General features: G+C 40.9%; 5 protein-coding genes across 7 annotated transcripts in view; 3 read left to right on the top strand and 2 right to left on the bottom strand.

Moving 5' to 3' along the window:
- C10H20orf85 (chromosome 10 C20orf85 homolog) overlaps positions 1 to 1,690 on the top strand; it is a 4,362-nt gene extending 2,672 nt beyond the window's left edge. The window contains exon 4 of the mRNA XM_037402683.1: positions 1,535 to 1,690. Coding sequence (XP_037258580.1) covers positions 1,535 to 1,690 — 156 coding nt within the window. The remainder of the gene's footprint in view (positions 1 to 1,534) is intronic.
- A 25,262-nt stretch (positions 1,691 to 26,952) lies between these two features.
- On the bottom strand, positions 26,953 to 53,588 carry LOC119155111 (serine/threonine-protein phosphatase 4 regulatory subunit 1-like). Of its 2 annotated transcripts, XM_037403345.1 has the most exons (20): positions 53,479 to 53,582; positions 53,309 to 53,353; positions 46,364 to 46,496; positions 45,903 to 46,009; positions 45,188 to 45,330; positions 44,548 to 44,694; positions 42,474 to 42,581; positions 41,262 to 41,327; positions 40,537 to 40,695; positions 39,873 to 40,066; positions 39,101 to 39,534; positions 37,011 to 37,243; positions 35,838 to 35,930; positions 35,154 to 35,339; positions 34,708 to 34,869; positions 34,032 to 34,132; positions 32,762 to 32,882; positions 31,897 to 32,031; positions 31,011 to 31,152; positions 26,953 to 30,058 (listed from the first exon to the last, which is right to left on the bottom strand). In XM_037403345.1, the coding sequence occupies exons 1-20, from the start codon at positions 53,483 to 53,485 to the stop codon at positions 29,904 to 29,906; spliced, it is 2,871 nt and encodes a 956-aa protein (XP_037259242.1). In that variant the 5' UTR covers positions 53,486 to 53,582; the 3' UTR covers positions 26,953 to 29,903. The 2 variants fall into 2 exon arrangements, with proteins under 2 accessions (XP_037259242.1, XP_037259243.1); XM_037403346.1 differs by lacking the exon at positions 53,309 to 53,353 and having other exon boundaries at positions 53,479 to 53,588.
- Positions 53,589 to 53,809: 221 nt separating this feature from the next.
- Positions 53,810 to 74,948, top strand: RAB22A (RAB22A, member RAS oncogene family). The gene is made up of 7 exons (XM_037403347.1): positions 53,810 to 53,922; positions 55,803 to 55,882; positions 59,797 to 59,878; positions 64,024 to 64,095; positions 64,224 to 64,330; positions 66,145 to 66,254; positions 67,825 to 74,948. The coding sequence occupies exons 1-7, from the start codon at positions 53,887 to 53,889 to the stop codon at positions 67,920 to 67,922; spliced, it is 585 nt and encodes a 194-aa protein (XP_037259244.1). The 5' UTR covers positions 53,810 to 53,886; the 3' UTR covers positions 67,923 to 74,948.
- Positions 74,949 to 78,724: 3,776 nt separating this feature from the next.
- Positions 78,725 to 110,700, top strand: VAPB (VAMP associated protein B and C). Its single transcript, XM_037403353.1, has 6 exons — positions 78,725 to 79,006; positions 95,232 to 95,384; positions 103,215 to 103,318; positions 105,539 to 105,619; positions 107,194 to 107,370; positions 109,502 to 110,700. Exons 1-6 carry the CDS (start codon positions 78,949 to 78,951, stop codon positions 109,658 to 109,660), a joined length of 732 nt encoding a protein of 243 aa, XP_037259250.1. The 5' UTR covers positions 78,725 to 78,948; the 3' UTR covers positions 109,661 to 110,700.
- A 3,879-nt stretch (positions 110,701 to 114,579) lies between these two features.
- Positions 114,580 to 138,226, bottom strand: APCDD1L (APC down-regulated 1 like). Of its 2 annotated transcripts, XM_037403352.1 has the most exons (4): positions 137,474 to 138,226; positions 124,817 to 124,946; positions 123,906 to 124,464; positions 114,580 to 121,639 (listed from the first exon to the last, which is right to left on the bottom strand). In XM_037403352.1, exons 1-4 carry the CDS (start codon positions 137,508 to 137,510, stop codon positions 120,881 to 120,883), a joined length of 1,485 nt encoding a protein of 494 aa, XP_037259249.1. In that variant the 5' UTR covers positions 137,511 to 138,226; the 3' UTR covers positions 114,580 to 120,880. The 2 variants fall into 2 exon arrangements, with proteins under 2 accessions (XP_037259249.1, XP_037259248.1); XM_037403351.1 differs by lacking the exon at positions 137,474 to 138,226 and having other exon boundaries at positions 124,817 to 134,818.
- Positions 138,227 to 144,179: the final 5,953 nt, after the last annotated feature.

The following is a 144,179-nucleotide window of genomic DNA, read 5'->3' as shown; positions in this document are numbered from 1 at the left end:
AAAGCTTTTACGGAGATTAAATTGAAACAAAAATTAAGAGCTAGTGCTGAGTGTGGCAAAGAAATGAAATGGCAGCATTTCTGCCATTAGCGCTACTTGTTCTTCAGTTTTTGTCTCAAGCCTCCAATTTCAGTCAATTTTACCTCTGCCTCAGCACAGCGAGGATGTATGTATGCTAACAAATCACGCATACAGTTATCAGCTGCTAAAGTAGCCTGCATAGCCTGGTGCATACTGAAACAGGGATCATAGTTTCAATTTCACATCAAATCTTTATTTGCTAAGGAAGGTAAAGGTTAGCTGTGATTTAGGTCACTCTTTACAGATTCAGAGTAAAGTTTCTTACGCTCTTATTCAGAACTGTGTGTCTTTCTGCACGTTTACCTTTATGATCACAGTCATCATATCTGTTCTTCTCTCTAGGTTAGATTAATAATTGCTTTTTCATAGTCCCTTCCCCCAGATTGTAAATGGGGCATGATTTCCTTCATTATCCTTCTCAGTGGGTGGCACTTTTGGCCATGAAAATTATCTTTTCAGAGGAACTGTTCCACCTAAATATCATAAACATTTTCTAATCTTGGCCACAGAACAAAGTGAAGCAACTCTGGCAAAAGAACTGAAACATTGTTCTCTTGCTGACTGTTTCTCTACTAAGTCCCCAGATGCTAAAATGATATAACATGCCCAACTGAGATGATTCAGCCAAAGTAAGCACAGCAGTCGGTGAACAGAGACTGTTGGCTTTTGTTTTGTTTCCTTTTTAGCTAGATTAGTTGCAGATTAACTTGATGTTTATGCATCTTTTAAAGTAGAAAAAAGGTGGATTGAATAAGTAGCTCTTGATGCAAAAGCCAGCTTGGGCAGTAACATCTTTAGCATTTGGGCACAAAACTGTTATTCCATAGTTGCACTGCTACCAAATACAGTACAGCAAGTATAAAATACTATTTCTCCTGTTTAGAGAAGTTGTTATTAGTATTATTATTCTATAATGAAAAAAGCTAAAGGTGAAGATAAAATTTTCCTTATAATGTGAAGCCAGTAAAGCCCTTAGAAAAAGTATTGAGCAAAACTTTTTTTAAAAAAGGTATGCTAACACCGACTACTAAACAATAATTTTCTTTTTTATTTCCTGTTATACATACCAATGTAGGCACTAAAAGACTTTTTTTTTTTTTTTTTAAAAAGGATGGTAAATGCAAGTTAGTTAACTGGAATTTGGCCATTTTACTTCTCTCTTTCCCTGTGCCTTGCTATAGAATGGAACCTAGATTATTCTAATTACTTCTTATTTTTAAAACTGTATTATAAATCAAATTTGCATGTAACTGGGCTATCTTTTGAAGTTCTTTCCTTCCATTACGGTCAGTGTGTGTTCGGGATATTCATTCAGCAGATTGCTTTTAAAACCACTATTTTTTGTAAGTTCTCATTTCCATTCACACTACAACACAAAATATGATGTTGCATGACAGAAATTACAACGAAAAACCTTTTAATCATTGAATTGTACATGTTACTTTTATTATAGGTGATTCCATCTCCTCCAGTACCTAAGACTACCCAGGGATTTATTGGCTGGAGGTCAGCTGTCCCGGGGTTGGAACTTGAACGTGGTTTGCAAATCCAAAGCTGTAAAGGTACCTTTTTTAAGGATTTGAAGTGGCCATGTGAGCCTTCTGACTGACATTAAGACATTAACAGTTAGACACATAGATCTATTTGCATCCCTAAGTTAACATTCCATAGGGGACTGTTGGACTGGTAAACATTGATGCTTATAAAACAATTTATGCTTTAAAAAAATTATGTAAACATCCACAATCATTTTGGTAAACTGCAAACATCTTAATGTAGCATTTTACTTGTTACTGATTTTTTGAAATCTGTGGCATCCAAGCTGTTAACACCGCTTCAGGTTTACTTAGAAGTAATGATGAATAAACTCATAGAAAGATCACAGAGCAAGTACTACTTTTATTAGCATTATAAGACTATGATTTTAAAATATTTATTGGGAGTATTTAAAAAACTTTTTTTTGTGATGACAGAGCACATTTTTATAATTGTTTCTCCGTGAAAGCCTCCATTCAGACTCAGTTTTACAGCAGCTTTTTCAAACATAAATACAGACTGCCATGTTCCTGGCAATCCTACCCTGCTGTACATTCACAATTCGTTGCTTACCTGCCTGTGTTTAGAACTAGCTTTCAAGCAGCAGTCTGAACTGGCCCACTGTTGAGTTGCTCAAGTGCCTGTGCTAGTACAAAACCATCTCTTTTGTACAGAAAGAGACTAAGAAGAGGTAGAGGAGTGGAGCAGGCATGACTTAAATTGGTTCAAGCTGCCATGGAATTGCATCCTTGCATTTGAAAAGAAGTTTTCCTCATTAAGAAACAAAACACAACAAACTAACAAACACCTGCAGAAAAGGTAATTATCAGGCTTCATCATAGTGTGTCCACTGCAGCTTGAAAAAATCAGGCAAATCATAACTATAGTTATTAATATTATATACATATATAATATATGTATTTGTAAAATAGTTAATATAATTTTGTGTTATGTGTGCTTTACAGGTGTTTTGTGTAATTACACACATAAGTAATTCAGGAGTTCCTGGGGCAGCTGCTTGATTGCTATAAATAAAGTATACAAAGTCCACAGTGACAAAAAGTCACTTTCAAAAATCAGTTTTGGTATCAAAACAGAGGTTTTTTTCAGTTAGTTGATCAAAATGCAAATGTGTTACAAAGTATTTATGTTGCTTCAATTTTGTTTATACCAACCAGAACTGGTGAAAGACTCAGAAACAATAGGGGATTGCACTGGGAGTTACTGGTGTAGCTACTTGGGTGCTATGGAGTTCAGTCTTGCATTTCATTACCTACCTGAAGATTTGCCAGGATTTTTTGGAAGCTCAGAAGGAGACTCATTTAGTTGTAGCAACTGTTTTCAGGATATAGTTCTAATTGGCAAACGTATTTAAACTATAAGATTGCTTAAACAAATAACAACCTCCAAGAAATCAACACAGGCAGCTCCTTATAAATCCTTATTACTTAAAGAGGAAAGACTTTCCTTGTTAATCCTGCTGCAAGATCTCCTTTGTATTCTGCAGCTGTCTCTACCTACTTCTTGAGTCAGCAATAAGTCCTTGGCTTTCATAGCAGCAGGTCAGCAGCTAGTGTTTGTTCTTTTCTTCTTCCCAAGAAATGACTCACAATGATCAACATCCCACCTATTTTTTTTTCCATCCAGCTCCAAATGCCCACAAAATAATATTTTACTTTTTCCATATTCTTTACAAATAATGGAGAAGTGACTCACATCCCTTGGAAAGATTACCCAAGAGTGAGAATACAGAGCAGAAGTAACTTCAGACACATTGCTTAAAAATCAGGGTAAAGAATAAGTTGGAATCGGACTCTAATTTAAGGAAATTTAAGATAAACTTGAGTTTAGCTAGTCACTATAACTTGTGTAAACTGTTCTTTGAACAAGCAAGATAATTGTAAGAACAATATTTTAAATCAGTGTGCTTTCTTGTCATTGCTAGGTTTGTAGCTCTATTTATTTTTTATCATGTGGTCCTTCAGTTTATTTTGAGGTCATGTATAGATCCTCTTATTCTTGTCTGATTTTATATAAACAGGTATAGTAAAGATTATATGTAATTTAGTAGCAACAAAATTACATTAATTCAGGCCAAATGAAAGGGAAGCTTCAAGACCACTGTTTTTTAATAAAATGTTATATTAAAGAACCAAGGCTGGCACCTAATATCCAGTGTATGTTTGTATGAAGTAAAATCCAAATCCATATGAGTCATGATTTTGTTTTTAAAACTAAAATAAATTCTTTATCCAGCATCTACAGTTGGACATTTCTTACTCGTATTCCCAGTGTCTGAATATTAACTCTATACTAACAGTAAGGGGTTTTTATTATACTTTCTATCATTTCAGGTACCTTTACTTCAGGGGATACTTTGATGTAGCCTAATTTGGCATATTTAAGGAGTATTGTCTAAAATTTGCATTATTCCTCTAGTATAATTCTGTTAGTTGTTAATTGGTCCATGTATTTGGGGCTTTGGTGTTCAAGAATATGTGAAGCTATAAACATGAGTATTTCTTTTCCCAACACTTTTAGCTTGACCCTTTATACATGAAAAACTTGTGTAGAAGATGTGGATTTGCAGCTGACAAAGGACTGCCCAGTCAACTGCCCCAATTGTGAATCTAAAAGGCCGATACAGAATTATTTAATTGTCTTGTAATGTAATTTGCAGAAATTAACCTACTTATTGGAGCCAAGTTGGGCACATAAATGTCACTGCACACCGTAAAATATCACACTATCTCCAAGGTCAAGACAGTGTTAGTAAACTCAGTGTGCACACTGGCGAAATGCTTCAAAACAAAATTAAACCATTTCCAAAATGCAGTAGAAGTCCAGACAATTTTAATTCTATATAAAAAGTCTTAGACCTGTGCTTCTGTGCAAGTCAGAGCAGAATGGGATGCTTCTAAACATATATAAAAAGTTATGCAGTTTCTTTTTAACCAAAATTTGAAAACATGATGCAACTGTATTTAGATATCTTCTGTGCTTCAATCTAAATTTCAGTTGCTGTAGTCTTTTGTAAAGCCCTTGGTGGTCTAAGGTTCACATTAGCATTGGTATGCATATCAATTCCTCTTTAGCTGACTAAAATTTTTCAGAAAACTGAAGTCATCTTTGTCTTTTGACTGTTATTTTCAGATAAACTAGTTCTTTGGTAACAGGCTCATTTTAAAGAGGAACAATGGATGATGCTTTCAGAATTGCATATGCAAAAATTTTACTGTACTTTATACACAGTCACCACAGCAATACATGAAAATAAGTCAGGCATACCTCTTTTGCCACCGTTGATGCGTGCCTGCATATACTTTCCTGGGTGTGTAATGAAATAACAGAGGCTTAAATGACAGCTGCATTTAAGTTAAAGAACAATGAAATCAGAAATTCCTTCTCACAAGCACTTGCTTTATAAACAACAAAACTGGGTGACAAAAAACTGGTGCATTTTCCTTCACAATGTGTTCTTTTCTGTGCTGTTAGAACTGGCACAGAATTGGCACTTGCTGTTTATAATTTCATTAAGATATTTTACTGGGAGCTCAGAGATTATTGGAAGATTATAATTTATTTTAAATTCATTTTGCATCGGAGAATAAAGATTTTTTATTAGATGGTAGTGAAATGGTGATTCTGAGTAAGTAGCACTACTCAAATTGTAGTCACCATGCAAGTGGTGGTGTACATTTTGAAAGAAGCAAAATGAAAAGCAGCCAAGCAGTTGATCTACCTACTGTAAAAGGTGGCCACTTAGAGAATAAATGTAATCACTATTCTGTATGAGACATTTCTACAAGTTTACATGCTGTGACTATCCTAGTGGATACCCACTGCAGTCCTCTAAGTTTGTGCAGAAATTACCATCTCCAGTTCCTGCTATTGGCTACTCTGTCAGACTGAAGTAACTTTAATTCTGAGATAATTTGCTTTACAAAACAGAGGCAGATCCTTTTTCTTTCTTTTTGGAAACTGCAGGCTCCCTATTCACACACACCATTTCCCTCATTAGTGAAAGATTCCTTGTGGTTTCTTCCACATTCCACAAACTACCACAGTGACAAACACTAGTCTAAAATAGTCATTGGCAACCAGACCAGAAATCTCTACTCTCATATGAAGCCCAACCAAGGTCACTTCTTGCATTAGGTTGCTGAATGTGTTGTATTTAGTTCCCCTTGAAACCATAAGTGTCAGTGTAGCCAGACAGGTAAGGTCCACTCACAGACTAATACCTTCTTCCTGACTCCTGTGGTTTTCACATCCCATCAGATTGTTATTTAACTAGTTCAAAGTGTGTTAAACCATTTCATAGGACCACAGTGTAATAAATTTAACTGTACTAGAAAATGATACTATTCCCCTGTGAAACTAATCAGGTTGCCAGTGAACAAAACATTGCCCCTTCAGTCTGCTGTGCCATACATGGAAAAGACCAGCAGTATTGAGAAATAATTAAAAATAACCCAGAAACGTTGTGAAAGCAACACAAATCTGCTGCAGATTCATGCTGCACCGTTGAAACAAAACACTGGAAAGGGTCATTATTTTTGTCAGATGAATTGGAGATAATTTTGACCTTAGGATTTCAGGCTGCTCACACACATCTGAAGACTTGCTCTGTTACACAGAGAACAGTTCAAAGGGATTAAAAAAACGCTCTTTTTTTTTTGCCTCAGTAAATCTTTTTTTTGTAGCCTCTGGTGGATTTATTTCCATAAGGCTTTCCAACTGGAAATTCTCTTAATACACCACAGGGCAGCTTTTCATCTCAGTGCAGAAATATGTAGTGTTGCCACCTTTGAAGTAAGACACACTTATCAGTCTGAGCACTGTGTTTTACAGGCTTTGATAGAGTATGAAATGTCCAGAACCATCCCTGGATGGTGGTAAGCCACTGGACATCTAGCACAAGGCTTGCAGAGAAACTGAAGATTGTGTTGATGAACAGTGTTCTGAGGCATCTGCATTTTCCTCTACACCATCCACAAACTGCCATGGCTTCAGATGGCCACTGTGCAATGGTGTAGCTTATGGACAGCATCTCACCATTTAGGGAGGCAACTCACCAGATGTTCAGAGAAGGATGAGCTGGGGTCAGAACATTTAAGCAAATGCAACTGTACTTACTATAACATGCAAAGTTCTAGCTGGAACACGAGGCAACATATTCTTCAGAACATCGCGATATCTGATCCCCAGTGTAAGATTTTTCCAGCTTTTAATGCTTTAGTTATTCTTAAATCAGTAATTGATCTCAAAAGTAACATTACACAGCCTTAGTGAACCTTCTAAAAGTACAAAAAATCCACTGCATGTTTAGCAACAGCACCAGAAATTATAGATCACAGGCTGATAATTACTTCTTGGTGCTTCTTTTTTTTTTTTTTTTTTTTTTTAAGGCATGAGAGCATATGAAGAATCAGAGCTTAGAATAAGCATACTTCCTACTCTTTGGAAATGCATAATAGAGGTTAAATTTTATGGAAGAGATGTGCTAAGTATATTATAGTACAATACATTAAAGTATCTTTTTAGAGAGTATCTCTGAGGATAATTACCTGTCATATCTCTTATATCATTTAAGTTTATTACTCCTGACTTGTGTCAGTAACAAAAAGCTCAGGATTTTAACAATAGCTAAGAAAAAGGTAATCATATTTCTCACAGGAGTGGTGCTTTTCTGTTTTTTATTTCAGTAAATATTAAGTTTGCAATTTCCTGGTAACAAACTAAGAAAACTGACCAAGTTTTTACTTTATTTTTCCACAACTTAAAATGATCCACAGTAAATCAATACATTTAAAATACTAGGTTTAGTTTTAAAACTAAACAGCATAAAGTTATTACAGGCTACGGGCGTTAAACTGATGCTGCCACAGACAGAAGGCTAAAATAGAAGATAGTCCAAAAATTCCTTCCAATCCAACTTTCATAGGTGTCTGTAAGACACAGAAGACAGCAGCATCCCAGGGTTCCTTACATATTCCTCAGGCATTTTCAGTGTTGCACTGCAAACCATATTGAAGCATACCTGAAGCCCTGTGGAACCCAGACCTTTGAATACTTGGATACCTATGCAAACTTCAGAACAGGCAGAAAACCTAAGTTTAACCTACTGAAGTTGCTAAGGCTTGCTCTGAATTCACTATAAGTCAAAGGACCTTAAATCTATCGCCATTCAATGCCCATTGCACACTTATTGCAATAAGGAGGAAGCTACTGTTTTAGGGATTTTCAAGTTTGTATTTATTCATGTATTATTTTGGAATGGAGAGAAGGGATTGCATCAGTAAACCTGGAGTCCGGGAAATAAGTAATAGTAACAGAGGTGTAGTCTTACCATTTTTATTGTGAGGCAACACACTAGGTCTCTATTACAAGCTCTGTTGTTTCTTTATCATGTGATAACCTTATGCATCCTGTTTTAGGTGAGGTACACACTGCAGTTACATAGCTATCTTGAATTGAGGCTGAAATTGTGATTAGTCAGTACAATGTGTTTTTATTAATTAAATAATAATATCTGTGGCCTTGTGGTCACAGATTGCATACATTGCCCAAATTTGACTCAATTTTGGATTTGGCCCTTTCTTTCATATTTTCCCCCTCCATGATTTATCTGTTTCATTAAACAGGTGAGGTAAACAAAAGATTCACTAAAGAGTGGAATAAACCTGAGCACTGCAAAGCACAAAAATAGATGCAACCATGAAGAAATAAACAGGACAAAAAGAATCTTCATTTCTCACCCCCCCACCCCCCCACCCCCCACCCATCCTTCCCATCCTTTTCATTTAGGTGGCTCTGCTGACACGAGCTTCACTGGGTGCAATTGACTACAGGATCAGGCCTTGCAGGTACCAGGATTAAACACAGCTGGGCACGACTCTTGCTAAGCAATATTTTTGACAGCTCCAATAACAGCATTATTTAGAGTTCTAATATAGAGAGTGTAGAAGCAGCCATTTTCTCTTTTATCTTCGCAGATAAAGGCTCTTTATTCGATCCGTTTTTGTCTGCTTTCCAGAAAGATCATTGTTGTAGAGAACAGCCTTGCACCAAAACAAGACATGGCAGCCTTCACCCCCCCCACACCCTGTGCGCGTGCACACACACACACACACACACCACACACTTCTGTCTCATGCTTTTTCCAACTGATGCCTCCAGGCTGCCGTGTGACACCCAGCTAATGTGTCCTGCTGAGAGCCCACACAGCCCTGTGCTCCAGCCTGACCTAAACCTGACAATGCCTTCTCACTTCTCGCAGGCTGAAAACAGCCCCCCCCTTCTCCTCCTGAAGTGAGAGACGGTTAATGCTTTTATTCCTCACCGGGGAGCAAGATGAACCCAGCTACACTAGTGAATCTCCTTTGCTTGCTGACATGCGTCAGACACAACATTCTCATCCTTAAAAGCTGGAGCGAAAACAAAACAAAGCAAGAGCCCCCAAAAAAACCCAGTGAGATACAGTCCCTGTCTGGAAAAATTAAGCAGCCATTATGCTCTTATTGCCAGAGCAGTCATGTCCTTTGTTTAAACAGAAGCTGTAGTAATTTCTTGTGCTCCCCATCATGTGCATTACAGCTTCCATCTTAGAATTATATTTGCTTAATGAACAAACCCCATATTTACAGCCTTTTAGTAGAAGCCAAGATGCAGCGGACAGGCTGGAGAGAAAGTATGGAGGGACACTTTGTTGGTTCATTTGGACAGAGATGTTGCCCCCCACCTCATTTCCTTCCTGGCTGTAGTCACAGGCAAAGTTGGGAGTTCTCAATGGCAACATAGCTGTAGGGGCAACAGAATAGCCCTTCTTGCTCAAGCACAAGCCCTAAGAAGTCAGGCTAGCTGTGCTGCTTCTGTCACAGGAAAAATGAGAGTGTATATGAGCAGTGGGGCTGCTGGGTCAGGGACTAGGAGGAGGGAGAACTCTGACAGCCTCTGCTCTTCCCCTGGAGCGCAGAGCACCAGGAGATGGGCCCTGAATCTTTACGGTAGGAAAATTCACTGTAGCCTACACTTTTGGGGAGTGTTGAGCCAGCTCTTACCAGGGAACAGTGCCAGGTTAAAGGCAGCCCGTTGCTGTGCAAACTGGACAGTAACTTGGCTCTCAAGGAGCACTGCAGAGGTTTTTGTTCTCCAAGAAGCTGTGTCCTTAATAGTTTCAGTTACTTATATGCAAATGAAAAGTTTCACCAGCTCTCACCATTGTTCTGACCAAAACAAGTTTTTCACATTTGTTTGTCCTATTTGTTTAATGTGGGAATGCTGAGCAAATAAGCGTTTTAACGGGATAGCTGCTAGCAATGGACAACTCAAGATGAACTCCTTCACCTTGGGTCAGTGCTTTTTAACTTGAGAGGGAACAACCTTCTTCATGCTCAGCAAATCGCAATTAAAATGTCCCTCATGCATTTGTGCAGTATTTTACACTTAAAGGACTCAAGAAGGAGAAAGGATTGCCTAAATCTGCTTTTAATTCTCCTTCCATTTGCACTGTTGGAGTCACTGCTACTCAGTCATTAACTGTCAATAGTGACAGGCATTAGCAGGCTGGTTCTGCTCATACTGTTTTCTGCTGGGGAACCAGACTCTGTACTGCTGTGTGCACCTATCGGCTTACTGGTTCTGCTGGAGTTAACAGTCTGTTGAGGTTTTTGGAACACATAAGCCACCAAATTACATAAATACTGCAATTATTTGGAATGTATTTCATATCCATTTCATGTGTGTATTTGGCAGTGTTGCTGTAGTTGTTTTGGAGCTGAATAATGCACATGCAGATAGCAGTTATGGATATGATAAAAGCATCCAAATATGAGAAGGGGCTTCAAACCTAGTGAGCCAAATATTTTTCTGTTTTGAAGAAGGGCTCTATGCTGGTGATTTTCACAATTTTTAATGTGAAAAAGTAGCTAAATACACACTGTTGCCTTGTAAGCCTATGCATAGTGAATGGTCCCCATAAAGCCAGGTGACAGCCAGTTTGCAGAGTTTATCCTATACCTAAGGTTCCAAAAGGCTGTTTTGGTTCATCTGGTCTTACCACCAAAACCTGGTGTGTTTTGGATACCTGACATAAAATAACATCATACCTACTATTTGGCAGCACTGGTCTGGATTGTGAACGTCCGCAGCTCTGTCCTAAGAAACAGTTCTGAATTTAGACTTCAGCTGGCTCCCACATCTTCTGTTCAAGTTGCCACGTGAGGCAGGATCATATCTGTCCAAAATGCAGAGAACAGATTTACAGCTGTACTTAAACACCTTAAACTAAGCCCAGAGAACAGTTGACCCAGGGCCTGCAGAGCTGGAATAGCATAAAAGTATAGGAAGCCAGTAAGATTAGAGTGCAGGGCAGGATATTCTGCTTTAGGAAAGGCCACAAATGGGTGAAATAAAGAGTGAGAAAATAAGTTCTGTGTAATACAATGAGATATCATAAAATATTAAAGCTTATAAGACTGTAGTTCCAGCTCAGGTCTCTCACAACACTAATAAAACGAGCAAGCTTCACTTTCTCTCCTGATGGCTACAGACTTCTCTATAAAGTTACAGCTTTATAACACATAATTCAATTTCATCAACTGCTTTTCTTTATTGTCCCTTCTAATTATGCATACATCCACTTGTTAATTTTTGGAATATAGAAATCATGCCCAAAGAACTGCACAAAAGTACATACACACTTCCTAGGTAAGGAGAATAGAAAAATCAGTCAGGCCAATCAGGGATTTATTTACTGCCCTATCTCATTCTGGATTTGAAGGTGTTTGTAAATATTCAGAAACCACCTCTGAATTCTGTCTGAATTTATCTTTGATTGTTACAAAGGCATTAATTAGCTGTATTCCGTAATGTATCACAACACCTTTAAATGTTTTTTATTTCTGAAAAATAAGGCCAGATGCACAAAGTTTTTTGTGCTTCTAACAGCCTATTGAGGAGAACGCAGTAACTCAAATTTGCTGCTTGATTCTGCATCAGAGATGCTGAAGTCAGTGATGGTTGATATTTCACATGGATTAATTTGAAAATTCTCTGATTATGAGTCAGGACTGGAGTCCACATTCAGACCTTTAAATGATACACTACAGGATCCTTGCTTTCTCTACAAAGCTACAGAGAGCTTGGGCAATAAGATTTTATCTTTAGACTTCAAAGGTAGTTGTCTGAGTTAGCCAGTGTAGGTAACCCCTTCAAGACAAGATGCCAGGGCTGTACAGCAAGACAATATATTGGACTTGTTCCTCCTGAGCCCACATTTACTGTGCTGACTACTCACCCTTCCCTTCAAGAACATCTGCGCAGAACAAAACTAAGAAAAAAATTTGAGATTTTTTTTTCAGCACATATCAAATTACCTATTGAATATAATTGATTTCATCTGTACGTCATACCTGCAAGGTGTCAAGATACCACATAGTGCAGGGACATTTACATATGTGTAAATACGTGAGGAATGTAATGCCTGCAAGTCTCTGTCTCCTCTCCCAGAGGAGAGACTTGACAGGCCACTGTAATGGATGGTTTATTTGTGGTATTGATTTATTAATTTGCTACATGCTAATCATCAATCAGCATCTGGTGCGCAGGCAATACAAGAGGTCAGACAATCAGCCATGCAGTTTATTACCCACTGGCCTGCCATCTCTTCCCCAGAACTCACAGAGAACCTTGAGTTTGTTAAAACACCAAACGGGGAGATTAATTGAACTTCAAGCCCAGGAGGGGCTTTAGTTTCATAAACTAAATGCCAACACTGTTTTGCAGTCCTTGGGCTGAGCTCAGACATGAAAGCACTCCTAACTAGATCAGGGAGAGCTTGCCTCATGGTCCCTAAGGTCAGAATTTGGCTAAACATATGCAGAACATGTTTGGCTCATTACACATGTGCATATTAAATCTACATTCAGCAGCAAGGGAACAGAAAGACAATATATGGTAAAGATACTAGAATTGGACTTCAAAGATCAGGATGCAATTCCACAGACTCCCAGGGTGACTTTGGCCACAACAGTCACTCTCCCCTGCCTCAGTTCCCGTCTGTAAAAAGCAAAATAACCATCCCTCATTTTTACTTCATCCATCTTTGCAGTTTAGACTCAGAGTTCTTTGTAGTAGTGTCTCTTTCTCAAAATACATCCATCTCCCAGCACACAATGTCCTTCTCAGAACAGCCTTATGGAAATGTATCAGAAAAAAAAAAAACCAACTTATAAAATATCCACTGATGAGATAAGACCACCAGCACAACAACACAGTGAACAGCTGTAATCTGTGGGAGGATTATTTCTCTTTGCTGTAAATGCCATCGATTTCTCAAGACACAAGTTATTCCCTTTCATAGACCAGTGAATTCAGTATCTGCTGACAACTTGCCTTCCAACCAGTACATTTTTCAAAGGCTCCCAGTAGTTTGTGACATTAAATGGGTGTCACATCTTAATGACAAATATTAGTACTAGCCTGCTTGATTAACGTAATTTATTTCTTCATTGGATATTTTATTCCAGATGAGCTGCAAGGGGGAAAAATATGCATTCTGACGTGCAATGCTAATGTGCCCTCTGCAATGACCTCTTATCTCTAACTTTTCATTCTCGCCTCCCATTCTCTCCAGTGCATGAAATGAGGTCTAGCAGCAGCTATTGGTCAAGAGTCTTATACACTGGAAACCCGCCAGAGCTTTTGGGGTTTTTAGTACAGGCAAAAGGTCTGTTCCTATGACACACACATTTAAAATTAGCACTAAACTGGTGGGAAAAAGGAGAAAAATATGTAAAATGTCACTTTCTGACAAGCAGAAAATTAGAATTCATTCCCCTGAGAATTAAATGAACTTTTCTGCTTCCAATCACTAAGTATGACAAGGTTAACATTTTTCAGTCTAATGACTAAGGACATTAAGTGTGCACGTGCAGAAGAAATAAAATTACTAGAGGGTATTAGCTAAGTGTGTGACAACAGCCCGAACTGACAACAGAACTCCAAGCATGCGGATTCGAACTAACACTGACCATTTGCTGTGGCAAACCAATGGATAACAGCAAGATGGGGTACAAGTACATGGAAGTCATCTTTCTTTCGTCATTATTATTACAACAACATAAGCAATCTCAGGAAGATAGATGTCTCTGGGTGGGAGTAGAGCACATCCAGCATGCTTCCAGTATCCCAGGCGGAGACACCAAACCGGAATGCATGTTAATCAGAGGCCACAAAAAAACCTAAAGAGACTCAAAAAAGGAAAATTCCAAGTGCATATCTTATTTTCCCAAGGCTTTTTCACCACTCCCCATTCATGATTCAATTCTGATATGACATAGGATTTAGGGTATGAGATCAAATTATCATTTGTGACTTGCCTTAGCTTCTGTCCTTCCCAGTTCAGCTTTTCCTGTAGCTCCTCACAGCCTTACTCAACTGTGGCAAACATAACACATCCAAGTTTCTAGACAATAATGGATTTCCACCTAATGTGGCACCAAGCAGGGAGGGCTCAAAAAGAGAAGTCTATGTGTTATTGATATACCCTAGGTATTAAGATACTGGAAATTATCAACTATTGGGAATCTTTCTAGACATAAATTAAACTGGGACAGCGAAAGGTAAGACAGGAAGATTATATTTTCAAATAATCTAATTTTGTCAGGGAAACATAAATGTAAAACTTACGTTTAGAGATATGGGTCAAGTCTGAGAAAGCACTTTGAAACAGGGGTGGTTAATATTTTACCTAACAGAATAAAGCAAGCTGTGAGAGCATCAACAGGCTTCAATGCAGACTTATCTCTGCCTTTGATTGGGTTTCCAAAGCTACTTGGCCACAACTGAGAAAAATCTAAAGCTTACAATTTAGGGGACAAATGAAACATTTAAAATATGAAGTTAGACATTAGGACTAAAAAAAAAAAGGAAAGAAAGACAGAAGGAAACAAGTACTTTCAAAACCATGGAATCTACCTCCAGATCAGCCAACTGGAAAGATTCACCAATTTCTCTTTGCTGTACTGCAGCACAGCAGGGTGCTTATTAGTCTGAAACAACGCATTTTTTTGTTTTGCTAGTCTGAAGTCAGTGCGATGGACTATTAGGCAGGTCAGTTACAGATCATGTTTCCTGTAACATCAAAAACTGGATTCTCCTCTCTTCATCTGCGGCTAGCACACATGCATCTTATAGCCTCTGAAGGATTTTTGCTTGGTCAAACCAGCATGAAAGAATTCCTGCATGTTTTCACACCAGTAGAGAAGGCCTGACTCTGTCCCTCTAATTCATGCTGGCATGGCTGTATTCCCTCCATCTTCCTCTTTGCTTTACTTGGATTACTCCCAGAAAGAGGTACAACTGTATTTGGAGATCTTCAAAGAGAAAGATCATTTTAAACCCAGCTCTCACTTACAAGCCAGTTCATGAATTGACAATGCTGAACAGGAAATTCTTCAGCAGGACCAGCTATTTCTCAGCCTTGCAGTGAGTGCAGCTGTAGAGCTGATCTCTGTACGAAGAGAAGCATGAAGACGGCTATTCACCTTACACAAGACTTCCCCCAGTGCTGCATGTGCCCTTTTTGCCGTGCTCTGATCTGTATTCCACACTGCCCTCATGCTGACTAGGGTCTGATTACTTTTGGTCCGTGGTCTCATTACTTCACATTTCCGTACAATAAATTGTACAAGCCACTTATCTGCCTGCAATCCTGATAAATCTAAATAATTCTGAATGTTTGTTTTGTTCCTCTGCCCCCTACCCTCCTGCCCCTCCAAATTCCTCAGCCTTATTGGACGTCATCAGCATATTTAAGGCACTTTTGAAATTATGTTCTACTCAAGGTCACTGCACTGAATTTAACCCCCCCTTCACCCCCCATGCAGCACATCAATGCTTTAACTCCCATCTGATTTATTTATAATGTTTATTATCAGTGACCAATTCAATCAATATAAGCTGGAATTCAAACACACACACAATTGAATTATGCACACAAAGACTCATCAAGATAGAAGACAGCTACTATAGTCCAGACCATTTCTCTAACATATGGCCAGCTTAAGGTAAGGAGGCTCATAGCAGTGAATTTTTATACCTTGACTTTTGCTTGACCCCAATGGTTGTTTGGTTACTGGAAACCAAAGGAATTGAAATAGCATCACAAATTCCATGGAAGAGGCTTGGGCAAGGGATCTCTGCATTTCTTATCCCAAGCCAGTAGGACCATATTTTAAGATAGGCTTTCTGAGTTGACAGTTGCTTTATTAGCTTCTGTACACACAGGAATTCTAGCAAAACACCATCAAACCATACCAGACAGTCATGTCAAGCAAGTGTGGCAAACAGAACAGTGTATGGAGAACTGGAACTTGAAGGAAAACCAAAGCACTAACCTCAATTGCAGCCTAGGTTAGGCATGAAACCAACCTAAACGGGATGCTGGAAGCGCAGTAGAAAATGAATAGCTTTTGGCTTCCCTCCGCAAACCGCTATCCTTTCAAAATGTTAATGGTCAGCATGATCCTCAGACATGGTTCACAACTGGCTTCTGGTTGTTTTTGAACACAGTTGGTGGTTACAACTCAGGGAACACTGCAAATTCAACAAGCTGAGGCAGAGAAAGCATACATACACGGGTTCTGCTAGAGACAGAGATTATGCTGTAGACAGAGGTAAACTACACACACTGGACTGGAGCCTTCAGGGATTTGAGGCAGAAAGAGTTCCAGGAGTCTCTTTGAAAATTTGTTTCAGTATTTCACCATTTATGCACAGATAATATTTTGGTTTCTCTATCAATACATTCCTGCTTGGTAACTCCCAGTTTGAATGCTGATTGTTTTGCATAAATTAACTAAATTGCTGCCCTTCTGTTTCATTGGTACTTTTTGTCTGCTTCCTTCATGAACAATGTCAGGGAGATTGCAAGCTGACTACAATTCTCTTTCCTAAGCTAGAGGAAAACAACATCTAAGAGCCCAATCAGTGCAAGTTTCCTGATGTCTGTTGGGTTTTATAAGCTATATTGTACTCTGGCATTTAACAATTTCTGTTCATTTGATTCACTTTAAGAAATGAATGTAATGATTGCCACAGCGTTCTGCACTACTGTTGTCTATTGATAAATATGGAACAGTTATAACAACAAGCTTGCTCTTTTTTTCTATTTAAAAATTCACTGAGCTAACAAGTTATTTGTGCAATGCCAAAGTAATGACAGGTCTTTGCTCTCAAGTTTTAATATTCCATTTCCACAGGGAGGTCTGCTGTAGGCTACATTTCACAAGATTAACAGTGGTGTTAGGCCCCAGGGGTGTTGATAACATACATCAGCACAAAACTCTACTCAGGTGTTGCCTGAGTCTGGAGGGGCACATGTCCCCACAGCTATGAAAGTTCCATCAATAAATAGCACATTTTGAAAGAAATGACCTCTCTGTCCTCATTGAAAGAAACTTTAATGCCAAAGGAGTTTCAGGGCTGTGAGCTGGGAGCGGAGGGAGAGGCCGGTCTGCTGCCCAGCTCTTGTGGGTGGGATCCACGCATTACCGAGGGAGACACATCCTTCACCTGGGGGCCTTGGCACATGAAGCAGCAAGGTGCCTGAAGATTCATGCTGCAACATAGACTCTGCTGTACTTCTACTCCCTTATGATATATCCATTCACCACTACGCACATCCACGTAGCATCTCACTTTTGACAACAGCAGCAAGCCTTCCTCTTCTGCAGCATCCATACAGGAGGAGCCTGGAGGGACAAACTTGTTTATGTTTACTTTGGGGTGTAACTCAGGTGAAGTTAGAAACATTTCTAGAGAAAGAGGAAATGTCTGGGAAACATTTCATTAATGTTTGCAAGTATGAAAGGTGACAATTCAGAGACATCCAAGGCCCTCCCTGTCTAAACAGCAGCAGTCACTGTTTCAGGCTGGCCAGGCCTCAGCTTTCTCAAGGCTCTGGGGGGACAGCAGCCAGCGTGACGGCTGTGAGCAATACTGGGAGTCTGCCCAGGCAAGGGAAGTGGGTGAGCTGATAATGATAAGAAAGTGTGATGAATTATTCCTGTGCTTGTCATCTTTATTTAAGTTACTGTCTTTTGCATCCAGGGGAACCACAGTCCTTCCAAAAGAGTTGCTCTGGATTTCTTAATATTAGGAGACAGTTGTGACGTTTGTCCTGCCCTGGGCATAATTAGACTCAAGGCATTTTTAGTGCATTTTCTTCTCCATAATGATCTCCCTGTTTCTTTATCTGAGGAACCCAACATACATTAACAAGTCCTTGCTAAAGTCTTCTGGAGGTTGGTCCTTCCCTGTGCTGTAGCATAGAGAAAAAGCAATGGCTGCAATCATGCACTGATCTTTTGCTTGCATGTTTGTTTCCTTTACTGCAAAGGCTATTATTACAGCATCCCTTCTAGAAAGAGACTATTCCACACCAGTGAAACAGAGAAACTACATTTGCAGGGACTCCTGATACTATGTAAGACAGAAGTCAAGTTCTTCAGATCATGTATGAAGCAGTGGCAGAGCTGAGCACATGGATTTCAGGAATCCAGAGCCTCAGTCTCTTCAACAGCCACATTTCTGTCTTGGCTCTGCATCACAGTCTGCTGTCTCCCCAGCATCTACTTCTCATGGGTACTACAGCACAGCCGGTTACTTTAAGACAGGCAATTTGCTTTGTCTACATCCAATTATTATTCTTTGGAATAGAAACCTTACACAACAAACATGATGTTGCAACAAATAAAATCAGCATCCAACAATGCTTCCACGCAGTCCAAACAGTTTTCCAGACCATTATATCACACAACAGCATTCTTAAAGGCGCACACATTTGGGTAGGTCTCTTTGCCCTGCTCCTCCCTAAGAAGACCTGCAAAGTGTATTCTGATTTCTGGTCTTATTATCTCAGCAGCTTCCTTTAGTGTAAATAGCTCATTTATCTCCCTGCCATTTATCATCTTAGATAGAGAGCAATATTGTCCTTGCATGGTCCTTTCTGTCAGCCGTGCTTTACCCTCCTGGCTGTCTCAGGAAGAGGAACTCTTTTCTCTCCCCTGGTTAATTTAGGGATCTCTTCTAGCTTCAGTTCACCTTCCTCACCTAACCAGAACCACACACACTGTTCCAGGGCTTGTCTCACCCAGGCATTAATTCTTTTCTGGTTTGTTCCACCAATCAAATTCCGATTTGTGCACACCAATCCATTTCCCAGCTGCAACACAGTGGTGACTTCTGTTCTGTTCTTCCCAAAGGATGAGCCTCCAGCTTCCAGGAAAAAATACTTAATATTTGTCCCTAACTACATCATCACATAGCACATAACTTCCTGCCATTCCTGGCATCTTTGTCCTGAGGTCACATAGTTCTCTCCATATGACATTCATTGTTCTTCCCCAGAGCTATGCAGCATGCTGCATAATGGCTGAAAGCAACGACAAATCCTCTCCCCCTTTCTGGAAGCCTGGGTACAGATTAGACAGTCTAGACAGACAATAGGAAGAAAGAATAAAGGATTTCTAAAGACTTTTCTGTATAATCCTGCTTGCAATATTCAATTGCTTAGCAAAATGCCAGAAGCACCATCTCCTTTATACCTTGTCTACCAATCACTTTAATAAAATTTGTGATCCTCTCACTCTCCTAAGCACTTATTAAACAACTATATATTTAAGTCACATAAAATTAATAATCAGCATAAACCCCACTTGAGTGGACTTTGCTTAAGTGACACCATGAAAGTGTCCCCTCAAACCGAGGGAATTCTGTGCTTATTTGTTCAGGCTGATGTCAACATGTGTGAGCATTGCTACGTGTCCTCCAGAATCACAGTAACTGGCTTCAGAAGCAGTACTTCCTGTAGCCTGAAGTTCTGGACCTTGCTTTATTACTTGATTAAAATGAGGAATTGAAAGATAAGAAGAATTTATCATCCTAGTTTTGCAAGACTAAGCACAATTACCAATTCAGAAGGAATACAGGGCTGCTGCCTTTGAAACTCTGGGTATTATTATTTTCACAGCTGGATGCAACTGAGATGTGGCTCAAGAAAAGCATACGGTGATTTTTTCATACAGGAATGGTGAACATGACACAGACACGAGGACAAGAGGGCAGACGCATCCTGCAGACCCACGCAGACTGCTCCAGAGGCCCCACTCCTGCCCACTGCGGCCATTTCCCACTCCTGCCACCTCTGTTGCGTAACTTCAGGCTATTCAAAACAGCCACTAGGGATTTTCCCTTTAGGCTGTGTGCCCTTTTAAACTGAAGGAAAGCAATAGCAGCAAAGATGTAAAACCATCACCCCAAAGCCCTTTCAGTTTACAAAAAAAGCTGAAGTAAAGGGATATTTTTCCAAGGTCACTCTAGAGGCTGGATCTGTGTTTTTCATTTCTCAGTCTCCATTCCTGGTTCACGCAGGCTGTTCGCAGAACAGTGCATAGTCCAGTGGCAAGGAACATCCAAGGAAGGCGCAAAGTCCTGCTTTCAGACTGGGCATCCATCCAACCCTCCACCCTGAATCAGGCAGACAAGTGCTTAGGGGATGCAGCTGCATTTTTAAAGCATTCCAGGTGAGTATTTTAACTTTACTAACATGGAAACTAGGCTTAGGGACTTACTTCCAGGAAGCTGCGGATTGTGAGCCCCAGGAAACAATTCCCTGGACAGACTCAACGATCTGTCTCTGAGCTGGGCAGCCACATGCCTGGGTACCTGCCACGTCACACTTACTGTGCTTACCCTGAGCAACGCTCCGTATTTCTGTCTGGAACTATCTGACAAGAAACGTACGTGGGAACATTAATCAGATCTCCTGGGTTTTCTTTAGTACCTTCGCTTGGGCACTACGACGTCCTGCTTTGCAGCCCTTCCTACAGTGCTAGGTCTATGTAACTTGCCTCCGTTCACTCAGTGCACACAAAGCAAAGCTGGGAGCAGAGCATCCCAGTCAATTCTTAGTCCACATCATTAGCCACAATCTCTCCCTGAAGGGATATAAACTGAAGGTATCCAAGTTCACAGCCAGTATCTTCCTGATCTTCCTTTCACCTATTCATAAAAGATAACGCTGCACAACAAGACCTGACTTTCATCACATTCTGGATATGGCTGCTCCCACCACTGACCTGGAACACAAAGTTAAGTATTTAGGCCAAAATTCACTAATCACCTGGATGTTTTTGTAGCAGTCCTGGTATCAGTTGAAGAAAACGCTCTGATGCAAGGAAACAGGAACAACCGTAGCCAGTTATTTGTGGAGTCTCCCAGCCATGCATGGGGCTTTGCAAGCAAAAAGGTGGTGGGCCAAGTTCTCAGGAGTGCTCAGTTCCCACTGAGAACCACCTCTTCTGTGGTTAATTGGAAATGCCAAGCTCTTTGGAAAAACGTCTCTTTAAGCAAAACAATGGAAACTACTCAAGACTGAGTCCTTAATAAGCCCTTCGGAAACAAACCAGAAGCTCAGCTTCCTTCTACTGATCATAAAGGCATAAGGAGACTGTATTGTTATTTTTAAAGCATCTAAGGAATCTGGGATACTAAGAAACTTTGAAAGTGGCTGGGCAAGGAAGTCCCTTCACCCCATCACTGGCTTTAGGAAACCCCAGCCTTCAAAGCCCTGGGACTTAAAATGTTGGAGACACTAAGCAAGCACTGGGCAATCGTCATTAGCCATTTACATGCACATCAACGTTGCCTGCACTCTCCCATGGCAGACAAGCTGCCCTACTTATAAAATAACCCTTAACTGATCTCCCAGAGGCAATAAAGCCAGTCAGGGCCAGAACTGGATTAAAGATCTAGGGATTTCCAGTCCCCCGAAAATACCCATTAAAACTCTATTGCCCTGGTCTGTTGCCAACTATTAGGAAATTACCCTAGCAAGGAGCATTCCAAAGAGAAAGTGCAGTCAGGCTCAAGCTCTCCTACAAACTGTAGTAACTAAACGGCCAGTTTAGCTAGAGAACAACGCCATGAATACTTAAGCTACAAATTAAAAGCCTGTTTGAGAGCTGTCATCTTAGCTGCAACATCACAAGTACACGAGCTTATGTCATAACTAAAACCTACAGATCCCACCCAGTGACCTATATTTGAAGTGTGGACCTCTGGGAAACTCACCGACCGTACCTTGAAACGTGCCAGAATCAAGTTAGTCCGCAGGTATTTTAGGGTGCGGGACCAGACGCCTGCTGCAAGGCCCAGGGCACAGCCTGGAGGGTGGCACGATGCCAGGGAATCTCCTCCGCCACTGGAAACAAACCAGTGCATTCACCCTGCTGCTGGCCACGCAGGCGGGCCAGGCTGGCCCCTCTGTCCCTCGCCACCAGGGCCAAGAGCTCTCGCCCATCGCTCAGGAGCGGTTCTGTGCAGTCCTTCCCAGTGGGTTTTAGAAGGCACATCTGCACCTGCAAATGATCATACCTGGCCGAGCAGGACAAGGCATACGAGAGGAGGTAATGCCACCTGCGGGCCATCACACACAGCTTTTTCCGAAGGCAGATGCAGTTGGGTTTAGTCACACCCAGTCGGTGGGATGAGCCAACCTGCCTAGTGAACAAGCGCTCCTGGCGCTGCTTGCCCGCAGCTGACATTCAGGGGACCGTGGCCAGCGTGGCCACAGCGCAGCAGTGCCATCGCTTTCACACCAGGAGCTCTCATGTACTGGGAGAGGGCAACGTCCTTTCACAGGGACAAACTGAGGAGGCCAGGCTCCAGAACCCGGGCTGAAGGGAGCACTGTCAGACAAGGCGGGATTTCCTGCTCAGCACTCCCTTTCGATGATTTAAAAAAAAAAAAAAAAAAAAAAAAAAAAAGTGATTAACAGATGTCCTTTCATTAACAAATGTCTTTTTATTCAGGACAATAAAGTGACCTCAGCCAACCCAAAGGACCGTCTGTTGTGCAAATGCAGATTTCTGGAGAAAGGCAGCTTTTCTAGTGCAAAGCAACAAATTCCCCAAATGTCAGAGCCACAGAACTAGTGCTTACCACTCTTCTTGTATTTCAGTGGCCAACAAAAATGAAGTGTTTCTAGGTAAGAAGAAAAAAGCAATAAATAAATGAGACTCAAAGAGGGAAGTAAATAATCAGAATCCTGTTTGCCAGTATGAATTGCTCCAACACCGTAAGTCATTACACTCAGCATGAACAGCAGTTTTTATTGTCTTCAAGCCTCCATCAGAACTGATGTGCTGAGTACGTTCTCCACCTCAGACACAAAATAGGCGAGGCCATTTGGGTAAAAATCCATGGCCTGGGTGAGCAGGAAGGTGGCGTGCTCTACAGCCATGGCTGGAGAAGCGTTCTAAGAACATTACCGTGTCTCAGGAGAAACTTGGCAGTTTCACCACGACCTCTGTGGCTGGCCACAAGCAGTGCCACGAGTGCTCGGTGCGCTGCCCGCTCCTTTTTCTGCTCTGGTTCCAGTAACTCCACGTATGGCACGGTGCTGGCAAAGCTGCTTAACTGCCAGGTGGGGTGTTTGCTGCAGAATAAGCACAAACCTTCCAGTCTCTTTCACAACAGTAGTCTGATTCTTTTTAGGTATCAATAAAATGTCATACCTGTATTTAGGGATGCTTGCACACTGCATACATCACTCCAAGACAGCTAAATAATACCTGTTTCTTACTCTTCTGCCCCATCTTGATTCTGTACTAGCTAATGGTATTTATCCATAGCCAGCCCTCGGAGGGAATGTTAACTTGGGTTTTCCTTTTATATGCAGTTAAGCAGCACTACAAAATCTTCTAGAAATTGTTTCTTTTTGCAATCCTTGTCCTTCTCTCAAATTTGTTGGGAACTGACCTGAGCTTTTAGTGAAAGAGGACTCAGCATTGGCCATGTAAGCTCAGGTTCCTTAGGAGGCAGTTGGGACTTTGGACCTTAATTCCAGCAGGCAACTCAAACCCCAGCCACCTCAGGGAACAGTCCTCTATCACATTCTTTCCCAGGAGGAACATTTTTTTTTTTGTAATAAGCCCAAACACACCAGCCCAAGTGTTGCTGTGAGGCATTTTGGAAACAATTTTCAGCTGCCTCATGCTGCTCTTCTTCCTGAGAAACCATTTCCATGTCAGGGTGCATCCTCCGCAGTGTGCCATCGTGTTCTCATTTGGTAAGTGGAAGCCCATTACTAAAACAGCTGTAGGGTTATTTCTTAAAAAGAAGCTTTGGGTTTGTGGTGTCTTTTTTTTTTTTTTTTAAATTTGAAAATCAACAGTGTCAACAAGCTTTCTGTGGGGCTCTTATGCCAAGACACCTTTCATTTCAAAAGAAACCATTCATCTTTGTGGCACATCCTTCTGTTTCCTGCTCTACACTGAGTAGGAAGAATCTTTAATACACAGGGAACTAGGGAACTCAAAACATGGGCAAACCCCAAACAGAACAAAAGGAACAATTTGCCCAGTAGGAAAACACAAGCCCTTTGCGGCACGAGGCGGAACAGCTGCTTGCCAATGAACTGCAACACTACGCAACAGTTAAAAGGAAGAGAAGGACCCAGCGGTACCCATCTGCAGCGTTGGGGAAACGCAGAGGAACAGAACGGGATGAGCCAGGTCGGAATTTGGCCAGGACAACAGATAACGGTCCTGCATGAAAGGCTGCCAAAGGATATTTCATGAACACATCTGCTCAGGCCTGAAGGGGTACAGCACAGAGCACTAGAGTACGTTGGCTTTCTGCTGAGACAACACTTCAGTCCTAAATCAAGCAAGCAGCATGCCCTCTATCAAAGCACCACAGAAACGATTTGTTCTATAAAAATCAAAGCTTTCTTAGTGGTCAGACTTGACAGGATCGCAAACTGAAGATGGTCCGTAAACTGGCACCAGGTAAAGTGGATGAGATGAAGAACAACTTCCGAGTCTTGATTTTGGTACTGTCACATATGGAGTCCCATTCTTATTCCAGAGTCAGCATGGCTGAAGGGGGATGGGCTCTGAAACAGTTTCTGCCTCCAGTTCTCGTAACAGACAAGGCACTCTGCCTCACCAGAACACCCAAGAACAGATAATCTCGATCTCCTAATGATGTTCTAAGACAGCCAAGAAAAAGGTCTTGTTTACATACTTTGTATTGTTTCTCCTGTCCATATAAAAAACACAGGGATTAAGTATATTTTGTTGAGAACACATCAGAAGAGTAAATGGCAGGCAGCTGAATGAAAAATGCAAACATTTTTCAGACATCAGGATAAGCAGGGACAAGAACAGTACTCTGAAAGTATACTCACATCAAGCTATAAAACAGTGAAAAGAACTTTCATTCCAAGCATATGTGCTGTTTACTAGTAACAGCCAAAAAGTCTTATTTCTAAACTGAACAGACTGTATTAGGGATTGACCCCTTGGTTTTGGATTACCAGCCCCCTTGAAATTATAATTTCCATTGTGAACTGTGGGTGCAACCCACAGAAAGCCACAGTTAACATGAAGTACCAAGGCTGTAGGAGAAACATAACTGAAATGTATCCATACATACATGGGGTCTTTATTCTAAGAACAAAGCAGCAAATTCGATCTGAGAAATCAAAGAAAAAAGTGTTAAAAAAAAATAAATAAGAAGAAAAAAAATAAACAAGTTTGAAGGGCTCTCTGCTTGTTACCTCCAAAGCCAAGTATTCCAGCACCACACATTCAGCTCACAATGGGAAAAGCCACTGCTGCTCCGCACGTGTCCGACTGCGGAGGGGCCGGCCAGGGCTGCTCTAGGCTGAGGTGAACCCAGCCAGGCACCGCCATGGGCCGGTGGCAAGGCTGTGCTGACCTCGAAATCCCCGCGTAATCTCTAATCTAAAGAGATGCTGCTGTGCAGGCCATGGCCTTTAAGGAGTAGGAAGCAAAGTTAACGGTCCGGTCAAGAGCTGAACCCCAAGTGCAGTACAGTAGAGAGAGGGAGGCAGCACCCTGACCTTCATCCAGGACCTAAAAGCAGCTGTAACCAGCAGGTAAAGATACTATGAATAACTTCCATGACTCCCAGCAGTTCCAGGTTCTCATCTCCATCCAGGTGCTGAAGCCACTGGAAATGAAGGGGGAACCCCAGTCAGCAATCCTAAATGGGACTCATACTTCTTCAGTCAAGTTATTTTGGCATCGAGGCAGTGAAAGATCTCTGTAGTTTCAGCCAGGTGCAGCTTGGCAACAAAGTGGTTCCTTTGTGTTTGTGAGACCTGGAATCCTTACAAGGACTGGGGTCTACACCTGGTAGTAAGTCCTCCCTCCCCTAGACCTCCCCTCGTACCAAAGCCCTCCAAGTATAGATCCCCGTGTACCATAAGCACAGCACAGTATCCGAGCAGTATAAACCGACATCAGGGACATAGAGCCTGCGTGTGTGATGTAATAGCTTATACAGGCTAGAGACCACCACAGAAAGTAACGCGCCAGAGTGATTACAAAAGGATTTTTGTTCCTGCCCATCATTTGATTTTCACTAGGATGGCATAAACCGACTCGGAAGGCAAGCAGTAGCAAAACAAAGTAGTAACTTGGGTAAATACCCAGAGCTGCCTGTATTTCATGTTCCTGTTTTCTTCATTAAAGTCTAGATTTCAATCTACCCGTTTAGTCTAATGCATAATAAAAACACCATATGGCTGCTTAATTTGCGTTCCCAGTTTACAACATGGGGGTCTTGTGCCCTAACTCGGAGCATATGGGTAGGCTTCACCAGGGGGTGCAGGCACTGTTTATTCTCCTCACTTTTGCATCAGCTAAAATCCCACCAAGAAAGAGGGGAGCTCAGATACTCCCTTGCAGCAGTTCTAGAGCACAGGATGGGGCAGCCAGGGAGGGCCTGAAACAGCCAAAAGGGCGACTGCAGCAGCAGAGGATATAGAAAACTCCTGAAACCAGAAGCAAAAGCAACCAGACAGGTGTCTATTCATTTCCCATGTACACACTCCCCGAGGCGTAATCACGGAGTTCATTAAAGTAGGATGTCAGAGTGCAACGCCACACTGGGGAAAAAAAAAATGTCCACAATGTCTTTCCAGGCTAGTGTTTGGAGAGGGAAGGACTTAAGATCAAGAGCTGAACGCCAGTCTCGCTCACCCCATGCAAGTTCTCTTTGTTTAAAATACCTTGTCAGAATTTCAAAGCACTTTTGGCATGCTCACTTCAAGGAAAAAGTGCAGGAAGAGCTACTTCAAACTTCTGGACATCTAATGAATTTTTTACTACACAGTACGAAGAATTCCACACTCAGCCCTGGTGGGGCAGATGACAGTGTTTACACTAGGGAGAGGTTTCATTCACCGAAGGAATACACTCACCCCCACCTATGACAAAAGTCAGTTACCACAAGTTGGTTTATAAAACAGTCACAGGATTTATTGAGATAAATACAAAGTTACATAGATTCTCTGTTCTGACAAAGGAATGACACTTCCAGAGTGTCCCCACTGAACTGGGTTCTAACCACCACCGTGTACAGACACCGCTGCCTCTAGGGCAGCAGCCTGGCCGATGCCACGTGTGCATCACGCAGGAGACACCAGGGAGTCTCAGCTCTAAGCAACATGACTAACATGCTTTGGATTACAAGTGCTCGATTATTTGCTATAGCATCCAAGCAATATTGCACGCACTAACGTTACCTTCATGTTCCTTAGCTAGACATGTTTACAAGTGATATTCTTACTGCTGCTGTGAAAGTGGATCAACTACCTAACTTTGCTCCATCTGGACTTTAAAATACAAATTTTTGCATAATTTAAACAACGCAGAGAATTGTACGTGAACACACCGCTTTACTCATTGCATACGTTTGTCTAGTACAAGACGTAGTGTGGTCTTAAGTCATGCTGAAATAATTTCTAGTTTAAAACTAAAGCAAAAAGACAACCTTGTAGAGGGTAAATCTGTTTCCTAGACCTGCACATTGTCTACAAAAAAAAAAACCCCACCCCAAAACTGTGATGACCCTCATTAGTGCATGCAACTGCAGAGTTTTAACAACAGTTTTCAAACACTCTACTGAAATCATATCATTTAAAACAGACATGACTTCTGGAGCCAGAGAGGTACCAAAATGTTGTTACCAAAGAACTTTGTTTAGCCTTTTAATGAACTTTTATAGCTGGTGGCTTACTGTTTCACACATACTAATTAAAACCTCTTAGTGAACACTAACCAAACATGCTAAAACATATGGAAGCTTGTGTTTTCCAGTGGATTATTGCAAGTAAAGGTAACTAAGATTATCTGACAAACAGAAACCTGGGTTGGGTTAACACTCAAAGTATTTAATTTATATACAGGACGTTTCAAACATACTTACATATACACACACTTGAAAAATTTGTTCAGTGCTGAGAACTAATAATAAAAAACAGAAGTAAAACCTTGTCAGAAAGGCCTTAGAAAATTTGAACTGTTAGAAAATACGTATAATGCCAGCATTAGAAAAAGATATTAGAACTAGAAAAAAGTAACTTGAGGGGTCTTTTTGTTAAGAAATTGCAATCATAAAAAGTCTGTACTGAAGAAGCATTTGTTTTAAATTATAAAAAAACTGTAAAAAATTAAATGTAGAATGTTGCAGAATTTACAGAGTTTATACTGTTTGCTGTAATAGCAGGGGTATATTTCTGCCTGCAACTTTGAAAAAGCATTTTGTGATCTCACAAGAAAACAATCTGTTACAAATACTGTACATATTATATTACAAGAGTAGTTAAACTTACACAAAACTGAGCCCTCCAAAAATACAGAACCCAGCCGAGGAACCTACTTGCTGTATTGCAGCCAAGCCTGATTTAAAACACAAAGGAAAAAGTAACGTCTGAAAAAACATTCACCAATGTGAACTACTTACTAGTACAACAGTGAAATAAGAGGCAGTATTTACACAGGTTATTTATCATGAAGTATTTTGTTCACAGAGAGAAAGTAACTGTTATTACATAAAACCATTTCTTCAAGCGATTGAACTGAACAAAGTCCCAATCCACAATCTTAGAAAGTCAGACTTTTTTTTTCCAGGCCCCGCATTATCTACAGATTTGGGACACAACAGAAGATGGGATCCAATTTAGTTTTTTAAACCGGTCAGAAAATATCCCATTTTTTTAACAGAACTTGGTTCTATCTGTATATCCTTTCTTTCTTCTGAAAGACCTGTTTAAATACATAGATGATGTCCTACTTAAGCTTAAGGATCTCAATAACCTGTATTCGTTGCTTGCCCCAAAACAAACGATACAATCAACGGAAGTTACAAATCAAACTGCATCACTGCCTTTCCCCTCAACATTTGTTACTTGGGGTTTTTCAGAACTTAGAGGTGCGTTGTTGGGGCTGCTTGGGATTTGAACATTGGGATTGGACCCAGCTAAAAGGTGTTTTTTAAATAACGTGTGTATGTAAAACAAACAAACACTGAAGTCTGGAAAATTCTGTAATACCCTTCTACAGATACCGCACATATTGCAGGAACTGAATTCCTTAAATGAAGTTATTCTTGCTAGAGCAGAATGAGTAATTTTCTGTTTGGGAAATTTACAGTCTACCTACCACTACAAGAGCCAGCAGTAACAAAACCAGACATGTTAGCACACCTGTAAGCGTATAGCTCAGAAATAACAAATTAATAGAAAAGTCACCATATACAAAGAATCTTGAGCTCTCTGTGCTTTGAAAAATATCACATTAAGTAAAAATTAACCATGCCTTAATTCCAGTAACTACTTTATAAAATGAAATTATTTTTGAGCTTTTTTCCACTGATATAGAAGTTTGTAATTTTTTGTTAAAATCTGAAACTATTCACATATATACACACCTTTCTTTCTGTTAAAACGCAATACTTGAAACAACTCAAAAACTACAACAAAAGTGAGGAAAGAAATCTTCATGTAAGTTTGCTATAATCAGGTTTTAAGATTTAGAAACCATTTTAAGCTTATAGCAGACTGCTCTCTTACAGGAAATGTGTTGTTAAAAAATGAAATATGGATTTCAGTTACACTGGAACACTGAGTATGATGCAGGACTTTGCATATAATACTTAACTGCAGGTGAGATCAGTTACCACTCACAAAGAAAAAAACCAAAAAGAATTACTCACACATCTCAGATAAACACACAGCTGTAGATGAAATGTGGTCATGAAAGGAAGACAGTGACATTTCTCAATATACCCTTTCCAGCTCAAGTACATAACAAAAGCTGCATTATTTGTCCATGTTATTCATACTAACGGCGAACAAAGTGAATAACCGTTTTGATGTTTGGTGTTTACTGCAGAAGGAGACATTAGCTTTGTTTTTCAATGCTAGTACTGTCCACGTTACCCTGTTTCAGTTTTATGGTGGCAAAGAAAGACACATCTTGATCTCTGTCAGACTGCAAGGCTAGAATGGTCTCTTCTGCTGCTTCTAGATGAGGGTTGCCAACACTTTTAAAATAAGCTAGAATAAGAGGAGAAAAGGACAATTTTAATCAAAGCCAAAAGAATAAACCCCTAAGTAGTGCTGAAATACAGACGATGCAAAAACATCTGGGTTAACTCATCCAATTTATAGGTTCTTTAGAGAAACTACAGGAAGCTAAGGAAGCTGACAGAGAAAGACAAATATGCTGCTTCTTACTCATCTTATTATGTACTTAAACATTACTAAGAGAAATTATTTTTGCTGTGCCCTAAATAGAAAAGTATCAATAAGTAAAAGCAAGCTCAAGAAACTGCCACTGTACAATGCATTACAAAACATTCTCCATACTTTATTCTGAAAAAAAGACAGGCAGGAGTAGAGATTTCTGTGCATCTTCCTTTGCATAATCAGAGACCAGCTGATTTATTTGTTTTTAAGGAACTGGACGTAACACCAGAAATTGCGGCAGGACACAAAATACAGTGCAACTGTTCACTTGCGACTACAATGACAAAGCAAACCATTTCAGAAAAAGGTGTAACGCTTCACCGGGAGGACCCCAAAGACACACTTAACAGAAATGTGTATATATATGTATACACACATACATACATACATATATATACACATACACACCCAGCCTACCGGAAGGCAACGCTCCCCAGCCCCCGCCGCGCCCCGCACGGCGGGACGTCACCGCCCTCTAGCGGAGGAGAGGCGACACGCCTCCGGCTGCGGGCGCGGGCCCTCGGGAACGAGCATCCCGTATTCCAAGAAAAAGCAAAGCCACTGTAGTATACATTTCTAAATCTATATTCCTAAACCCCAATTTAAATGCAACGTCCCAGATTACAGGCTATAATTCTGGCTTCCGTATAACCAGACCCAAACGGCCTCTGCCAGCAGCGCCAACGTATAGAGCTGCGCCGGCAGCAGCGGGACAGCATTCGAGAGACCGAGTTCTGGCAGAGGAAGCGAGCGAGCACACCTTTCTCCAGCAGCGTCTGCCTCAGAGCCTTGGCGAGCAGAACCCTGACGTTTGGCACAGGATCTGAAGCGAGACTTAAAAGGCTGGGGAGTAAGTGTTCAACAAACTGGTCGACAGGCATGCATTCTTCTTCTACTACAGCCTACAGGATAAACACAGAACACGAGAAACAAGATTTACGTTACAAATACACTAGCTGCCATTCCTCTCCACCTTGTCCTTCATTTGGGCCGTCTATTAAAAAAGCCAGTGTTTCACCCTGCACAACTGCACCCTATGCTGGTGAAACAAGCACCACCTTTGAAATACTGTTACGAAAACACATCTCACCATTCTGAAGATGACCCACTGAGAGCGGGTACCTTTCAGGTACCTTTCTTTCAAGTGTATTTTAGGCAATAGTGCTCCTCTGCCCATCATCAGCCTTTTGCCTTCCAACATTCCACCCCTGCTCCTCACTGCTACCGAAGTAAGAAGCATTTTCGGTTTGGAGAGGGGTGGGTAAGTGGCAATGAAGAGGGGAATGGTTCCTGGTGCCTGGCACCCGTTGGCAGTTTGCAGCGCTCTTGCGAATCTCTCTCCTAGCACATCAAAGTATTACAAAATGCGTCTGCGTTTAGGATTTAATTCTCAATTTTGCTACTGGGATACTATAAAGTGCAAGGATCGGCTATTTCAGCTGGAGGCACAGACCAAAACAAGGACCACAGCTTTGAAACTGGGTAGCCATACGCTAGTCCTCAGAGCGGAGCGACCCTGACACTGCCAGAACCCATGGATTGACAAAAAAAATGGTGAGTCCAAATGTCAGTTTTGCCCATGTTGCTGGAAAGCCCCAAACCAGGTCCGAATTAAATGCACACCCAGGGAGAGAGAACATTCCAACCTGACAGATGAAGGCAAAAGCTTGTCTTCCAACCCACTTGGAGCAGTGACGAAACCGTACAACAAGCTCATTAATGAAATTTAATCCCAGTGCATTTGCGTTGTTTGCGTAGAACTTCTGTAGTATTGCTACAACCTGTGAAGCCAAGGAAGGGGGAAGACGAAAAAGGAGTGGAAAAAAAAAAGGTAAGACTTAAGCTGTAGCCCCCCTTAAAGTTAAAAAAGCATAATTTCATTTAAATTCTAACAAAGGGACACCAAAAACTGTATTCAGCATAATCAGGTGTGCTTGCAGGATTTAATAAATTACTGTGTTTATTCTGGAGAAAAGAAAGCATAAGCTTTAAAAAAAGCTATGTGTTCAGGTTAAACAAAAAACACTAAAAGAAATTAAAACCACCATTAAAATAATGCCCCTTTCCTCAATGGTATGAAGGAAAATAAGAGATTGAAAGAATCTTTCTACTGTCTTTCAGGACATTTATGGGATGATGGCATTATTATGAAGTTCCTAACAAATTAAATTAACTCTGAGAAAAGATCAGTTTGGGTGTTTTGCTTTTTTTTTTTATTTACACACACACACCCCCCAGAACTGAGGGAAGGTCTCTCAAATCTTCTACACCCCAGCTTTGATAGAGTTGAAAATACATTTATCAGTCACATACATCCAACAGACTAAGATTTTAGCATCTGTGGAAGTCTGACAACTCAAAGTATTTTTTATGAATTTTTAATTTCACTTTTTTCCATATCACTTAGAATATTTATCAAAACCATGTCTCTCTTCACCCTGCTTGTCTGAAAGGAAACAGAGTGATTTCAGGAATCCCTCTCCTGCCAGGAAGTGAACTAAATCCCCCTACCAGTTTGAAGGAGATCCACCGAACTTCTGAAACTTTATCGGAGCAGAGAGTTAGTGCAATATGTCTTAAGTAGTCATAGACATCATTGGGATTGTAGAGTTCCAGTATCAGGATCAGCTGCCTGGAACACAGAGAAAGTGATTAACTCTAGCAAGTGCGACACTTAACCTGCTGCAGCTATGCCGTTTGTTATAGGAAAGGATCATTTGTAGCCTCAAAAATGCCATGGTTATTATAAAACACTGGAACAGTTTGTTCTTCTCTTTACTTTATAAAGGTACACGTGCATATTAAAGAGGCATGTGCTTTAATCCATCAGAGTCCAAGAGAAAATTTATCCAAGCTACAGGAACCAATGAATCAAAGTTATCCCAAATAATAACAAAAGTTACAAACAGAAGTATAATGAGAAGTTTCTTTGTAACTTCAGACCAATATCCTGTACATTGTTGCAAAGCAAAAATGGAAGATTTTTTTGTAGAAATCTATATTTCTGAAATATTTATTTCTGAAATATTTCTGTTTCTCTCTCACAACTGCACAGAGCTCATACCAGCCACACCACAGCCAGCAGCCACACACAAACCAAGTGCTGAGTGACAGCTCTCCACTAGATGTCAGGGAACTACCACGACATTCTTGCACCACAGAGAGATCCAGTCTGTTGTGCCAAACTACAAGGGGAGAGTAAATCCTCAATAGCCCAAAAACATCACGTTCAGATTTTAGCTGCAAACTATGCCTATGGACATCCTTTGGGTGAATAATAAATAAATAAATCTTCAAATAAACAGGACTTGTAGAAAAAGATTTCTCAGATGTTAATTCTATCTCCGTTACAACCAGTCATATGGAAATATGTAATGAATAAACTAATTTAAGAACTGTTTTTTCTTTCATACACATTAGAAAAGTTACTTTGTACATACATTTCACTGATTCTTACAAGGCAGTCTAGAACTGAATAAAATCTGAAACCTCACTGAATAGTATCTATCAGACTGTCATATTTCATAAACTGCAAGCAAACCCAATCTCCATTTTGGTATAATCACAGACATTTAAGTTTGTAACACTTGATTACAACACAGCTTACAAAAAAAAACCAACCACCAACCACCAGTAGCTTTTTAAATTCAGTTCCCTGATAAAGAATGGTTGTAATCTTTTAGCTCCCCAATTAGGGTGTGCTAACTTCCTCCAATGTAATTAATTACCTATTCCCAATTTAGTAACAGATTAAAAATCAGAAGTTAAAAAAAATACATACTCCGCCAGCTCGTAACGAAACCTCCAGTTCCTGCTGTTATCAGTCACCACAAATTCTTGAAGTTGGTAAAGATACTCTCGCCTTTTGTCTGCATGAAGTAACTAAAAGGAAAAATATTGCTAGTATAAAACTGACAAAATTAAATACTTGCAGTTCTCTCTATATGCATTTTCCTACTTGAGAGCAAGCGATCATTCACAAGATGCTTACTAAAAATTGCACACAACCAGTCAAGTGCCCGAATATGCACATTAAGTCATCACTTCTGCAAGGATGCCCATCGAAGCACCATCTCTGGCCATAAGACCAAGCAACCAAAAATTAAAAATTTGTGTTTATTACACAGCAGCTCACCAGAAGCTGCTCTCTTCTCTCCCAGCCCCGAAACACAAACTGCTAGTGGTCCAACCTCCCAGCTGGACAGCACAAAATACTAATTCCTTTACAACAGGTCGTAGCATTAACAAAGGGTTTCCAGTTTTGAGATTTTATTGGGATATGAGAAAGAAGTGAGGGACCTTAAGAAAGCAATGGGGGACACACAGAAAATGGCAGTATTGCACAAAACTGAACATGTTAATAAGTATTGGTACCTGCACATCTCATTAAAAAGCTCTCTTAATATAATGGAATCAGAAAAAAATTTATCTTGAGAAATTAAGTTACACTTTCCTACCTTCAGAAAGTCATACAGATGTTTAAGGACACCAATACGCACTTCATCCAGATCTTTCAAGAATCCATTGAAGATTGGCACCAGATCAGCAGCTGTTAGCTGATCCCCCAAAATAACCGCTAGTTCATGTATGGAGAAAGCTAGTGTCCGACGTACCTTCCACTGCAAACAGTTTAAGAAGTGAACTAGATTAGGCACTGTTACTAAAATAAAGAAGCTTTTTGAACTACACCTGTGTGAGGACTGAGAGAGCAGAAGCGACAGGGCTAGTTACACAGCAATAGAAAACGTTAATCACATTTATGAAGTCTCATTAAATCCTGAATTTCATATTTTTAGTGCACATTTCATCTCTTGTAAGTATACAGTGTTACAACTTCAGTGAAAATTGAACAAAGCAGTTAATCAAAATTCTGATTTATCATTAAAAACTTTTTTTTTTTTACCTGTACATCTGAGGCCAGCGTCTCGTATGTATCTTTCAGGCAGTGCCAGTTCTGCCTGCCCAGTGTTAAGGCCACCCCAGGAAGACTATACGCACAGTGTTTGGCTATTTCAGTATCAACAGTCTGGGCTCTAGCTGGGTCGGTCATTGACAAGTACTGGTCTAATAAAGGTTGAGGTATGATATCCTATAGACAGAGACAGTGCATCAGCAATACACACTTTAAAATCAGAAAGCAAATACATCTGTTGTGCTACAGTATTCTCTTGCTACCAACTAGCTAACAACAAAACACACACAGTGGCAAGACAACCCTTTTATGTGTTAGCTTTACAAAGTGTAAATGACCTCTATAGTTATTTGTCCACTCATTAGGACACAGCAGTCAGCAATGAACTGTAAGGATTACTTTATCAATGTGCTGCACCAAACCAAACTGAAAATTACTTCCTGCTGAAGACAAACAGAAAATCTAGTGATAAAATAGTCCAGTTTGTGCCCACCTTGGTTGCACAGATTGCCTCTAAGGCACCGAAAATTATTCTAGCTTTCTGGTTTAAAATAGTTATCCTCAAATGGCTGGAACATTTCTTCATATTTGGCAACTGATCAATTGCAAAAGTTATTGCTGTATGTTAACTATATCAACTACTTCACTAATGCAGTTAGATGCTGTTTTAATCACCTGTAATTTTGACTTGTCATCTTCAAATGGTGAATTGTTTTCTTGTTCTTTCTTTAAAAACACTTTGGTTCCTCTGTGTTGCTCCTCCGAGTCCTGTAAAAGGATGTACTAGCTAGTGAAAATGAATTAAGACTTACTGCTGTTTCAGTTATTTCAAAGCATCACGCTACAGAACAATGCGACTCATATACAGAAGAGCCTTTCACAGACAATGCCTTGCACAGGCAAAGCCTTATTCAGTGTGCTGTATTATACAAGTACAAAAAGAGTTGTACACCAAGGCAAACACTGTTAAGACCCCAGCAGCAACAAGGCTAGATTTACTTCTAAAAAAAAAGCAATCTAATTTAAGACAATAAACCCAACATTCATACAGATTCTGGATGGTTTCTTTTACCATACTCTTAAATAGTTTTTATTCTTGGGATGAATTGAAATTGTATTAAACAAGACAGCTTAACAGTCGATCCAAGTCAGTCAATACCACGATAAAAGTTTTAATTATTTTAGAACATACATCCTGAGCCTATCAAATTATGAAGCATGCACTTCCCCCCAAATAGCAACAAAAAATTCAGAAGAATTTAAAGGTTTAAGAGACCAAAACCATCCAAAGTTCAAAAGCTCACACAGTATTTTACATTTTCATTTGTACAGGTTTTATGTGCAATTTGTCGTTCATAGACAAGGAGAGCTTTTCTTTATATTTCACAGTTAGCTCCAGCAACTGTGCAAACCATTATTTTTTTCCAACCCTATCTGTACATTATAACCAAGAAACAGTAACCAGGAACTGAGTATGTGTCACTAACTGATTCAGCCTCCTGTCTGGAGATCAAAAACTAATTTTAGATTCATTACAGGAAGAGGCAAGAAGGTAGTGGCTCCATTTAATTTGAAAAAAAAAAAACCCAACAAAAAAACAAAACCAAAAACCAAAAACCTACAAGACTACAGCAAAACTTTAACTCTTTGGTAACTTGTGTGGAAACAGAAGTAATAGCCCCCAATAGCTTTTCTTTTTAATTAAAGTAAGTAGCATATGATAGCTATGGTGTGGTAACATTCAAAGGCTTTAGATCAGAAGTGGGTCAATTATGTTCAAATATGAACACACGCAGTACTTCAGCAGATAAGAATTCATTTCAGACACGGAGCACAACGCATACTTACTGTGCTTTTCGGGATACTTGTGGTAGCCTGATCACTGATGTTATCCTGGCCAGCAGCGGATGACAAAGTATCCTCCACCACCTGGCTGCAGGTAGCATCTGAAACAGCTGTTTCATCTGAAACTGTTTTGTTCTGAAGTTTGCCACTGCTTTCTTCCATTTTTTTGGTCTCATAGTCACCAACAGAATCAAACTGAGCAGCTCTGAGAGCAGCGGACAATACTTGGACCTGAGCTGTATAAAACAAGACAGCTATTTAGTCTCCCTTCCACACTTAAAACCTTTAAAATTTTAATTAGTTAATCCAAAAAGATAAAAAGAAGCCCAGTTTGAGCTACACAGAAACGACATATTAGCAAACATTGGCTCCTAGAAAGAAAAGGCCCATTACTCTTCCACAAAACCATCGCAAATTAAGAGCAACAATTTGGATGTATTAACATCCTGAGCAGAACCATTCTACCAATTTCTACTACTGAGAGAGATTTCTAGTAAACCCCTATAATGAGGTACTGCAGCATACTGGCTCACCTGCCATTCTTCATACTGTCAAACACTTTAATACAAATTCTTCTGTTTTATTGTTTAATTGATTCTACTGCTTGGAAAAGGCATCAATGTGCATTTAAAACATTGCTGAGAAAAACTTTATCCAGAGGAGGGAATCAGTAAACCCATCTGTGAATTTTTTTGCAGAAGCAGATAAGAAAACAAAAGGTCGGGTTTACCACTGTATCACCAATAAAGTCAGGACAAACTGTATTTGGACATTACGCTACATTCCTGCTAGGATCATGAAGTTACCAAGTTTAGAATTCAGAAATTTTGCTAGCTACATCTGCGCAAGCCTACAGCACATACAGTCTTAACACAAAACATCAGCGCATACTTTGAAGGTGAAGAATACTACAATACTTTAGAAATAAAGGAAACAGACAAAAAGGCAGAACATACAAGTATAGTTATGAATGTTCTAGCAGTTAGAGCAGGAGGAAGAACAGAAACTAACATCCACATCTCCTTATTCTGAGAAAGGAGGGACAACTGTTCTGCTAAACTCGGGGTGGGATGGGGGTTGTGTGCACATCTCAAATCTTCACTGTTTTCTCCCATACCTCTCCGAACCCCTCGTTTCTCACTGTACAGCTGTCAAGCTAACATCTCTTTATTTGTCTTATTTCTACATAACGGGGTTTTTGCTCTTTTCTTTTTGCTTTTACTCTGACTTCTTTCCAAAATTCACTTTTTCCCTATATTCGTTCATTTCCATTTCCACTTTTTCCTTTACTACTTCAATCTTTTCATCTCTTCCACTTCTACATCTTTCCCTTCCCCTCTGATCCTTTGCCTCTCACACAGGAAGAATTATTCTTTTTCCTGGTACCTTTCCAAATGGCCATGCGGAGCCACCTAAATATGCCATGCTGCCAGACAGCTTACTACTCACTACTGCTACAGCGAGGAATCCAAATGATGCTGCAGTTCCCGCAGGTATGACTTTGCATGCAGAGAAGGGATGAACAAACAGGCAGATGAAAACTGTTAACTCACTAGAGTACTCAAACTTAGTGGATCAAGAAACTGAGTTGACTACGGATGATTGGCTTGTCAAGAGGGATTTGGCCCAGGAAACACATATGCATCCCACTACCAGGCCATCACCACTTCAGTATGTTCATCAATGGGCTTGTATGTGGGACACCAAGAAAAGATGACATAAAATTAGGGCTATTCTCATTCAACCAAATGTCAGATGTATTCAGCTGACAAGACAGATCTGTCCCTAAAGCCACCGTACTTGGTTACAGTACTTAAAATTACAAGACAGTTTTTATAGACAAGCTCTTTTCCCTTTTGTAGTTCCAAATTACTTCTCATGCAAACAGAAGCAAGGAACACTTCCCCACCTGTTCCAGAAATAACTTGGGTCTTGTGGAAAAGGTTGTTGCATAACTTTCTACTATAATTTACTACTCAAGGAAGTATCATCACCTTACGAGTACCAAGCCAATTAAAATACAGTTAAGGGTTTTGTAAAGGCCAAGAGAAAACCTGCTCAGAGAAAACATAGTTTTACTGTTACAATCTCACCTTGAACATCTGGATCATCTATGTGCTCTTGTAAGCTTTCTAGAACTTTTTTTATTTCATTACTAGCAACACAGTTATTACAGGGCACAGAACAGCTATCTTTGTGCTTTTCAGTCTTGAACTGAAGCAACTCCAGATCGTGACTTATATCAGGCAGAGGAGGGCGCCAGTATAGAAACGTATTAAATACATCCTCAGCAGACTGTAGCCTTGAGTTCACTCCAGGAAAACTGCTGTCCTTAGTGACTTCTACGACACCAGCAGCAACTCTGTCACCCTGAGACGATCGAGACACATCTTCTCCAGGATTAGTACAACGATCTGAACCTTCTTCCTGTGTATCTTTTAGGTTCTCAACTGAGAGCTTTGCATTAACTTCAGCTGAAGCCTCCTCAGTCGATGACTCTGGTTTGATTTCCCTTGGCTGTTCTGAACTGGGAACAGACACACACAGTTATGCAAAATAAAACTTAACAGTACTCTGTAGTTTTCAGTGAAATAATTCATAAAATACAGCATCAACTACAGAAGCTTATTTTCTCTACAGAAAGACAGGATTTGTTACCACTATGGTTTACTTCACTAGTTTTCCCTTTACCCTCCTGACAAGCCAAAGTGAATTTTTCAATGAAGTGACTACACCTAAACAGACACATGCATGACCTCACTCTTCATACCTTTTCTTAAGTTTGTATTTTTAGCCCTGAAGAGCAGCAAAAAGATGTATCTTATTTTTTTTCCCTTCCACTACACATCTTTCCCATGCTTTTACCTGGGCAACGCAGCATTTGTACTAGAGGACATTAAAGTTATGTTGTTGCTTGGCTGACAGGAACTGGAATTCACATCTTGCATTGGTGGTCGGATACTCAGTGTCCCATCTTCTCGAATGTAAAGACCAGCACTTGAAGGGTTTGCGAAGGTAGAAATAAATGGGCCAAGAGACTGAAAAGCAGCCTGACGAACCTGTGATAGCATAAAGACAACAGTCAGGACTCATACAACTCCCACAGAGCTAACGCTGAAAAATAAAAATTTGGTTCTTACCAATTGGAACAGATTAATATCAAATATAAGCAACTATCAATTACCAAATAAGTGACACATAAGCAAATGGAGACAGAATATTAAACATGTATCTACAATCATAGTAAGGAGATTTTTTTAAAAGCTATGAATTTGAAGGACATCACTGTCTACTTCAACTAATACCTTTAACACAAGCTACCTGTTCTAAGAAAACCTGTTGATAGAAATGCTAAGTAGTAAGAGAGAGGAAAAATAAGATACTATCTTATCAGAGGAGATTAGATCTTAGTAGATTTTACTCTAATCTCAGCAAATTTTGTTCAGAGAATTTTTACAGCACACTTCTGAATTGCCATTATTTGTGTAAGATCTGCCTGGGAAGATGCATCAATTACAGAGTTACTTACCCATCTACAAGTGTCACTGATAAGACTGATAAACAGCGGCGATAGTTTGCTTCTGCGAACTTCCGGGGATGTGGTGTAAGACACTGCCATAAAGCATTCAGCGCAAGCTTTTCTCATTCCCCAAACATTATCTGAACATAGTTCAAAGAACTTGGGAATCTGCCAAAAATAAGCCAAAATCAAGACTAATTAAAGACTAAACAAAGACTGCAGCAACATACTATCAAGATATTTGGAAACTGGAGATAATGATAACTCAAGAGACAATAAATGAAGAATAGAAGAAGAAACAGGGACAGGTTAAAAACAATATATTAATTGAAGACACTGGAAAAACTATCTGTGTCCCACTTCGTTAGGATTTTATGGATAACTCTATGCACTAGGAAATAGAAAGAATTACTAATGGTCTATTTTTCCTGAAATTGTAATTTGACTGATTGTCTAGTTCAGAGAAAAAAAAATGAGTATTTCTAAAGTAAGAGTACATGTGTGTATACATGCTGCCAAATATATTTTTAAAAATGTCTTACAAAACAAGTACTTTGCATTTCAATTCATTCCCAGTTTTGCTACATAATTGCAACCAAAGCCTTAGCAAAATCAATTAAAAAAAATACGTATGCACATCAATTAATTTACAGGGAAGACAATAAAAGAATTCATTATTAAACCTGTTGAAATGAGAAATACAAGTTTTGTAAATTGATTTTGATTTTACATACCAGCAGTCTTTCTGTGGCTTCTTGCCCAACTGCATTACAAATGTCACCAAAATTAGCTGCACATATCTAAGAAATAATAAAAAAATATTTTTATTCTTTCAAGTGCATTAGTCTTATTGTCAACCTCACCATGCATTATTTACCCCATGTAACAACTGCACATTTGCTTATTCAAATTTCAGCCATGTAACTACATCCTGTAATCCTAACTCATCCTGAGCAAAGACTCCTTAGAGCAACCTTCCGTAAGCCACATGGCTTTGAAATCAATAGTAATAAAGGTTTCTGCATGAAGAGTATCTTCTACTTCAGTAATCACTAAAAGGGACAATAAGCCTACTGGAAAGTTTAAATTACTTTGAACAACAGCTGTCAAAACCAAAGCAGATTAAAATATGATACGAGGGTGAGGACTTAGGTGTACTGACAGAACTACCTTCACTATGGCTGAGACTGGCTTAAGTACTTTGCTGAGGCGAAGTTTAATCAAGGTCTCAAGTTAGTGGCATTCACAGTACATTACAAATGATATAATGTAAGGCAAAAGGGACATTCCCTCATGTTGGAGAAAGAGGTTGCCAAAATCTGAAATCAATTAAAATAGCACTGTATTAATACAGGACTTATTTATTCTCTATGCTTATTTAAAAGGCCACAACACAGCTCCAATTCCAACAACAAGTACAGCTTATCATAAGGACCCAAGCTGAAGCTCTGCATGACTCAAGTCTACTCAAACATTTTAAGACTTATGCTGTAAGTTTCCTTTCGCCCTCGACTATGAGTAAGAATAAGCCTTACACTTCTGGGATTTCTCAGTAACACCAGATTTATTTTTGTTTTTCCTTTAAGGGAATGATGTCTCAAATATCCATTACTTTTTACTTTCTCATTTTGAAATATGATGGTTGAGATCAGGTAGCTTGTTTGCATCCTATAACCAAGCATGGTTGCTTAAAAAAACAGGTTGTACAAAACTATTAAAATGTGCAAGATCAGTTTAACTGTTACACCAAAGCTATTCACCAAGGACTGTTACCTGTTTCTTTACTGTACTACAGAAACTACAGCCACGTCAGTAAATTAGAACTGCTCTTCCAGACTCTCTCAAAGTTCATCAGCTAAAGTTATGACTACGTTATTCAGGAAGTTAATCTGAACAGCAATATAAAAATTCATTTTTAAGTGGTTTAGGGTTGAAAACACACCAACCTTTCGTACTTGAAACAATTTCCCATCACTGCACAGTTCACAGAAACGAGGAAGCAGCATGTGCTCAACTGTTGTTCTGCTCAACATAGAAGCCATTTTACAGATTATCTAAAAATCAAGAAAGGAATATGTGTGAGGAAAATAAAATTATAAATCTTGTAACACAGCCAAATATTCCTCCTAAAAATTACCTCCAAGTACAAGCAACATCCATCAAACAGATTTAACTGCTACACATTATTTGTATTTTCATTCACCTGTTCTATGTGAAGCACAACTATAATTTTTATTTAAAAATCATTCAACATCACTGTGCCCAACATTTCTGCACGTAATTAATTGTCTTTTTATCCTGCTAAATAGACTTTTAGTATTAAGTGCATTTTCAAGGGGTTTTACAATGTGGCATACACTGGTATTTTGTATGGAGAAGACTAAAGTTCCATTGCACTAGCCAGCATATCAAGCCACAATCTTTAAGTGTATTACAAATATCTCAAGCTTAAGCATGTAAGTTCCTTAGCTTTAAAAGAACTGTTCAAATGCTTACACAAGTGTTGTCAGATTAACTGTATTCATCTGTATTTATTTTTACAAAGTTATTGAAGTTTTCTACCTCCACAAAAATAAGCTTTATTCCTAGAAATGTTTGCCTTCATAATAGAATGCTAAATAAGAAGTAAGGAAGACACCATTCAAGGACTTTCCTGCAAGTTTTAGAACTCCTAAAAGGCATCTGGTGCTCAGATGTCACCCTGGAAAACTGCCTAAGCAATACACAACTCCCAAACAAGTAAGAGGAAAATCTAGCTGGTAAAACTATTTTACAGGTCAAGTGTCAGATATCCATGCTGAAATGTAATTACACACCAGCCCTTTTCTGTGGAGTCAACCGACTTCTTGAAAGTGAACAGGGAATGTTTGGTTTGGTTTTTTTTTTTCCAAAATGCTTAAGCATTAAGATCAGGTCATGATTCATACTTTGAAAGCGTTACTGTGAAACCTGGTAGTGCAACTGTAAAGACATTGTGGGGGAACATAACAATCTGAAGAATTAAAAAAAAGGCTGCCAAGAACCAGCTGCATTTTGAAGTTACTTGGCTACCATTTTGGTATCATTTAGCATCCTGAAGTATAAAGATGGTCTCTTTAAACGTGATTTTTTCAAAAATTCAGAATAAAAACTGAAAGATTTGTTGTGTTAAACTAAAAATTCAAATATATCAATCAATAAACACAAAAGGTTTGATTGTTTATTTTATTTGACATCAGCATTATTCCTGGGCATCATCTTAATTACTGTTGTAAGTGAAAAGGAGCAGTTCTTGCTAATCCTCAGTATCATCAATCATCTACAGGAAAAAGACCCTCATCATTTTGGGAAAAACTTTTGCTGAGTTTGGAGATACGATACTTTACATTTTTAAGCATACAGTAACATTCTTGTTCCCAATCACTCTACTGTATAGTTTAATTCTCAAGAACCACTGTTTCAAAAAGATTCTTCAAGCACTTAATTGATGCAGAAGCCCAAATTTTTTTCATCTCACAAGAGATACAGGACCTAGGGAAAGCTTACTTGGAGTACCTCTACACTTAGCCAAGGGCATTAAGTAAGTAGTACCCAGTACAACAGAGGGCAACTGCTTTCTTCTTGAATTCAGTTAATATAATTTTTAACCTTTCAGTATGGTGCAATAGGTCTTGACCCTGTTCAAATTCGTTGAGAGTTCACACTGAAACAATGGTACTCAACTCTAGAAACCACTAGGAAACCTACAGATTCAAGGCTTAATGGCTTAGCACACTTCAGCGTCAACTGGACCACAACAGCAGGTTCTCAATTCACAGACTGACTAACAAATAGAGAAGGAATAAATCAAACTGAAACAGTAATGATATTTAAGTTCAATGATTAACGTAAAGCTCTCAAGACACTAAGAATGCAAGTACAATTTATCTCATACAAAGCTGTATATTCTACAAGAGCTTTACAGCACTGCTAAACGATAAAGAACAAAAGCAATTAAAAAAGAAGGAGTAAAGATAAAAGATGTCTTCCAAATTCACTTACATTCACAGCTTCCACCTTGTACTCATCATCACTGTCGGGAGCTGAGAGGTCCAACAGAATTGGACACACCTTATTTTCAATGTCACTCTGAGCAACAAGATCTTGTTCTAGCAGTATAAGCAGTGCTTCTTGACCTGCCTTTCTAACCTATTAATATGAACAAATATTTAAAAAGTATGTCACTATAAAAACATTTGCTGATAGAGGAACCATAAAAGGCATGTTTTCAGTGAACACACAGACACAAGTTTAAAAAACCCTCTCAGTTTTAACATCATAAGGAATTAGTAGTAAATACAGAACTTCAAATATAATCATTACATGACATTTCATCAAATTCTGATGAGAAGCCAAATGATCAAGTAGAAGACAGGACTTGTAAGTCAGGACTCCTGTAACAGACTGTGTCAATATACTGCTAGGCAAGTTCTCTACGTTTCCCATGCTCTGCTAAGGAAATTATACCCAAAAAAATAGTTCAGAACTCCCTAACAAAGTGTGCTGAATCCAATAAACAAAGCACCATGTAAAAGCTATCAAGCAACACGGAACTTCCTAGTCTCTCTTCCTCATGCCTTAAATTCACTAAACCACAAAGAATTTTCCAATGATTCAAACTCATGTTGTCTGTTTTTCCTACCTGATTATTAACATCTGTGAGGTATCTCACTACTATGGGCATAAGGTATTCAAAAAATGCTGTTGGGAATTTTGGTCTACTTTCTTGCAGAAAAATGGCAATAGGAGGTATTTGTTCCATCAGCTCTGTACGTACAGTTGGCTCTAGTAATAAAAAGAAAGTAAAAGCTACATCAGTAAATAAACAATTAAGATCAAGAACCTTAAGAAAAAAATAGGGGTTTTTTTGTTTAATGTTTTAAAACAAGGAAGATTAAAATACTCAGAACATTAAAGAAGGATCACCACTGAGACTGCCTTTACTTAAAAGGAAAGCTAAATAAAATAGAACAGCCTTACATACATCATCACAGTCCAGAGACTTGGAATCAGTTCCCAAACAAATCAGATAAAATGAAAGCACCAGTTAGAAAACCCAATCGCATGAATGTATGAAGCATTAAAATGCACAGCTGTTCTGTGCCACAAATACCACAAACGTTTAGATGTAACAAATTGCTTGAAAAATATTACTTCAGGCCCTATACTAAGTAAGGGCCTTTCATTTATGCACCTACCATATAAAGTACTTCAAAACAGAGAAAAAAATTAATGTCATCTTCACTGACAGATACTGCTGTTATATGATTTAGTTTCTTTAATTCACTCATTGCCTTCTATATTGCAGCTTATGTAAAAGAAGTTACAGAAATTTAATGAAATAAAAAAATTCAAACCTGCATCTTCAGAGAGCCTGACAACTATTTCCATCACAGTCAGGAAGTCTTCTTCATTATTACTGAAATCTCGAAAGACATCCAAAAGACCTCTAGCAATAATTTGCCTGTGGAGTGAACAACATATTAATTGCCTTAATAGCTTGCCAATGAAATGTAGATGGCATGCAAGAGGAACTTGTCAGATATAAATAGGCAGTTTAAAGATCAAGCTCTTCTCTGAGCATTCAGACATACTAGTTAAGAGTTTTTCCACCATCCCAACAAAACAAAGATGGAGTCGAGAGATCTTATTCAGATAATCAAGAAATAAAACTTTTTATGGAAATTTTATACAGAAATTACTCAAACAGAATAATAGTAGGCATGCACTTAGAATAACAACAGAAGTAGTGACACCTTAACATCCACAATGCTATCAGACTCAATTATCACATAACGTGTAGCCATTGTACCCTTACCTGTTAAATATGTTATCACTGAAGGCATATTTTTCAAGGCGAGCCAGTGGAGTCAAGTTATCCTGTCCAGGAATATCCAAGAAAGCAGTTATCCTCATGCTATCGCAGTCTGGTCCATAATCTTCAAACCCAACTTGAAAGACGAGTAACCCAAAAAAAAAAAATTTAAAAAAATCCAAGAGTCAGCAAGAGATGTTACAGTGAAAAATACACCAGAGCAGTAACTATTTCTCTTCAGAGCTATTCTTCAAAGGAAAATTATCTGTACATCACTGGAAACTGCTTACAAAAAAACCCATGTCTTGAATTGTACCTAATGAAGTCAAGAGCAACACTGCATATAGACCTGTTACTTCAAGCTTTGGAATGTAATTAATTTCAAAAGGTCATAAACCCCTTGGCTTTTAACATATCTTACTTGCAATTTCAGTGGACTAGCCACATGTACTACGAGTTAAAAGAGGGCTCAGCTGACAAAATTGCATGCCACGAACTGACCAATGCATTCAAAAGGAAAGTAAGTCCCATTAAAAGAAACTGAAATGTTCACAAAGACAGAAAATCCCAAACTGTACTACTTTAAAAAAACAAATTCTTGGGTCTGTTTCGAAGTTATCAAGGTACATTTTTCTCACTGTAGTTACTGGATCTGTCCCATACATCTAAATCAGACTGGTAGTTCTGGGAAAAACTTCAGCTTTACTCTACTTGGGAACATACTGGGAGCCTTCTACTGCAGGCCTATCAACTACAGACTTTCCCATGTAAACCTACTCTTTTTCTAAATCTTTTTTTTTTGTATTTGCAGCTTCAGACTTTACCAAATATTACCGTATCAACTGTTAATGCCTGCTTCACCAAATCTAAGTCACCTTATCCAGTAACATGCACTCGATTACAGACTATAGGCAAAAAGTAAGACTGAAGAGGAGAGGGAATAGGATAACTTTGCTGCCAAATTTTTGTAATCCTTCATCCTTAAACAAAGACAGTGAAATAACGTGTCTGTAACACCAATCTTTCACACAAATTTTCTCATTTCAGCAACAGATACAGGAACACAGAGCGACCAAACCTACAGGAAGAGTTGTACTAAAGTAGCTGATTCTCCTGCTCTGGGTTTACAACCTCCCCAATCAAGCATTCCTAGATTTATACACACTTTGTTCACGTAAGTATGATCTCAGTTGCTGTATTATTTAAGTACATGCGAATTGTGCCAATAGGTCTTTTCATATGCAAGAAGTAAGTCTCTCAAACCAGCATATGTGAGGAGAATAAAAACCACTGAAGACAACAAGCCAGTTTCTGACTTGACAGAAGACAATATTAGATATTTAAATCAGTGAAGAAAGCACAAAACAGGTAATAACTTCAAAGCACAATGACAAGCCAAATAGGTTGTATTTGAAACTGTGCCTGTAAGACTATAGTCTCAGCACTGCAGGTTATGCCTCTACAGGCAGAACCCTCCTGTCCTTGCGCACTGGCACTTACAGAGTTTTATTATTAAAAAACATCAGAGCTTTGCCTAAGACCCAAAAGCAAACTAGGACTAGTTTCATTTATAGCACCAGTTCCCCCAGTTCGTAAAATGGGAAGAAGAGGAATACCATCTCCCACTGACACACTTTGAAGATTAAGAAATGTGTATATAAGGTACTATAAAATCCCTATCTTCAGTATTCTCGTTTAATAAAAAAACAATATATAAATAACTATAGTCCTTCCCAACATGTCATCCCAACCAGTACAAACCTTTTACGCATCTTAAAGTGTATTATTTCATAACGGACTCAAATTGTCAGTGGGTTAAATTACATATATATGTAATCCCACGATTTCCAATATAACAATTTCTTCAGGACTGAAGTGGCTGTACCTTAAGCAGGATAATTAAGCTTCAGCTCTACCGTCAGTCTTATCTTACCAGTTTCATATTATAAACAGTCTTCCCTGAAGAATCTCTTATCTGAGACCTGGCACAGTGAACTTCGGCTCTAAACTACATTAATACTCATTATAAATCACTTTTTATATTTAAAAAATCCGCTATTAATGAGAAGTACCAAGCCTCAGCTTTCTTCCTACAGAAAAACTCGTATTTCACATATAAAACTCTGTTTTCCAATTATTTAACATGAGCCAAAACTTTCTCAGAAATACAGTTCATTTAAAGAAGAAATCATCCTGACATACTTGCAGCAAAACGTTATACCTGGGTCTTCAGGGAAAAAAACAAAAAGCAGATTGGTTTAAGAAGGCAGAGAGTCTCCAAGGAACCCAGCTGCATTAAAAGACTAGAGCAATTCTGAATTCTGCTGCTCTTGCAGACAATATGATCTGAGCAACAAGTTTAATGGAATTTAAACAGAAGAAAATTGTGGGATTAGAATAAATACATTTCAAATGTATACAGATACTACAAGTGAACCCACATCTACACCATCAGAAACATATGCTAATTATTCATGGCTTTTTATAATGTTGTACTGAACCCTTGCTTCCATTCAACTAGTCAGTATTATTCTAGTGGCTGCTCTTTAAGTAGTCATCAGGTTCAAAACATTCATCTGCACCAGTGTACTTAATTTACATTGCACAGGTCTGTCTGGGATTGATCTACCCACATGCTCTAGGGCCATCCTTCCCACCAAGCTCAGCATCTGAAGAGGTAGCATCCAGGATTTGCTGCTTCAGAAGAAACCTACTGTATTACTGAAAGCTCACAGGAAGTTAGGCAGCAGATGTAGGGCTGCGGATTTCCTTTCTGAGGTTGCAACCTCCCCGTATCCAAACCCAACTCTGACCATCCTTATTATCTATGCAATTAGAATATATACATATATATATTTTTAAATCCACACAGATCGGACACACTTTCACTACCTAATTTTTGAGGCTAACCACCTGTTACACGAAGACAGATTTATCAGGGCTTAAACAAAATAAAAACCAATATACTTGCCATTAACTTCATCTAGTGCCCCCCTGTTTTTGAAGTAAGAAACATTTTAGAAAGGAAGGCTCTTGGCAGTTCACTTCAAATATTTTAGAATCCCTACCAATTCAAACAACAATGAAGTAAATCTCAATTCTAACTTTGACTACAATACTAAAACTGGGAATAAATTTTGCAAACATGATGAATATGCTTAACTTTACTACTTGGAGTACTTCTGTTACTCATTCAAATTAGCTAAGCACACATCAGTGCTTCTAGGACTAGAGGGGAAGCAGAGCAAACTACTACTGCTCAGGATCAAGAGAGTTAAATACCTGAAATTTTTTCCACACACTCTCAGTACACATAAGTAAAGAACAGTCATGGCAGAATCCATTTTGTCTTCTCTCAAGAATTTTCTTTTTCCATAAAATAAAAAGCCCTAAGTACTTACAAGTTTCAGAATATACCAGAGTACTAGAAATTGCAGAAAAATAATGAACTAGCATTGCATATCTAATGTTCTTTCATAGGTGAATCAAACATTAAGTATTTTTCCCCCTCTAACGATATCAACCAAATGGCATCTGTCCATCAATAAGCAAGAGTAAATGTAAAAATATTCACAGCTGAACCTGAGTTCACTATACCTTAGTTTGACTCGGACTCAAAGGCTGCTTCGAGTCTGTAAGAAACACCTACAGGGTGACAGAATTTATGCAATTCAACATCATTAGCTAGTATCACTATGCACTTTTTCCAATACAAAACAGTAAATACTAGCGTAGAGTGCAAGGATTTCATGAACTCAAGGAAGTAATTTTCTCTCCTGCTGTTTTTAGACTGAAAACCAATTTTTAAAATGTATATTCTTTATTGTAAGAAGGGCATAATTAAGCTTATTTTTCCAGATGATCCAATATCTCATCTTACAAAAAACAAGTTTCAAGCTGTACTTAATGAATTTCGGTAGATTTTACCACAGCTTTTCCCCATATTCAGAGGAGCACACACACACACACACACACCCCCCATCCGTTTGTTTCAATTTAATTGACCCTCAATGTGCATAACGCTATTCACCAATTTAGTTAAGTAAAAATCCAGTTCCAGTGATTTCACTGAGATTTTCCTAAGATGCATCATGAACTCTTTGCCAGACCAGACCGAGATAGTTGTGCTAATGTAGTGACTAATGGGACACCTGAACTATGCTAACAGAAATAGAAGACAGTTTCAATGCTATTATTTAACTTCATTGGCAAGTTAATGAACTTAAAGAATATTTTTACATCATGAAATCAGATTTTAGTAATGCTCTAAAAGGCACTTTTGTTTATATGCTCATCCTGAAACTGATTTCTTTTACACAAATCTTTTTTGTGATTTATAGTGACCCATATAAAAGGCTTATTAATTACTGCTTAGAGCAAAATTTTCTTTATCTCAACATTTTTATTAACTTCGTGACTCAAACTATTGAGTTTTGCCTACAAGCATCAAACTTCTTAATCAACTTACCAGACAAATCCATTACAGTCTCAACAGAACAGCCGAAGCCTGAACATTAAAGGAGAACAAATACTTAACTCCTAGTGACAGTCACCCCTGGTTCAAGGCCAAGACCCATACCAGAACACTACAGGAAGTTTGCATTTATGTTCACTGCTTGCACTTTACACACTCAGCAAACAGAACTCAAATGACATGCTAGGTGTTCTGGGTTTTATTATTATTTTGTTTTTTCTTACTAGAGAGACAAGAAAATTGGAAAGGGAACCAGGAGCAATTCAGACCCAATCAATTCAAATAGCTAAGCATTCATTAGCACTATCAAGGGTTTCAGGTTTTTGTTGTTGCTTTTTTAATTAGGGCAGAGATATTCTCAACTCTTAAATATGGTCCTACAGCAACAACTGCTGCAGCTCTTCTGCAACTCACTGAAAACAGTCTTTAAACTGGCATAAGCACATTGAGATGTATCAGCTCATGTCCTCACTTATATCCTGTTCAACACATACATGCTTTTTGCTATCTAAGGTGATGACTACTTAAAAACTCCTTACATTTACTTACTGCAGCAAGCAGTAACCTTTAGTACCTCTTTTTAAGCAACTTCTTACAGCGTTATCAAAATTTTAAATCCTTGTGTATTAAATTTCAGGTACTAGCCTCCCCACTTACTACCTTTTTTTTAGATTTCTAGTTTTTCAAATAGATAAATGTATTAAGGATACTTTTTAATTGTAGCTTTACATTCATTACGACTCAAGAGTTAGCATTTATCTGTATAAGAGAAATGTTGAAAATCTTTTCAAATACACAAAAATACAACCATAAAACTAACCAAGAACTCTTACATACACAATTAATCTCATTTATACATCACTCACATCACAAAAGACCCTAAGCTTTTCTTTCTAAAACTTCATCAAAATACAAACACTGCACCTTTTCTTCTGCCTAACTACTAGGGAAATGCAGAAATCTCAAAGACTGAGAGCAACAACACCTTAGAGCAACTAACAAAATCCTGCAGAATGACCTCCTGCCCAACAGAGGTAAAATCTGTGCGCATCTTTCCAAGTAAATACTTTAGATCTGTTTTTCTAACATTTCCCCGGTGTTCCTGAAGACCATTTTCTTCCTAAATTAGCTTATTCATGCCAGACTGGGGGGAACGAACAAATCCATCTGTTACGTGCTTTCAAGTACTATTAAAGAATAACGGTACTGTGGTAAGCAAGTAAGAGACTCTGTCAAGAAAAAAACTCAAGTTGTTTCCATGTATTTTTTTAACAGAAAAGTCAATCCAGTACCCAAAGTGCCAATGAAACCACCCCACGTACACAGCTGCTTTTTAAAGCAGCACAAGTTCATGAAACCATTAGTCAAAAACATTTATCTCCTCAAGTAACAGCTTCTTACCACGCTAATAACTGTTCAGCTCAACTCTAACACAACTCTGGACTACACCGGCTGGAGGTGGAGCTGTTGCCTGGTCTAGGACCAGGTACCTGGCCCGCACCCCCCGCGTTAGCCAGCCGGAGGGCACCGGGTACCTGGCCCGCACCCCCTGCGTTAACCAGCCGGAGGGCACCGGGTACCTGGCCCGCACCCCCCGCGTTAACCAGCCGGAGGGCACCGGGTACCTGGCCCGCACCCCCCGCGTTAACCAGCCGGAGGGCACCGGGTACCTGGCCCGCACCCCCCGCGTTAGCCAGCCGGAGGGCACCGGGTACCTGGCCCGCACCCCCCGCGTTAGCCAGCCGGAGGGCACCGGGTACCTGGCCCGCACCCCCCGCGTTAGCCAGCCGGAGGGCACCCGACGGCGCTTCTCCTTCTACCCCCGCCGCAGCCGCCCCCCGCTGAGCGCCTGTGCCGCAGGGATGCGGGAGCAGCAAAACGCGCGGCGGCCCCAGCAGCCTCCGCAGCACTCGGCAGCCTCGCTCGCCCGAGCTACTGCAGCGAGGAAATCCCTCGGCTACCCCAGGGTCATTTCCACCGACAACAACCGTGGAACTAACCCCCTCAAAGCACCGCCGGCCAGACCCGCTTTCCTTTCCCAGAGGCTCATCGCGGGCCATTGTTGGAGGTGCTGTTTACACTCGTCCAGCGCCCATCTGAAACAGCGAGGAGGGTCTCTCGGCCGGCCGGTCCCAGCCGCCACCCCAGGCCCAGCCGCCCCGCCAAACCCTGCTCGGAGCAGCCGCCCGTCCCCCGGCGGCTGGGCCCGCCGGCCAGGGCCCGAGCTGAGGGAGGGACCGAGCCCGCTCCCTCTGCCAGCGCCCCGCTCCTGCGGGCACACAAACAGCTCGTTAACTCATGAGCCCTAACGCCCTGCGAGCCTTCACCTACCAGCACAAACTGCCTCAAAATCCTCCCCTCAGCCTAACCTGGATAAACAGACGGAGAGAGAAACAGGACGCAGAAGGACCCAGGGTGGGAGAGCGGGGGAGGGCCTAACCAGGGAGCAGAAAAATAAAAAAACAGTTACTCACAATCATCTAAGTCATCCTGCAAATCCACAAAATACAAAGGGATCCCTACAAACAAAAACAGAAGAGAGATACCGGGGGGTTGGTTTCGGAGGGCTGCGGCGAGGACAGCGGCAGCCCCCAGGTGAGGCGCCCCGGCGCTCCCCGCCCGCCTGACCGCCAGCCCCACTTACCGGCCATCTTGGAATGGACATGGGCGAGGAGGAGGAGGGGAGCGGGAGGGCAAAGGGAGGAGCCGGGGGTACTTCCTGCCCCCGGGTCGGCCCCCGCGCCGCCGAAACACGGCCGGTGTAATAAACAGCCGCTGCCGGGGGGCGAGTCGCCCCTTAGCAGACGCCGTCGCCTCCTGAGAGGGAAGAAAACCGCGGCGGCGGGCGGGGGGTGCAGTCAGGTGATCTGGCGGGCCGACCAAGATGGCGTCGCGTCCGCGGAGCCTGAGGAGGAAGGTTTACTGGTAACCACGGCGTAGGGGAGGCGGGGGGCTGTCCCCGCAGGCCTCGGGTGAACGCGTGCCTCGGGAAGGGCTATGATCGTACTGGGCTGCGTCTCAGGCGCTCGTTAAAGCCGCAGTCTGCCCGGCCATGGCTCTGAGGGAGCTGAAAGTTTGCCTTCTGGGGGTAAGTTCTCTGCGGCCGGCTCTCCACGGGGCCCCAGCGCGGGCTGGGGGCGGCGGGAGGAAGGGAGGGAGACCACTGAGGGGCTGGCTTGAAAAGCTTTCGCTGGTGGCGGAGAGCTTCGGCGTGAGCCCCAGAGGGGCTGCAAACTCGGGGGTCTTCTCCCCGGAGAAGGGTGGGCCTCGCCCCGCGAGAGCTGCTAGCGCGCCCGGCTGCCTGGCCGCGTCCTCCTGAGGAGAGCGGGCGGCCTGAGGGGCCTTCCCCTCCGCGGCGGGGAGGCGTTCGCTGAGGGAAATTAGCCCTCCTTCTTCTCCCATGTTTTCCTTTAAAAAAAGAAAGGAGAGGAAGCATGAACGTCCAACGTATGCATCCCTCTTCCTTGCAAGCTGGTTGGGGCTTGGAGTTCACAAAATAAATAAATAAATAAAAGCACCTGGAATCAAACTCGTGGGAGAGAGGGAGGGGCCTGAACTTTTTTTTTTTTGATGCAACATATGTGGGATTTGAAAGTGCCCTAAATGTCACAGGTGGTGGAAGGAGAAGATACCAAGCAACCTGATGTCGAAATTTAAAAAAATGAAGGCTTGTAAAGCTGTGTCTTGGCACGGTTTGGTCGGAGGGCCTCACTGGATAACCTTGGGTTGAACAGGTGGAGACAACTCCTGTTACTACGACTACAACAATTTAGATATTACAACAATTTTCTAAATCCTGTGTTGTACAGAGTACAACTGGCAGAATTGTGTTCTGCTTCTAAGTGCCCACATTGCCCTTCAGAGGGAATAATTACGTGTTTCTATGCTCTTTGTGTGATGAAGGTATTTCTGTCACATAAGGAGAGTAAGCATCCAGGAAAACTGGTCCTTGAACTCCCAGAACCAGGAACTGCATCGGTGTTTCTCTTAAAAAGACTTGCTCTGCTTATTGAGACTGCAAATGTTGTGAAATACAGAACTGAGATAATAATACACTTTTCTGTGAGAGGAAGACAGCTTGAAAAGATAAACACAAGCATATGTTCTGTACCCAGATTTACTACAATGTTCAGAAGGTTCAAGAAGATGTATGAATGGCATAAAACTTCATTTTCAATGAAGCAGTTCCTCAGGTTGTGTTTTTGCCCTTAAAATTTTAAGGACTGTAAAGCAAAAAATTTGTCTTCACCTGTCTTAATTAAATAACCATTTAAAATGGCCAGCTGCTGTGGAAAACAGAACTGCTAATAGCTTATTGAGTTATTTCACTCCTAAATATGCGTTCTATATTTTATTTTTTTTTTAAACTATGGAGTTGGTGCGAATACAAATATGACATAATTTTTGTGTTACATTTCCTTTTTTACCATTTGTAGCTCTGTAGAGTTGCATTAGAAACATGTTTCAGGTGTGTCACAAGAAATTTCAAGTCTTTCATTAAGCAGGGTGGGACAGCATTAGTCAGAGGTTGAAATGCATGTGTCACGCTTGTATAATTTAATGTGCTTAATCGTCTTGCAAAGATGGAGTACCATACTCAGTTGCTGTATATTTTACTAAAAGTGGTAGATGGTCTTTCCTTGCTCCTGTACAAATGCAATTTCTGCATGGTTTTGGAAAAAAAGAAAATGTTTGTATAATTAATAATAAGCATGAATGCAGATTTTTATAGTCATTCATATAAACATCTTAAGCTACAGGTTTTTTAAACAAAATTGTTATCGGAAACCTTTTATTTTTTTATTAAATTAATATAATACCTGAAGTATTTATTTCAGTATCTAATTTCTGTAAAAATCTCTGAGGAACATGTTATTCATGCACAGTGTATTGCAAAATTTGAGGACAAAAGAATCATCTGTTTATAGTAACTAATGTGTCTCTCAACTCTTTCTGTTCTTCTTTCAGGACACTGGTGTAGGCAAATCAAGCATCGTGTGGAGATTTGTAGAAGATAGCTTTGATCCCAATATCAACCCAACAATAGGGTAAGAAACTAAAGTAAAGGTGACTTATTCAAGAATAAAACCAAATTACATGAATATATATTTGTACCTCCTGAATAGATCACTTGAGGTTTCTCCATGTGCGGCAGCTAAATTTGGTAATAAACACAACTGCAGCCTTAATTAGCTTGTGAGTTACTTTAGGGAATATAGGAGTGCACTCCTGTAGTTTGCATTTTTTTTGTGTAAGATCTGGTCCTATTTTGTATATTGTTAATCTAAGCTAACAACATCCTGGTAGGAGTCTTGGGTTATTAATAAATTGCACTGTAGATGCTTCTGTTAAAATAACAACATTTTTTTCTCATGCACTACTCTTAAATTTCCAAGTTGTTATGCAACTACATGATTTTTCTTTTAAGAGTCAAGTACAATAACAAGTCTCCTAGATTTTTGAGTGTAGTTAACATACTAATTCAGCTTGTAGCTCCCTTCATTAATTAGTTCTAACGTTATACATCTATATGCAATACACACACAAGTAGCTGATGAAATTGTTAATGCAATTGGTCTCACAGGTAAGGATATTGGAAAATTGAGCCTCAGAGTAGCAATGTTACCAAGCTCAAATCTTCAAATGGATAAAAGGGCAAGCATCAGGAATTCTTGGAGTGGTTGGATCTTTTTATTTCTTTTTCTGTCTTTTTTGTTTTGCAAGTGTCTTATGGGTTGCTTTGCTCAGAAACAATTCTTTACTTACAGGACATGACTTCACTTGGTGCTGAGAAGTGTGAGTGGGGGTGTCAGTGCAACTTCCTGTCTCAGGTGTCATACCGGGTTCTACTACAGCTTTGACCAAAAGAGATCCTGCTGATAAAGATCAGCTGTGACTCATCCTGTCCTAAAAAATGTGGTTTCCATGATATGTCTCTTCCCCCCTTCTTTTTTTCAGAGTACATACTGGTACTGAAGTATAAGATATGCTGTCAGAAGTAGGCTTTTGTTTAAATTTCCCTGTAAACAAAAGTAGCCTTTGGAAAGAACTTCATCAAATCTTGTCTTCCTTCCAAAAGTTAGTTTCTCTTATCTGGTAGTCTTCTGACTGTGCAGTGTGTGGGTTGATTTCTTTTTTTTCTTTTTACTCCTCCCTCCAACATAGCATCTATCTGAAGGCAGAAACCCAAAGAGATCACATGCATGTCTTCCCAGAGGAATGTCTGTCACAGATACTATATAGTCAGGTGCTGTTAGGAGATGCTAGCCATTCTGGTAGTGAGGCTAATGTGTAGAATAAAATTTGTTTCATGGGCCTAATGACAGTACTGGGACACTTTACTGGTATACGAGTATACTTTCTTGAAGTGACAGCCTAAAAAAATCTATTTTTTCAGTCTTTAACAAAATCATTCATTAGTCTGAGGACCTGGTATCTTGGTAGTTTGCTATAGTAGTTTAAATGAATCAAAACTTCCCAAATGCAGGGATTGTATGAATCTCCAGTAAGATACAGTCCCACAATTTTAAACAAACTCATTTTGAAACTTTTTCTACATCTTGTTTTTATTTCCTAATTGAGACTAGGAGGTGGGAAGAACAAAGCAAGGATTAGAGAGGAGTTTTGAGCATCTTACAAAACTAAAGATGAGAATGTTCATACGTTTACTCCTGGGTTTGAGTTAATGAGATACAATTTTGTTTCCTGTCCTGTTCCCATTCCTTTTAGCAATCTGAGCTATCATACTTTGTTGTCATGAATGTTCATCATTCAGGTTCAAATATGGGCAGATGTAGAAACCCTGTCTTGGAACTTCTGTCCTCAGGATGCTGAGGACACATTCTGCTTTGCCTGACCAGCACGTATCTCTAGGTACTGTAGAATATCTAGTCTTTCATCACAGTATCAAAAAGGAGTTATGAATGAGTATAAAACTATTTTCAGGTGCATCTTGTTCATACAGTTCTATTGCTTACTTGGCTGGGAAAAGCAGCTAGAAAATTTAGTAGGGATAATGCCTGTTTTCTTACTAGAAGATGTCGAACATAGCTCTAGTTTGGAGACTTTCGTTGACCCAACGTTTGTCTTTGAGCTCTTTGGTGAGTTTTGGGTTGGGTTTTTTTGTGGTTTTTTTTATGTAATGGACATTTTTCACAATGAAAGCTTCTTCAAATTCTTTGAAAGTAGAAGCATTTAACCTCCGTTGTCAGCTACCATCTGGGATGTTTAGTTGTGATGTGAAATAGAACAACACAGCTGTTCAGTTCAAGTTGACTTACAGGAATGTCTTGGTTTATAGAACCAAGTAAGATAATTTTCAGCGGGAATCTGTGATTTAGGAAATTGTTTCCATATCAGCCAGAGAATTCAGAATTGATGCTTAATTTGCAGCAGTGTTAAGGAAGTGGAAGTCTTTGTTGTGCTTTACAACAGAAACTCCTATCAGTTTATTTTCTGTTACTCATTGCTAAAATACATCATCTAGTTAACTGTGTTGAAATGCATTGCAGTTGGACTCTTTCTTTTTAGGGATGTTGCAACCTTATGTTTGGCTTCTTAAAAGTAATCAGCTTTGGAGATGGGCATACTATTTGGCAAATCGTCTGAGCTTAAAGAATGGGGAGAAGGTTACCTCCTAACAGTTCAAAGCATTGTGTGATTGCTCCCTTTCCTTCTTTAAAATGTAGATAGCTGGTTTTTGTCCTCCTATAATGTTGAAACGTGTCCAAAGACTCCAGTTATATTAACTACAGAAGTGTCATGGGCATTGTGAAAATCTATGCCTTGGTGGTACTTAAGATCCAAGATGAACTGAAGTTGAATCTTGGACTCAGGTATTTAATGTTGTTGATCATGCTGAAAGACTCTTGCTTTCTGATTCTGAATCTACAGCAAGCTTTAGTGTACTGTAAGAAGCTTCAATACAGGCCACCTCTAGGATCCTATCCTGAATCCTGTCCAAAACTGACAGTAGAACAAGTTTGGAAGTCTGTAGTATTTTCAACTGACAGGGACTAAGCATACGAAAGATATTCAAGATCATAACATACAATGTCATATGCTTAAAATAATGATGGCACCTATAGTTCCTCTTCTACAAGGATTTGAATTCACTGTGGGGCTTTTCTAGTAAAAAAATGTGCCTACACATAATAGATACAGCAAAAAACTCCCTCTTGCAGATTAGGTCTCTGGATTCCTGTTCCTTGTGGGAAGTACACTGATTCATGAAATAAGATAAAATAAAGCACAAAAGTATTTTTGTAATGTTTTGCAATATTTTAGTGTGAAACATCTAAAGTTGGGGGCAGGGGAGGCAGCTGGAGCACAGGAAGAAAGTTTATCTTTTAGAAGTGCAAGAACGTCTGCAGACTGAATTGTGTAATGACAGGTAGGATTTGGGAGCTGTACAGACAACAAACAAAAAGTTACTCATTGATTTCTGTGTCCTCTTAATACCTACCAATAGTGATAACAATCTCCCATATTTTATTCCCAAGTATGGGCTTTACAGCTTTTATCTGAATGTTAGTACAGGGATAGAAAAAGCTGATACAAAAGGAGAGGATTTGATCTCCTCCCTTCCGGAAGTTTCCAATATACACTTGAATGATTTGGTGTGATGATTCCCCCATTTAGGAAGAATGTTGTTAAAAAGGCTGACATTCCTGATTATTTTTGGTCATACATCCTTTTATTAAAAGCTTATCAACAATAAAAGCTTATAATTTGCATTAGTGTTACTTCTGTTTTGATAGTTGAATTTCATCCTCTAAAAGGAAATTTCATCCTCTGAGATCTTTTACCTTGTTAATTTCAGCCTTTATGCATGAAAATCTTCATTATTTCTCTGTGTGTGTGTAAAACACTTTTATTGGAATGTAAACCATTTTAAAAGTTCTTAGTAGTAATGTTCTAAGAATGTATATTCTGAAAAGCATAAGCTGTAATGTTTTTCCAGAGCTTCATTTATGACCAAGACTGTACAGTATCAAAATGAGCTGCATAAATTCCTAATTTGGGATACAGCTGGACAGGAGCGGGTAAGTAGAATCAATATCTGTGGTGATAGTTTTGGCTAGAGTTCGTGCTGCTTTTCAACCTTGCCCTTGAAAGTCACAGTGTGATCTGGTTTTACAAACATGTATTAGAATGTTTGTTTCTATGCAGGTTTCTATCAAGATATGGGTGCTGTAAATATGTTTTTATTATCATAGTTAAAGTACGAAGTTAAGGATGATTACCCAAGAAGAGGAGCTTATAAAACAAAAGACTGGGTTTAGATGCGTTGAAAGGGAGTGCCATTTCAAAAGAAAACAAGGTCGGGGAGGGGGAAGCCCCCAGCTGTCTCTAGTACTATTTCTACTTGAGTTTTAAATGTTCAACTGCAGTGTTTGCAGCCAGTGCAACTGGCAATGTGAGAATCAAAGTTAAATGAATAATCGTATTTCATAGTACAAGTAAGGCCCTGATTATGGAAAAATAGACAACGGCTAATACATTCTGTTAGCTTCAGTGTTACGATTATTAATGTGAGTAGGATGTGGGTTTAGGCTTTCAAAAGCAGCATTTCAAGCAGTGTTATCGGTGTTAACTGATCTTTAATTATTTTGTAAAGTTTTACTTCTCAAATCTGATAGTGTTAGCCATGTCAAGAAATCTTTGAAATCTAAATTTTAATTTGGTAGTCTGGGGTTTTGTTCTCTGCAGCATGCATGGCTCTGAGGGGAGGTAACAAAAGCTTTCAAGATAATGATGAGTAAAATGAAATCACAATTTGCATGATTTTTACTTAAAATTTAAAAGGAAAGCTTTGCTAGTTAACTTGCTTGTTTATGGATTGCTAGTAACAGTTGTAGAAATTACAGCAGCTGTATTAACAGTGCTTATTCTTGCAGTTTCTTGACTGTTAACTACTGGTAGCTGTCAGTTATTCATGATGAGTTTATTTAGGATGTGAGTTAACTGTAACAAAGGTAGACACCAGAGCTGTCCCCAGTAAGGGTCAGATTGATCAGGTTGGTTTATTACTTCAGGATAATGACTGGCTAAGGCAACTGTACTATTTGTCAGGATTGGCTCGAGAAACAAAGAGCCCAAGCAAAAAAAAACAATCCCCCAACCCCCCCCCAAAAAACCCACCAATCAACAAAACCAAAGAACAAAACAAAAAAAAATACTAAACAAAAAATTCCCAAACCTTTGAAAAGGCTCAGTCATCCCTGTTGAGGGTCACTTGACCTTTTGGACTCCTGGTGGAACTGACTTGCTAGCTTTTCAGCTTGAGAACAGCCTTGATGGCTAGAAGGTAACTTGAGTATTTGTATTGCATTTCAGTGTTCTAGATTTTGAGTGACAATTTATTTCCTTCCAGCAGCAACATATAAAGCAATCTTACATTGTCAGGGATGTGTCCCAGTGATATGTCAAATAGAATCCATGTTATCGGAAATATCAGAGTCCTTCCATTACTAGCAGTCAGTCAGCATTTGCTGTAAATAGTGTCTTAAGTGAACATCCTAGTCTATTCTGAAAAGTTAATGCTGGAATATGAGTCTTCTAAGAGGTAGAGTATGAATTTTAAGAGATTGGTACTCTTAAATGGAAAGCTTTATAAACATACATGCTGCAATTTGGCAGGAAATGTCCATTACATGTTAGCGTTCCGTGCTCTTCACTTCAGCTGTGTTTGCAAGCAATGGCAGAACACTGTAATTTGGATTCAGAACACTATACAATCTGAGGAAGCATCTCTGTGCACGACTAGCATGTTCCTTGTCGTCCTGTTTTTGGATTTTGAGGAATACCTCTTTAATTTTCTTCCATAAAGTTACGTGGTATCTTTATTGAAATTGAAAAAGGAAAAATGTCTTACCTGGGCTCTGATCCAGGAGCTGTGATATCTGTGAAGCTTATGTTCCACACCTGAGGGAAGTCACTGTGAGGCTCCAACATATCCAAGGAAACCAGTGAAATGGAAACAAGGCTATTTACTTTGAAATGATGCCAGTATCTTCATAGATTTCTTTTTTTTCCTCCAAAGCAGAACACCACTGTCACTTACTGCTAGTCATAAATGGTCTGCATACCTACCTGCCTTGCCCTGAAATCTGGCACAATTTTTTGGTCATGCAACTCATCTGACAATGAGTTATGAAAGGGATCCCCTCCATGGTGGGTGAACACCAAACAATGTCCACGTTTCAAATACCAAAAACATCCACACCATTCTTGGAACTAAAATGTCTCTGCTGAGCTATGAAGTGTAATGCACAGAATTCATAGTCCTGGCTTCTTGAGGAGCATTTGCTATTTTCCACCTCCAAAGCCCAGCAGTTCTGCACTACACTGGGCAATCCACTTGATCTAAATGGCTTCGGGGAGTGGCTGGCTAGTTTTGTTCTGAAAGTGGAACCCTGCACTAATTCATTTCACAACAGCTCATTTCCCTACACACACCCCCCACATCACACAACCCTCTTTCTTCTACACTGAGTAAAGTTGATAGGAGATTACTTATAGCAATTGGGATTTTGCCTTCTTAACAATTTTGAGTTTTTCTGGATAATTACATTATGTCATCTTAATTCTGCCAAAACACAAATTGGAGGCTGGAGGGCAAGCTGAAGTCTTTGAAAAAATAGCAAAAGGAAAATTCAGTGTTTCTGGTAACATCTGCTTTGTTACTGTATTTTATCTGCTGACTGCTCTTAGGTGGAAAAAAGTATCTAAGTGTTAGCAGGCAGGAAATGAGAGTAATACAAAATCAGCAAGTGAAAGTTGGTTTATTCCCAATGTAAATAGTCAAATAATCAAAAAGCCAGGTTGCAACCAGTCCAAGTGGTGGTTTACCAAATATGTTTCCCTTTACATTTTAGTACTTAGGAGGAAGAGAGGGATTATGTCCCATCATGAACTGAATGCCTGCCCATGTTTCCCTTTCCCACTATTAAATATTTTTATATTCTGACCTTTGTGTTCAAAATCCTGTTTTCAAAACAGAATTTGAGAGCCAAATGTAGATGGTCTGGAATTCTGCTTTATAGCAAGATTTTTATGATTTTATAATATTGCTCACAGTTGAACTGTACTAAGCAAAAGGAAGTTGGTGTTTTATTAGAACCAAATAAGCCTTTGAGAAAAACTTTATTCTAGTCATGATTTTCATGCTGACTAATAAGATGCACAAAAGCTTTAAATCACATATGCTGACATTGAAGCAGTACATACAGTTTACTCTGCGCTTTGACTGAGAGTTTTGGTTCCTAGATTAGTTGTCTCGTTGTTTTTAAATCAACAGAATGTCTCGCTTTTTAAGAATGCTTGACTGACTGACTGATATTTTTGATGCAACTTAATTGTGTACTGTCACTTTTTTCAGTCCTGGATTCATAACACTCTGCCCATGCAAAGGTACAGGTCTGGTTTATACTCTGGGTTATTAACCCACTATCAACCAAATATGCCTGCTGTCGATTTAATTCTGAAGATTAGAATAAAATTACTGTAGCCTTTTACTATCTAACGTGTTCCTTAAAGCTCTGTTTGCAACAGGTCGTGTAGTTGAGGGCTTTTGCAGTTTTTAGTTTTAAACATGCTTCTAACTTCTGAGGCAAAAAATGTAAGAGATATCCCTAAAACTGTTAGATTATGAAGAAACCAACATTTCTAGCTTTTAAGAGTGCCATGATGGATCCATGGGGCTAGAGGTTGACTGACACCAGCTTCTGAACGTTTCAGATCAGCAGTAGTATATGCTAGTTTTCTTGGAAGTATTTTTTTTGTCCAAAAGCTTGAGTGTCTTAGAGGAAGAAGTGAGTTCGGGTTGCAACTAGTTTTGGTGTTTAAACTTTAGCATATATCCTGTGGGTTTGTGTCTATGTATGATCTACAGTCTTTTAAATCAGAGATTTTAATCTAGTCAAAATGGGGTCAAGTTTGGCTTCTTGCTTTTTGCAGCAGGTATGTTGCTGATCCCTAAACTATTTATTGATTGGCCTTTGTAAAACAGTACTTTCATGGATGTTTATGTACTCTACTGCACAAGCCTGTCTGTAACTGAAAAGAACAAAGTTTTCTGGTAATGTGAATTTTAAAGCTAGTTTTCACTTTATTTGATAATAATAATACGGAAATTATGGAGCTCAGTGGAGGATCAGATTCATTATGTATGGTGTCTGTCTTTCAGTTTCGTGCTTTAGCCCCCATGTATTACAGAGGGTCAGCGGCAGCCATTATAGTGTATGACATCACAAAAGAGGTAAGAAATTTGATCTTGACCCAGAATTACAGTTTCTAGGGTGTTTTTTTTGTCACAGGCCAGTTCTGACTCTTAATTCCTTCTGTGTTTTTTCTTTTTCTTTTTTTTTTTTTTTTCTTCACCTTCAGGAAACTTTCTCAACATTAAAGAACTGGGTTAAAGAGCTTCGACAGCATGGACCTCCAAATATTGTTGTAGCTATTGCAGGAAATAAGTGTGATCTTAATGATGTAAGGTAAATAATCATTGGCAGGTTGGAGATTTTCACTTAAGCTCATAGTACTAAATATTTTAAGATTTCAGAGCAGGTGAAAGGTATAAAGCAATTTAAACTGTCTTGCACTAGCATTGTATTTTCACAAGTGGTCTGAGCTGTTTCGACTGTCAGAAGATTTGGGAGTCTGCCCTTGGACAGTCTTGCCCACTTCCTCCCCTGTGCTGGTGTGAGTATGTGCGTGATTGGGCAGTATATCAGACTGTAAAATGGATTCAGATTAAAACTAACCATTTAGAAAAAGGAAAACTGATCCAAGTGTATTTATTTTTCTCACACCATGGACACTTGCTGGCATAACAAAGGGGAGATAGCCGGTTTGGGAATGAGCAGTTTACAGGGAGACAGGATTACCTTTTCTGGTGGCAGTGCTAAGTTACACAAGCCCAAACTGCCTGTGAAACTACAGTGTAATACAAGATGTTTACCTCACTTTATAAGAAGTATTCCTGTCAGTCTGTAGCACCTCATTTTGGTAGGAAAAACAAGAAGACTGTTGGAAAGCATTGTGTAGGTTTTTCTGACTTGCTTTTTCAGGTGCCTTCATTCCCTGCTTAAATATTGGGGTAGAATTGGCTGTGGCTGAAATAGTTGCAGGGAGCAGGGAAAATTCCTGAGAAACTTTATGAACATAAGGCAAGTACTAAAAACAAAAGAAGCACTTTTTGATTGATGTCCTGGTTAAACCAAAATTCAGAAAGGTGTGTGCAAACTTCTTGGTTTTTGATTTCATTGGAAAAGGCACCACAGCTGGTGTCTTAAAGGATGGTTATGTATTTAAAGGACCACTACAAAGTTGGCTCTTAGTATAGTTGTAAAAATTTTTAATATATAGCAGTTATCTAGTGAGCTCTAATAACTTGTTAGAAGTAGCACATCTCTTGAAGGAAATACGGCATAAAGTTACAAAGTTACGGCATAGAGGACAAATATAAAGTATGCAGTACTAAGTTTCAATGCTTGTTTCTTGGTGCTTAGGTGGTATCATAAATTATGTAAACATTACTGTTCAAGCTAATGAGCAAAATTCCTTGTACTTTATAGTCAGAGGCAATATTTGAGTCACTGATCAAAGTCTGTGCTTTTGATATCCTAAAGTCTCTTGTTACTGCAAGTAGCCTATGTTTTTTAGAAATTGTATGTAAATTGATACAAGTATAGTCCGGTCCTCTCTCCACCTATGATGTTTGGATTTTTCATGTTGTTTAAGGAAACAAACTTAATTATCAACTTAACTACTTAGGGATGCAGAGTAACTTTTTCACTTCTCAGCTCTGTTGTGTGCTCAGTCTAAATATGTTCCTGTTTATAGCTATGTCGCCATGCTTCATGTAATGTATAAGGTATACTAATGATCTGTGCAGCGTTGTGAGATACTTGGCTTTGTAAACAGCTGGATTAGTGCAACTAATGCTTTAGGATCTTCTCAGTACATCTAAAACTGCTGTGTGTGTGAAGAATAAAGCACCCTATAATGATTGACTGCAGACCTACGCTTAGAGCACTCAAGAAACAAACCCCACACTAATGTTGTCAGATAGATTAAAGCCTTGTTTAGTTTAATTGTGCTTCAGTGATGCTCATACTTCAAGGCAGGGAGGCAGCATAGAGTAAAGAATGAGCATCAGTCTCAGGATGAGGGAGCACTGTGATGCCAAAAAGTAAAATAAAAATACTCATTTAATAAGACACTTAAAAGCTTAACCTATCCCTTAAGACTTTGAATAATAGGATATTTTTGCATTCACAGTTTTTTCTTTGCTTTGTTTTTCCAGAGAAGTCATGGAAAAAGATGCTAAAGACTATGCAGATTCCATTCATGCAATATTTGTAGAGACAAGTGCGAAAAATGCAATAAACATTAATGAACTCTTTATAGAAATTAGTAAGTATTTAAACAGTTACTGTGCTTCCTTCTGAAAGAAGTTCAAGTAGAGATTTGATTACTGTATTTTTTTGTGCTATTAAGGTGAGACTATACTGACTTGAATTTGTTATAAATGGACATGAATACAAACTGCAAAACAAGCTATATAAAATTTTAGTCATCTAATGACCTCTTAATATTCCTTCTAGAGATTTTAAGCTTACTGTGATGCTGTTGGATAAATAGCAAGCAAATGACTCATTTCAGAAGTCGGTGTCATCTTACTGTATTTGTTATTGAGTGTTGCAGTTGGTACTTCCAAGGTTATGGAAGGGGAAGGAAATGGCATGAGGAAGATCCAAACGTTATACAGCTGAGAAAAAGAATGAAGTCTAAAACAGTCTATTTCCAAAAATACAACAAATCATAAATGCAAGATTGCTGCATGGGAAACAGCAACTATTGTGTGTAGATTTTTTTTTCCACAAGTATTTTTGTGATACCCTGGGTGTTTGCTTTTTTTTAATTAAATTGCAAATCTTTTCTGTCTCATTCGTGGCAGGAATGAAAATGACAATTTTTTCTGTGAATGAAAAGCAGACAGTATTCCAAAGTGAATTCCGTGCAGTATTATTTACAGGATATGTTCAGGCAGCAGCACCAATGTGCAGGTTATGTCAGCCTCTTTGTGAAAAGGGGACAAACGGCAATCCATTCCTCTTGTGTGTATGTGCACTGCGCTTGAGCTTTGGAAAGCTACAGAAATGTTAGACTTGAGAAAAAGATATTCAGCTGCTTATAAGGACCCTATATTGAAGCTGATGTTAGATGTGCTGTAGATCAGCTTCCTGATTTACTGACTTAATAGTTGCCCTCTGAAGTTGATCTTGAATAAGCTGTGGGGGGACAAAAATCATAAATCCTCCTCAGAAAAGAATACCTGACTAGGAATAGTCAATTTAAAAGCCTGATTAGATGACTAAAGCAGCTATCTTTACAAGCACTTATGTGCTAAGCCTGATGCAGGTGATCTGCTGTGGAAATAAAGGTCAAGATGGTAGTTCTTGGTGAAGATATTCCAGATGGCATTCTGCAGAGTATATTCTCTGGGTGCTTTTATAGTTTAGTTCTCCAAGTCTAGATTAGCCTGAAGCGTAAATGCTGCAAAATTAGCTTAAAACTGCCTCTAGTTGTCTTTTGTGTAACCATACCTCTTACAGACATGGTATAGACCAGGGGTCCTCATACTAGGGCCTGCGGGCCAGATACGGCCCCCAGGGTCCTCAGTCTGGCCCCTGGTATTTACAGAACCCCCGCCCCCGCGCCCCCTTGCCGGGGGTTGGGGGGGGAAACCAAGCAGCCACAGATGGCTGCCTGCCACTTCATCTGCGCACCAGCCCCCTGTTTAAAAAGTTTGAGGACCCCTGGTATAGACTGTTAACTGCTGTTCGTCTGTTATGCGGGGGTGTCATCACTAATGACGTATAACCAATTGAAGATGCAGTTTTGTATACAAAGCATACACTGAATGCTTAGAATTAGTTTCAAGTATAATGTTTACCATATTTTTTTTTCTGCCCTCTTGCAGGTCGCAGAATTCCGTCAACTGACACCAACCCCCTGTCTAGTGGTAAGGGCTTCAAACTTAGAAGACAGCCATCGGTGACAAAGCGCAGCTGCTGTTGACTGATCCCTTAGCAAATCAAACTTGTTTATACAGTAGGTGGTCTTGGAAGTTAATAGTTCACGTTGGGTTTATATTATCAGTCTTAGATCTTTATCTGCCGGTGTTCATACAGCCAAGGTCCCACAAAAATGGACTGGTTCATCTGACATCTGTACACTCGCAGAAGAGACTGCAATTGTAATGTCAGCCTGTTTACTTAGAAAAAGTGTAGTATCTCTTGCATTCAAAGGGAATCCATCATCACTTTTTTGGCCTTGCTTGACAGGAAGGTGACTATATGGATGGTAGAACTGAAATGTTTAATAGTTTTGTAATCAAGATTTTTGGGTTTTTTTTTTGTAAAAAAGGGAAATGAGCACTTTGTGGGACTTAAGGGTGGGAGGAGTCTGGAAGTGAGATGTCATTTCTTCCTTTTCTTCAGTGAGCCTTATTTTAAATTTCATTGTAGCTAATCCAAAGTATGATAGGACAGTTGATGTGAGGTGGCTACAGAATAAGCAACTGAAGACAAATAATAGGCAAATCAGTCCATCCAGTCCCCAAATCCCATTTGCACTTTTTATTTAAAGATGATATGCGCTGGGGGTGGGGACACAAGCAACAGATTTTAAATCACAGACAATCTTTTTTTCATGCTGACTTTAATCACTTTAAGGCAAACTGATATGCTTATAGGCATCTTTTTGTTCCTACAAGTATTTTAATACTGAGATGTTGGTTGAAGAAAACTTAGTTGTAGTTCTAAGTGGTTACTGACTAGAAACAGTTGCTGTAAACAGGTGATGCCAGTGGTTCTGATAAGACCTAAAAGTTTTTGGGGAAAGCTTTTAATTGCTTGGCATATGTAAAGTGTTCATATTATATTTATGAGAGCAGTGTTTAAAGTACTATAAATTATGTAAAAACAGTAAAAAATAATGCAATCTTATACACTCCTTCCGTTCCACACCTGTGGATAAACTTGGGGGGAATCTCCATCAGGTTGTGGGGTTTTTTTCCTGTATTGTAGGTACTGTCACTGTGAGTTCATCCAGAGGCAGGCTGCAATTCTTTCTTTTTCAATAACATTTGCAAGGGCCAATAGAGAATGCTGTTGGTGCAGCATGAGGACTGTCTGTTAAACAAGTTTTCATCTGTGGTCCACCAGGTCTTTCCTGTCTTGGGCACAAAAATACAAATAGGAAGTAACCTTAAGACATGGTAATGTAGATCATTACCTCTTGGTTCCTGGGCTTTTTCATCTCTGAGGGTTTTTAGCAGATCAGTGTTTAGCTTATTCTGTATTGCGTTTAGTACGCTTTCAATTAAACTATAGGTTGACCATACCCATTTGTGCTATCTTATTTATTTTTACTTTTTGTTTCCTACCAGCACTAGTGAGAGACTTTATACTTTTGAAGAAAAAGAGCTTAATAGACTTCAGTATATATTAAAATGTTGTTCAGCTTTAGTATCAAAATGAGGTCACATTGATGATGCTTATTCTTTCTTTGTAATGTGGTTTTCTATCATCTCAAGTATTTTCTCTGAAGGAAAGGTAGAAAAGTTTGTAAGAAATGAAAGGACAGATTAGGTTGTATTAGTGAAAATTGTTGTAGAGCTATTCTGGAGCAAAACAGGTGAACTGTAACAGTGAGATTTTGGATGGGTCAGTATGTGTTAATGAAATTTGGTGACTACATTTTTATCACACCTTTTACTTACCCTGCATTGTCAGTTATGCCGCCTTTCCTGCAGTTGTACAGGCAACGTGCTTCTAAAGAGCCCAAGTAGTACATCATCAAATGAAGGCTTTTTGAAGCCCCTTTGAAACATTGGTCCTTAAGAAGGCATCTAATAGTATAGACAGATTTGTGTTTGGTGTTCAGCCTGATGTATAATATATTTTTTTATCTATCACTCAAAGCAAATAACTTATGAACAGAAAACTTACTCACTCCTCCAAAATGCTTAATGGAAATACAGCCAATAAAGAAAGAACAGAGTAAACTTGCTCTTGGGCATATTTTTAATTTAAAAAAATGCAGGTTGGCAATTAAATATAGAACTTTCACAGTGGCAATCATGGAAATCCCTAATTTCTTTGAAATAGCGCAATTCTTACTCCTGCCAAATTTTTAAAAAAATAAATTGTGTGGTTATCTAATTCAACTGATTTTTAAAGCATTTTGTGTTCATAGTGCTTCAGAAGTCTATTCTATACTAAGATACTGGGCACTGTAGTATCTTAACTGTGATACAGAAACTACTGCTTTTATTAAAGTTGGTTAGTAATAAATCTGGAAATTCTTCAACTGAGAAAGATCATAGTAGGAGAAGGAAAGTCTCAGATATCGGGAATATCTTTCATGTAGATTAGTAGGAAAAAGGAATGTCAGACTTTCTAAATTATTGTTATTGCCTGTTAGCATGTGGTGAAAATGGAGTTTAAATCTGTTTTTCAGTGAGATAATAAAAATGGTTTAATAGTATTTATCCAACATTCATTGAAAAGAAAACATTGGACTCCAGGCAAGGCTGAGAGCTAGGATAGTATTGAGGTAGTTGTAGTTCTCTTCAGGCAGGGGAGAGATACATTTATCCTAGCAAATCTTTATGAATGGCTTTCTGATCTTTCTTCACTTATTTGCTATACACCAAAATTAGACTTTAAAAACAAACAAAAAAAACCCCACACCAAAACTTTATAAAGAAGCAGCAACAATCTGGCCCTTCTCAAATGTAGCTGAGTCTTAGTGCCTCAAACTCCTTATGGTTTGTTAACCAGTCTGAGTGGAATGCCAGCATGCTTCATGTCCTTTTTTTTCAGTTCTGGTCTTGAATTACTGCAGTTAATGAAAACATGGAAATAGCCAGTGTTTCAGATTGTCCAAGCTGCAAACACTGAAGTGAGGCTGCTTTTTAACCTGTGCCTATTTAAAATAACAGACTGTTGATGGCAAGTTCTTTTGAGCCAAGATAACTGTTTATTGATCACTTGGCCCTAGCTGAAAGCTCGAATGCAATCTTCCCTGGATGAGATGCACATGTTCATTGTTTGACTTTTGTTGGAGAAAAATTGTTTCTTCTGTATTAATTTGTTAGGCCATCTGCTTTCATCTTGCACTAGGCTTGCTGGAATTGGTTATTTTTTGTTCTAACATAGCTTCTCTATTTGGAGATGCATTGGCCTTTGTTTGGAGTGCTGATTATCACCATTCCAGCTAAATTTTTAATAACTTTTCTGTTAAGAAATTGTTGGAAAAGCTGAGGACTGAAGTTTCATTCCACTAATGCTTTTCTGTTAAATGAATAGAGCTCGTCATAGAGACCAGGCTTTCAGATACTCTTGGAGGGAATTAATTGTTGCACAACAAGTTTGGAAGGGTAAAGTATCATGTACATAAAAATATAACAAGGCGCATATCGCATTCATTGATCCCGAACATTTTTTAACTGGCAAAATACAACTACTTTAACTTCTAAATGCCACCAGTTCTTTCCCATGAAAGTTACAGATTTGTAGAAAAATGACATTTGATAAATGCTTAGTTCTTAAGCTTTGGAGCAACTTAAATGTGCTCCCTGAGTTTTGGAGGATGTCTTCATCTGATCCTCTAAATTACAGCAGTCTCTTAGCTGACTTGCCAGCCTCTTAATCTGTGCTCTAGGTAGTTTTGTAGTATATTTTATATACATGCTGAAAACTGGTGTACTAAATGCCTAAGTAGGTGAAATCTGGAAGCTTGTTTCATAACAGAAGCATCTAGTGGTCAAACTACTGAAAATTGTTATAGGTGCTTTGAAAAATTCTAAGATAATTCTAACAACTTTTGCCATTGCCAGGAAGGTAAAGACTTTGTTTACATTATTAGATCCATGTTGAAACAAGCCAAATCATTGCACTTCAAATCCCTACTGACGTGAGTGAGACCCTTTCTTTAAGTGTTACAGGATCAGACAGTTAATAGTTTAGAGGGGCATTTGTTGGTGTACACAATACCAATTTAATGCTACCAGCCTGCTAAAGAGAGATTATTTACATGCTTGGGAGGAGAGTAAGAAGAGAGCAGACTGCCTGCTTATTGATTTGGAAGTCTAATCCTTTAACCTGGTTGATAGATACGGCATTCATTGGGAGTTGTTTGCATTCATGGTAAAAGCTTCATTTTAGTGACAAAAAAAAAAATCAGGCTGAATATATTGAATGGTTTAAAAGCTGACCTCAATGAGATTTTTGTTAGACTGTTAATGCTAAATTATTCCTTAACATTACTGTTAATTTCCAGTATAACATATTGAGTATTAGTTGGAAAAGGAAGCTTTAGCAGTGATGTTTGAATGTGTTTCTTGTGAAACAGTCTTTAGTGTTTATTAAGGATGGTGTCTATTTGTAGTGTGCTATGTCAGCAATCTGCAAAGACTATCTTGGGAATTGATTTACAGGACAGAAGCTGTCTGAATGGTGTAGCTAGTCACCCTGTAGTAAACCTCACTTACAAGCAGCAATAGCTACATAAAGTAAAAAAAAAAAGTCATCTCAAATGTGAGGAGAACCTGAATAATTGAGACTTCAACTTCTACACTGCCTATTCATTTTCTAAAAAGCTTCGTATATTTCTCTTTAAACCTCTAAAAAGAGAGGCTGGTGTGATCATGGATAAGGGAGGACAAACTTTCTTTTTTAGGAGGAAGTTTTACAGTGACCTGAGACTTGTTTGTATGCCACAAGTCAGTTCTTTGAAGCAGGAGAATTGTGTGCATGGAATTAAGCTTCTAAAATCTGCACAAAATTCTCTAAAGAAAACTGTTAAAATCTTATGTTCAGATTACATTCCTAGTAATAGATCACAGCCCTAGTAATGGTAGGTGACAGAAGCTTTATTGAAGTAAAATGTTGGTGTGAATTACCAATCTAAGATAGAAATACAGGTTCTAGTATAAGAAAAGTCACGTCAGTTGTCCTTTTCAGAGTCATATGGTTCCAACTTGTCAAAAGAAGTATGCTTGAAACTACAACTTTGTTTCTCATGCAAGTATTCAGGTGCCAAAACATATTTCCCTAAAATTATTAGGCCTTCTGACACCAGTGGTTGTTTCTGAAAAATTCCTTCTGATATTTTGGAGGTCTTGGAAGTTTGAATGCAAATCTTTTCTTGGTCAGCTAGAATTAAAAATGCATGGCTTGGAAAAAATCAAACTTTATCCATAAAGTGACTCGGATAACAAATCTCTCAAGGGATATAAGACTATCCTGAAACCCAAGAATACTGATGGGCTTAGTCTCTGACATATCAAAATGATCCTAGGGTCAGCTTTTTCCTCCTTCCCCCACCCATTTCCCCCCCGCCCCAACCCTGAATTTTTAACATAGTGTTGTCAGGGTGTACATGCTATAAACAGCTCTTTAAAAATACTTAAAAAGTTCTAGTGGCTTAGAGTTATTCGGTGCTTCCTATTTTACATGGAAAATCAAGGCAGTAGGATGATCTGTCCCCCTAAAAATTGGGACAGCATTTGCTGAACTGCTCTCATTCTAGGATAAAGAATTCTTAGAAGAGACGATTTTGCTGTTCCCCTTACATCATCTTGCAAGCTGGGGTTCTTAGATTTTTACTTAAACACTAACAGTGAGTTTTATTCAAATATGTTTTCACATATGTATTATTGAACAAACCAACTGCTACTTCTTTTTTAAATGTTGAAGGATACAGACCACTCATTTTGTCATGCTCATCTGTGTGAGTGTGATACTCCATCCAGCTGTCGCACTTGGATATGCTGTAACTCTGACACCTAGATAGATTCACTGCTACTATCTTGTCTGGCTTTTACTCATGTTACACTATGTATTTCCTATTAAATCCATTATGTTTTTATGATAATTTGTTCTTTGTTTCCTTATGGGATTTAGCCAAGAATATGTGGTGTCTTTTTTTTCTCAAAGGTTCTGGAAGTGTCTGTCACAGTGGCAAATATTTGTAAACAAAATGGTAATTCATTGAGTACAGCCTTACAAAACTGTTACAAAAACGTAGCAGCTGAGACTTACACCACTACTTTATTATACCACAAAAGGAAGGCTAAAAGCACATTCACCTGGGGGAGCAAATTATTGTAAGGCTGTAGTAACACAATGTAAACGCTACTCTCTTTTAACTTCCTTTTTTTGTACTTTCTGTTTCTGAATATTTTGTATCCAACATTGAAATTGTGTCAGTGAATTGATTTAAGACACAGAAATGGATTCTGTAGGTGTAAGACACTTAAGACTTCCTGGCAATCTTACCCTCGTATCCCCCTCCTGCCAGTACAATGAAGAAAAAAAAGAAATCATTCTGAAGGTTTCTTCTAAACAAGAAACATTGCATTTGTGTAGTCAGGGCACGAAAGTAACCTGATATGCATATAGCCCTTGCAGTGTAATAAATGTTTGCCTGTAAAATTAAGCATGAAGGTTAACCTTTGTATCAGCAATTCTTGTCCCTCTTAAGAACGTTCTGCCTTTTTCATTATAGGATTGGGTTAACCTGTTACAAGGGTTGAGAGGTCTGTGCCTTCTTATTATAGTATCTCTTACTAAAACAAACTTAAGCCGCTCAAAGTTACAGAGCATTTGCAGCACTGTAAACTGCACAAATTTACAACCATTGCTTCACTGCATGAAATGTAGTCAGATTACTAGTGATGAAATATTGTAGTGATGAATTCCCAAGCTTATGAATGTTTTGAGATATTTTTTTTTTCATCTTCTCTTGGGCTGGTCCTGAGAGTGTGTACAGGTTGGTCTGTATTGTTGGTTTGTAGATGCTAATGAGGAAAACCAGGCTTTTGTTCTCTCCTTTTTGTTTGAATTGTTACACTCCCATATAGTGCATAGAATGCAAATAAAGAAATGTTGATTTGGCATAATGTAAACAGCCTTTTCAGCCTAAGCATTCATAATAAACTTTTATAGTGTAATAACATGCTAAATCACTACCAGTCTGATGTATTGTGGAAAAAAAAAGGTGTAAACATTTTATTAATAAAAAGCTTTGTTTATATATGTGCTGGTTTTGTTTATAAACACTTCCAAAATTCTCAACATCTTAAACAGTCTCTGTAGCAGTAGAATTATAGAAGGGGAATGTAAGCAATCCCATGGCAGAAATTAATCTAAGTGATGATTTGAATAGCTGTTTTCCAAAAAGTGCTGACTGCTAGTCATTCTGAAACTGAACCTTTTCCCTGGTTTATGTATACACAGACAAAGGCAGAAGACAAACTTGTACAAAGGCGGGATAGGGAAAAGCAGCAGAGAGAATGCAGCTTTTGTGCAATGCTTCCTTTCTTTGCAGCATGATGTCTGAGAAACTGCAGGCCACACACAGTCTTGTAAACCAGTGCAAGGCCTGACAAATTCTACCAGGGTGAGGTTATTGAATATATTGCTTTTACTTTAGACTGCATGAAATGTGAAATTCTTGACTGCTTAGGCCAATTTCCTGTCAATCAAAACTGTAAAGTGCTTTTAATATCTGTATAGTGTTGTGGAGGCCTGTCGTGCTGGGAAGGGAACCTTTCTTATTTGTTAATACAGCCAGCTGATTGGTAGCTTGCATTTCTTTACACCACTGCTTTGGTGTTGTGTAGAGTGCGAAAACATGGAGTTGGCTACTGTTACCTGACTTGTCTTATCTGATGCTTAAAAGATGTAGTTTTCTTGTTTCAATGTGTGGAGCAAGACTAACGTGTTCAGTTAATGGCAGCCTTCGAAAGCATCAATAAAAAAAGTCCTGTCTGACACTATTTCACCTGACAGTGTTGGATACAGGTTTCTACTAAGCAACTGGTTGTAGTTCATGTGCAGGGAATGGATACTGTCGTCTTTTTAAGAGACCTGGAGTAACTGAAATTTATCGTTCAGTACCTGCTATTTTTAAGTTAACCTCTTAAATGTGTGTAAACTGCTTTTGAAGAATGTCAAATATATTTATGTAAGGGGGTATGAATGTGCATCAGAGCAAGTGTAAGAAGGGTAAACACAAGGAATGTACTAGAAAAGAGAGGAAAACACATTTACATGTGTTTGCATAGGGAATCTAGATAACTAAATGCAGACTACCTAATTTGCATGCACACAATATGAGAGAATGTTTTACCTGGATCAAGTCTTCTATAGCTTTTAAGGTAAAAGTTTTGCAACAGATGAAACTTATCTTTAAAATTGTTCCAGTACAAAGTTTTCAGGTGCTCTTCAGCATTTCCTGGTAGTGTTCATCCTATTTTCTCCTGTTAATCAAAACCCCACCTGGGCAACAAGTTGCCATCTAGTCTTGTCATGGCTAAATTGGTAATACAGTGAGGATTGTTTTGTGTAATTGGTAAGGATGTGGTATTGCAGGTGGCTTTCATGCATGCCCATTTCAATGAACCTGATCTGCACAACGTTAAATGTACACACGTTATTTACATGTAACAAAAGCCTAACAACCTACATTCATTAGACTTCATGAATTTTCAACTGAAGAGTAAACAATGCTATGCTTTATAAAAACTTCAGCCTGGATGAAAACATGGGCAAGTCCTTCAAATACAAGCAGGTAAGTTCAAAGTCGCCAGTTGTGGTAAGATGATACAACTTGCCAAACCCTTTAAGATGTGAATCATCATACGCTTAAGGGGTGTTCTTTGTACTTTCAGGAAAAGGAGAACTCTGAAAGATCTGGGCAGCAACATTGAACAGTTTAGGGTTTTTTATTATGTATGACTATGTTGTATAAAGTTTCCTCTGTCTTATTCCTCACCGTTAGTTTCCCATTAACTTGCAGATATGTATAAAGCTTGTCTTTTCTGACTTGGAATGCCTAGCTCAGTGAGAGAATCCATTCGTAAAAATAAAACCTGAGATTAGGTGAAAGAAAATAACCTTTCTGGAACATTGGCCAAAGAAAGCTCCACTCCAAATTGTAAGAACTCAAATTCTCTCCTGATTTGAGATCTAGTAAAATGTTATGACATAATCTGTAGCTTATACTATGAATTAAACCCCCACAAGTAGCAAAAATAAGCCAAGAACATCTTAGGCTCCAAATCTAAGCAAGCAAAGTAGAATAACGGGGACCTTGAAAAGAAAATGCACACCTTCATGACATTGTGACCATGTTTCCTCCAACAAAGAAGGAATTTAAGGAGGAACAGCAGTACATTTGAGTGTGTTGCCATGTATTGCCGAAGGTTTTAAAAACTGGTCCTGATGTGTTGGTTAGAAGGAGTTAGCAGGTTTCACTTGCTTTAATGCAAAACCAAGAGTTATACTAAACATATAAATGGGTTTGACTTGTTTGGGCATGGAATGAAAGCAGTCTCAGAACAAGACATAAAAAATGAGATTGGAGGCGGTTAAGCAGATGCGCTGAAAACCAGGGATTATCATGGACAAGAGCAGCTGAAGTGTTGAGATGTGGTATAAATACTGCAGATGTGCTTAGAGCATTGAATGTCCACATCCCCTTTAGTGGTATTAATTTTAACATACATCAGTCATTTGCCACTGCTTTTATTGCCAGAAATGAAAACAATCCCTTTTGTTACCAATTCCAGATCTTTTTAGCTACCTTATGTGTGTTTGGCAATGATGAAGTAAATTTTTTATCGCATTCATGATACAAAGAACTTGTGTGAGGTGCACTGCATTGCACAGATGGCACTGGTGTGCTAAAATGAATTCTCACAATGTTTTGCTATCACCATGTTTTTATTGACCTCTTACTCCTTAGCTGATTAGGACTTACTCAGCATAACTGTGCCTTGGCTTGCTGTTCTTTGGAAGCTGATTCATGTCAATACAATTGCTTTTTACCTGTGCAAATGGCATCTCTTCCCAAGGTACTGTATATATTAAGTCTAGTTGTCTAATGAATACTTTTTGGTGTATGTAGATGACCAGTTTTTAAGACCAATATGTTTCTGTTGGTAACATCGGCATCCTAAACTCCTGCTTCGTTGTTACACCACCACCACCGACTCTGACAGGTTACAAGGATGCTTTATACATTCTTAGGGACTCTTTAGAATGTTTAAAACAACCTGAGAATAGGGGAAGGGGAAAAAGACAGTATGCTGCTGTTGTAACTACACTGGCCTAAGGCTACCAATAAAGCAGTGCTTTGTATTAGAAGTACTTCGTATTAGACCAAACTGTAAATTCTAAAGATATTTTAAGTCATGCTAGTTGGAGTAAAAACAAAACAAGAAAAACCTGAAGACAAAAAAAAAATAAACAACAAATGCCCCAAAACTTTGATTACAGTTTAATTAAGGTTGTATGCGTGTCTTAAAATCACTAAAATGATCTGAAATCCTGGCTTTATTTTTTAAAAAGTTAGGTCTTTCCTGTAGCCTGGTATGGGCTGCTGGGACTGTCCGGGGGCTAGAACGTTCCTTCCCCGCCGCGGGCCGAAGTGCTGCATTTATTGCCAGCAGTGATTTTCTGTGGTGACTGGACTTCATTAATATTAATGAGATCTCTTTCTCGCTCATGAGGTTACAGGTGTAGGGAGAAGCTTCGGAGCCGGCCGAGCACCCTACCAAGGAGGCAGCCGGCCCGCGGCCCGGCACCTACCGGCAGCCAGTGCGGGCCGCGGCGCGCAGGGGGCCGAGGGCTGGCCGGGCCGGGCCGGCCCCCTCACCGCGGCGGGAGGCGGGCGGCGGTGCCGGCGGCAGACGTCAGCCGCAGCCTCTCTCTGGGCCCGCCGTGCTGCATCACCCCGCCCCCGGCCCGCCTCCCGCCCTCTCCCCGCGGCCGTGCCCGGGCAGCGTGCGCGCCGGGAGCCGCCGAGCCGCCGCCCGCACCCCGAGGCCCGCCCCCCTCCGCCGCCCGCAGCGCTTCTCCCTTCGCCGCTCCGGGGCCGCTCGGCGGGGGCCGGATAGAGCAGCCGGGCGCGCCCACCCCCGGCGCCTGCCCGCCCGCCTTCCCTCCTCCCCTCCCTCCCCCCTTCCTTCCCCTCCCTCCCCGTCCCTTCCTCTCTCCGCCTGGTGCCGCCACCGCCGAGGAGGAGGAACATGGCGAAAGCGGAGCAGGTCCTCAGCCTCGAACCGCAGCACGAGCTCAAATTCAAAGGTACGAGGCGGCCGTCGCCGCCCCCCGCCGCCTCCCCGCGCTAGGCCGGCGGCCGCTCGCAGGCCCCGCTCCAGCGGCAGCCATTTTCCGGGGGCCGGGGCTAAAATGACCAGCCGCTAAAATGTCCTTCAGCGCCGCCGCCGCCCCCCGCCCTGCCGGGGCTCCCCCGCCTGCCGCGGGGCGAGGAGGCCCCCCCAAGCCCCCTGAGGCTGCCGCGGGGGTCTCCGCCGGGCCTGCCTCTGCCGCGGCTGCGCCACCCGCCCCCACCCGCGCCGCGGGCGGCTGCTGCAGGGCCGAGGGCGGCCAGAGGGGAGGGAGGGGAGGAGGGGGGGGGCGTCCGGGCCGCCGCCTTCTGCGGCCAGCAGCGGGTCAGCGCGCCCCGGGCAGGCGCGTTCCCCCGCGGGGTGCGGGCGGAGGGCTGCGGACAGCGCCCTGAGCCCCGCGGGGCCTCCCGGGCGGGGGTGGGGGTGGGTATCCCAGGCGGCGGGAGCGGCCCTCGGCCTCCGCGGAGGTGCGGTGGTAGGGGAGGAGGTGCGGACGCTCGGCGGTGCCGAGACCCCGGCCCTGCGGCGGGGGCTGCCGAGCCCTCCCCGCGCTGTCAGGCCGGGCGTGAGGTGCGGGAGGTTCGGCCGGGCCCGGGCGGAAGGCGCAGGGCCGCCGGCCAGCGCTTCCTGCCTTTCTCCTGTTATTATAATTTGACAAGCTATCTAGATAAATCAATCGTGAATACGCTGGGTGCGCGAAAATCCGTCCGTTCTTTAAATAAAAATCTTGAATGGGTTTGAATTTTCGCTAGCATTGGAATTCCTGTCGTGTAGCCTGACAGCACTACTGTAATACAATATTCTGGGATTACAAATAAGCATTCAGCAAGTTTATTTATGCTGCTAGAGTCAGAGGTGCTTTATAGCTTCATTTGAATATCTGGCAAATACACATTTAAAAAAAAAAAAACCCAAACAAACCAGATTTCTTTACTGGCTTCTAGTAAAAATAATACTTATAGAAGCTCTTATGTACCTTTTCAAATGTAGGGGAAGTCTTTATGTGTTTTTATTAGTAAATATATTGGCAGTAGTAATATAAAGTGGAGTTATCAAAGCCATGGTAATAAACACTGGGTGGAATGAATGTATCTTTGTTGCAAGCTGAGGTATTTGCATGTTGTTATGGCAGCAGTATCAAACATGCTTAAGAGGGAAACTATTGTTGTTTTAACGTTCTTTATGTTAAGTATGATCAGATGAAAATCAGCTCTTGTTCTGAGTAATACTGCTTTCAAAAACCAAGTGAATCCAAACTCAGGTGGGCAAAAAGTGGGGCCATAACTGGTACTGACTTGCTAATGAGACATAATTGTGATTCAGGGTTTCGGGGGTTTTTTGCACTTCATTATAGGTAGAAACCTAGCCAAGCTCTGTGTTTTGTTGAAATAAAGATAATTTGTCAGGCTGCCTGTCTTTTCAGTTGAGGTTCTGGGCTAAATAATCAATAACTGTTGAAGTTAAATCAACTAACCATATAGATTTTGGTTGCCAAATCTTTAGCCAGCAGCATATACTCCTTAAAACATGTTACTTGACTAACTGCAGCTATTAAATGGCTTAAGTTTAGAAGTATGTTTAAATATTGATGTTCAAACAGACTTAATGCTGTGTATAGCCTTCATACGCCTTGGCAATAAATTCTGTCTTACGGTCCTTTCTAACAAGCAGTGCTGACCGCTGTCCTTCATTCAGGAAAGGCCAATTTGAAGTATTACCAAAGTAAATTCTGTCCTAAGCATTTCTTGTCCTACTGGTTTTGTGGTGGCGTATTGCCCGGTAATATGGCAGTAATGATTTTCTCACCTTTGCAAATAGTTGCATTTATTTCCAGAGCATTACTTTGCCCTGTACAAGTGGATGCAAACTGACAGAGGTCAGTAGTGCTGCTAACAGGTACGGTTGTGCTTCCCTGCTAGTGTGTGCTGAAGGATCTGATGCTTCATGCAGGGCAGCAATGGCAGTAAGGTAGGACTGCAAACCAAGTTCCACAGACACTGGGAATGGATCAAATAAAAATGTATACAGATAGGAAAAAGCATAAAAGAGTTGCCTCTGATGCTGTTAAAAGTGCTTTCTGTAGTTCTTAAATACAAAATCTAGAGGGGAGTATTAGGTCTGCAAAATGATGTGGGGAGTAAGATACCTAAGCAAGGATTTCTTCTGTAATGTGTCCCAGTCACTACGGGGTTGTCACCAACCTGCTTTAGCCAGCACTTTCATTTGTAAAGGATCAAAGACCTTTTTTTAAGAAGCTTTTGCGGCCCCTTGGTTTGCAGTGAACCTAGATTTGTTTGGTACTCTGTTTCAAAATACTGTGTTTGTGACTTGTTTGCAAAAATATCAAAGGAGTTTTTCATTCTGGAATATTTTTTTTTGCAGCGTGTGAATATGAGCAGGGGGTGTCTTTCCTCCCCGCCTCACGTCTCCTACACCATAACACACATGCTCCAAAATAGCATCAGCATGTGCTGTGTGAAATGCAGCTGTGAACAGTGGGAGGCAGGACACCATTACGTGGCCGGAGGTGCCCGTTTCCCTGCCCTGGTCTTTGATGCCATGTGAAATAGGAGCTTTACTGTCTTTCCAGTGGCTTCCTCCACATCTTGGTTGATGTAGACTTGCAGCCTAGGTGGGAAAGCTAGGTTTACTGCTCAGACTTTGTTGGTAATGAGCTGTAAAAAAGGCTGTTGTTGTTACATACGACACCATTTACATTTATATTTCCTTTATCTTTTTTTTTCCCCTTTTAATTTTTTTAATCTAGGAGATGACATCCGATAACCTGCCAAGAATTAGTTAGATTGCAGTGTTCAAGGCTCTGACTTCAGGAATTACTAGATTTAGACTTAGGCAAGGGTGTGCAGTTCTGGCCCCTTTTGCTAGGTGCTTTTTGGTACAGCTGTTAATGACAGTGCCACACTAGTGCTGCAGGGCACTGCCTCGTGCCTTTTATAGGGCGGCTACCCAGTGAGGCTGATCTGTCATTTCAGCATAATGTGCCTGTCTGGAATAGAGATAATTTGTTTAGTGTCAGCAAGTAAAATTTTCTTAAATGTAAAGAGTTTTAGAAACTTGCCTGGGATTTTAGGTGTTTGAAACGCTGCTGCATTTTTTGCAGATGCAGAGTGTCGGGAGTGGTATTTAGTAGGGGACAAGCACAAAACCGGAGGTGGCGTGGGCTGAGGTACATTTCAGCGATGTTTTCAGAGGTTTGCCACAGGTTAGGCTGGACTTGTGACTCAGCACTCTGTTGCGGTGCGCCCCAAGTGGCAGATAGCAGTACTGCCAAACGCGGGATTCATTCCTCGCAAAACCGTGCAAGTTGCTGCCGGTTGGAAATGCTGTTTCCTGTCCCCAGTGTGTGATTTTGCACCTGCACGTATGCAATATGTCACTGTGTAACTTTGCTTTCTGCAGAGGGCACAGCAATAAACCAGAATAGCCAATACTCTCCAGTCCCAATAGTACTGATTCAGACCTGGCCTGAGGCCTGGCAGTGTTGTTTCCAAGCTGTCACCTGTCACTTGCTCGACTGTGTCCCCTGGGTGCAGCAGAGCTACAGTCCAAAGGTGTGGCCTCGGCCCCTATAGATCTGCACAGTCCAACAGTGCATCTGCAGCGCTGCAAGTGAAGCATTTAGTGTTCAGCCACAGTCCCATGCAGCCTGTGTAACCTGCGTTACTGTGGTTAGGTGGCTGCCGCTCCCAAACAAGGTAAGTTTGAGCTCTTTCAGGAAAGTCTGTGTAAACTATAGTCAGATCTGTGCGTTGCAGTGTAGGTGTGCAAAACCTGTGTCTGACATGAATATCCAGTTCTTACCAGGCGCTAGGCTAAGGCTCTTCAGTCCAACAGTTCAGTAACGTTTGGAGTGTAAGATTATAGTCTTCACTGAACCTGCAGTTGTCAGGTCTCAGAAGAGAAGTTAAGGACTTAGTCAGACATTGCAACTAAACTAATAATTCCATCTTTGTCCCTGTCAGGATCTGTCTGTAATGATTGAAGCACTCCTGCACTGAAGATATTCAGAGGGATTTGACTCTGTGCTGGTTTGTTCTGTATTGGATAAGTAGGGATTTCTAGTCACTGCCACTGGAACAGGCTGTGTTTAAGGACGTAAAATACTGGCAGTGTTGTGAGAAGTTATCTGTTACATGTAATTAATACATATCTTTTAAGCTGAAAATTTATATGCGGTTTTCTTTAAACTATGAAAGCCCTCCCGGTGTTCACAGCATAATGGCAGTCAGTCCTAGGGTTTCTTTACTCTTTGAAAGCTGCTGTGTCAATGGCTGTCTATGTTTCTGCTGGAAAATTTATCAGTCCGTGCTTCACTTTGTCTAGCCTGATTCCTAGTGAAATCATTGTTACTGCATTAAATACGAGTAAACTTTCACATCTGTCCACATAGTTGAATTTGATTATCAAGTCAGACACTTAAAAAGCGGACATAATGTTTAAATAACAGGCAGGCTTCCTAAATCTAAACAAATCTAATTATGTAGCCCAATTATCAAACAAAATTAGTCATTTTCTGGTGACATTTAAATATTTACAGTTCATGTTATGCTCGCTATTCTTGCAACTTTGCTAAAACCAATAGCTTATTCTAACTATTAAGTGTTCATTATAGTTGTACAGACTTGCTGCATCTCGCTGAATTATTCTAATTTCATGTGCACCGTTTTTTAATTACTTCATCACTTTGCATAGACTTAACTTTAAAAGAGCAGTGTTTGGAGGAGAAGAACTGGAGATAAAAGCAAGATAGCGATGCATTGTGTCTTGTGACATCTCATTTTTTTGAAAGTTAAAGTATATGTTGGAGATAGTGCTTCTGTTGAGCTTCCTTAATCTGCTGGTGTCCTGTACACTAGAGACATGACACTAACAGGTCCACTGGGAAAGAGGGGAGGAATTGTACACGTGTGGGCTAACAGAAATTTGAAACTTTGAATAGGATTATTAGAGAGCCAAATAACAGTTACTTGAGATGTGTGGAGCAGTCAGGGAGGTTTAGCTGCATTTTCTGTTAAATTTAATTAATGTATTTAGGTCTCAAGATATATTTCCAAAAATCTCACAATCTGCTTGAAGGCTTTGGCCAATGTGACTTATGGGTTAAGGACTTCTGAATAATTTTGTACTGCCTAGATTTTCAGAACTGCAGCTGAAGTACTGAGCTTTAATGGGATCAAAGTATTACTATTTCAAGGAAGGTCCTAATGCAGTGATAAAATCAGCATGAGCAACTGTTACTTGGTGGTTACTTCTTAGTTTTGTGGGATTTTGTGGTTTTAATATGATTGACTGCTTGTCTTTATTGTAAGGGATGGAACACATCAATTCATAATTTCCTGTTCCTTGGGAATCTCATGTTTGTGCATCAATTTTCAGCTCACTTTGAGCTATGGAAGCATTGCAATGATACATGAAAAAGTTTGTCACGTGTGTTATTTAAAGCTCATCAGAGTGGCAGACTGCCAGTCTGATTTGGTTGATGGGATGTGTCCTCTATTCATCACTTCAGAAAATATATTTGATTACAAATTATATTGAAAATACTTAAGTAAATGTAAGGTAAGGGGTGGCTGGCTTAAGTCCTAGGAGCGTGGCTGTCATGTCAAAATAAAGACACAGGTAATGTATCGTAGTGGGTGCAGGCTCACATGAAAGCTTAGGAGTAAACTATTTATCAACTGCCACCCTGCATGCCATGTGCAATGTCTTAGCACCTGTGAAAGAGGAATGTGGAGTAGAAGTTTGCACAGGAGTTTCTGATAGTTCTTTCTCAGTGGAAATGAAATGACGATTGCCTTTTTCCTCACTTCATAAGTTTTATAAATTAAAAACTTACCAGTAGTCACGCAGTGCTTTGTTTCTTTTAAAATATGTTAGCTACCTTTAAATACAAGGCTGATTTTTGTTTAATTGCACTATAATTTGGAATTAGGATGGTAAAAATTACAGACTTTAAATAGATTGTCAGATCTGTTTTGAAACTCAGCTGGAAAAAAGGCATCATCACCATAGTGAATGATCCAACTTTATGAGCTCAGGTCAGCTTACATCTATGAACAAATACCCGGTTTTAAAAGAAGCTTAATTTGTTGTATGCACCCAGCTCTGGAAGGTATTGAGTGCATCAAATGAATTTTGAATCAAATGAGCACCTTCTACGTATATTATAATGCAATTTTTGCAGAAAACTGGGTGACTGAGGGTTTGTCTTGTTTCTTGCTTTTGGAGTACCTCTAAACATAGCTTTCTGCCTAGCTGGAGACAATGCAGGAGTCAAATGACCCTTGCTAATTCTGCCCACATCTTGCAGTCACACTCATTTTCTACTATCTTGTTACCATATTGGTCTTATGTTTGCTCCCTGCTGGGAACAGCTAATAACTACCGAATGCATTTTGTAGTTGGTACAGTAACAGCCTTTTTGCTTTTTCTGTCAGTGTAGTTGGTTGGCTTTGAAAGCTTTCTTGATGATGTTTGCCACAGTTTTGCTTGTGGTAACAGCTGTTGTTTCAGACTTAAATTTCACCATTGTATTGGTAGGGAACGTGATCTTTAACATTATGATCGTGCTACTGCGAGCCAGGGTTTTTTTGGGGTGTTGTTTTTTGTTTGTTTTTTCTTGTACTCCAAGTAAATCCTCACTGATTTGTTAGGTATGGGACTCTTTCCCAGTTAGGAACTCTTTTTCTAGTTAGACCTCTCTCTTCTCTGCATAGGAAACTCTGACACTGGTGTCATAGTTCTTACCAGAAGTAAACTGAGGCCTCCTTTAATTGTCTTCCTGTGTGATGACCAGAGGCAGAAGGAAAGCCTATTCTACATACATATATGAATATTTAAATATTAAAATACCTGTTTACCTAAACTAGAGGCCAGACTCATGCCAAGTCTCTTCCTTTGGCATTTGAGCCAATATTTATTCAATATATAATTCCTTTCATACATGCTTTGTAGACTCAGGTGTCTGTAGAGGCATATAGGATATTTTCTGAGATGTCTGGGATGTTGTTGAATTTAAAGCTTGGCCTGCTAGGCAACCTTCTGTAAAGAGGGATTGTGCCATCAGTCTGGAACAGCTGTCACAGTCGTGCTGTCATTGAAAATGTATGCAAAGGGAATCACCATTGCCATGTTTAATTCAGTGCAGGATTAAAATGTACATCGATTGAAGTGATTGAGTGTTTACACTAGCAAGACAATCCAGTCTGAGAGTTGACCAACTCTGTCCTTTCTGTACTAAAGTTGTTTTGAAAATTGCTTGCTTCAACTTTTTCTGGCCTCAAAAACATTTGTACAAATTGGGTACTGCTGCTGCCTGCAGTACTTTATCCAACATTATTATAAATACTTTATGAAAATAATCTCTTTACTAAAAAACTCCTTTAGTGTCTAGTTCTCAGAGCTGTAAACGAAGCCCCTCATTCCATGGTGCTGTGGATTAAAGATTTTATCGTTCTAAATTTAATCCTGTTTTCTTGGTTGGTTTCCACCAGGGGTGGAAAAAATAGACAAGGGGGAGGTTTGCCTGGTGATCCAGTTACTTATGATGCAAATTATAAAATCATGTAGGTGTGGGGCTTGCTATGGAGCCAAATCTTATGTTTTTGCAAACAATTTCAAAGACCTAATTCAAGTTAGTTGTGCTTGTAGAAGGCATGTCAAATACCTATGTAATTCTTCTTAAAAAATAAATAATTTAACTTTTTATGACTGCTCCTTTTTATCTGACCAGTTACTTCATCCTTAACTGGTGGTTCTAATGTTTCACACAAGCAGAAGTTCAGCTCTCCCATATGCAGTTTCATGTTTGGACTGCCACTGTTGCCTGTTTATATTTGCAACTGCTGCTGCTTGCTGTATGTGAATTAACAATATATTTGCATCTTCTTCTTCTCAAAATACTTGTGTGCGTAATTTCCCCTGGTTTGCAAGGTCTTGTCTTCTGACCTTCCTACATTTTTACCAGACTAGGAGCAAAAGTGTAACGGCAGTAAGATGATTTTTTTTTTGGGGGGGGGGGGGGGGTGTGTGTATAGCTGTTTTTACACTATACTTACTGACGTCATACGGTGGTGCAGATAACACTTACAGAGGTTTATTAGGTTTGGAGGATGCAACTTCACATCTCTATCTTGTTCTGTGCCAGACAGTGTAAGCTGTCAGGTATTTTTTTCCTGATGTTTTCTCGCTGCTTCTGACTAAATTTCTGATTTGGTTTTGGTTTGGTGTTTTACTTTCTTTCCTTTGATCCTGAGAGCACAGTTAATAGATTAGTTTTCAAGTGGCTCCTCAGAAATGTATCTTGCTAAATTCAGGATTCCTTTCTTATTTGTAGCTATAGTTAGTATCTCACTGCCTGTAATTTTTTTTTTTAAACTTACTAGAAAAGCAGCTACTTATTGGGCATCCCAAACCCTCTGGTTTTGCTTGTTTCTTCTGGTATTTCCAATTTATGCATAGTTTTGCACTTAAAATATTTGCTCAGTTGCTGTTTAAATTGCACATTAAATTTGTCTGTTTGAGGAGTATATATGAACATAAAATTTGAGCAGTTAAGATGCTCTTTCCCTACCATTTTACTGTTCATTTGAAATGGAGATTAGTGATGTAATACATCAGTCCAGGAAAAATGACTTCTCAAGAAGTACAATAAAAAGTGTAGTTTGGGACGGTGGTTAAAATCACGATGCTTCTTCCAGGGAGATTGACTCTACATTGACTTCTGTCTTCAGCACTGGTTTTGCCAGGGCAGCTTGCACGTCAGGCCATCATCATGCTAGGCTCCACTCTCAAAGTTGCATCCTCCCTTCTCCCTGGGGGGCTGTGCTTTGGTTCTGCACCCTTTCAATACCCACCCAGCAGCCCCCATAAATGAGGCTTCTAGCCACATAGGGCGAGTCGTTGTCTTACTGTTACATTTTGCCATGCCGTGCTTATCAAAAGAGGTGTAGCTACTATTGCGCTGTCAAAAGATAGTATGCTGCTATTTTCTGAGCTGTTTTCATACCTGGAGAGAGTTGGTACATGTGATATTTGTGAGTGAACAAAGTAATACGATATGTTTGGCATTCGGTTCTGAAAGAATATGAAAGCATAGTTGAAACAGAGATATGCCTCTAAAAGCTAGCCAGCTCTGCTATTAGTCTCTTGTTTATGAATTGTGTGCAGAAATCTGTTTTAAGTTTAGGATGTAGAGAAAATATTGTATGTTGTGCGGTTTTGTTGCTGAAGATTGCTGTAAGTAATGTTTGGGTGTAATAAAACTCTGTAGAGACCAGTTGGAAAAAACAAATGGCACTCTACCAAAATTATTTGAAGGACATATTCTTTCATGTTTCTTGGCATGCTTATGTGTGGCCTCTCGTTTCTTACAACTGTGAAGTCAAACTGTTAGTGATCCTCTGAGGAATAAAAGGACAAAAGTTACATACTAGTAGATACCCTGAGAATAGTCTTCAGTCTCATATTTGGGGTTTGGGTTTTTTTTTTTGTTGTTGTTGTTTTGAGGTTTGGGGGTTTTTGTTGTTCCCCTATTCAGCATGAGGCATGCTCTGGGAAAAAGAGTTTGTGCCAAAATAGGCCAGAGGAGGACAGAGATTAATCCATCCAAATGGAATAATTTACTGCCAATCTTGCTCCACCTTTGGCATCTGTATCATGTAATTTTCTTGTTTTCCTACGCTTTTTTTTCTCTTAGATAATTTTATTGATTGCATACATCTTAAAAAAATTAATGCATCATCTATTGCAAGGGGAATGATTTGCATGGCACATCTATTTTTAAATGTTTTTTCATCAGGGCTTCTACTGTTTGACACAGCAGAAGTGGAAGTGACCACTTCCCTCCTGTCACTTTGCTTCAAGGGCCCTTTAGGGTGAGGACAGTCATGGTAAGAGTAAAGGAATTGATTCCACAGGGGTGGGGTTTTCTGGCTACTTCCATTTGAAATCTGAGCTGAGATTGAAAGGTTTGTGAGTGGTTTATAGAAGCATTAAGAGTGGCCTAAGTTTTTCTTTAAAATAATTACCAAATTTGGGGTTGTGGGTTGTTGGGTCCTCTCAGTGTATTACTTGTGAAAGCAGATGTTTATGCAACATGATGCTTCTTGTTTCTCTTTCTTTGATTTCTTTGATTTCAAAAGTTGTGGATGCTCACTTAATTATGAATGTCTCCAGAGCCAGATGATGATGATGATTAAAACTTGGCATACAGTACTTTTTAAAACACTAATCTTCACAAGATTCTCTGTAATTAGATAAGTATTCTCCTGACTTCACAGAGAGGAAAACTGTAAGGGTCCAAACCTGCCTCTGTTGTGGAGCTGCTGTCAACTCTTAAGGCTCTTAATAGCAGAAGATCAAGCCTTTAAGTGATTTGTCTAAAGACAAGTAAGATGGTGGGAGAGTTTGATTGGATCTTGGGTGTTCTTGATTTGCAGGCACCTGGCTGATAGCTCAAGATGTCTTGCTTGACATTTCTGCTTTTTTCATTTTAGTGTGTATCTTCAAAGGTCATAAACTTTATATATAACTTCAAAAAGCAGTGTACGGTAAGTCAAGCCTACACCTGTTACTGAACCTCGTGCTCATCGCTAGCATTTTTATTTTGACTGTCTCTCTCTACTGCTGATAAGACACCCCCAGAAATAAAATCGGAGAAATTGTGGATATAAAATGAAATCATTTGGTTACTATCAGAAGCACAGTAAAGGAACTGAGAAACAACTCAGGTATGATGATAAGAAAAGTTATAAGTAGAAAGGCTGAAATACTCAGATAGAGAGATGACTGTGTTCTTGAGTGGTGGTTGTTTTGTTAGTGGTGCTTTTACACTGTCACGTAGGACTGCGGCAGGTTCGTACATGGTAGAGCAGGGCAAGGTGCACCCCCAGTGTGAGGGGCTGACTGAGCTGGTGGGGGGACACTTCACACCGTGGGAGCAGGAGCCAGCATGGTGTGTGTGATGGTGAAGGGAGCCTGAAGTATCATGTTCAACCCCCACCCTCTCCACTCACACATGCAGAGTCAATGTAGCTCTTTTGCTGGATGAATTACTGCTCCATGTGGACATCTACTAGTCGGGGCATATCAACATGTAGGATTTGGGCTCTTGAGAATAGCCACAAAACAGTTTAAATTTCCCTTCTACTGCTTTTCACCATCTCCCTTATTAAAGATAACCTTGGTTACTTTTCTGTGGCTGATTAATATGTCAGGTGATTAATGACTTTCATCTGACACATCAATGGGATTAAACCATGGTGAAATACATCCTTCCACTCCTATTGTTGCTTTCAACAAAAGAAGTACAAAAGGGGTTGTCTCACTAGAAGCTCTGCCTGTATTTCTGCCTGTTTCCAATTACCTTGCTTTTGGATATGTGTCTGTGGGGCTGAGTTGGGGTGGCAAAAGTTGTTGAGGGAAAGTGATGAAAGCGCATCTGAAACATTCTAGGAATAACATGGGCAGCTTGATGAGAATTTTTGTTAATCTTGTTGATCAGCGGTTGCCAGTTTAACATGATTACGATTCTATCAAGTGCTCCTGCCAGTAGTGCCTTTGCTCTGAAAAGCACCATTTCACTGAATTTTTCAGGGGATGCCTGGTTTTACACATATGAGAATTTGCATTAGATTTAAGCACAAAAAAATTAAGCACGTGCCTTAATTACTTCCAACAAGTATGCCAACACTAGAAGTGTGACTGCAGCACATATGCCTAGATGTGCTAGCTTTAACCTACTAAATATGAGACCTTGTTCTCTCAATTTGGCAGAATGCTGTGTGCAAAGGTGCAGTTTCCCTGATGCCAGTGTCTGAGTGCTGCTTGATCTGGCTGAAAACTGATTCTCCTTTGTCTCTTTGCTGCTGCCCCCTCCCTCCCTCCCTGTCTTCTAAGTGGATTAATTTTCAGCTCAGCGCAAGCAGATGAGCACTGGTGCAGCTAGCACAAGCAGTTGGTGGAGATTAGAAGTTATCCCACCTCCCCTTTAGAGTGAGATGGACTGATGCAGGCATAAAGCAATCCTAGGACTGTGGCTCACCTACTGCGTGTAGTTAATTTTAAAGATGTAGTAGTATTTGCACATACAAATCTGCAGAGGACTGTGCCTGGTTTGAATGTTCCTGCCCAAGCCAGTGCCTCTGCTGATGCTACTGCTGACTGCTTTCACAGGCCAAACAGTGCAACAGCAGTGTTCTTGCTGCATTGAAAGTAGATGTGTATAAGGATTGTTTATTTGCCAAGCTAAAGCATGGAATTTCGGTTAAGGTGAAAATAATTATATTAAGATTCAGTACAAATGATGTAGGTGTGTAACGTGGCTACTGTGACTAGTGAGTGGCAAGAAACTTATACTTGAGTACTGTGCTGATCAAAAAGTTACTGGCCTGGATTTGCTTGTACAACTGTGGGCAATTTTTATTGCAATGAAAGTTACTTAAATTTTAAACAAAGCTGACATCATATTCTTTTGACCTAATTCCCAGGCTTCTGTATTCTTACTAAAATGATCCAGGATGTTATGATGCAGCACACTGCAGAATGGAACTCTTAGGAAAGATTGATACAGCACTGGTGTTTGAATAGGAAATGGAGCATGGCAAATTCTGAGACAATGCTGTCATCTTCAGACATGAAGGGTTGTATGTGTAGCTCCTGGGTGGAAAGCTGCAGTTTGTAGTTTGAAAATAAAACTGCTGAAAAGCGAATCTATGAAGAACCATGATACCTCTCGCTGTTTGTTGTTGCATGAGTGTATGAGGCCGTTTCCTTTTCTTTAAGTAGTACTGCTAGTTTGCATATCACTAGATGCCCAGTTTTCATTAACACAAGTTTACTTTTTTCTAACTGGCAGGAAAATATCATTGAGCCCTTGTGGAATTTTCCAAACTTCCACTACCAAATTCAGTTTACTACATTCTTCCTTCTAGACAGCTTGCTCCCATGACAACCCCATGTCAGATGATGCATGTACAGACCCTTAGTTTCCCATAACTTTGTCCTTGGGATGACACCAGTGACATTTTTCTCATGATCTTTAAAAACATGGGAGAAAAATAGTACTTTTTTTTTTCTTTAAGAAGTGCAAGTTGTCATTTGGAAAGCATCCTGCCCCAATATAAGTTTCAAGTATGTGGAAATATTAAGGACAATCAAAAATACATTATTTTGTTTTGAAAGTTAGGAAATAAAGGTTGTGTGTGTTAAAAGAGTGCAGCTTCTGTTTAGGCACACAGTATGTCAGTATTCCCTGCAGAGTCAGCTTGTTGCTTTTACCCAGGTACCATCTGGATGCACAGTCTTGACTCATTGTGGTTGTAATTACAGCCTGCCTTAGAGGCATAGGCATATACTTGTATAAGTGGTCCATCCATTTGCAATGAGGACGAAGGCATTGGAAAGAAGTGTAGAGCATTTTATCTTGCTATATCTGTGGGTATGATTCCAGAAGTCCTAATGCCTTGCATTGAACAATGGAACTCCAGGGTAGATGTGTGTCTCATATGACTCTTAATACCCAAATACCCAAGCCAAGCTCACCTGCAGTGCGCAAATCCAAACAGAAAGCAAAGGTGTATCTCCAGTACAGAATTAGCTTCTGTTTACCCTGGCATCAGTTCCCCCCCATACCCCAACCTCCCCCCAGAATGTCTTAACTTAGGCTATAGTAAGCTAACAACAGGCTGTCAAGGTTTCATTTCAGTCTGAGTTAGCAGTCCATGGGCTTTGCTCTTAAAAGGCAGGCCAGCCAAGCTGATAATATTTCACTGCCGTGCCGTAATTACCCCTGAGTAATACTCTCTTGTCCATTTCTTTTTTTATACACTCAAAACCACCAGTAATGTCACTTTAACCCTCCATTTGTCTGCTCTGTTTTGCTTTCCTACAGTATTGGAACAGCAGTGCCATAAGGAGCATGCCTGCACAAAAGTTTGCTGAAAGCAGAGGTCTAGTACAATTGTGCTGGCTAATCTGTAAAACCTGTAATTTGGGGAAAATGGATCTAAAGAAACTGTTTGAAGTTCAGTGGACAAAAAAGAAGAGGAAATGTCAAGCAGACAAGAAGAAATTAATTCAGTCTGCTGAAAGGTTTTGCTGCCAAGTATTTTGGTATGATCTGTGTTAGCAATAAGTAACTCCATTTGGAAATTATTTTACACGCAGAATTGTTGTCGTATTACTATTATAAACAGCAGCTCTATGCTGGGGCACAAAATCCTGCACGCATTCGTGGATCAACCAAGTAAAAACATGGTATTTCCCGCAGGAAATCTATCCCAGCATGCAGACTAGTAAAGCACTATAGAGGATGCAGCTGCATATGTAGGGCTTTGTACAGACGACCCTCCCTCTGTGCTGGAATAGCTCAAGCTGTAATTTTTTACTAAAGATGCATCCTTAATGCTTAGGCATCAAGTAATTTCTGCTGAAATGTTAGACTTCTTCCAGTTAGAGCTGTCTGAAGATCTGCTACGTAGTCTTTACACACCTAAATGTTTGCTGGATTATGCTGGTAGTTTGTTTAACAGTTCGTGGCTGCTTCTGCCCAGTTATTTTCCATTAGACTTAAAGTCTGTCTCTGCATGCAGGAAACAGAGAAAACTTGACAGCTGTGTTTCATTCTCTTTTCACATCTCAGTGTTTCATCTGGCACAGGTTTAGTGAAATGTTTCATGAGATCTGAAAATTTTATTGCCGCTTTATTTTTTTGCTACCAGGTTTCATTGTAGATGCAAATTGGCTTTTCCAGAGTGCGGGCAGAAATGGTGCTACATTTTTGACTGGTTGGGTTTTTTTGGTGTCTGATTGTTTTGAGTTTTGTCTCCTTCTAATTACTTAAAACAAATTGGATCAAGGATAAAGGTTGCAGGACTGTAATACTTTTACAGCTGTATTAAATGTCATCTTAGGAAACAAATTTGTCTGCTAAATTTGTAGAAAAGGAAACAAACATTATTTTAAGCCAACCATGCTGCAGGAAGAGGATGGTGGAATGTTGCCTGCTAGTATTTTTATTACCATCATCATCATCATTCACCCTTTTTAAATATTAAGGTTGTCCCTTCTGCAAGAAAAGCTTCGATGCTTTTTTTTTTTTTTTTTGACCTGTTTGCTTTTATTCCTGAGGATAGATGAAGATACTTTATTCAAGCATCAAATTAATTACTCTTGTGCAGAAGACAGTTGATCAAAGTGTGGTTATATTTCTTGTAATTACATTTCCTTACCATCTGAGCAAGCACTGTAGTTGCATGCTACCTGTCTGGTTTATCAGTGTCATGTAGAAAATCAGTAACTAGCCTTTCCTGTAACCGGAGGGATTCTGGCAGTTTCAACTAGGTGCTGAGCCTGTGAGAATTCGATTTGCCTGCACTTGATGTTGCAGAACTTGACAGTGGTTTGAGTCTAGCTTTACTAATACAGAAATCTTTGCCAGTGCTCTCAACGCCCAAGAATTTTCCTATTTCCGCATGGTTGTTTCCTGTCTTGGGCGAGGTAGGCTATTGTATGAAGATTTCTTTCGGTTTATCATTTCTAGTAGCCATGAGAATAATTAGAAGAAGGAAAAAAAAAAAAAAAGACTTGGAAGGAAAAGGGGATACACACTAAATGCTTGTCTTGCTGGTTTTGGTATGGCATTTCTGAAAACCTAGTGGAATCCTCCTTCTGTGGATGTACAGCCTGAATATACAGATGAACCTGTAGTAGCCACTTTATCATTCTCTTTCTAGGTAACATTCTGTACCGTACTCCCCTATTTATCATCTCTAACGTAGGTACATATGGTATCTTTGTAAGCCTGGGTTTACTGGGATTCAGTAGTTAGAATGGAGTAACTGTGACGCAGCAGAGAATTTGGCATCTTGTGAATGCCATGTTGTTGTGTTGGCACAATGTATAAATGATTTCCCCCTTTTTGTTTTGCTATTAATGATCAACTTCAGCTGTTGTGCTGTGAGTGTTGGAGCATGCTGCACATCAGAATGCTCAGAGGCCTCACAGCTTTGCGTGCACGATTATCTGTACGTGCCAGAGATGGAAATTGAACATCTAATTACTTTATAAGATTTGTGAACAAGAGATTTAGAGCCTGCTTAGCCTCTGCTTGAAAAGTACTTTCTGTGTGATTTCAAGTCTGCTTTTGCTCTTCTCCTCAGGTCCTTTCACAGATGTTGTCACTACAAACCTGAAACTCGGCAATCCTACAGACAAAAATGTGTGCTTCAAAGTTAAGACCACAGCACCACGTAGATACTGTGTAAGGCCTAACAGTGGAATTATCGATGCAGGAACATCAATTAATGTTTCTGGTAAGCCATTCAAGCAGTTTTTGGTGATTGAAAATAGCTTTTTCTAATAAATTATTCCTTGGAATGCTTGGCAACCTGCAAGTATTTTGTTGAATCTTTATAAAAGCAAGAGGTTGTGATTTTGTGGGGAAGCATCCATTTCATATATCCTTCCCTTATTCCTGGTCTAGCAGTAATAGGTTTGGTTTTACATCTTGTTTTCAAGGGAAAAAAAGGGAGAAGTACATAAATCACTTAAGATAATTCATTAACAGCCTTACCAGCCTAGCCAAACCACCACTGCTGCAGCCCTGCCCTCCCTGTGGGATTATTTTTGTACGGTTAGTTTTTTGCCAGCTTAACTTCCTGAACCAGCTCACCGCAGGGTCACACAAGTGCTTGGACAGGCATGTCGAGGGAGGAATAACTGAGCGGGCTGCAGCCACGGGGTTTTAGACAAGCGTTGGCTGTTGCCAAACTGCCTAATATAACTAATAATGAGAACATTCACCTTCAAACCATACTTGTTTTGTGTTCCTTGAAGATAGAACATGCTTTGGTGTTAGAAATGCCAAGTGACTAAATCTTTGCTGTTCCATAGGAAAAATTAATGATTTTCTCTATAATGAGTCAGTAGCTCTTGATTTGCCTGAGTTTGGTAATGGAAAAGCAAAGGAGTGGCTTACTTTGAAAGCACGAAGAGCTGAGTATATCCCATAAACAGAATGTCTGTATATTAACTTGCTGATGATGCGTGCTTGATCTGTTTTCTCAATGACTTCTCCAGTCCATGTTTTTAATAAAGAATTCTGTCAAAGCATGTAGTAGTGGCATACTGCATGAGTGAAGTCTGACTTCTTAATTAAGAAAATTATTTCTATAAACATACAGATATATTTTTTACTATTTCTAATAAATTTTAGTATTGGCATGATAAGAAAAATTACTTACTGATAGGTTATATGATTTGCTGTTACTGCTTACCAAACTTTTCTAGCCTGGAATAAAAAAAAATTTGGGAGCTAAAACTACTGCTTTTCACTTGAAAAAAAAAATGTAAAAGTCAAGACTTCAGGTTTTTACTCAACAAAATGTAAAATATTTAAACTTTGCCCTTGAAGAGCTTGCTTCAACAAAATAAAAACTGATCCCAAAAATACTTTGCAGTGTAACATAAGAGACTCTAATCCTGTAAGTCTTCTTGTGCATGCCTACGTTTGCACACTCATTGATCTGTTGTCTTTAGGATTTCTATTGTGTCAAATTGAGCATGCATATGATTGCAGAATTGTGCCTCGCTCGCAGTTAATGTCCGGGGAGTGTCAGGAGAGGAGATAACCAGTGCAGTGTGGTAGCAGGTGATGTGGTGGCGCAGGCAAAGCATTTCTGCTTCAGGAGAGGGCTAGCACATATCCAGTAAGCTCTGAAATGACTAATACGTAAATGAAAAAGCTCCCTAGAGAGAAATTGAGATTTTTAAAACTCGGGATGATTCCCAAGTAAAGCTGTCTGTCATCCGTATCTCTACTAGCTGCAGGAAGCATATTAAATGCATAGAAATCAATGAAGTGATAATGAAAATTAGTATGGTTTCTAGCTACAAATTATCTTCGTGCTATAAAGATGTGGATTCTTTTCCTCTTTCAGATGAACTTCAAAATTAAAAGCTTGCTTCCTTTGTAGGCAGGTACCACGCTTTTTTAAATGTCACCTTGATCTCAACATTGTTTCCTTAAACTTCTCCTTGCAATGACCCTTCACTCTACCTTGAGCAGAATACAGTATAGGCGAGCGCTGTATGAGCCATCTTAGTTACGCTGACAGCATGCCTACGTCTCGCTCGCTTTTCCAGCCCGGTTCTTCCCAGCAGCATACCAGATAGAGCGTGGATCTAGTCCAAGACTTGACTGAAAGTATCCCGTTATGAGAGACTGCTGTGCTACACCTAAGCTATGCTTTGCTCTTGCTTACGTAGCTTTGAAAAACTTTCCCTTTTCTGATAACTATTTGTAGTGGTTTATGATTCAGTTAGTTTTGCAAATGGCTATGGTGTATTTATTCACAAGCTCACATTTGTGTTCTACATATTTTCATGGTGATAATAACTTAGTAATAATAAATAACAATCCTAAACTGCTGGTTTCTACATTAACATATTTTAAAATGCAAGCAGTACATGTTCATTGTTCTTTAGGTAATATATAGAGGTAAATTTATAGGTAGATGTGTTGCACAATTCTGGGGTTATATATATAATTCTTTATTTCTTAAAACACTCTAAACTGAAGCTATCTTGTGCTGTGGCTGAATTTCTCTTTAATAGAGCTGTATATATTGCACTCCCGGTAGCTTCTTTAAACCATGCATGGGACCTAACTTTGGACTTAAAGGTAGCAGTGTCTTTGGTTCTGATTACCAGAAGGGATCTTTTGGGGAGGGGGTGTAAAAGAGGGAACTTTCATTAACTTACAGAACATAATTGTTTTCTAATTCACAGAAAGGAGGGAGATGTGTTTAACCTTTGCTTTGAAGTAAAGTGTCTTAAGAACAGAGGGCTGATTTTTGAGTTAATGAAGTGAAAAATAAATAGAATTTGTTTCTTTGCCTCTGAGTCAGTTATTTTTCAGTCATGTAATTCAAGTCTTGCACAGGGCATAAAAATAGGATTTGAATAAATAGGACTTGAATTCTTCCAAAACTAGTGAAAATACTACCAATGAGAAATTGTTAGAACATAGTTAATACAGTAATAATTTCCGGACACTTAAACTAATTGGGCTGTATTTACTATATGCAATCTGTCCTCTTGAGAATTGCTGATGGAATTGTAACGCAGCCGCTTGGTAGCACTGCACTGGTGCTGCAACTTCTCTCTCCAAAAAATCAGTGTCTAAGCATAGTGGCATGAAGCTCTAGAACAATTTATTAGTTTCTCAGAATATTACTGACCGAAGCTGAGTTTGGGGCAGTTGTATCTTCCTTGTGCTGTAGTATTTGTTACACTCTTGTGAAACTATAGCTGTACTATTCCGATGTAAGTATTTGAGAAGATATTCTGCCCTAAGACAGAGGCAGCAGTCAGAATGTTATACCACTTTATTTCCTACTAGTATGTTGGCTCATTTGAAACATATGAAATGCTGGAATAGTAAAGCTTGCTTTATTCTAGGGAATCTCAAATACTGGCTTCTTATGCCATTTCACAGCTTTTCCTAAATATCAGCATTTAAGGCCCTGTCAGCATGCACTGCTCACTGCGATGGCAGGTTTGTAGCCCCTGTTTTCACCTGTTACATAATTGCATGTAATTTTAACAGCTGAGTTTATGTAACTGTCAGGAAGTGTGTGTGTGTGCTGTCATCGGATTTTATTGCATTTGGTCTGAAATAATTCGAAGAGTATTTGCACACATTCCATTTTTGTTTAACATGCCTTATTTCAACAAAGATATCTGATTTTGTGGCTTCTGAGAGGTTGGAATGTAAATAAAAGGCATGAATGGATTACAAAGGAAAAGTGAAAAAATGAAAGCAGATGCTGATGAGTCTGCAGATAGGTATATAACAGGGAAGAGAGGAAGTACAGATTGTACCATCTGTGCACGCTGTCCCGCTGAAGACAGCAGTCTGAACATGCTTCCTAAAAATGGGGAGAAGCTGACGTTATCCTTAGGCTGCTGTCGAATATCCTTGAATTTTTAGGTTTTTGTAAACCTGCCTGACTTTGAAAAGGCAGTTGGTTGGCATTGCCTTCAGGAGGGTGCTTGTGCAGCTGCTGTTCTCTTTGGTGGCAGTGGGGCTGCCCCTTTTGCTACAGTCACCGATGGTGTCCTGCCTGCTGCTGCGGCCCCCAGCTCTGCCAAGGCAGCATCACTGCTGCGTCCGGCTCCCCCAGGACTGCATAGCCACTGCCCCGTTTCGGTTTGGTTTTATCCACTTGATTTAGGAGAATCTAGCTTGATCTTCATAGATTCAACGTTTCTTAGTAGTATTGAAGTATTTACAGAAAGAACTATGTAAACATGGAACTAGTGTGGAGTGGTGCAGTGGATTCTGCCTGTTTGCGTAGATACAAGTGTCCTTGGTTCACCTCTAGCGGAGCTGATCAAATTGCACAATGATCTTGAGGCTTGCCCCTCTGGCTGCTTGGGGTGTTTCATGTAGTGGTGACATAAGTGTGGTAGATTGGATCTATCCAGACCATAAAGAATTTCATGTAGTGCCATTTGGGAAAACTATCTTTAAAGCTAGAAAATAAAAATAGATTCACAGACTACTGAATGGACTACTTAAGAGTAAACACTGTGGATGGAAATGTAATAGCAGGAAGTTACTAGCAATGTTTCTTCAGAATGATTCTTGGGGCTAATCTTGTTTAATGTTTAATTCTGGCACAAAGAGTACGCTAAAAACACTGATGATGATGAAAAGTTGGGAGGCTGAAGATACACAGCAGAACTGGGTGTCCTTGAAAGCTACAGTAACAGAAACAGAGGATGACTTTCATCAGAAAAACTGCAAAATCATGTACTTGGCGAATAAAATACTCCTGCTATAATTGCAAGCTTGTTAAATGAAGGGGGCTGGCTAGGGAGACCAGGATGCTGAGATAATGTATCTGTGCATAAGACAAAACAGGCTGGAAAATGGAAGAGATAAGAGGGTATAAATGCTGTTGTCCAAGGCACTAGTAAAATTTCCTGAGTGTATAATCAAAGTAGCTCATACAGAGGAGTTCAAGCCAGAACGGGTGCAGAGGATGAATGGGGAGCCTGGCCCAGAGCAGACCCACGGAGTCTGGCGTGCTTAGTTTACCAGAAGGCCAAGAGTTGCTGTGATTGATGTCTTGGAGTGCGCTAGAAGTAAATGGCTCTTCCCCTTCTTTGATATTTAAGCATAAGGGCAGTATTGGTCCAGGACCAAGTAAACAGGCCATTAGTAAATGTAGATGGAAACTAGAGGAAGGTTGCTGACTATCTGAGCAGGGGGACTTTTCTGTTCCTTTTGCTCTTGGAAGGGAATGTTAGATCCTAGCAGGTGTTATGGGATAGAATCTTGCCTCCTTCCGTGTTTCTTGCTTCAGATTTCCTCTGTTCCTTGAGAAAGCAGGTTTCCTGTAGGAAAACCAGAAGTGTTTAATGCTTCTGACGTTGTTAATAACTTTGCCAGTAAACTGTTGTAGGAAAAAGAAAGAGCATATTGGGTGGTCACTGCCTCTCCTTTGCTATCTACAGAGGGCCTTGCGTAAAGCATTGGGAGTATAGCAGGAATGTGTGAGAAAACTGGTATCCATTTCTTTGGAAACACTTCAGAGCAGGATGTACATAAGGTCAGTCCTTTGTGTTTGAATTTTGAGACAGACGAGTAGGCTAACAAATACAACTTGCCTTTCTCCTCATTCCATTGATTTCTCAATGACTTTGCAGGTTTTGCTTGTGGTAGAATACTTTCGGTGCTTTAGGTGTGATGAGATCAGTTTAGAAAGTGGTTGAAGTACATACCTCTGCCTAATGGATGCTGGTACTAGTAAACTTGAAGATCATGTTAATCATTCAGTTTCTTAGAACTCTGGGTTCTGATGAAAGCTGGTCAGAAACTTGACCAGGTGAGATGACTGATTTGATAAGGCATTCTGTAGGAACATACGCTTTTTACATAATTCTTGCATAAGGTATGAAACTTCCAGACAACACAGAGGAGCCAGAATCACACTAGTGAATTCTCCAGCAATTAGGGCAGTTACATGAAGTGACCTTTCACAGAAGCCTCCAATAGTATGTGAATAAATGTTGAAATGGTTTGGTTTCCTCTTTAACAAAGTACACATTTTTGAGTTTCCCATCTGGTTTACCAGACATTTGCTGAATAATTTGTGTCCATGTGGCTTTCATGTATTGATCTAAAAATACAAGTGCTAACAACGTTTGTACTGTCAGGGCCTCTCTAGCTGCTTGCTCTTACGATTCACTGAATGGAATTCAGAGCAGCAATTGTTTGGCTTTTGAGAATGGCTTCAGCACTATCACTTGGGAAATAATTTTCAAATGAGCTTATAGTTGCACTCGGCAAAGCAAACTGATAAAAATTCAGATCTGGAGAAGTTCTATAAACAGTAGATAGTTTTGACTACTCAGTTGGATCTTACACATTATGTAGATTTAAAATCAGTTAGGTCTCTACGACGGGAGAAAAAATGACGCTGCTGCTTTTCAGTGATGTATCATGCAAGGTTGAAATACGTGTGCTTTCACAGTACAGGCACTTCTGTTTGGAAAGATAAGTTCTAAAAGTAGCCTGTACTTTGCAGATGTTTGTTTTGGACTAGTATTTGATTACTGTAAGGTGAATTAAAAATGTGTGATAATTTTTAAAGCACCTAATCTGAGAGAATTTGCTGTCTTCCTTCTCTTCCATCTTTAAAAGACATGTGGTTGTTGATGGCCACAGATTGTGTGCTTGATAAAGGCAGCACAGCCATAACATGTTCTGCTCATTGAAGGAGGCAAATTTTTTTGCCTTCATTTCTAAAAAAATGGGATCATTGAATATTGCTTTGGTACGTCAAACCCCTGCGATTAGTGCATATGAATTCGGGCACATAATGTTAATAGAACTGGTACTTGAAAGTAATCCTAACTCTGAACTGCTTCCCTTAGTGGTTGAATTGAGGGACTAGAATAGCCTTTATGGGTCGTAAAATGTGAATTTTTAAACCTTACACAATTATTTTTTTTATGCTAGCAGTAATTGCAGTATATGCAAGCTTCACTTTAAATTTGAGTGGGTAATAGCTTTTTGCAATATTTCATAACATGTTTGTGTAAACTGCTTATTTTCACGTGTTCTGTCTCATGTTGATGCTAAACCTGTGTGTGTTAATGTCACAGTAGCTGAATGTGCAGGTGTCATTTGCAAAATGTAGGGTTCTGAGGGGCCACTGTGATTAAAGAATATTCCATGTGAATGAAATGCCTAACTCTCCCTCTTTGAGTTTCTTAAACATGTTACTTCTTCACCCAAAAATAAAAGACATGGGAATTCCTAATATGAAGTTAATTTTTAAAATGTTTTTGTTTTAAAAGTGCGCGCACACATGCAGCCTAAATGTAGTGTTCCTTGCTCTCTGCCCCCTGACCAAGTTATTTTCTGCATAAGTAAATTCTGGAATTTTTTGAATTTTTGAATGGGGAGAAACACATTTCTTGTATACCTTTCAGAGGCGAAGTTTATGTAGCATTTAACCATAAACTTTACAGCTGTAAATTGGTAACAAACTTTCAGCAACTTGTTTTGCAAGAGAAATACTTGTACCTGATAAAACAAATACCATGAGACTCCTAAACTTTGTAGAGGAAATTTCCATCCTGAGACTTGAACTTAAAGCTTTAAAAGGTTTGACTTTGCCTCTGTAGCTGTTCTTGGGAACCATCAGCAGTACTGTGTGTACAGCTAATCAAAATGCCAGCTTGTTACTTCTGCCCCAAGGATGGAGGAAAAAAGAAATAAGCTTTCTCTGAGAATTTTCCCTTCTGTCTCAGAAGATATGTAAATTATCCCATTTACTTTAAATTACTACTATTATCTTGCTGTAGTTCTGTATGGAGTATTGTACAGTAATCAGCATTTCCAAAATTCTCTGACAAAAATCTGGACTGAAGAAGTCTCTTTTATGTTCTTGTAAAGTTTTGGTTTAAAGTGCAGTTCCTGATCTCAGCTGCTGCTTTGATCATAATGGACAAACTACTTGAAACCATTTTAATGTTTGTATTTCTCAGATCTGGGAATTGTATCATCAGCACATGACTATTCATCAGAGCAATGTAACGTAATGTGTTTCGGGTTTTTCTTGCAGTGATGCTACAGCCTTTTGACTATGACCCTAATGAGAAAAGTAAACACAAGTTTATGGTTCAGTCTATGTTTGCTCCAGCTGATACTTCAGATATGGAAGCAGTAGTAAGTATGGAAATTAATTAAAATGGTTTTCTTTCTGATTGTATAATTTTATAAGGTCTTTTACTCTGATGCTTAAGGGCTGTTGTTAAACCACACTGGAATGATCCTTGAAAGCTTTGCCAGATTTTCATCTCTGCATGGCAAGGTGTCTCCTGTTTATTTCAAGCCCCAGGAATCTTGCACTGAAAAACACAGTTGGTGTCTGTGGTTGCTTCTTTAGGATGCTGCTGCCAGTAATGGGATACTAAGCCATGAAACAAACATGCAGTAGTTTGTAATTTTTTTCAGTGTATCGCTTCTTGGAAGGACCAACTTGAACTATATATTCTAGAAATATATATAATAACTTCTAAGTCTGTGGCATCTTTTGTATTTTATACCTCTACTCTTGATCTTGAGTCTTCCCTTGAGCAGCTCCTTTTCCCAGCAAGAACCAGGAAGATGATTTACAAGTATTGCATTTTTCTTTTTCCCTGCCTGTGTCTGTTGTGGCTTAGTTAAATGAAAGTCCCTCTGATATTTTGTCTTGTGGCTTACAAATGAGAGTAACAGAAGCATGTAGGTACTGAAGCAGAGGACAAAAGATATAGAAATAAGATGTCAGGCTACATTAAGGCAAATTGGAAAGGAGCAAACCAGTATGTCAGCCTGGTGGCTTTTCCTATAACAGCAAGATTTGCTGCAGCAAGAAGGCACAAGGACGCTTTCTCTAGCTTTTGTTAGTCTGAGAGAATACTCCAGTAGCTATTGGGGACACAAGAAAAAAAGGCCATTGCTGTAAAGTGTGGAGCTTGTCTGTGTTTGTATGCATTGTATTACTTAAAAACAAAAAAAAAACCCAGAAAACCTCAGAGTATGTATCATGGTGTTTTTATAGTAGTCTTTACGATATGCATCTTCTTCTGAATAGCTTTTTTAAGCTGCAGCGATTTGCAGGGTTAAGAAAATTTCCCTCCTGAAAGAGATTTATGGAATTATATTTATTTAATGGCCTCAAAATAAGATCCAGTGGGAGAAACAGCAGTAGTAATAAAATGTCTGCATCACTAGAAAGATAAGCCAGCCTGCCTTTCTTTAATTTTTATGAGTTACTTTATACCATGGGAAATGTTATTCTTCCAGCACATAATGTTTTTAAGACCTAGATGGCCCTTTCAGTTTTCCAGAGCTCTCCAGATCAGTGTGATTCCTTTTCTGTAACACTTGATTAGTTCTCAGTTTTTAGTTACCACTCTCCAAATCTCTTCTTGTTCTGGATAAACAGGTGAGACAAATTACTGGAGTACTATAAAGCTTTCAACGCTTCACAGGCAGCCAGTGAGCTCGAAATAGAATTCTGACTTCAGCCGCAGAAGAGCTGAAGTATGATTGAACTATTTGGGATGAGACAGATACTTCTCCAGGTTGCGCAGGGGTTAGCCATAATTTGACACCTACTTGACATATGCTGAGCAATACCATGCTACCAGAAGTATAGTCAAAGTGAAGAGAAGCATGTGATAACTCCGGGATATAAATGTGGATGCTTCTTGCTGTATATCACTACTATGAATCATTCCTTTCAGTTCAGGGTTACAGCTGACAACCGAGCAAAGATTTACAACTGTTAATCCCTATTTAAAATATTGGACGGAAACTTTTGTATGGTAGGCTTCCTAGCTGAAGGGGAGAGGATGAGAGGGAAAACTGTCCTTTTTCTGTATGTAGCACATCTGTTAATTGATGCTGAAAAATGAGGAGGGGGAAGGACAGTCCGGTAGTTCATACCAATCAGGAAGAAAACTTTATGTGAAATTTGAAAAGCTTGAATAGGTGCTCTGCTGAGCAAAGACTTTAGAACTGATCAGAGGTGTTGCTATCTTTCCTTTCCTTTGAGTGTCCCCTTCTTGTTTCGTGTGGTTGGGTTTTTTTTTTAATGTTATCATGACCATAGCTCCCCCTATCTATGCTAATTACTCTTACACAATTCCCAGTTCTCTCAAATTAATAGACTATTTAGCATGTTTTCCTTCAGAGCATGTGGTCTGTCTTTATGGTACCACTCATTTACACATTTGGTTTCATTTTTCATCATGTATGTGGTTAACAGTAACAATATAAACACCTGTGGGGTTTTTCCTGAGTAAGATGGTGGTGGTTTGTTTAGTTAATACGCTGCGTTTTTCATCTGCCTTATTATGCTAGTATGTTTAATATTAAATTAATATTAAATTATTCCAGTGGAAAGAAGCAAAACCAGAAGAACTTATGGATTCGAAACTTAGGTGTGTGTTTGAGCTACCAGCGGAAAATGATAAGCCTGTGAGTATTTTCAGATGCTATTGAGTGTTTTAACCTAATACCACAGTACGTCATGTAAAATGGCATGTTTATACAGACAGCTATATAAGCAAAAGACGGAATCCTCTTGTTTCACTGCCTGGATGGCATCACCCTTTGAAAACGCAATATAAATTATTTAAAATCTTAGGGATGCTTAATGTAACTGGCAGCTAATTTGAACAATGTGAGTGCAACACTAGCACAAAGAAATCTTTGAGCTGATCTGTTTTCAGATGAAGAATATTTTAAAAACTTTGAAAGATGCTGACTGATGGTCATAAAGCTCAGACTTCATACTGAAGCAGTTACAACCACCAGCAGTATAAATTTGCCTGTTCAACACTCCAGTATGTTTCCTTGATACAACACTGATTTTAGCAAGTAAATTGGTAGAAAGCTGGTAAGGAGGACACAAATGCAGTTAGGGGTTATATTGCAATTGGCAGCTATAATACTGTAGAATTCTTTTTTGTTAGGGTAGTGAATGCCTCAATTTCTAGTGGAAGGATGTAGTGTCAAACATAGAACTGATGGTGGATTGAATAAACAGAAAAATGTTTCCCTAGTGTGCAGGTACTGAAGGCACAATTGTACTACCTTCCACTGGACAGCTTGCAGTTACCATTATGGTACTGTTATAATGTTATTGTTGTAGTCTCACCATGTCTGCTCTACCCGCTCCGGACAGCGAACACCTGCTCTAAAAGTGGGTGCTTCTGCTTTAGGCCAGGGTACTTTCTGCGTTGTCAGTCTAGAGGTGTGATGAGAGGAAGGAAAATTAAATGAAATTTCTCTATTCTGTTTAGTCATAATTTTTTCTATAATCTCTAAAATTCATTAGGGCAAAACAAAGCACAAACAGTAACAGGATCAATTTCTCTATTCATATAAATAAAATCTTCATGTTAACACTTTGGTGGTGGTTTGGGGGGGGGGGGAGTGGTTTGTATTTTGTGAGAGTTAGGCCCTTTGCATTCTGAAGTGCAGAACATGGGGAGGAAGGCAGGAAAGAGAGGAGGGTTTGGATGTCTGTAGCTTCCTTCCTAACTTTGGCTGCAAGTTCCTCCATCACCACAGAAGCGCAGAAAGATGGAGAGGTGATAGCCAGTTGTGGGAAGTGAAGAGAGAGGGAACTATAGCAGAGCAGGTGGGTAGCTCCTAGCAACACCCTGCTTCCTGGAGTAGCTTCTTGTGTTGTGCTTGGAGGGGTGGGTGGGTGGGACACAAGGTGAGAAGAGCATATAATGTAAGCAGACTGTGAGCAAGTAAGTTCCCATCCATGTTGTGGGACATGGTCTAAGGAGATTTCCTTTTCTATGTGTGCAGGGACTGAAAAGTTGAGGTCATTCCGTCTGCACTTACTGGAGCTGATCTGGTGTTTTCTGTGAAACAGAAAGGGGAAGTAAAGATTATAGAAAGAAAAATGTTTATTTCTTTTGATACAGGCACGTTTCACATGTGCACAGACAATTTTACCTGATTCTCCTCCTACATATGAGGTGTGTGGTGTGGTGTTAATAACTAACCAGAATCACTCTATCCTTTTTTAACAGCATGACATAGAAATAAATAAAATTGTATCTACAACTGCAACAAAGACAGATTCCTCTGTAATGTCTAAATCAATAAGTTCTTCTTTGGATGACACTGAAGTTAAGAAAGTAATGGAAGACTATAAGAGGCTTCAAGTAGAAGTTCAAAGGTTACGGGAGGAGAATAAACAGTTTAAGGTAAAGATACTTGCGGGGGTTTTTTTTCCAGATTTACCCCTTTCCTGAAAAAAAAGCTTCTGACCTAAAGGTTTGGTTGCCTGACTTTGGCACAATGTTTTAATATTGTCTATAAATTAAAGGATAATTCAGGTTTCTTTCTAGAAACAGACAAAGCGTTGAAATCAGTGCTTCCTTTGAAAGGAGCGTATAAGTTATGCAGTCAGAGAAACTGATCGGATAGCAACCCAAACTAATTTCTCCCTCTTTTTTTTTTTTTTTTTACCACCTAATTTTCTCAGTCTGAATTAAGCATTCAGTGTTACATTTGGCCCTGTTCTCTCAAACTGATGGGAGCTTGAGGGCAGTGTTGTGCAAATACTGAGTGTTCTAGTTGTTGAATATATGCAGTTGAAATGACCAAAGTAAGACAGATTAATAGGAAATACACTTCCTGTCACATGCAGCACATCGCTGTGAAATCAAGTAATTGAGAAGCCTTTATCACCATGCTGAAAAACTTCTACAGTAGTTTCATTTGTTGTAAATGTCTAGTTTCATAGATAACAGCTCCAATGAACCCTGTTCTGTCAGCTCTGATGCTGCTTGGCTGGCTGATGCATGCAGAAATACTTTATAAACATTTGTAAGCAGGTTTTGGTTTGCACATAGAAATAATATATGTATATAGGTGAGACACGGCCTTAACTACTCGTGTGCTTGTTTTGCCAGTGTCTCACAATATTATAAGTACAATATGATGATTTTTTTTCTTTTTTCAAATCTGTCTTAAATAAATGCTCTACAGGAAATATCTAGAATTGAGTTAATGTCTTACAGTAACGTGTTAAAAAAGTGAGCTGTTTGTTCCCTTTGTGGAGTGTTAGAAATATTTGTAAAGCATCAGAAAACAACGTTAAATTGCTGCAAGCCACCAGGTGCTGTCAGTGTCAGGCTAGAGTCACTGTTTAAAGGGAGTTAAAATACTTAACATGAAAATGTGTTGTTCCTAGCAGTAGAATTACAGGATAGGTGAACAACATTTTATTGTTTACAAAAGTCAGTTGTCCCCATCCAGACTTACAGCAGTAGTGAGGTATCGGGTGGTAGCCTGTGACTTCTAACAAAAAAATGAAAAATGTTTTCCTCCAGAACATTAGGTGCCCCTTTATATTCAGAAGTCAGAAACACTGACCTAGACAGAACCTTTTGAATTTCACTTACCTGGCAATTTTTAAGGCTGCAGTAACTTCTTACAATTTTATTTCCTGAGCATTTTTTTGTGTATAGACTGGAGGCTTTTGCTTCAGTATCTTCTACTTCTGCACTATAATACTGTATCACATAAAAAGTCTAACACTGTTGCTTCAGCTGTACACGTTGGGTCACAAAGGGCTCATTTTACCATCTCCTAAAGTGGTCTCTGTGTGCGTGGAGTGGAGTGCGCTAACACACGGCTGTGCTGCACAGTAGTTCAATCAAGATGTGGGGAACACCATCTCCACTGGAAATTATAATTAGTGTTGTGATGTTGTTTTATGTGTTGTCTCATACACCTTCAAGTTAAGAGAGCTGTCAGACTCGTACCAAGAAAATATCCTACTTACTGCCATTAGTTTCAAGTCAAAATGTCAGCATTAATATGATGGGGGGAAATAGATTTCCCTTCAAATGCTGGTGAAATTTACTTGTGACACCTAACAAGGGGAATAATGAATATAATTGCCTTAAAGTTGCATATTTTTCACAACTTACCTTAGTTATACGGAAAAGCACTTTTCCCAACAGCACTGTATTTGTTTACAGAGCAAGAAAGGCATCTTCATGCCATTCCCTCCATCGTTGTTTTTGGTGTTCTGGAGCTGTCTCCAGGCTTTGGAGAAGAGTTCTTTGCAGGCTTCCTCATTGCATCTCCTATTACCTCAGTCAGCAGGAAAAAACTTCCAAGAGCACGTGGTTTTTGCTCTGCTAGTCAGGCAGATACAGAATTCCTCTTCTACCTCACTACCCTGTCCTTAGGATTATCTAGGAGGTAAAGCTTTAAATTAGATTTCACCTATTTTATTGTGCCCACCTAAAATAAACAGGAACTGGATAAGGTGACTATTGAAAGCTTTTTTTCAGTAGAAATAATCAACGTATCTTCCTTTAGGAAGAAGATGGACTGCGGATGAGGAAGGCACCCCAGACAAACAACCCAATATCTGCTTCTGCAGCTGCTGTCAAGGACGAAGGGCTCAGCTCCAGACTACTCGCTTTGGTGGTTTTGTTCTTTGTCTTTGGTGTAATTATAGGAAAAATAGCCTTGTAGAGGCAGCATGCTGGAAATTGTAAATTGGTTTGATGGTTCTGCCATATCATTGGATTAAATTTATTCATAACAATGTTTAAAAAAAAATTAATGTATGACATCTCACAGGTCTTGCCTTTAAATTACCCCTGCACAAATACTATGTAACATAATCTAGAAAGTTTAAAATGTACAATGAGTGAATGAATGAAAGAGAATACGCTTCAGTGGTGAAGGGGGGGAGAAAATAATGATTTAACACTACAATGGAATATTGTATATGTCATTTTAAACATTCTTAGACCCTGGTACATGTTGCTGGATTACCTCTTTTTAAAAAAAAAAAAGATAAAAAAAAAAGGAAAAATAGAAAAAACTATTCCTCCACTGCTGGAGCTGGCCCTATTGGATGTTTGGAGCTGGGTTAGGCAGGAGGTGTTGATAACTTCTGTAAAATACGTTAATCCGCCATTCTGCTCATAAATTTAACAGTTTCTGTCAGTGTCTTCAACTCTGTGCAAGTTACCAATTTCTTGGCACTTAAATGAATAGTGAGAAGCTGAAAAGAATTGTATGTGGCAATGCTGAATGTGCTAGGCATCATTAAGAGGCATATATTGACTGGTATGACGCTCGTTTGGAATAAAGGTCAATGCCTTGTTCTCATAAAGGGACCAAGCTATATTGCTGTTGGTTCATTTAGTTGAATTAAAATGTTATTCAGAGATGTTTAATGCATATTTAACTTATTTAATGTATTTCATCTCATGTTTCCTTATTGTCACAAAATTGACTAATACTATATGGTATGAAAAGGCACCTGTTTAAAGCCAGTGACTAGAACTAAAAATTTGCTGCTGTAGTGATGCAAGATTCTTCTGCCTCCTGGTGTTTTGGGCACTACAGAATTGTTGGGAGTTTTGATCATCTGAGCATTGGAGAAACAGTGGTCAGGAAACTTTTTGTATGTAAATAAGTCTGTCTAGGGGAAAAAATATTAGTAGTAAACTAGTCCTATGCCGTAAAAGACCAATCCTGTTTGACTATGTAGCATCTTAAAAAAAAAAAAAAAAAAAAAAAAAGAAAAGAAAAATTAAATAAAGCCCCCAAATTAATGTTTCCTTTGTTACTTTTGTCATGTTCTCACAGTTTTAGAGGGTGGGAAGGAAAAAGTATTCTCTGTCAACAGAGTTTATTGCATAAGGAAACTTGCAGCCTTGTTTCAGGATGATTTTTTTTTTTCCAGCCTAATTTTAAAATCAATCCAAACAACCCCATCATGAGCCCCGATAGACCCAAGTGTTGCTCAGAGTAACCATGCTGACTGCTGCATCACCAGGTAACTTCCCATTTTTCAGTGTAGTTGGGTTCAGTAGTTCAGAGGCTTGTTAGCATAGTAAGATTAAGGTAACTTTGTTTCTAAGCATAGTTTCAATACAAAATACACTCAGTCTGTTTTAACATGCTGCGCTTCAGCAGACGAAGTAGCCTTTGAGCAGGTAAATTCCTGTTTGTTCTTAGATGGTAGGTCCAAAAACCATCAGCGACAAAAGGGTTTTATGACACCTTTCAGGATTAAGATACATCTTTTTAAAGTGACTTCTCTCATTCCTTGATTATTCTATGATTTCTTGAGAAAGCTGTTTGGGCTGCAGCCTGTCTGCTAAACCCGTTGACCTTTATATTTGTTCCGCTTGTGTGTCTCAAGGGTTTCCGCCCTTGCAAGTGCAAATAAGTGAAATTTTATGTGAGGTTTAGCAAGAAAATAGGAGGCAAAACTCTTAACTAGTGTGTTCAGCTTATGAACAACCCTCAGAGTACCCCTGGAAGATTCAACAGGAATGAGAGGTGTATCTTTAGCATTTTAAAAAGCTAGTGCCTTGTCTGCTCAGGATGGAAGTGATAAAGCTGAAGTGTGCCTGTAAAGGGCAGAGAAGATGGGAGATGAGCTGGAAAGAACAAAGGAGTGAGTGCGTTATGACAAACTGGGAGAACTGATCAAGGAAAGGATACATTCTGGGCAGTAGAAGCTAAAGACTTACATGAAACATTTTGTAAGAGCCTATTCAGAAAGGCAAGGTTGTACGTGATGTTGCAAACTTGTTGAAGAATATATTTGAGAAAATCTTTAGTGAAGGGAGACTGTAGGTTTGGTTTTTTAAGAGGCTGCAAGTATCTTGATCTCACTAAAAATGTGAATCCCTAATTTGCTTTAAAAAAAAAACCAAAACTTTTTTTGAGCCCTTCGTTCTGCTGAAAAACAGCCTCAAAAAAGTTTGTTTAAAAAAAGAAAAAAAAACACTGTTTTTGCAGGATAGAGGGGGAGGATCGAAGCTTTAAACTGGTCTCTTTGTGAACATATCTGTAGTAATGTCCCAGGCAAATTTTACACACCTTGTTAGCTACCACAGTTGACTCTGCTGGCATAGGCAGCTCCCAGATGAAACGGAAAGCCAGCAGAATGTCTGTCCTTCCAGTGTTTCCTAGTCACTTAGTGATCTGTGACAACTTGGAACTTTAAATCATTTGTGAGCAAAGTTGTTCCCGTTGTTTGCACTCCAGGATTATAACGACATCCCGGAAAACACTCTGATGTTTTGCTAGATGCCTTACAGGTGTGTGGTGATAAAAGCAGCAAACAGAGGACCTTAGTTAGGGATCTGTTGGTAACAGCTGTAGCTGGGGCTGACCTGCACCATCGATCCTGGACAAGACTGTTCCATCAGCTGCTCGTATTTTGGAACTTTACAAAATTCTGAGGTCTTTCCTAACCATTTCTGACAACAGCCTGAGCAGACGGTAGCAGTGAATTGTCTGGGTAATGCTTTGCTTCTGTGGAGCTGAAAATAAATTGGCTGATCAGTGGAATCCTTCTTACCTGTGTTTGACCAGACCCTTTGTTCATATGCAGTAGAAAGAAATCTGAGGATGTCCAAGGTTCCTAAAAGGCCAGTCTGTAGATACATTGCAAAAATATATTGGATGGGTGTTCTTAAGCCACCTGGATCTTTTGTAGGTTGTTTCTTACATGATGATACCAGAGCGAATGTTTTCACGAAATGTTCATAGAAAGTGAATTATTCTGGAGGGCATTGTATATCTTAGGAAGTTATGCATGAAACATAGAGTTTCTAAATAAGATTATTGTCTGGTGTCCCCACGCAACACCAGATATTAGAAAACTGTAATTGATACATGATAGTAGAAATCAAAGTTATTACTCAATCTTAATTATCATCCTTACTTTAAGATGCCCACTTGCATATACATTTATTCTTAATTTTTGTAAGAGCCAGTAGAGGCTGCCTAGATAGTCTTCATTTTGTGGAGCTTTACACTCCTGTCTGCACTCTTTGAGCAAATTTGGTATAAATAGATACCTAAAATGTCTCGAAGCCTAGTACTGGGACGTGAATGGAAAATTATTTCTACTATTTTTATGTAATTACCCACATCTTAAAGCAAATATTCCGTGCATGAATGATCGTAACTATTGCTCTGCATAGGCAGTTGTCAGCTGTGAATGCACAACTGCAGCAATTGCAGATGCAAGCTGGGCACCCAGTTTCAAGTTTCTGTGCAATAGCCTCAGGGCTTGAAGAGCAAGATAATACCACGTGTGTCATGTTGAGAGGGATTGATGTACCATAATGTAATTTTCTAAAAATACAGGATTGTAATAGCTTGATGGTGGTATTCCATGTTATTTTTTGTCCTGAAATGCTGTTAGTGGGATAAAGTTGGAACCTCACTTTGCAAATTGCTAGAGTTTCTTGTCACCAATAAACTATAAGGGTTTCTATTCGCCGCACATGTAAATTTGCAATTCTTCTGATCTTGACTTAGCAGTCAGCATATTTACATAGTGGTGTGCACGCAAAAATGGATTGTTACTGTCTTAAGATACTCGATGTTGCAGTTGCCTAATGAAAGAAGACTATGTCATCCCTTTTCTTTAGAAACGTATATGACACTTTCAGTGCTTAATTGGAACACTTCCTTAATTCTCGGGCACAATGGTGACTTAATTGTAGTATTCAAAGTTTTTGAAACTATACTTCTCTTGCTCTACATGATGTCCTGAAATGCCATATCCTGAGTTCTGTTTTCTGTATAAAAGTAACTGAGAAAAAAACACAACCAGAATCCCTCTGTTTGAAATTAAAGAACATGTAAAACAAGCACTCTGAACTTCATGTTTGTTGTGGCTGTGTTACAGCTGCAATAGTACTTCACAGCAGCACTGGAGCAGCTGGGGGTTGGAGAGCCGCTCGTGCGTTGTTTGAAAACGGGTTAGTATCCGTTACGCAAATCCTCAAGTGAGCAAGTTGAGAAGGGGCAGGTGGCGAGTGAATTTCAGTGTACACACTTGAGACTCTGATTTTGGGGAGTCAGAAACACTAATGTAAGAAGAAGAAAGCAAGCTGTATGTGAGTGAGGCTGATTCAGATACCGTATGGGGAAGTTCCTATTCTTTGTAATTAGGTATACGTCTACATATTTAATTTACCGATTAGAGAATGTATTTGTGTAAACCAATGTTTAGGCATTTTAGAAAGAAAGGAAATACTGAGCATGGCTGCTCGCTGGTATAGTGAAACCTAGCAGTCTCTAGATTCACTTCATTAAAAGATTACAGTAGAATACAGCGCTGGTATAAATCATCTGTTACAGTTAGGTAAATAGTGGGATTTATGGTTCAGGCGGGGCGGTCCTGATCCTTTGACCACAGCCAATTAAGATTTCTTTGTATTATGCTGACAGCTTCATGTATACTGAATTGCTTTGTCTAAAGACTGTCAGCGCAGAAGTGACATTACTCATTGTGCTGTTAACTAACTTTATTTTGATTAGCTTCAGAGGACAAAGTAATTGTGTTTCCAATACTCAAATCCGCTTAACTAAAAAATTTGTTTGTTTTATTAATGGGTTGATTGGGGTTTTTTTACTGGATAAATGTAGATTATTTTTTAAAATAACACAAGTAAGAGCCAGCCAGAAATCAATCTTAGACGTAATATTCTAATAAGCATGCACTTGCACACTTCCAAAATGACTATATATGCCCGTCATTTACTCCACCATTTCCTCTGGCTGCATTTCCTTTTACAGAACTGCCTCCACATTTGTAGTTTGAAGAGTAAACGTTCTGAAAACTTGAGTAAACTTCCATGTAGATCTTTTTGCCTACAAGTCCAGGCTTAAGCTTGTCCTGAAGCTTCTGCATGAGTGAAAACTACAGAAAGGAAAGCTGAGCCTACGAGCGCAGAAACAGGGCTGCTTTCCCTTGAAGCAAACTTGAACTCTGGATCTTTCCTCCTATGATCTGTCATTAGAAAATGGCTTTTTCCAGATGGCAAAACAAAAGAAGTTAAGAAAACAAATGAATTAAGAAGAATTAATTGAAGCCGCATATTATAAGTTGACATTATATATCTGGCATTTCTGTTTATGTTTCTGCATCAGTACGTTTCATTCTTATTTAATAAGTTCCTAATTTTGTGGTTTGAGGGGTTTTTTCCCCAAGATTTTGAAGTGCCACAAAGAACTGAAGAACAGCCTGTAGTGAAGTATTGTTCCCAGTTTAGCTGTACTTCATTTTTTTAATCAAATCTTTTTCTTCGGTGGATAAACTCACAAGATTAGAAAAGCCTCTTGAACTCCCTCATGTTTGAGTTGGCAAAATTCCCACACACAATTATCCACAAAACTACTTTTAAAAGGCCTTTATTAAGGCTGTACAAAGTCAAGCACTCAGGAGTTAGGAAATGGCAAAACCAAGTTTGTGCACTTTTGTTGTGAGCGTGTCGCAGTATCTGATCGGGCCTTCAGTACCGGGTCAAAAAGGGAGCTGGGGCTGCCCAGTTGCTGTCTGAAACTGCCCGACTTTGTGTGCCTGACCTTATATAATCTTATGTTCCCTGAAGATACATATAACGAGGGGTTTAGTACTTGAACTTAAAAAAATGGCATCATGGTATTAGGTGTAGCCTAAATGTTCTGCGTGTAGACGTCCATTCTTGACCTAAGCGTCCAGTGTAATGGTGAGTAACTGAGCTGAAGCAGCAATTTTTGTTTTCACATTTCGCTGGGAGGCCACACAGAAGTGTGATCGGAGCCAGGACTTTTTGGCTACGGGCTGAGCACAAAAGAGTGTTTCTGTGAAGGCTGCAGCCTCTCCTCCCCAGTTTCTTTTCTGATCTGTTCTGCCTGAGCTGTCGAATCTCACTCTGTTCCCTCCCTCGGCCCTTTGGTTCAGTCCAAGTCATCCTTGTTCCTTCACTGCTCCTTGGCAAAGAAACCGACGTTCAGCCGAGCGCCTTTAAATGGCTTGTTTTCCGTGCTGCCTATTTATTTTCTATCTCAGTCTCTTTCTTCCTGTTGCCCTTCCAGACTCGCTCTTCCCTGCCTGCCTGTCCCAGGCCGCCTGGCAGCTCCCTCACTTGACACGTGTCCAACTCCGGGCCCAGGTGCCTCTTCCTGGTCACCACTCACCTTCCCGCTTCTCTTTCAGCGAGTTTGTTCCTTCTCTTCACCCTGGGTAGAGTTGCAGCAGTGAGTCTTGTCACCCATCCTCTTTTGGTCTCCAGCTTTTTTTCTGCTGTTTCAATGCAGCGTATTTATTTATAGTAAGTAAGTAACAGGATTTTACATTCTGTGTGGGTTGTTCATCAAATGAAGCACTAGCTCAATGCTGTTCATGTACCCAAAAGTGTTTCAAGACTTTTTTGTGTGTTCTGTTTCGGTGTAAGAATTGTTTGGGAAATCCAGAATGCAAAATACAGGTGAAGGTATTTTTAATAGGAGGGCATGAAGATGCCCAATTGGAAAAATCAGGTTACTATTAATTGAGCTGTGGAGATCAGACTCACGGCTTGTGTCTGGCAGATTCGGCTCATGTTTTAGATTTTTGTGCCTGCTAGAGAAGCAGAAAATTGCAAAGGCAGCTTGTCTGAGTAGCTTATGGTATTAAAGAAGGTACAAAAGACTCTCATGCTCAGACTCAAGTGCAGGGAGCTAGTAAATGTATTCGGAGTGTTTGAAAATTATTTTACTTTTTCCTCTGCTTGTTGGAATGGTTGAAAAATTACAACTTTTGGAAAGTATTACAGAAGATGTGAATGGGGAAGAGTTTTCCAAGACACATACATGTGCCTGTTACCACGGACTTTCAACTGGTAGTAACCTGCCAGCGCATATTAGCTTGGGTTTTCTTCACAGGTACAATAAAAAGGTATGTATTTATTTTCCAGTTGAAAGAAACACAGTAATCAGGACTGATGTTCGTTGTCTGTGTCCTAGACCTGTTTTTCTAATGCAGTGTTAGATGTGAAGTTACTTAGTTTGGTCTTGTTTATGTCAGGTAAATGAATTGCCGACCTAGAAGTTGGAATTCTGATTACGTTCAGGCTAGACACACAGCCGTGCAAACTGCTAATAAATGTAATTGGTGCCTCAAAAGGGCACAGCTGAGCAGATTTTGTATCAAAGCTGGTAGTGAAGAAGAAATTAGATGGGAAACTGAACTAGCATTGGCACTCTTCTAAGTGAAAGGTATTAAATGGCCAAAAACCCAATAATTGTGGCAACGAGAAGGGGGACAACTTTGGCTAACTGCCCACCCTGTTTCCATGATGAAATGAAGGAAAAAACTAGATGTAAAGTAATAAACAAATAAAAAGGGAAGCAGGCAGCAATTGACTCAAAAGGAGAGTTATGAAGTATATAAAATATATTTTAAAAAAAAGGCAATATCCAAAGGAAGAGAAAATGTATGGGTTGGAGCACTTGGAGAGGGTGATGACGAGCTGAAGGAAGTTCAGAGGAAATCTGTAGATCTTGGCAGTAGGATAAAGGACCCGTTACTAGATGCAGGTAGGTAAAACTGCTGGTGATGCTGCAAGAGAACTAGAAAGGTGATACCACTCATGAGCAATGTTGAGTATGAACATTTTTAAATTCAGTAGGTCTAGAAGCTCTGTATCATATTTCTAAGGGAGACGCCTGGGGCAGTCTCTGACCTGCTGGTGGGAAAGATGGCCAACGGGACAGGACAGCTAGTAGGGAAGGGCTGGAAAGGAGATGAGTGTTAATGAAGGCACATAATGTCATTGCATTGTCTCTTGGTTTTCAGTTTTCTTTGGGATTAGAGAACTGAGTATGTCTGGGCCCTTTCAGCGCTTGGTGTTCTCTGACAATCTCACGTGTCAGAAGTGGTTGTTCAAAGAGAACCACAATGAAATGGGGATGCTCATGGAAGGGTTCTGCTGGGACCCGGTACCATTCAGTGGTTCTAGATCACTGGTGAAAATTGATAAAAAATCACTACTGATAAAATGTTAACACGACAAAACTATCTATACCCAGGACTGGAGTGAGTAAGAGCTCCACGTGTGTTCCCAGTGCAGTCCCAGGGTAAAAGACTAATGAATAAGAATGTGTTCTTGTTTTTAATTACTGTTAGCAGTAAGTGATTATACTTCTGTATGTCTCAGCTGTGAGAGCTGGGAATTTTGGATGCAGTTTGGATATTTACATTTTAAAAGAGAAGCTGAGTAATTAGAATGGATGCACAAAAAGATTCAAACAATCACTGGTGGAGTGTGAAATTGCCTTAGAGAGGGTAAGAGAGAAAACTCAGTTGGCTGAGCTTATCTACCAAAATTGAGAATGTCTTGATTATAGTGCACGAGTACCTTCACGGGGAGAAAATACTGAACACTGCAGCTCTGGAGCAACACAAGAATCACTGTCTGGCAATCAAAGCCAGGCAAACTCAAATTGGAAAAATGCACAAATTCTTAACAGAGAATAACTGTAATTCAGGAATGTTTCTCCAAAAACTGTGAACAGAACAATAAAAGTTATGATATTTATGCAAATAGCTTTTTCATGGCTTTTTTTTTTTTCTTTCAGAAGTATAATTAAAGTGGGGGGAGACAGAGGACAAAGAGGCTCCTGATGAGGCTTTCACAGGGGAGTTGAGTCAGCACAGCCCGCTGCCGCGCGGTTGTGGAGCTGAGCGCCCAGTGCTGCCGCAGCCGAGTGGCGGCCAACCTGCTGTGGGAGGAGGTGGGAGTCCCTCAAGGGCTCGTGGCATACGTTGCATAAGCAGGTGATGTTGTCTTGTAACTTTCTGCATCATGCTGATCCCGTCACCACCTTGAAAGGATCTGTGATCTGGGAGGATTTTACACCACGCGGTATCCAAACACTTGCGAAGCTTAATGCGTTTCTGTACGATGTAAACAAAAAAAAAAAACATCTGCAGACAAATGTCATTCTTGAGGGTTAATGTAGGGCAGAAGTTGCCTTTGCCCTCTGCCACCCACCCTCCAAAGGCAGCACAAGGCTGTTCCCTGTCCTTGCCGTGGACATCTGTGGGTCCTGCAGAACAGCCGTAGCTTGGCTGATGGGAGTCACGGGAACCTTTCCTCCGGGCTGCAGCGAGTGACCGCTCTAGCATGGTGGTGGGAAACTGCTCTGCTGCAGAAAACGTTCTGCCCCGTGTGTGGCTTACGTGAGAGGGAGCTGTGCCAGCCTCTCACCGGGGGCGTCCCAGAGGAGACGCTACATTCTCCCAAGATGCACTGCCAGTTCTTCAGATGTTCCTCCATGGATCTCCACACAGTAGCAGGCAACAAAACACAGCAGCTCTTAGAAACAGGTGTTTTGCCTGCTGAACTAACCCCTGGAGAAGTCTCCTCCATTGGTTGCAGAGGGAACCGAAGGCAAAGCAGCCAAGCTTGGCCTTTTTGTGCATCAGCTTAAAAGTGTAACTGTTTATGTGCGTGATGAACACTTGATCATGCCTGGAACATGCAAACATGCTGAGAATATTTATGTCACAATTGTATGCATTTAATAAGTATCTCATTTGAATTATTAGTTAATGTACAGATCCCCCAAAAGTATTTTTATCTTATAAACCCCATAATTTATATAAGTACAAGCTGCAAGTTTGTAAATACAGCATTAAGAAGGTAGCTATTGCATAGCTGGTTTAACAAAATACCCTTTGTGAGTAAGATAGATAGGCTTATTTGGAGAGGATTTAGCTACTGGGAGGAGGGCTTCTCCAAGTTATACGCTTCTTAGCTGCAGCAGACAGTGAATATAATTTCTTAGTTTGTCCTTCTTGTCAGTAGAAATCAGTTTGACCTGACTGCGCTGTCTGATTTGAGTGACTCCTCAGACCATTGTTCACTAGAGGCAGATTTATAAAAACACCTTTACAGGAATGAGGCTGAAGTGACATTTTGATAGAAATGAGAGCTGGAGGATTAACAACTGGTATGCCAGTACATAAATACTGAAAATACAAAGCCTGAGAAGACTTGTAAGTGATCTTTTGCTTCACTCTGTGCATGGTGAGTAGGAGTCGTGACTGCCTGGCTGTGCCTCTGCCGGACAAGATGGGCAGCGACGTGGGGCCATTGCTGATGTACCAAAGCACAGACCAGGAACTGCACTGGAAAAGCCAGGATAATGCAGCAAGGGCGCAGTGTCTGCAGCTACGTGATGCTGAAGGTTGGAGCCATTGTGCACAGAAGTGTTTTCCATTTACTGCATCTTCTTTTATGACCAGGGTTGGTCCTAACAGTCTGCTGAGGTAATGCTCTGTGAGGGCTGGTTTTTGTACATACTTAAGTAGAAGACTGTATGTTGCATCTTTGCGTGCACACACACATAGGAAAACTGCAGGAAATGTCTGTAAACTGAGAAAGGCACGATTAACTGTGCCCTTACCACGGACACTTGCTGACTTTTTTATCTATTGCTGACTGCAGATTAAATTTGCAAGAACAGCAATAAGGAGTATGATGGGAGGGAACTTAACCTCAAAGAAACTCAGCAGCCAACACCGGATGTCTGAATTACATCTGAATCAAGCTCTTGATTAAATCTCAGCAACGTCAAAAGCTCAAAGCAGCAGTTGTAATTGACGTCGCTTTTTTCCCCCCTCATATTGCGAAGTTATCTATTGCAATGTGCAGCGCATCCGTGTCACTACATTAAATTTGTAGGCAAAGAGGGAAGGTTAGGCAATAAAGCCACAGGACAAACAGTATGTAGTCAGGCGTATCTTCTTGGCTTCACTCACTGTTGTTGGCTGTTTTTAAAAAATGTTTCCAAATCTAAGTAAAACTGATTCCAGATGTGTTCATTTGAGGGATATAAAAATCACGCTAGCACCAAGACTATCTGAATCCTGTGCTGTACCTGAATAGATAATTAGTCCTATCTTAAAAACAGAAGTGCTATAAATGATAAAAAGGCCACAGGCAAAGGTTTTAGTGCTTCGCTCCCATTAGCATCCTTTTTTCCCAAGTATTTTAGACTAACATAGTTAGAGAATTCCTCTGACGCTCCAGCACACCGAACCAGAGGTGCCTGATACGACGTGGGTCGCTTGTCTGGACTGTCGGGACTGGATCCGTCCGTGGGCCTTTCGCCAATGTACAGCAGGCTGCGGTCTTTCATGTCTTGCTCTGTTTTGAAAAGTTCGTACTCTGTGTGGGGCAGCTTGATGCCCAAAGCCAGACACCCATTTGTGGGTGTTATATCCTGCTCCACGCCAGCGCTCCAGGAGCTTGTCAGCCCACAGCTTCCAGGTTCTGAGGAGTTCAGCATCATCACCGTCACCTGGTCCATGGGCGTCACCTGAGCCTGGGTGACTTTAAAAGCCAGCTCTGTGCCACCTCTCACTTTGGAGGAGGGGATACCTTGCGTGTAATGCCCAGATGCGTAGATGGTGAAAGTTGGCTGTTTGCAGAGTGGGTCGGAGTAGTGATAGTAATAACCTTCCCAGGTGTGGTTGTTACCATGGAATATGAAGTACCTGGTAAGGAAAAGTACCGCAGGTCGGACCTCACAGTGGGTGCTCACCCAGCTGCCGCTGAGCTGCATGGGCAGCTGAGCTCTGACAGGTAGTATGGGTGGGTGGTGCTCATCAGCTCTGTATATAATCCCACAGACCGGGCAAGGGTGCACGTGATGCTGCAGGAGACAAGAAACAAGTTTTTGTAAACTGATAAGCGAAAAACCCTTTCAGAATATTTCAAAAGCTCAAATTCCCCTTTTCCGCACCAGGGTGTCCAACTGCGATGAACTTGGCCCAAGCAGACTAAGCCAGATAAAGCGCTGCCCTGGCTCTCTGCTATTCCAGTGTGCTGGGAAGGACCGAGGCCTGTGCCCTGAGGCTGTGCCCTGCCCGGCGCCGGGGCTGCTATGGGCAGGCTGCAGGGGCAGGGAATGCTCCCCGGGGCCATCCAGGTTGCTTCCCCCACAAGTTTCCCACTGCAAGCTGCTGCGCTTACCCATGGGTGAGGATGAGGGGGCTGGGGGATGTCAGCTACAGCACCGCATTTCTGCACCGATTCAGAAAAAAGGATGCAGAGCCCCTGCCCGTGCCCCACCCCTGTGGCTGCGTTTGCAGGGCGCCGTGCGAGGCGGGCAGGGAGTTTGCCAAGCAGCCAGAATGAGCACTGCGCTGGAGATGGAGAAGAAAAGGGCCTACTGCAGCAGGAGGACCTGACCTTTGCTTCTCCGCCTGTGCTTCGTGCAAGAGCTCTGAGTCAAACCAGCCCTGCGGCTGATCCAGTGCCAGGAGGTTTTTTGTGTAGCTTGGAATTTCTTCTTATACTTCATATATCACAACTGATTTATTTTTAAGTAACCAGGGTTTGAACATTATATTGTTTTCTAGAACATGAGCCAATCTTTACTGAACTGTCGTATGCAACAAGGTTAAATAACTCAGTAGTTAACTGTAGGGTGGGTAATTTACATGCACGTTGATTGGAGTCTACTGTAATTTAGTCATTTTCAGCTTGCTTTACTGCTACTGTCACGTTAATGAGTGCTGACAGTACACAGTACATTATGGCTAAACAATCCCAGAAGTTGGCAAATATATATGCTCTCCTTAGACAGGAAATTCTTTGATAATGAAAGGTAATTTGGGGAGAATGGGTTTCTTTAAAACAGATATAAATTTAAGAGGAAAAGAGTAGTATTTTCATAAAGAGGGTTAAAAAATAATTCCTTACATAGCTGTGTAACTCACCAGTGCAGGCAAATGGATGTTAGTTCAGAGAAAAGAAGAAAAACCCTGTGCCAAATAAAATTATCACCATAGACATGGAGCCAAAAATCTTGCTTGCTTAAACCAGTCGTGTGAAGTTATTTCTAATATATGGCAGCTTCTAATTATCGCCAAGTGGTGACATCATGTGCTGGTCCATTGGAGAGCTGTTAGCTGATTAATTACAGTGCTATATTCAGAGAGTGAATTTCAGTATCTTTAGGTTTGGTTTGAAATTAGCTTTTAAAAGTGTTTATGTTTACCATCTGGTTTTGCTCACATATATGGTTTTGGCCCAAGATAACACAAGTTTAACCAATTTGAGAATGTTACTTTTGATGGGGGAGACGGGTGTTGCTCTGTGTTTTTTAGAGTTCCGTTGGTGTAGTTTGGGGTGTGGGGAAATGTTGCCCCACAATAATTTTTTTTCAGTTCGATTCTGTCTGGTAAAGTTCTGAGAGGTTTTGTCACCCCATCTCACTGCTCAATCATTTCTGAATTGATTACCTATGGTTCAGATGCAAATGTGCTTTCCTGGAAAAAAAAATAACCTGCTGCCACATAAAATATAAAATAAAAGGCAACTAAGTCTCCTGCTCAGTTTTGTTTATGTCAAAATGAAAGTTTGATTTCTGTGTAATAACATAATTGTATTCAGGGCAACTTCCTCTTCTAATGGCATTACACCCAGGACTAATGATTTAATGGCAGATGTTGCTTCCTTGCTCCTCTCTCAACCTGGAGGACATGACAAAGAGCAAAAGAGAGGGGAGGAAGACAAACGACAGAGCAGGCAGTCTCTAAGGACGTGCAGGCCGAAGCTGTCACCAAGTTTGGCGCGGGAAACTAGGAAACTGCATTTCCTAGGAAAACACAGAGCCAAAGAAAAGCCATTAACTGCAGGCCCGTGCCAACGCAGGCTTGTTTCCGATGCCAGTTTTGCTGAGCTCTCACCCATCCCAGTCCCTCGGTAAGGGAGAGGGTGAACTCCACGTGCTGCAGATCACCCAGGCAGCACCCTGGGAACCTGCACCTACAGCCCCATGCTCCTCATCCACGTGTCCTTAGGGCAGAAGGGGGCTAAGTGCAGGCAGGCAGTATTTTAACAGTAGGGAAATAACAAATGCTTGGCAAAGGCCATGAACAGACAAAGGGACCGCGTAAAGGCATCATCCTTACCACGGCACTCTGCATAGGTTGCTGATAACCAGTCGGTCGGTAGTGGAGCCTCTCCACCCACTCCGTGTGAATGTCCCCCAGGTACAGCTCCTCCACCAGCCGGCTCCCGCTCTGCTGTGGCTGCAGCAAGGGCTGGTAATGCTTCTCCACCCGCACCAGGCTGAGCTCGTGCATGGCGAAGCCCAAGGCGGCAGTGCAGTCACGCTCAGTCTTGGCACTCAGCAGTTCGTAGAGGGCTCCGGGAGCCCAGGTGCGCCCTGGGGGCAGGAACCCGCTGCAGCCCTCGCCCGACGTCTGGTTGATCCAGGCGGCCACCTCCCGCATGGCTTTCTGGCTGTGGAAAACGATGCCGACTTTGTGGAGGTGGTAGTCAGCCTCGGTGGCCCCACGGGTGATCCAGGAGGCCTGGCGCAGCCGAAGCTTGCCCTTGATGACCAGCGAGTAGGAGGGGTCGCGGCAGGAGGGGTCCCAGTAGTAGAACTGGTAAGCCTTGAAGAGGCGGTTGGCGTAGAAGAGGTAGGATCGGGTGAGGAACTCAGGTCCCGGCCGCACCTCGCACCTGGGGAGGAAGGCAGGGCTGGGCCCCCCGCAGCATGTGGCTGGGGGGGGCACAGGGTGAAATCCCTCCCCAGGGAAGGAGAGGGGCAAGCATGGGGGGGTGCAGCTTCGTGGGCAAAAGCCTCCCGCCCCCGGTGGCCTCCCCTGAGTGAAGAGCTGGGCATCTGCTACCAGAACATGCCAGTGGACCTTGCGCTCTGTGGCACATCCCAGGGAGGAGCGGAGGGGGCAGGGGGGGCATCAAGGCTGCTCGGCCCGGCCCCGGGGGGTCGGGGCAGCGCCGCGGCGCGGGGCTGGGCCGGGGGGGCCTCCCGGGGCCCTGGGCGCGTTCCCGGGGGACGGGGGGGCCTTACCCGGTGGAGACCCATCGCCCTTCCAGGCGGGGCGGCAGCCGCGCCGCGATCCTGGCGCCGTCCTGCAGGTGGCGGAGCTGCTGCCGGCACCGCGGCTCCCAGCGCAGCGGTGGCTCCGCGGCCGCGCAGGCTGCGCGGGGGGAGAGAGGGGCAGTCAGCACCGCGGGGCAGCGCGGGGCCTGCGCCCGCCCCACCCCCACCCGCGCCCCCCGCAGCCACCCCCGCAGCGGCCGCGGGGCTCGGTGGCGGGGCCCTGGCCGGGGTACGCGCCGCACACGGCGGGGCAGGGGCTGGGGCGGGCGGGTACCGGCGGGTCCCGGCAGGCGCAGCTCGGCCCCTGCCCGGCGCTCCCCGCCCGCCGCCCGGGCACGGAACCGCTGCCAGCGCCAGCGCCCAGAAGCTCCTCGGGCCGCGCTCCCGAGAAGGGCCCGCTCGAGAGGGAAAGCCCCAACGGGTTCGCGAAGCGGCAGGCTCTTGGTTAAGGACACTGATTCTTTCATTTTACTGTTTTCCAACTTGAGTTTCATTTGAATCCAACTATTTTTCAGATTAAATGTTCACATAAAACTGAGCGCTCTTTGTTCGTGTTCTCTCCCTCTCAAGCTATTGTTGAAGCGGTAACTGGAACAGGGAATTACAGCATGGGAACATTAGACTCGCCTGTCGCCTGCCATAAGGACAGTAATTCTGTCACTTACCTCATTTCCCATAACAACGGATGTTATTGGCTTAGGGAATGTGTGAACACTCAGCTAAATCCTGAAGACCTTCGCATGCATACATATATATGTACATATATTCCTATATATTATTCACTCTTAAGCAAACTTCTGTTGCACTCAGGGTGAGTGAGTTGCCTTCAGTAAGAAACCCGGGGTTCAGCTCTTCATACCTCCATGACATGAGCCCTCAGTGAAGCTCATCCTGAAGCCCCACCGGTTTTCTGAGGCGCGGCACGGCACGGCACAGCCTGGCTCAGTGGGTTCAGCCCAGCCCAGGCCTGCAGCGGGTTTATGAGCCCAGCCGGGCTGCGCTCGCTCGAGCTGTACTTTGCATTTTGCCCTAGTAGTGTGCTGGAAATTTTCAAGACAACTTTTATTCACTACATACCAATGGTTAGGACACAGGTTGCTTTCCAGCCTGCCTATCAGCTGGAAAGAAAGGTCTAACATGTATTTATTACCTTTCCACAGAGTGAGGACGCTAAACGTTTGCACACCCTGTGCCTCAGTCAAGGAGCACAAGATACAGAGTCAAAACTGCTCATTAGTCCCTGTGTGCCACACAGGTACTTCTACATAACCTAACCACCCTGCAGTCTTTGCCTTAGGGGGAGATTTGCCTAAACCAGACCCTTCCCTGGGATGAGAAACCCAAACCATCTGGCAGCATGTGAGAGAAGTGACAGGGGAGACTGTGAAAGGCCCAAGCCCAGCTCGGAGAGTGCCACCACCCTCCCAGCAAGAAGTGTTTGCAGACGAAGGTAGCGCGTACGGATCTGCTGCAAGCCACGGGCAAGACCACGAGCTGCTGAGCGACACCAGCAGAATTCCCTGGCTCACAAGGTCAGGGTAAAACACAAATATAAATACTCAGGGTGAGATTCACAGCCGGGGTCTACCAGAGAGACTCCTCCGACTCCCACAGACGATTTATTCCGAGACAGGGGCCTCTCATCCCTGGCATCAACACATCATACACACACACAGAGCGTTAAATCCTTGTTACAAATCTTCCGCATCCAAGTTTGCCATGCATATAAGCCCCAGACCAAGTCAAATGGGAACTCGGTAATTAAACGTCTGCTGTACGGGTCAGAGGCTCCTGAACATGTGGCAAAGCAGAGAGATTTCCACTCAAACAGTATTTTATGACTAGCCTAGTAATATATAACTTAAGTCTGATGGACAAATTCAGTCACTTCACTATGGTGCCGCCATTTGCAAAGGTTTTACACGTCACAGCAACAGAGTCCTTGAAACGTATTTGTATAGATGTAAGCATGCAAACCCTGAAACTACCACAAAGGGAATAAACACATGGAAAGTGAAGCCCCCAGTGAAGCAGGAGAGCAGTAACAGAAGCAGCCTACCTACCCAAAGGCCAGTGAAACCAGCCTTGGATTTTCTGTTACCTCACTATGCACTGGAGTGCATAAACTAGCTGGAAAGACACATTATTAGTGTTACGGGCTCTTTTTGGAGCAGACTCACAATTGCATGGTTTTTATTATCTTTAAGGGCTGGACATGGCAAACAGGCATAGCCAGGTCCTTCACAACTGCTGCACTAGTGCTTCCTAAAAAGCAGCTCCTGTGAGTCTTCATACGAAAATGGGAAAAGAGTAGATGACAAACCCCATTGCTATTAGTTAAACCTTTAATTTGGCAGCTGCAGCATGCATGCGGGCTGCCCCATGGGTGCCCATTTAATAGAGTCCATCAGGAGTCAGGGCTCTGCGTCCTCATCCCAGGTCTCCCACTATTTGCTCTGTGGCCTCAGGCAAATCATTCCTGGGTGCTTCTTCCTCGCAGGTCTTCTTTTACTCACCTGCAGAACATGCCAAGTTTCATCTGACTGCCCTATCAAGAGGCCTAATTACTGCCAAAGCTTTTGGAGAGCCATCAGTACAAGGACAGTCCAAACTGAATTACACTTAAAACAAACATGAAATAATTATCCTGGAGAATACAGTAACCTCAAAAATTACTGTATTTGTATTAGAAGTAACAGATTACAAGGGTCAGATTTGCTCTTGCTCATAACCATAGAAAGACTCTATAGGTATCAGTGTAGTCTAGAGCTATACCAAAATAACAGCACAGAATATAGCCCCACTCTCAAGCCACTAACTGCACTCTGTGTGTTTATTGCAGCAAGAGCTTCAATATTTGACTGAACCCTCAGTGCTACTTTTGGCTGAAACGCTGAAAGTCTGCATTGTTTGAGAGCACAGTCACTTTGGCAATGCAATCACTACATTTTGACACATTCGACAGAAAAGGGACTTTTTATATCAGGATCAAACTCGGGGGGGGGGGAAGCCTCTAGAATGTAAATATTTGACATGATGGGAATTCCTAAGGATTTTGCCTTACTTAACTGTACACAAGACTCCAAACTGGATGCATCCTCAAACCAAAAGCTATTGGCTTCTGTCCAAATTTTGTGGCTGCTTTTCTCTCTCAAATACTCCAGCTCAGCCCCACCAGATCCAAACATGCTTTCAAGCTGGAAAAGTTCAATTCCAGACCTAGAATCTGTAGTTAGGGCACATCTCTATTCCAAGAGCAGTGCAAAGTAGCTGTCACTCATATGTCACTGTTCCTCAGCCCCTGGTGAAGCACATCAGAGCAGCTCCTCTCTTCATCTTAAGAGAGACACAAATTAACTGCTTTATATAGTTCTTGGGTAGGAGGAAGGAATTATTCACAATTCATGCTCAAGACAAAAATACTCATTCATAGGAAAAATCTAAAAAAGTCCCTGTGATCTCTGCCACTCACTCATTACCCCGTGTGCCTGTATCGATTAACCACAAGTGTTTCCAGAGAGCTCCTCAGTACAGCAGCTAGACAAAACAGTATCTTTTTCCAGCTTTCCGGTGTGTGCTGCATCCAAAGCACTGGCCCAAAGTCTCCGAGCAATGTGGCTGTACAAGCACTCAGGCAATTAGGAAAGCTGGTAACCGGGAACGGCAGCTGATCACTGCAATCAGCAGAAACTGGATAAAGCCAACAGCAGCAGCAATCACTGAACAACTATTCCATACTCTCTTTTGTATAAATGACTTTCAGAAAAATCAGACCCATGGCATCAAATGATAGAAAGACAGCACTGGAAATTCTCCTCAAAGTAAATTGTTGGTAAAATTAAGATGAAAGATTCCTAGGCAATGGCCAAGCCCGAAAACAGGAGCCTGCATGCCAATGGGCTTGTGCTACATAACTGCTGTATGCTCTAGATTCAGATCCACTTCTTACATTTAAAGGAAAAAAATACCAACCACAAGAGAAAGACTGTAATATGCCTTGTTGGAAACAAATCTTGTTTGTGTTCCTCCAAGCAGATTACTTTGGAAAAAAGCAAAGTTGAGTCACACATCTGTTTCTTTATAAATGGAGGAGAAAATGCATGCATTACAGTTTGCACCAAATTAGTTACTGTAGATCAACTCTTCTCCAAAACTACACTGCTTAATCTGTTATATGTTATTGCCTCCTATGGCCAGAATTTATTATTCCCATTTATAATTCTAATGTTTCAGTTAGTCACCCATTTACAGGGATAAGATCAGTGCCTGAAGTCATGGAGCATTACACATTTCTTCATTTAGAGAAGACATAAAATCTTTGATATTTTCTAAGGAATGTTCAGAGTGAGATGAAATGGATGATAAGAAATGTATCAATATATTCTGCATAAGCAAATTATACTTATCCACACAGATTTCATTAACAGAGCAAAACAGTGTTTCTTTAGCATTTTTCTCTCCTGAGAGCATGCAGAATGGATTTTGGGTCAGCCACTAAAAGAGTAAGCACTCTTTTAAAAGCAAAGAAAAAAACTGTATTTAGCAAATCAATTTTTCTTGCATTAACTTGCACTAATACAAGTTAGTGGTGCTTTTAATTCACTCAGAATAAGTCATTCCCAAGAGAACAATTTGTGGGAAGAGATACATTTTATATTATAGTACTATAAAGTTATAAAACTTAAATATAACCCATCGGGAGTGGAAAACTATCACAGTAGAACTTTGCATTTTGCCTGACTGCAAACTGAACCCAGTTCAGGACAGGACTTAAGCACATGCTTAAGTCTAATTGGTTTCAGTGAAACTTAAGCATGTGCTTGAAATTAAGCCAGTGCATGAGCATTTTTCCTGATTAGTAATGCCTCCCTGAACTGAAGCCAGAATGTGGTCAAGTGGTTGAGAGAAGATGCCAGTGCTTTCACTGGAGTACTGTTTGGCTTCTGGAAAAGTATTTCTATTATTCATATTTTCTCTTATTTGTCTGTAAAACATGTATAAAAACATGCATAATTACACATAGCTGTTTCAACAGCCTGATGCTCAGTTCATGCTATTTGCAAAATGCTTTGAATTCACTACATGTTTTCTTCTAAGGATGGCACAATAAATGTGTTTACATGTCAGCTATCACTACAGAGCATCACCTTGAGTTTCCTGTGCATAACAGAGCATAATCATGTATGACATTCTGCAGATCCTAAGAGGAAACTCAGCCGACTCAAAATTGCCAAGCAGCTCAGGATTTTAGAGAAATTTTCAAAACATACTTTCACCACATACTTTAAAAACATTGGAAAATAGGTTCAGACACTGTATTCTGTGGCTGTAGTCTAGCTTTATTCTGAGGCTGTGATCATTGCCTAATTTGTCCCATGTCCACAGTCAAAATAGCAAAGCACTCATGGTGAGTTGACTGGAGGATTTTAAAGTGCCAGAGAAGTAAATAATTTGCTCTCGGAATCACGGAATCATTTACTTCTCCTTTAAGTGTCACGTCCAGCGATAGATGTCAAGACAGATAGGATTTGTGGTAGGGAAGAGAAGAAGGGAGAAGGTACTCTCTCCTGTACCACAAAGATCTTCTTCAGTATAAACTATATTTAAATAAAATGGCTTCTTAAACTGCCCTCTCTGGCTGTTTACCCCCAAAGAAGAAAACCAGGCCGACCATTTAAATAGGACTGCAGGGTTCGATCCCATTTTCAGTGGAGTCTGTAAACAGGAAAGATCCCATGACTGTACCAACACAGCATCATCACCTTATTCAGAAAATGCTCCCCCATAAACTGACAGTAAACACTCCATTTGGAGAACGAAGGGATACAAAGGAGAAGTGGGATATTCTCAGATGGAATGAACTAAGCAAGACATGTAAGAGTTGGCCTAGATGATTTGTGATGACAAATAAAAGCACTAGAGGCGGATGTGAGTACATCTTCTCAAGAGATCTCCTACAGTTAATGTTAATCAAAACGCCACGCTTTTCAGTTACACAACAGAGCTTTACTCACCACATACTGGCTGTCCTGACAGATACAATACACGAGCCATTTCACTTCATGTTTCTCCCTCCCACCCCGAGAATATATTGCGCAGACTCAGAAAGAGGAGTCATATGCTTTCTCCACATCTAAACTGGTCAATGTCAAAAGATTACTGGAGAACAGCTGAGCAATTCCATATGGCCTGATGGCCCCAGTTGGCCGAACCATTGTGGTCAGCTCACCGGTAACTGGTCCTTAGCCGAGAGCCCTGTCCTGCTGCCAGCCCTGCACTGGGCAGTCCAGCTGGGGGGTCCTGAGGAGCGGACAACAGTGCTGGGAACAGGGTCCCGCTGTGAGCCAAAAAAGCAGAGAAATCACAGGGCTCCCCAGCAACAACTCACTGCCTCCACCAGACCTACAGGACAGAGTCTGGAGGGAGAGGGATAGTTAATCAGGAGAGGTAAGAACTAATGGGATAATTGCTATGTGCCTTATTTTTTCAGCAAGCACTGGAAAAACCAAATAGGTCCAGGCTACACTAACACATCATGACTTGTGTTAAACTCTGATCTTATGTTAAACAGCCACATAAGTTTGGCACAGAGAAATATATAACCAAATAACAAAAGAAACCGAAGGAAAGAAGGGTGATACTAGAGCTTTTCTCCTTGAACACTGGTGAAAGTTTAAATTTTAATTTGGTGAGGCAGGTGAGACCATAGTGAGATGATCCCTAATCCTCTAGGCCTAGATGGTGAGACATTGGTGAGAACACCTGGGGGAAAGCATTTCCTTTCAAAAGGAAAGCAAACCAACTCAGCCCAAGGCTGAACCATACCCTGGGGGTACTATTGTGACTCAGTTAAATTCTAACTGGAATGCATATTCTTACCAAATGGGAAATATTACATCTATCTTCCTTAATTTAGATGAGCTGGAAACTCATTAGAAAATACAGCACATGGTTTTGAAATTAATGCCACACTGTCATTTTGAATGTATAGAGCACCCATGCAGTTTCTGGCAAGTCCCTCAAACCTCTGCACAGATACTTTATTAGTGACTATCGTGGCCATTTTTAATAGTGATGGCTAAGCATATTTTTTCCTGGAGTGCTTTGAAGAGCAGAACCAGTAATCAGGCCATGGTTTGGCTATAAAATGCCAACCTCATTTCAGATGTCTAAATCACTCATACGGACCATGAGTGCAGAGAGGACCACCCACCACATAACGTTAACATAAATATAGCATTTACCCAAAGCAAAATGAGCAACTGGAACTGGCGGGAACTGAGAGTAGAACAACAAAAAATGATTAGGGGGTGGGCGGGATTGAGTTACAAAGCAAGATTAAAAGAGCAGAGTATATGTAGCCTGGTAGTGACGACTGAGGCAAGATGGGCATGATAACAGCCAATAAATATTCACAAAGCATAAACACCAAGGAAAGGAAGGGATTCCTTGCAGTGAATAAAGAGGTTCTGTTGGGAGTGAATGAAGAGAGGAAAAAATGTGGCTTCTATAGCAGGGTGAACTTCTTGAGGCACAATCTAGTAGGCAGTGCAAGTCCACTTGCTTGGCAGGATTTTGAGGGATCGAACAAAGCATTAGTACAGCAGGGAATAACCTGCTCTTGGCAGGGAGTCGGCGGGAGACTCTGAGTGGCCTTTCAGTCTCCCACTGCCATGGACCTGTCCCAGTTCTCTGCTCCCACGGGAAACAGCTGCTCTCCTGTGTAAGCACATTGTTCACCATCCTGCTCATCAAAATCACTGCCTGGCCTCCATGGGTCTGGAAATATGGGATGGATACACAAAAGCGTTTACGTCTGTAAAGACATAAGCAACTGCAATAAGTACTAAACTGCTGGGCACAGCTGGGAATCCCAGTCAGTCCCTGCAATGTCAACTCATTGTTGAAAATCTAAGTCCAGGAAACTAGAAAACCCACTAAAGCAAGAAGGATCCTTTTGTTCTCTCCTTATTTAGCACCTAACACAACAGGATTCTTGGTGCTGCTGCAAGGATACTGTTTACAGTAATAAAAATAGGATCTAATAGGATCTAAAAGGATCTAATAGTCTGAGGCTACTTGGCTTCTGCAAAGCCAAGGATGAGAACAGTGTTCAAAAGCAGTCACAGCGGAAGGTATCCTCAGTAAAAAGGCTCTGCAGAAAGGTGGTAAATTGATACATGGCCCACACCAGAAATAAGCACACATGTTTAACTTAGAATCACAACTGACCACAGAAAAAGGTTACTTGTTCAGCTGAGGCACAGAATTAAAGTTACTTCTAACATGTGTTTTGGGGTCCGGGTGTGGTTTCTAGATAGCCTGAAATTTCAGTCTACTGTTTTGCCTGTCAACATTAGCCAAGTTTTGATGTGTTCCAGTTCTCTTAAACACTGCCGACAGATGCTAAAATCAAAGTTGACATTCAACCTACGTGCTGCATAATCTAATAATGGGACTTGTGCTACTCAAAACTAACAAAACTTAGGAGTTTTTCTGTAGGAAATCTTAGCTGTCATTTGTATTTTCATCTGCCTTTTCCAGGGAGTCTAACTGGTAAGAATTTTTTTTTTCTCTGAAAAGCTTTAAAAATAACGTGTCGTTGTGTTTTTGTATCAACAGGGGAGAAGAGACACTTAAAAGCCATAACCTGCCAGTGTCCAGCACTTGTGGATTTAGTAAGTGCGAACAAGGTGAATCCAATTGTCTCAGCGGGGAGCTTGGTATATACATTGATCTCAGAGTACAGGGTGAAAGCCTGCTTCCAAAGATCTGTCTTTCACTTAGACACGTCCAAAATGTCACGTTTGTCAAAGTTTCTATTAACCCAGTAGAAACCATAGGGGACTTTTTCAGTGCTTGACCAAATAGATACACTCAGGTTTAAACCGTTATTTTAAAAACTAAACTCAAGTAAATCTCTTCAAACACTCAGTGGTGAGACCTCTCCTGCTGATTTATGTACCATCACACCAGTTGTAAGTCGAGAGCTGTTGTTGCACTGATCCAAATGTCTGACAGTGCCACAGGAGATGATCTTCATTGCAGAATTTTCAGTTTCAGCTGAATTCAAACCATGATGATTTAATAAGCTATTCAATGAAAATGAGAAAACATAGCATGAAAGACATGATTATCACACCATCTAAAACTCAAAAATAATGACGGATTTTGACCCTCTTACCACTTAACACTCCAGAGCTTTGGCATTTCAAATAGACATCAGAGTTTCTTTCCTAATACACGGAAACAGAACTTTCCTAATTTTTGCATTTTAGAGCACGAGGCCTATTTACTCTTTAAAGAAAAAAAAAACCCCACAGATTACAGACTACTAACCCCTCAAATCTTAGACAATTTAAACTGGGTAGAGAAGGAGCTGTTCTATCAAACACATTATCAGTTTCTGGCAGCACTCTTAGGCTACAGAAGAAGGGTTACACATTAAAATTCTCGTGTTCTCACTGTCAGTTTCTTGGTATTGTTTCTCTGAGATACACCATCTTAAAGTGAAGTTAGGAATTATCTTTTTTCATAGCTTTATCTTCCTCAGCAATTGTGTAACAGCATTGTATAGGTGCTCCCTAATTTTGAGGTTGATTTTAGCAGTGATTGCATCTCATCCATGAAAGCGTTGTCTTTATAGATGACATATGCTATGTTGTGGGGAAACACAGGATCCCATTGAAAGCAAAATCTCTTTCCAAACTTTGTTCTGCCAGATGCAGCCTTCCCTAGCATTGAATTCCAGCTTTGGTTTTCTTCACAGCAATTTCTGGGTTTTGAAAATCTCCTTACTCAACAATTTGTGCTTGTGGGGAAAATATAGAAACCACACGATATTTTTTTCACTTGTGCTTTTTTTACATCTCAGCCCTGTTTTTATCTATATCCATATACTTTGAAACACGGCTAACCTATCATTATCAAAAGAACAAATAGAGTCATATCACATGATCCAGCATAATACATTAGTTGTTGATTTTTTGGCCAGCTTGAGAAATAAATAAAAACCACCAACCTGGTAAAAATAAATTAACTAAAGTAAACATTGCCCCCAAAAATATTTGAACCAAAGACAATGATGTTAATTTAATAGTAAGTACATATATATGTATGTGTAAATACACAGACATATATATATATTGAATGTACTATTATTTATGGGATTCTCTTCCTAATCCCATAATTGAATGCAACTGCTGATCTTATCTTACCTCAACACTGTAATTTTCAAATTTAAAAATAAACATTGAAAGCAAGAATAGATCTTTTATGTTAAAACCACGTAGGAGAAGCTACACATGAAAAATATCAGCGTGGTGTTACTGGAATGTAAAGACTTTAATGAAAGCTTAGGTAAAACTCAGCAAGTCTCTGGGGACACTTCCAGGAATGAGTGATTCTTTTCTGGAAGAGACTCCAAAATCAGATCCAGTTACCTACCTAAAGTGCTTTTTCAACTAAGTATGCACTGGTGTCATGCTCATGCTGATGTTCGGTTTATGCAAAATAGGGGATGCCAGTCTTGCTCACAGTGAAGTCACTGGCAAACCTTGCTTTGATTTTAATGAGCTGTGGATCTCACTTTGCTATTTAAATATATGTTTTAAGGTCCAGCTTCTGTTCTTAGTGAAATCAATGGAAATTTTCTCACTGACATCAGATGGAAGAAGCACAGGGTTAAATTAGATCAACTAAAAATAAAATGTATGAGGATTTAAGAAAGAATTATTCTAATTTGACTTGTGAGTAATCTTACGTAATGCAGTATAACACATCTCTCAGCAGAGCAACTGGAGCTAATAAAGTACATATAGAAGGAGAATACATATTTCTCAACCTGTTCAGCCATATCTTAGGGGAACAATATATGACAAAGAGCCCACGTAAGGAGAACAGAAAAGTAACCCTATAGAAGTACCATGCTTTAGACATTTCTTCCTGTAGTCTGGTCCTTTACACTTAATGCAAATGACGTCCAATAGCTGTCACTACACGATTCTTTTGCAATGAACACTGAACTAAGCCCTGAGCTGGAGAGGCAAGTTGGTATGATATTTTGCTGCCCAAAACCTCAGATGAGTAAATTAAGTGGTAGAAAGGAACCTAGTAGCAGGAAACCCAGGTGTCTGGATTTCCAGTGTCCAGACTGCATGGGGGCCTTGGGGGCACCCTCCCAACCCTCCTTTCACCTGCCCCTTCTGTTCAGGGGTGCAAAGTCTCAACCAAGGGTCTCCCTTGCATTTCCTAGGAAAATACTCTGTCCAGGGATAAGAAGCCTCCCTCAGGCTCTGCTACTTGTAAACAGAAATAATTTTGCTTTTTTTCACAGCACAGTTGTCTTTGTTCTCCCATATGGTCTCCTAAGCCAGAACCTTTTCTTCTGAAACTGCTCCAAGAACTGTGGGGTTGAAAGATGCCTTTCTGAAAGGGAGCTGCAAAGATGCAGCCTGCACTGCTCCGAGGGTCTGTCTGTGTAGCTGGGCTTGGTGGCCTGTCCCGGGAGCGGGCAACTACTTGCAAAGTTGTCCCTTGCTGGGGCAGGTGCTGGATCCTCCCAGGGATAATTCCCAATTCACTGTGAAAAGCCACGGAGAATCAGCTCTGAGCCCTTCCCGGATCTAAACTCAGCTCCAGCGCTCACCGTGCTCCATGCTCCGGACAGGAGCAAGCTGCAACGGCACAGGGGAAGCCCGACAGGGTTTCGGGGCGGGGGGCGCACGGACAGCGACCCTGACCATTCGGGGAGCCTCGGGTGGGAGGCAAAGGCTGAGTCCCAGCCCAGCACTGCCCTGGACAGTTCAGCACCAGACCTCCAGCCCTTCTGGCATCTCCACACGCCGTTCAAAGTTGGGGGTGGTGGTGGGGGGAGGGGGGGTGGTGGTGGCAGGGCACGGGAAAGGCTTCAGGGGAGCCCCTCGGCGATGGGGCAGTCCCCCGACCCCACAGCTCGGCAGCATCTCTGGGGCTCTCGCCGGCCGTCCCCTCCGAGGGAAACGGCAGTAGGTAGTGCAGGGCAGCCTGGGGCCGCTGCCCTGGCTCCTCCGCGGCCGCTCCGGCCGCACGCTGTGCACAGCGGTGAAAGCCCCGCGGGCCGGGCGGCCACCCGGGGGGCAGCCGGGCGGGAGCGAGCGGAGCGCCGGGTGCTGGGTGCCTCCTCCCGCCGCCAACACTGCCCGGGGCGGCGGGGCACCCGCGGGACCCCGTCCCAGAGCCGGCCCCACGGAGACCCGCCTGCCAGCTTCCCTGCGTCCTCCGGGCAATCTTCTCGCACCCTCTTCGCACCCCCTGTGCAGCCCTCTTGCCAATTCTTTGCACCCTCCTTGCACTCCCCTCACAGCTTTCTTGCATCCTCCTTGCCATTTAGTTGTGCTCTCCTTGCACACTTCTCGGACACTTCTTGCTTACTCCTTGCCATTTCTTTGCACTTTCCATACAATCCCCTTGCACCCTAATTTCTTGCACTCTCCTAGCAAATTCCCGCCCTCTCCTGCCCCTTCGCAGAGCCCGTGGGGCGAGGGAGGTGGCTGCAGCCCCCCGAACGGACCACCCCGACTCGAGCAACCGCTCCCCCTCCCCTCCACCCGCCCCAGAACGGCAGCTGCCGCCGGTGCCACCTACCTACGAGCAGCCCAGCGAGCCACCAGCACCGGACCATGGTGGTCACTCTGTTTCCTCGCCGAGCCGGCGGCAGGAGAGGCCCGATGGCCGCCGGTGCCTGCGGAGCTCAGCGGGGCGCGGCGCCCGGCGGGGCAGCCATGGGCCGCCTCCGGCGCTCCAGTGCCCGCGGCGGCGGGACCCCGGCTTCAGCCCGCCGGCGGGAGGCTGAGCGCGGCGGGGCAGGCTCCGGAGCAGTCGTCCTGCTCAGCCCCGAGCCTTGCGAAGGGAAAAAAAAAAAAATAAAAAAAATATATGTACGTAAAATAAAACACCACAACCCACCCCGCCTTCGTTGTGGAGCGCGTCCCCCCGACTGCTGATAGCTTTAATGGAGCTTGGCAGCCACAGGTTCAAGTTGCCAGAAGAGGTGGAGACTCCGCCGCCTGCGCCCCACATGCGGCCGCGCATCGCACATGCGGGGGAGGAGGAGGGCTGCGCCGCCGCGCCGGGGCCGGCACCCCTCGCCGGGACAGACACCTCCGCCACGACGCGGGACCTCCGCCACGGGGAGAGGTAATTCTCCCTCAGGGCCGGCACTTCTCCTTCAGGGACTGTCACTTCTCCCTCAGTGGCCGGGCATTTCTCCCTCAGCGACCGGGCGCTTCGCCCTCAGGGACCGAGCACTTCGCCTGCCGAAACCAGGCACTTTTCCCTCAGGGACCGGTCACTTTTCCCTCAGGTGCCGCATTTTTCCCTCACGGACTGGGCATTTCTCCCTCAGGGATGGGCACTTTTCCCTCCGGGTTTGGGCGCTTTTCCCTCAAGGACCAGCACTTCTCCCTGAGGGGCTGGGCATTTCTCCCTCAGTGGGCGGAGGGACCGGCACTTTTCCCTCAGGGACAAACAGTTTTCCCTCAGGGACAAACAGTTTTCCCTCAGGGACAAACAGTTTTCCCTCAGGGACCGGGCATTTCTCCCTCAGGGGCCGGGCATTTCTTCCTGGGACTGGGCATTTCTCCCTCAGGGTCGGGCATTTCTCCCTCAGGGGCTGGGCATTTCTCCCTCAGGGACCTGGCAATTTTCCCTCAGGGACCGGGCACTTCTCCCTCCTGTGCCGGGCATTTCTCCCTCAGAGTCGGACAAACACTTTTCCCTCAGGGGCCGGGCATTTCTTCCTGGGACTGGGAACTTCTCCTTCATGGGCCGGGCATTTCTCCCTCAGGGACAGGCACTTTTCCCTCAGGGGCCGGGCATTTCTCCCTCAGGTGTCCGGCATTTCTCCCTCAGGTGTCCGGCATTTCTCCCTCAGGTGCTGGCACTTTTCCGTCATGGGCCAGGCACTTCTCCCTCAGGGTCTGGCACTTCTCCCTCAGGGGACAGGCACTTCTTCCTCAGGGAGCGGGCACTTCTTCCTCAGGGACCGGGCACTTCTTCCTCAGGGATCAACACTGTTTTCCTCAGGGGCAGGGCATTTTTCCCTCAGTCACTGAGCACTTCTCCCTCAGGGACTGGGCGCTTCTCCCTCAGGGGCCAGCATTTCTCCCTCAGCGAGCAGGCCCAGCAGCTTCCCTGACTGTGGGGCACCATTGCTGCGGTGAGCTACTCTGTGCCTGAGGGGCTCCCCATGGCGGGTGTCATCCTGCCTCATCCCCACCTGTGCCGTGGGGCTGGTCCAGCTCCTCAGAGGTGTCATAGGCCACTGTGGGGGCCTGGGCCAGCTCTCCTTAGTGGGATGCTGTGAGGAGATCATCCTCATGTCCCCATGGCCTGGTCCACCTGCCCAGTGCAGGCCCTGGTACCTGACAGCCCTACTCTTATCTCCAGCCCTGGCTGCTGGGGTCATCAAGAGAATGAAACCACCAGAAACTCTGTCAACATCCCATGCTGGGAAATCATGGGACCCTTTGAAGGCAACTCGGTAGTACCCACCTGAGGCAGCATTCCCCAGTGCCCCTGTGCTCATACCAGCCGGCTCCCTTCCATGCCTGTTACCCAGCCATCCTTCAACTTAGACATAGCTGGGACAAAGCAACACTTCTTGCCTATATTGCTGATTAGCAATGAACCAGTCTGCTCACTGCCCTTCAAGCACAGTAAAACAAGATGGGCCCAATAATGTGCCTGCTGGGTTACCCTTGGAAGCAGTGAGGGGAAGAGGCCAAGCCACTGTAGCTCTGATGTCTAGCACTCATGCTGGTGCTGGCACTAAAGGCTGAAGTTTAGTGCATTTTTCGAGACTGAAAAACTAAGTTCAGTTTTTGCAAATGAAGCAAAGAAATTAAAATAACATGTATGCCCCCAGCAGAACCCCAGGACCCTGCAAACTGGCTGTTTCACTGGGTAAAGGGAAATGTTGGGGAAAAAAGAAAGCTACTCTCCTAGTTCACAGCATTAATCCTGCTGATTGCAATGAGGAGAAGTTGAGGCCTGATTCTGCAATCACATATTTGTTGAGCAGAGGCTTCAGTGTGCTGGGCTGAGGTCTCAGTGCACTGGGTTTATTACTTTGTCAAAAATAAAGCACAATGTTTTTAATGTGAAGTGGGACAAACTTATCTGTCATGGGTGCATAAAGAATTAAAGTTTAATGATACTTGCCAAGATAAAAATAACAAAGTCCATTAGTAATGCAGGCACTCCTTTTCCAAGCTGATGTTTTTATCTTTTTGTTTCTCAAATTCCCCAAACCAGTCATTCTCGGTAAATGTCCAAACCACGGTGGTTTTATTATATTTACAAATACATAAATTATCAAATGCATAGGCAAAAAAGTTGTCCTTTAGAAAGATGCTAGAGAGAAAGGAATAATTTTGCAAGATACCTTTACAAAGCAGGACATACTCTTTTCAGACATCGTTGGTTGAAACCCAGAAAAAATGATGGTAGAGGTAATCTACCGGTACCAAACTTTGATTTTGGCTATGTACTTCTCATGTGACATTTCCAACCTCTAATGCTAATCTCCTTCATTTCTTTTGGAGTATTTTAAGAACATTTGTTTGAGGGAGGGAATAAAATCAAAGCAGAATATTTTTTACACAGGTGTTTGAAAATTTTAATTATCATATGTAAACTGTCACAAGCTTTTATCATATGTCAGACTAAGAGGGCACATAGCGATAGATTTCATTCATATGGCCTCTTTCATCCCTGTAGCTCCTGAGGGACTTTGTCAAAGTAAACACGTCATAAGCACTTTTTCTTTGGAAGAATTCTTCCTGCCACCATTGTGTTGCAGAGCCGCATGAGCACAGCAATGCAGCTGTTTCACAGTGTGCCGCCCCGGGAGGATAAGAGTGCTACAGCCTGTTAGAAATACCGGGAGGATTTAGGCAGGCCATCGAGTCTTCCAACCTGGAAGTCTGCCAGGACATCAGGCTTAAATTCCCACCTCATGTAAAAATTGCTGGGTAATCTTCAGCTCCTGCAGAGGACCAGCAATGTAAAAATGCCTATAATTTTTATTATCAAATAATTACAGACTACCTGCTGGGCAAAGCACGTGGAGGGAGACAAATGATTGCAAATAGCCTGTAATTGCAGCAGAACTATGTGGCCTGATTTACGCATTCAAAATGAATATAAGTTGTTCCTATTCTGGTTCAGGAGCACTTTACTCATGGTGCTGTAAATACTAACACAGCTGCAGGGTAACTGGGAACCAGACCAAGGTGTTTTTACATTAGCTATGCTTCATTTGCCTGGCACCTTGTGTAATATTCATTCCTGTGCAAAACAGGTACAGAATATTTGAACTCAGAATCATGCACTCTTGTCAGCAATATAGGGCAGCGAGCTGCCTAGCCCCTGAAGGCCAAATATTTTCTCTTCCCCTTGCCAGACTAGCAAGGACAGGCAACCACACATGAAGGCAACAGGCCAGGAAACCAAAGATTAGTAAGCCAAGAGCTCTGAAAATACTGTTTGTCTGAAGAAAGGGATCCTCTGAGTAGACACTCAGGTCCCCAGAAAGCCATGTCCATAATCCATTGCAACTCTGCTTCTGGAGTTCAGTCTCTAGGAGGTAATACCAAGGGATATAATGTTTGCAGAGCTGAAAATACTGGGTGACCTGAAACTGCTGCATTTGTGCATTTACAACTAATGTTTAGCCTGTTAGAATCACTTGCACTCTATTTCAGTTTCAGGGGTGTATTTTATCAGGCTATGGGTATTGGTGTGCCCTGACAGCTTTCTAGGATAGCCTATATGCTTAGGCACAAGACTACTGCAAAAATGTTAGTGAAAGTACATTATTAAAAAAGATCTTAACATTCAGACTCTGTTTTCACCTACGTATTTTCAGCTGCTATGGATGATCACCTATAAAATGTTCTCCGTCAGCATAGAGTTTAAAGGCACAGCCAACATCTTTCTCAGTGCCTGTAAATGACTTCCAATCTATGGCTTCTTTTGTCAAGGTTCAGCCAAGAACAGATGGAATGAATAATAAATCCCTGTTTTGGGGGGCTTATGGGAGAAGAGTTAGGCATCCCTCATGGCAAGAACTTCATTGAATCTCACTGGGAAACTCTGGAGGGAGCTATATACATTTAACACTCTGACTCACCAACAGATGGACCATGATGCAGAGTTGGCATGTTTGGGGCTGAAAAAAGATATAAAAAACTATAAAAAATAAACAAACCTGCAAAGAATTCTGTAATTTATCACAAAAAAAGGTGCATATTCTATTTCTTTCATTCTTAAAATGGTTACTATGTGCAGAGGATTCTTTATCAGAAATACAGTGTACAGAACCTTCATTCATTAACTCTCATACCATGGCCGAAGGAAGACAGTATTATCTTCCCCACAGGGCCACTAGGGCCAGGGATGATATGTTTTGCTCAAATAAGTAAATGGTGCCATCAGTGCCTGTCTCAGGACATCTCCCAGCTATAATGTGCAGTTATGAGTACCCTGTTTCTCTTGATTCAGCACAGAACAATACTTCTCTGCTGTGCAATGTACTGTATTATTGCCAGACTTTTCACCAATAGTAAAGCAAACATAACATTGCCCTCCTTGATCACCTCTCATTTCTTAAGCCAGCTTGTTCTCAGGCAGGTAGTTTGCTCTTGCTTTTTCATAATTGGCAATAGCCTATTTGGACTCTGCCATTGGAGGCTGCTGGTGAATGCAGACAGACATCACTGGTGTTTTGGTTGTCTTTACCAGCCACGTGAGACGAGGCCTTCTGACAGTGAAGCAACAAAGGAAATAATCACCTTCCTTTAGCCTGTTATTTTGTGCTATTCACTGAGAAACAGCATTTAGAAAAAAAAAAAAAGTATTGCAGAGTCATGCAATGCACACCCAGTGCACTTTACAGAGTAACAACAGGAAAATATGAATAAACTTTCCAGGGTACCTGGCTCAGTGTATGTATTTGTATGCTAAAAAGTACTGGAGTATTATTTACATGCTTAGCTGGGGTTTGTCATTTCTAAAGAAGTCTGGACTGCTACCTGTTATACTTGGCTCTTGATGATTTAAGTAAGAATTTATAGACCCTAAACCATCTGCAAAATGTCCCAGTTCTTCAAGGCCAATGTAAATGCAATGAGCGGGGAAAACCACAGAAAGAAGAGGTTAACAAGGTTTCTCCTGGCCTCCCCCTTGGCACATTTTTTAATTAACTGGAAGCAAAGGTCTGAAACAGATAAAGCTCCCATGCCCTTGGAGATAATTGCAACAGTTTGTGTAGCACATTACACAAGAAGCAACTTTGTTTGGTTTCATTGCACTGCAAGTTGTTGAGAATATATGCACTGCAGGGCACCACGGAGTGGCTGGCTTCACATCTCAACATGAAAGCAGCTTGCTGTGATTTATATCATCATGCTAATCAGGAATGTGCATTAATTCAAGGTCCCTCTGGGGGCTAAGGGAAGAAGAAAGAATCAAAAATGTGCCAGCTTTCTATCTTGTGCAGGGTGCCACCATTTTCTGAAGTGTGAAGGAATTAAGTGTGTCATTAGTTTTTACAGATGCTTTAATAGGCAGCTAGAGGAGAGATCTTGCTGCATGCTGCAGTGAAAGCCACAGGCAGCGGAACCTTCTTCTGCCCCCAGACTCTATCAGAATTAAGGAAATTTAAAATTTAAATAGATCTTGAAACTCTAGCCCACGTTTTCTTATGAATGACAGATCCTTCCTGCCCTCAGTCCACCACATTTCTCCAAGCTTGAAAGCTGACGCTTCCTTCTTAACAGCAAAAAGTGGGAAAGACGTTTGTGGTCTGGTGGTTACACCATGGGGTTGGAAAGCAGAAGAAGTGTTGTTTCACATCAAGGCCAAGTTTCTTGGTCACCATGGATTTGATCCTGCCAGATACTGAGCACCCATTGATTTTTCAAGGCCAAGCCCTCACAATTCATGTGAATCCAAGTTCTTGTTTCAAAGCAAAACCTGGGCCCGTATTCAAAAAAAATGGTGCTGATTCTGTGGTTATGCTGCTTTCTTGCAATCCCAGCAGCCCAGCATTAATTTCCATTCTCCTTCTAGTGGCATGAGAGCTGGGACCGTCATATCCCAACACTTGACACCTCCAAAGCCCTGGTTCCTCATTAAAATTTCTTTTTACTCCTCTCTAGGTTTTAGCTTTTTCATATTAGTGGGAGGTTCTGTTCTCTTCTGTTTCTGCCCATATGCAGGAAGGGAGAAGAATAACAATCTGGAAAGAAATCGCTTTTATTCTTATGAATTTCAAAATCATGACTAG

The sequence above is a fragment of the Falco rusticolus genome, chromosome 10 (assembly GCF_015220075.1).
Source record: "Falco rusticolus isolate bFalRus1 chromosome 10, bFalRus1.pri, whole genome shotgun sequence".
Classification (NCBI taxonomy): Eukaryota; Metazoa; Chordata; class Aves; order Falconiformes; family Falconidae; genus Falco; species Falco rusticolus.
This window is presented reverse-complemented; position numbering and strand designations above follow the sequence as displayed.

Excerpts from the sequence above, each read along its gene's own strand:
- VAPB (XM_037403353.1), top strand. The coding sequence starts at position 78,949 with ATGGCGAAAGCGGAGCAGGTCCTCAGCCTCGAACCGCAGCACGAGCTC. Across the intron at positions 79,007-95,231 it reads GCACGAGCTCAAATTCAAAG|GTCCTTTCACAGATGTTGTC; the intron begins GTACGAGGCGGC and ends TCTTCTCCTCAG. Across the intron at positions 107,371-109,501 it reads AGGAGAATAAACAGTTTAAG|GAAGAAGATGGACTGCGGAT; the intron begins GTAAAGATACTT and ends ATCTTCCTTTAG.
- APCDD1L (XM_037403351.1), bottom strand. The coding sequence starts at position 125,343 with ATGAAACTCAAGTTGGAAAACAGTAAAATGAAAGAATCAGTGTCCTTA. Across the intron at positions 124,465-124,816 it reads GGGCGATGGGTCTCCACCGG|GTGCGAGGTGCGGCCGGGAC; the intron begins GTAAGGCCCCCC and ends CTTCCTCCCCAG. Across the intron at positions 121,640-123,905 it reads AACCTATGCAGAGTGCCGTG|CATCACGTGCACCCTTGCCC; the intron begins GTAAGGATGATG and ends TGTCTCCTGCAG.
- RAB22A (XM_037403347.1), top strand. The coding sequence starts at position 53,887 with ATGGCTCTGAGGGAGCTGAAAGTTTGCCTTCTGGGG. Across the intron at positions 53,923-55,802 it reads TGAAAGTTTGCCTTCTGGGG|GACACTGGTGTAGGCAAATC; the intron begins GTAAGTTCTCTG and ends TTCTTCTTTCAG. Across the intron at positions 55,883-59,796 it reads AATATCAACCCAACAATAGG|AGCTTCATTTATGACCAAGA; the intron begins GTAAGAAACTAA and ends ATGTTTTTCCAG.
- LOC119155111 (XM_037403345.1), bottom strand. Across the intron at positions 40,696-41,261 it reads AAGCCACAGAAAGACTGCTG|ATTCCCAAGTTCTTTGAACT; the intron begins GTATGTAAAATC and ends TATTTTTGGCAG. Across the intron at positions 40,067-40,536 it reads TCAGTGACACTTGTAGATGG|GTTCGTCAGGCTGCTTTTCA; the intron begins GTAAGTAACTCT and ends ATGCTATCACAG.